The sequence below is a fragment of the Gouania willdenowi genome, chromosome 24, assembly GCF_900634775.1.
Source record: "Gouania willdenowi chromosome 24, fGouWil2.1, whole genome shotgun sequence".
Classification (NCBI taxonomy): Eukaryota; Metazoa; Chordata; class Actinopteri; order Blenniiformes; family Gobiesocidae; genus Gouania; species Gouania willdenowi.
In genome coordinates, this window is record NC_041066.1 from 1,612,840 (window position 1) to 1,716,675 (window position 103,836).

The window sequence follows — 103,836 nt, forward strand, 5'->3', positions numbered from 1 at the left end:
CCTGCTCAACTTGGACGCCATCTTGAAAATGACACATTTCTAATGGTCAAACTTTGGTAAACTTTTAGTATGTTATTAAGGACACCTAATACTAGAAAACACAGCAGAGAAACCTTTTGTTAGAATTTTTTTAGCGTTAGGTGTTTTTTTTCTTATATGCAGCCTGCTGACATGGTGATGTCGTCCAAGATGGAAGCATAAACAAACCCCTCGTGGTATCAGTGATGTCAGTGCAAAACCTCTACAGGCAAGTATTAATCTCCAAAGAAATAGCATTTTGACCAGGAGATAAACATTAACTTTTCAATGCATCTCTGAAACCACACACACACACACACACACACACACACACACACACACACACAAACTCTTGGACGCTCTCCAAATGTTTAGCTTTAGCCTAGCATAAATTATTTTGGGCACTGGAATTTAATGGCAAGACCAACACAGGGAGAAATGGAATCAACCCTCCACATCATCCATTTTCATCCTCTTTATGAGAGTGTAAACACTGTGCTGGAATCACTTTTCCTCCCAGGGAAAGTTCAACCATGTTGTAGTACACCTGGCCTTCCAGGCATTAGGACCTGTAATAGTTGCATAATGAGGTCATGTGATTTCCTGAGGAATGCTTCCTGTTTGCCCAGAACAGGTTGGAGCTGTGTCTGACATACATTGTGTGACGGTAGGTGAGCTTTGTTGTTCTCTGTACAGATCATATACCGTATACCAAGCAATCTTTCACACAGTTGTATTCTCGTGTTTAAAATGAAAGTATAGATCAGTGACCTTTGTACAAGTTTTGATGAAACCAGTCCACCTGTTCAGGTGCTCCTCCTGCTTACGGCCCAGTTAGGTTTGAACAAACAACAATTCAATATTCTTTGTGTTTGTACGATCGTAAGTATTTCTCATTTTCTGTCCGTAGTTGAAGCAACACTGCCACTTGTTTTTCTGAGACATGTTTGGTTTTGTCTCTGAGCGTCAAGCTCTATTAAATTCCAGTTATGTTGTTTTCTCTTTCATTGGATCAGAGTTCACAGGTGCCTTTCCTTGGGGACATAATGGATGTGCACAAAGGTAGGAAAAATAAACCTAGCAGAGTTCAAAGTGAAGTCTGAACTTGTCTCATTTGATGAGTTTTTCCTCTTGCTGTCAGGACCGTGCACACATCGGAGTATTCCGGTGGAGATGGATGAGAGAATGATCCCGTCCAGTCTGGACTTGGGCTGGTGTCTCCCCTGTCAACAGTACAATGCTCAAACAGAACCCACACAGGCAGAAGAAGCTGGGTCTCCTCAACATCCGGAGCACGGTGCAGCTCGGAGTCGACCGTTAGGAACCCAGTACCAATGTGAACCCAGAGTCCCTGCTCTTATTACCCCACTGATGGATTTAGGACACAGGAAACCCTCCAAGCCATCAGGGGTCAGAGTGCAGGCACCACTTTACCAACAGGAGGTCAGCAGAGGCCCTGACGGACCTTTACAGGGGCCTTGGGGCCACTCTAGGGGCGAGGAAGAATCTTTAGAACGCCCTCTTACACTAATGTCAGATGATAGCTTTGCTCGTTGTGTTTCATCTGGACACCCAGAAGCTCTGATGCACGGTCAGTCTAACAGTAAAGAATACTGATATATTCTACTTAAGTTGAAGTACTGTTAGTTAATTGAAATTGTACTCAAGTATAAGTAAGTCATACATAAAATACTCAAGTACAAGTAAAAAGTATCTGAATTAAATAGTACTCAAAGTAAAAGTTACTAATTACTTTCACCCCCATGTTTATTTTTGGTAATAAATCTTGCCATGGTTCCCTTACATGCAGTAAACATCTCATGTATAAACTTAAAAAAAGAAAGACTAAATCTTGCACAATTGGAACTTAACTTATTTTCCACAAAGGCATTTGTATAAAAGTTTTAAAAATTCTCAAGTTCTAAGTACAGTTACATTTATGAACTCTAAAACTGAGAAAATAACAGGTATCAATGCTGTTTTGGCGCCATTTATTATGTTTAATCTGGTTGGTCGGCGGTGATGAGACATAAAAATTTTGTTGATATCAAAATGGGGTCACGATCCAAAAAAGCTTGGGAACCACTGCACTAAATACTGTTTCATTCCAATTATTTATAGAATGAGATTCTTAAAAATGTGTGTTTCTACTCTTTCATTCTATCATTATGCTTTATGGTTGTTTTTAAATAGTTTTCTAAGCAAAATGTTCTCCTTGAACAAAAGGGGTACTTGGATTCAGAAATAAGAGAAAGGTTTGAGAACCACTGCTCTATCCGGTTCTCCAAATTCTAACAAATTTGCTACTCTTCCATTGTTGTATGTCAAACTTCAGCTATTTCAGGTGTAAGAAAATGATGAAATTAATCTATTACATATTCCTATCTAGTATCTACTGCAGGTCGCAGTCCAACACAGGAGAGCTATTGGAGAGAGCGCCGCCACTGCCCACCTGCAAACCTACAGCATCACAATCCCACTTATTATGATCCCAGACAGGATTACCCTGCAGGTTCTCATCAGGATCTCCACTTCCAACACCAACTGTGTGTAATCATCAGCTTTTGCCATTTGTAATTTCCACAATCATTATGTCAGGATAAAGTATTGATTTGAGTCCGTTTTTTGATCCATAAACTGCTCCCATCAAAGACAGAACATGAAAGATCCTCGACCTGTCCGCAGTGCGTCTAACCCAGAGTATGCTCCACCAATCAGAGGTCTGATTCATGAGGTCAGCGTGAGGCGCTCACTCACAGGAGGTCAAGGAGCCAACGTGATGGGTGTCAGGACCAAGACCATCAGCCTTCCTGAGGAGTGCAGTAAGCTCACCATTATCCCTGATTAGAGATGCAGCAACATCAAAATTCTTGGCCAAAACCAAAAATAAGAAAACCAAGGTTAAATACTAAATCACCAAAAGAAAATACTATGCTAATTATTAGTCCCATTGCATTTATGGCTCTGAATGTGTACTAACCTCACTAACATTGCAATTATATCAATTAACAATAATGCTTCAAATAATAAATCAATAAAAAACATGAAAATATTTATTTAGTACTGACATTGCAGCAATGCACAATATAAAAAATAAAAAAAATGTTGTGCAGTGAAAGAATAATGCACATCATTGTAAAGTGCTTTAAGTATCTATGAAAAAGTGCTATAAATGCATTATTATTATTATTATTATTATTATTATTATTATTATTATTATTATTATTATTTATCAAAGCATGTTCTTGGAGACGCACAGAGCTTTTTTTTTGGGCCATTTTCGGCCGAAATTTTTTGGCCAGGTTTTTGGTGTATCACTATTCCTAAACTTATGTTTGCTGGCTTTTTGAACATGGCACATTTGTTTAAACCAAAGTCTTTTACCAGGGAATGTGTTCATCACATATTCAGTGGACACGGCCAACGATATGTTTCCTTTCACCAAATTCCTAATTGATCAGGGGTTCAGACCTGCAGTAAGTTCTAATATGACTTAATCAGCTTTCAAGCTATGTAAACCTGTCATACAGACTCACACTCTTCTTTCACGGCACAGATCGACCTATTTGATAATGCAATTCGAAGACTGGACGTCACCAAATGGATGGACAGCTTTCTGAAAGACGTGAGTCTCAAAGCTGGATCAGTTTAAGGATTACCAGCTTGGTAAAGCAGAACTCATGGATTCTAATGGATTTTGTGTATTGGGCAGAAATCGGTACTTATCATCATGGCCATCAGCCCGAGGTATGCAGAGGATGTGGAGGGGGTTGGAGAGGAAGAGCACGGCCTGCACACCAAGTACATCCACAACCAGGTGAGCCAGCTAGAACTATATACTGACAGATAGTGTTGCCTTTTCTTCTTTTGTTCAATGTCCAACAAACCAGATCTCAGGGGTAGTGACCGAAAAATCTGTCTTACACCTATTTTCAGTGGATTAAAGACTAAAAATGAGGATAATGTGGTACTTTTTATTCAGTTGTTTTAACAGAGTGCACTAGAAGTCATTAAATGGATAGTACTTTGGAAAGCATTGTGTTATAAATAAGGCAGTGGCTATCCGTACAGTTGCCGTATCAATATACCGACATTCTATCCGTACGCAGCGCCCCTCATTGGCCAGTTAAGGTCACGTGATAGGTCAGTCATTGGCCAGTTTAGGTCACGTTACTAAGACTAAACCTTACCCTAAACCTAACCCTAACCCTAAAAAATGTTGCGATATTGGGTTATAGCCTAACCCTAACCATAAGACGCTACGTACTTGTACTTCGGTAACCGTACCAATACCACCCGAGGTTGTTCGTACGGCAACCGTACAAATAGACGCGTTCTATTAATATCTACCAGTATTATTGCCCAGCTTTAGGGTTGCTGTTGACTGCTCTCAGTGTTATGTATGTTGCTGATAGCGGTAGCCATAACATAACAGTCTCTTAAGGCAGAGACCTTGGTGTGTGCTATTAGTGTACAATGGTATCTGGCCTGCTTAGGGCAGTCTGACTAGAACTAACCAGGAGATAATCCTGTGAATACATATCAACCCCATTCTGTTAAAAACAAGCTATTATTTTTTAACACAAATATACATGAATTAGAGAATCACTATAGAGACCAACATCAGCCATTAAACACCCACATTTACCTATTACCAGTATCTGTGGTCTGTCAAATTTCCTATTTTATTCTATATTTCTAATGACCCTTTACAGTCAATCGCTGTCTTCTCAACACGTATGTCAGAAAAACAGTGAAAACCTACAAAGACCAGGAAGCCAAAACCACATTAAGCGAGGGCCCAAAAGCTAAACTTAACCAGTACTGTGGACAGTACATTACATTACAGGCAATACGAGTTTACACACAGTTTACTTTTCAAATAAAAGTGTGCAATACAGTACGATTGAAATTATTATTGAATTTTGCGCTCAACAATGCGATTAATCGCAGAGAATAATTCGATTAAAAAATGGTATCGTTGCCCAGCACTAGTTTTTATCTGAGATTCTCATGAATGGCCACTGGCCACGCCCCATGCGTAATTCTATTCTGCTACATTTACACATTCATTTAAAAGCTACACTTTCTCACTGTTAATTTATATTTTCCTATGCACATATTTTGGTTACCGTCACTTTTGATCCCACAATGCAGCACGGCTGAGATGTCGGATTTGTCAATTGTTTCCATGGTTCGGTGTTTGGTTTTACAGTAGATGAGTGTAAAACCATCATTTGAACCCTATTAGTTTTTAGTTGCTGGACTCGTGAACTTGATGTATGTGCGTAAACTAAAGGTACTTTTAGCTGAGCTCAGACCAAGCTTGTCAGGAGCTGATAGAGGATCCTGAATTCATTTGTTAGTTTGCATCAACAACATACCTTAATTGTCTAAATAAATACAGTTGATTTTTCTATCATAAATCTGATATGTGGTACTTACTGTGTGGGATTACTAACATCATTAAATTATTCATTTTTGCCTTTTTACAGCTTCAGAATGAGTATATCCAACAAGGCTGTCTGAACTTCAGACTGATTCCTGTGTTGTTTCGAAATGCAACCAAGGTAAGAGCGAATAAGGCAAATGTATTTATAGCACATTTTACACACATGGCCATTCAATGTGCTGTGTATGATTAAAGATGCAAAAGAAGGGCAATTTTCTCAGATATAAACAAGTAATATGAGAGTTAAACTTCCTTTGAAGAGGAAATAATGAAAAGCGAGAGAGAAATACCAAGAACCTCACCATGAATAACCACAAAGATTTTTAGAAAGGTGAGGTGCAGGGTCGCTCTGTACTAAACCTTTAATGGTATATTTTAATTATGATTATAACCACAGATATTTGTAGTGACCTAAAATTAATCTCCACACACTCCATGTGTTACATACACTAAACAATACAGTATAACCCCCAAAAAAGTTAATGCATAATTTATGCTTTGGACGAACAAATCTATAATGCATTATGTTATAGATTTCTACTTGATGTGGGTGATCGATTGCTATTTTCTTATACATTATACTGTAATGTGTTGGAATTATTTTTGGGATATTGGTTAATATCCCCCAGAATTTGAATAGATTACTCAATAAATACACCTGAGTCACGGTGTGTTGGTGTGTTAATGTGTTACTCACTAACACACAGTGTGTTAGTGAGTTAGTGTGTCAATGTGTTAATGTGTTAGTGTGTTAGTGTGTTAATGTGTTAATGTGTTAATGTGTTAATGTGTTAGTGAGTTAGTGTGCAATGTGTTAATGTGTTAGTGTGTTAGTGTGTTAATGTGTTAATGTGTTAATGTGTTAATGTGTTAGTGAGTTAATGTGTTAATATGTTAATGTGTTAATGTGTTAATGTGTTAGTGAGTTAATGTGTTAATGTGTTAATGTGTTAGTGTGTTAATGTGTTAATGTGTTAGTGTGTTAATGTGTTAATGTGTTAGTGTGTCAATGTGTTAATGTGTTAATGTGTCAATGTGTTAATGTGTTAATGTGTTAATGTGTTAGTGTGTTAATGTGTTAATGTGTTAGTGTGTTAATGTGTTAGTGTGTTAATGTGTTAGTGTGTTAATGTGTTAATGTGTTAGTGTGTTAATGTGTTAATGTGTTAATGTGTTAATGTGTTAATGTGTTCATGTGTTCATGTGTTAATGTGTTAGTGTGTTAATGTGTTAGTGTGTTAGTGTGTTAGTGTGTTAATGTGTTAATGTGTTAATGTGTTCATGTGTTCATGTGTTCATGTGTTAATGTGTTAATGTGTTAATGTGTTAGTGTGTTAATGTGTTAATGTGTTAATGTGTTAATGTGTTAGTGTGTTAGTGTGTTAGTGTGTTAATGTGTTAGTGTGTTAATGTGTTAGTGTGTTAATGTGTTAATGTGTTAATGTGTTAATGTGTTAGTGTGTTAGTGTGTTAATGTGTTAATGTGTTAGTGTGTTAATGTATTAATGTATTAGTGTGTTAATGTGTTAATGTGTTAATGTGTTAATGTGTTAGTGTGTTAATGTGTTAATGTGTTAATGTGTTAGTGTGTTAATGTGTTAATGTGTTAATGTGTTAATGTGTTAGTGTGTTAATGTGTTAATGTGTTAATGTGTTAATGTGTTAGTGTGTTAATGTGTTAGTGTGTTAATGTGTTAATGTTTTAGTGTGTTAATGTGTTAGTGTGTTAATGTGTTAATGTGTTAATGTGTTAGTGTGTTAATGTGTTAATGTGTTAGTGTGTTAATGTATTAGTGTGTTAATGTGTTAATGTGTTAATGTGTTAATGTGTTAGTGTGTTAATGTGTTAATGTGTTAATGTGTTAGTGTGTTAGTGTGTTAATGTGTTAATGTGTTAATGTGTTAATGTGTTAGTGTGTTAATGTGTTAGTGTGTTAATGTGTTAGTGTGTTAATGTGTTAATGTGTTAATGTGCTATCTGCTCCATGGTGCTACACCATGGCTGCCCACTGCTCCTCAGGGAAGGGTTAAATGCAGTGAACAAATTGTGTGTATGTAGCTTTACATATGACAACAGAGTATAATATATATTCTATATTAAACCGCAGTGTTTGTTTTACCTGTGAGGTAGTTTGTGAGGGTTTTAGGGTAGGAGGAGCCAGAATTGTCAGGAGGAGGAGTTTCCGCATTGTGATGTCACAAGGCGAGAAAAATCCAACTCGCCTGTTTGGAGCTGAATTTTTACAAAAATGTGGAATAACAACTTTTTCAACTTTGGCCTTCTGAATGAGGCTAAAGGAATGTATATCACTGTGGCAAAACCATTATAAAGGGATTTGTTTACATAATTCTTCCCCTTTAAGTGGCCTATATGGTAAATGCTGAATTTGGCCCAAATATCACAAAACAAATATGGCCCACAGACACAGTTGGCAAATATTTGGCAAAGTGACAATGGTCAGTCCATAAGTGAACCAAAACCGGCCCACATATGATGCTGCAAATGTGGACCAGTTATCTTGAAACATATTTGGGCTAGTGTTGGTGGAAATGTGGCAAGTTAGCATTACAGGGTTTACAACGCTTTCACAAAAAGAGAGAAAACATATTTATCAAGACTTATAAATGCAACAACCCATTTCATTAATCCAATACCAAAATCCTCAGCAGAACAATTTACATCCAGGGTTTTCAGTGTGGCATCAGAACCACTTCAAGGCTAATGGCTTCATTTTTTGGACCACCCCCCGTGTTTACAAAAAGAAAAAAAAGCATTTCCTTTATTAAAAAAAAAAAGTGAATAGTAATTCTGGTTTGATTATTGGAAATCAGATCTTGGAACTAACTATATCACAATTGAATGACGCAATGTACAAAGAGTTACTATCAAACACATTTGCAGTTTACATAAGGCTTTGTCAAGACTTGGAATAGATACAAACTGTATTTTACTCAATATTGCAGACCTTACACTTTGGTTTAAGACCCCTAAACTGGAAGCTGAACTGCAGGCGAGTCGACGTATATCTACATCCATTAAAAAAAAAGTTCTGTTATTTATTACAAGATTCAATTGTTATTCATATTGTTCACACAGTAGATTTAGTTTCACTGTGATGTTTCTTCAAAGATTGTGTGCTTATCAACAAGTTAGAAATCTGTGAGCTTCGCTAAAGCCAAATCAATAAAGAAAACATCTAATAACTGATTATTACAGAGACACGTTCCACACTGGCTACGCAGCACCAGAATCTACAGCTGGCCTCGCGACACAGAGGACCTGCTGCTACGCCTGTTCAGAGAAGAACGCTACATCCTCCCCCAGCAGATCACAGACCCCACCATCACAGTCCGTCCACTCTGAAGCCACAAGACCCCCACGTGACCCCCAAGGCTCTAATCATATATATATATATATATATATATATATATTCAGAAGCCTGACATCTCTGTTTGAAATATATTTTTTCTGAGACACTGATTTTTGGGTTTTCATTATCTGTAAGCCATGATCTTTAAAATAAACATTTGAAATATTGAACTTCTTCATGATGTTCTAAATGTTTGAGATGTGGCAACTGTATTACCAGCCTGAGGGAGACATATGGCTTCCACAAAACACAAAATGACAACAAAAGGAGACCAAACGAACACAAAAAATAATGAAACATTATAGACAAAAAACAAAAAAACACACATTTCCCACTTTCATTATGTGTTATTTGATATTAATGCAAATAAAACCTAATCTCGTGTTTGAATGATCGAAGGGCCACATTATCAACATTCATGTCAGCATTTAGAATAATGATCAATCTGAGCATTAATACAGGAAAGAACAAAGGGTTTGTATCGTCTTTTTGTGTGTTTGTGGTTGTCTTGCTTGTTATGATTATATTTTGTGCATTTTTGTTGTCTTATTATGTATCGTTTGCATATTTTTCCAGTAAAATGTATGTTTTTGGAGTCATATTGTGTGTTTATGTTGTCATTTTGCAATTTTTGTGTATTCCTGTTGTTGTTTGGCTTGTTTGCTAGGACTGTGGGTTTGTGGAGTTATTTTTTGTGTTTTTCTTGTCTTTTTGTGTACTTTTGTTGTCATTTCTTGTAAAATGTTTTTTTGGGGGTATTTTTGTTGTTGCTTTGTGTTATTTTGGACTAATTATGGTTATTACTGTTGTCTGTTTGTTCATTTTTGTAATCGTTTGGTGTGTGTTTTTGGAGTATTTTTTTGTGTTTTTCTTGTCATTTACTGTATTTTTCTGCAATGTTGTAATTCTTTGTATTTTCTAATAGATTCTTGCTTTTGTATTGTGTGTTTTTTGTATGTTTACTTTTGGGGCCACATAAAATTAGACCAAGGCATGTGGCCTATGGGCCGCCAGTTACCCATGTCTGGTGTAGACGGTTATGCGAAAGTGGAATTTTTTTTTTGACATTTATGATATATATATATATATATATATATATATATATATATATATATTTTTTTTTTAATTTATTTTATTTTATTTTTTTATTTTTTTAATTGATTTTTTTTTAAATCAAAGCGGTATTCCACATGTTATTCTCTTAACCTTTTTTTTTTTTATTTTATTTTATTGTAGGATTAACTCATGCAGGATTTACAGTATAACTGTGTTTTAATGTAATGTGTTCAATCAACCTGAAGATGGCACTATGTCCATGTGAGGTCCCCACATGTGAAAGTGTTTGTTCCACTGACTAATGAGTTTATCTGCAAATGGTTTTGGACTTTTAACACAGGATGCTTTGATCGTGTTTGAGCAGTGGTTCTCAACCTTTTCAGCCCACGACCCCCAAAATGAAGGTTGAGTGCGGGGACCCCCACACAGACATGAACATTGTGAACAGTCATGTAGAGACAGAGCCATCTATAAGGGGGAATAAAGTGGAGAGATTTTTGGGGTCCATCCTTAAAGTTAGCAAAATAATGATCCATTGTTCTATGAATCTGTGATGACCACATTTATTAATTCATCTGAATAATGTCCACTGTTATCCAATGTTTAGTATTATTTGGTGTCATAGTATATAATAATTTTAAAGATGTAAATCCTTGTTTTAATCAGAAATAAACTGGGTTAAAAGTGACCAAAAATGGTGGGAAAGGTGGTGAAATGGGATTTTCAAAACCACAGAAATTAGTTATAATTAGAGTCAGGGTTGGGATCAATTACATTTTTCAATTACAATTACGTCTTCAATTATCCATGTTCATTTACAAATCAATTATGATTACGATCACTGGCATTTTTTCCAATTACAAATAAATTATTATATTATTTTTCCCCTGAAAGTCCATAACAATTACATTCTCAATTACTAAAGTTCGATTACAATTTTACTCACTTTCATTCGTAAAACGTTGTGAGGATTGTATACATTTTTTTATGTGTATGATGTCGTTTTAGCAGCTTTACATTTGTACTTTAGTGCATTGATTATAATAGCCCAACTAAGTCCAAGAGTTGGAATTTAGCTATAGCTATAAACTATTTGTACAAAACATCAGTTACATTCACAGTATTGTTACTCTTTGTGTCGCCCCCATTTAAATAAATGTAATAATATCCTCCTAAATCTAACCCACTAACCCCTAACTCCTCTATCCCTTACCACCTGTATGAGTGTGAAAATTCACTGACAGGTGAAACATATTTTAATAATTGTTAACTACATACTGTACGTGTAAGCCATATAGCTGTTTTGCATTTCATTAAATTGTAATTGACAGTTTTTAGTGAATTTCCATGGTAATTACAATTACAAAGTCAATTATCTGAACTCAATTACGATTACAACGGCGACAGATTTTTTAAATTACAATTGTGATCATAATTACGCCATAAATGTAATTAATTATCAATTTTGCATTTACAATTAATATTGACCCCCAACCCTGATTAGAGAGGCCCAAAGCTGACAGGAAAAAGTGGTAAAAAGGGTTCAAAGTGACAATATTGCAACAGTTAGTTTAAACTGGCAAAAAAAAAAAAAAAAAAAAATGGGCATGACAAATCATGAATGTGGTTAAATTGGAAAAAGAATAAGCGTTAATTATGGTAAAAAGAGGTTAAAAGTGACAATAATTGGTCAACATATGTGACATGTGGGAAAAGTGGTGGAAATGTCTTGAAATTGGAAAAAATGTGCATATAAGGCATTTCAATTTTATGTAGAAGTGGCAGAAATGGAAGCAATGTAGCAAATGCAAAAAAGGAGCAAAAATATGGCAAGAAACAGTGATGATAACAGGTTAAAATATGGCAATTTTGGTGTATTTGCAGAAAAGGGTAAAAACAAGCAAAAATGGGCTCAAATTGTTAAAAAAATAAATAAATTCTTAGTTTCTTTAAAGCATCTGGCGACACCCTCCCAGTGTCTCACGACTCCAAATGGGGTTTTGACCCCAAGGTTGAGAACCACTGCTTTAAACCATCAGATATGTAGAGTGATCAGCACAAACATATTATTAAACACACGTGCTTCACAAGTTGTCTCTTTTTATCTCCCACCTTTGATAATAATAATACATCCACTGTGTGGTGTATGTGTACTGGATGGACCTTTATCCAGTTTTCCTGTTTATTATTATTTTTTATTTAAATTTTTTAAAGCTGATAAATCTGATAATGGAATTGTAAAAACACAAGCACATTTCCAAAGTTTCTGTCTTAGCAGAAGTTCTGAAGTCATTGGTGATTAAACAGATTAAACAGCATCTTTATTCACAATGCGCACAACAAATAATTATATGCAGGTCATTTTATAAGTCTAAAGAATTGACTACATACAAGTTTATTTATTATATATGTGTATTATTGTAATGACCTAACACTTGATTGCTGGCTTCCGCTGTTGTTTTATGCTGAAAGGATGAGCCGGAAGTGGAGTTGCCCTGCAGTGTGTGTGCTAATGAGCTGAGCTAATGCATGTCGGAGTCTGAGCCCGGAATGGAAGCAGCGGAGCGAGGCTGGGACACAGACCGGGACCGACCGGGACTCGCTCTACCACCGTAACCGCAGAGAGAACCTTTGTTACCGGGAACTGAAGAGAAGCCTGACCGCTAACAGACGTTGTCTCAGACTGAGAGAGAAGCTAAAATAACAACACCGGTCCATCATGGAGCGTCGAGTTTAGCCTCTGCGGCTGCAGCTTGTTTATCTTTGTTGGCGTTTTATTTGGGACATTCCCGGGCTTCCCTTTCGGCTCTGACGGTGCTTAAACTCGGTGACAGTCTTGTCCTCGGCTAGCAGTGCTCGTCCCTCTGAGCTATGGAGACGCTGGGAGTTGTTTAGTGGATTCTCTCGTCGGTTGTTGGTCGTGTGTTGGACGTACTCCTGTGTCGGACATGTTCGCTGTGCGCATCGTCACCGCGGACTACTACCTCTCCAGTCCCATTAAAGACCTGGACGTGTGTTACTCTGAGTTCAGGGAGAGTGACACCAGAAGGGTTCCGGTGGTGCGGATCTTTGGAGCTACACCAGCAGGTAACACTCCCAGTACTCCCACTGTTTTGTTGTCATGGTGGCGGTGAACGCCTCATGGTCTGACCCGCTGTCTGAGCACGTATTTACCGAGCTGTGTGTGTGAGCGCGTGCGTGTGCGTCCTTTTCGTCAGCGTTGCTTTTGTCTTCTGTGTCACCTCCACATCTGTATGGCCTCCCTCCACATGTGGCGTTCGGGGACTCCACATGTTGGAAATCGTTAAAAGCAACCTGTGGAGCGTGGACCGACAGTTTTATTACAGGTCTACAAAAGAGTCAATGACGTTCCCTGCACATGATAAAACGCTGAACACACGCGCACGTACACGCACATCGATTATTGATCAATGCGTGGGATTGGTGTTTCACCATCACAGGGCCTGGCATTGTTTGTCTGCAGCAAAAAAAAAAAAATCCACACAGTAAATGACATAATTATCTCATGGTGAGTTGCATGGTGTTGTCATGTACTGGTTCTGGTTTGGGATCATTTGGGTCCCAGTTCGACTGCAGTTCTGACGAATAATATGTTTTTTTCTTTGTCTTCTTGAGAGGTGTTCAGTGTGCGTTGGTGATTTCACTGAAAAGCTGCAACATCTCTCAAAATGGTTGCATTTGCACAACCTTCTTATATTTATTACAGACTGAGCAGAATACAGTGTGGTATCCACAAGCTTCAGAGAACAAAGGGAAGGAAACACATATATTTCTCTTCAATAACAAGCTATTACTCTTTAGTGAGCCACATCTCTGCATGGCTTCAGAATAATGCTATAATTTTCCCTCACAATTGATCAGCATTAGCATCCATGCTACCCACTGAGTGCAGAGCCCTTTTCTTTAGCCTTGTATCATAGGGAATAACTGAACCCTCTTCAGTATTACAGTTAAGTTGGGGTCGTGGTAGTTTAACTTCTCCCCTCCAATGATGAGTCACTAAGTCCCTGGAAATTTTCCACCAGCACGTGCACCGGGAAACATTTAAATATTGTTTCTTAAAGATCATTTCCTTCTAATTTCAAGCAAAAACATCATTACTCTCATGTCAGGATTAATGTGGGATTACATGCACCAGTCAGCAAAATCAGTCACATGTCAAGCAAAAACTTTACTTTTACGTGTTTACATGTTTAAAGTTCAGAAATAAGAACAGAATGTGTTTCTAATCTTTGAATAATCGTAGATGAGTCTTAAACCCAACAGGGATGTAGAATTGCATTATTGCCTTTAAACACAGGTAAACAGTATTATGGTAACCAATCTTAGAAAACAAAACAATATAACACAACAGGAAATATCATATGTGCATATTTGAAAGAAAAAAAAAATCACATAAAAATGAAATAATAGTAAGTAAATATCAATCAAGATGTCATTCATTTAGAATGAAAAGAAGAGATAAGAGAGCATTAGTAGATTGTAGACTACTTTTTAGATTTAAAACATATAAATAATTGGAGCGTGAGATGAGTCAGTGTGCTTACTTTTTATTTACAGGGTCCCCCCGGTCAAGAAATTCCTGAAAAGGTTTTAGAATTTGAAAAAATGGTTTTCCAGTCTTGAAAAGTCATGGAACATTTTAACTGTTTTGGAAATATGTTAAACCCCATAGATGTTAAGCATTATCTCAAAGTGAAAGTGCTGCATAGCGGCAGCACAAATGAGCGGGAATCACCAGATCTCCCTAATTCACTTTCCGCCTCATTTATAAAAGTGTGCGTAGGTAAGATTACTTCAGCTGGCATACGCTAAAAACCAGGAAATGCATACGCGAAAAAAAAAAAAAAAACATCTCAGTGCTTAGCTTTAGAGCTAAGACATGGAAATTTGGTAAAATATTTTGGAAAAGTTTTGAAAAATCATAATGAAAAAATTGTCAACCCTCTATATATTTATCCTAAATATACATGTTTAGTTGTTATTAATATATGATTAAATTCGTACACAAAGTAGTTGGCATGCTGTTTTATTTTTAGTTTAGTTAGTGCGTGTTTCTAAGTTGAGCAGTGGTCACTACACAGCAGATCTCATTCATGTGACTACTTTTGACTAATAAGGACACATTGGCATGTTGGTGGTACTCCCTCCTACTTAAGTTCTGCCTCTGTGAACAGTTGAGTTATTGGGAGGAACACAAGAGCTTAAAGTGTGTCAGCTTGTATCTGATCAGCGTGTGTGCCCTAGTGGAAGCAGCCAATAGTGCATCTGCTCCATGTGGATCCAGATCCTGTGTTCCCTGTCCTCTCTTGACCTCAGCTGCACACACTCCCACCCACCAGCCCCACTGTTGAAACTCAATGCCACACTTCCTGCCTTGTCCCCTCCCCTCTCATGTAAGCATTTAGCCAGTGACTAAAATACACACACACAGTACTGCATGTTTCTCCGTCACTGGAGACCCAAAGTGTATAATCTTTATTGTAGCCTTGGACGCTTGACTTTACATTGTTTGACTGGGTTCGGATGGAGCAGTGTTAACTTTGATTTAGTTTTAGTCTTTAGTCACTCTTCAAACACTGGATTTAGTCACATTTTAGTCAGTTTTTTTTTTCCTCGAGTTTTTGTTTAAAATTTAGTTGGTGGAAATTAGTTTGTCTAGTTTTAAAGTGTCTGTGCCACCACCACCACTTATACTTTTAGCACATGTGTGTTAGTAGGGCTCAGCGATATGGACAAAACTCAGATCTAAATAGTTTTTCTCAAAATGGTGCTATACAATATTTATTTTGAACTCAAAGTCTGAGCAGGAAGACAATTCAGGGTTAAATTTAGGGATGCACCGAATATTCGGTGCCCGAATATATTCGGCCTAATATTGCAAAAAAAGCCACCTTCAGCCTTCGGTTTTAATGAGTTAAAAGCAAGGCCGAATAATAGCGTTTGACGCAATGACGCAATCAAACAACGTGCGGTGATTTTGAGTCGGAAAAGTGTGTGCTGCAGGAGCACAGCAGCAGCAACAGCTCCTCCTTTCTGCACACAAACACAGCCAGACTCTCTGCTTTCCGCTTACCGCTCTCTGTCGTCCGTCACTGAGCCCGTTGTTAACGCTGTGAGCCATGAATCCGTAAACATCCCCATTGTTTCCTCCTCAGTTTCACAAGCAATGTCGGGTCTCGCTGCATAGACTGGTGTAGCATTAGCACGGAGTGCTAACAGCAGATGTATGTGAACAATGGATCCATGGCTCCAAGCAGTGACTCCCAACATGATCAGCAGCAGAAAAAGTAGGGAAATTTGTGCATCCAGTAGTGCAGTTTGCATTTACATATATAGCAATACAGTTTAATGTATATTCTATGTTAAACCGCAGTTTTGTTTTAGCTGTTAGATAGTTGGAGAGGGAGGAGCTCACTTTCTAGGAGGCGTGTTATGTGACGTCACCTGCCAACGTGGGCAAAATCCAACTGTCCCGTTTGGAGCTGACTTTTTACAAAATGTGGAATACAAGGGAGGGAGGAAACTTTTTCAACTTTGGCCCTCTAAATGAGGCTAAAGGGCTGTACAGACCCTTTCAAAAAAAATTAGAATAGCCATGCATGCTGATGAATAGTTGACTTAACTGGCGTACCTTAGTTTTGTATGAAGTTAAGATGGACAATGACTCGAGATATATTTGCAAAATGTTTTAATGTTTTATTGTCAATATTAAGTTTTTCTGCAACAAGCCAGTGGCTGAAATAACAGGTCATTTCTTTTATATAATTTTAAAAGATGTAACTTTTTTTTTTTTTTTAAATAACAGCAAAGCTTAACAGCAGGTTACATGTATTCTGTTTTTTTATTTTGCAGAACAGCTGTACTTGAATTAACTTAACAGGGCTCTACACTAACTTTTCCAGTGGTGGCACACATAATTTGGTCGCACCTTTTTTTGAGCAGGGGTGGGGAGAGTGTACAGCATAGCCATGCATGCTAATGAATAGTTAACTGGCGTACCATGGTTTTGTAGGACATAAAGATTGACAATGACTAGGGATGTAACGATTAATCGTAAGGCAGTTAAAAATAGATTCATGGGTATCACGATTCACATCGATACTGTGAAAATTGAATCGCAGTACTTCTTTATCCAGAAGTGTTGGCGGCGGCCGGAATCTGCTAATACTTTCTTTCTGGCCGCCTTCTACTTTTAAACATGTTCATAAATGATTCCTTACCCCTTTAGCACCGAAAAATATCTGTAATGTTACGTGAATGTCTGTAAAAGTCACGCTTTTCTATTAGATCTGTCTGCTAGCATAGCATCTCTACTTCACGGAGCGAGAGAGAAGTGCACTCTGTGGGACGTGACGCTCAGCCGCTCCGTCCAAAATAAGGTCATCTATACATACACGTACGGATGCGACCACACACTGAAAATATACTCACTTATGCGACCACTTTGGTCGCAGTCTCGAGCCCTTCTTTAATGCACTTATTTTTTTTTTGAAAAGCAAAGGCTACTGGAATATCTAAAAAATGTCAGAATATTCAATATACATTTACTTTCTTTAAAAAAAACATGTCTAAAATTTATTTTAGGCTATTTATGCACTATTAATTACTTATGCTTCTGCTCATTGAATACTAGGGGTGTAACGATACATAAAAAATACAGTTCGATACGTAGCTCGGTTTTGAGGTCACGGTTCGGTACATTTTTGGTAGAGTATGGAACAAAATGCAAAACATAAATTTGTTTGTTGTTTATTCGAAACTTCAGTAAACCAACAATGTATTTAACATTATACAGAATTTGAAAATAAAGTAAAAAAAAAAATACAATACTATTGTAAAGTACTGCCTGGCAATAATATTATCAAACAAAAAATACATAAAATATTATTTATATATGCTGAGACTGCTGCCTCCGCGACCCGGCTCCGGATAAAAGCGGAAGAAAATGGACGGGATGGATGGATTATTTATAAAAAATAAGCTCCTCACAGCTTAACAGCTTTTATCCACTGCTATAAAGACTCGATGGCAGTTGTTATAGCTTTGGTCAGATCTGAATTACTAGGCAGAGGCTGCTTGAATGCCGAAATCAGCTGCGCTGCGTAAGGACATTTTCTTTCTTGTCACAGCATGGTGCCGTTTCAAGTGAGTTAGCATGTTCGTCGTGTTCCCCGAAACATACCCGATCTCAGCTCAACAATGTCGGCATACTGCCCTCGTTTTATCCACTTGTCTTTCTCCGTTGCAGTATTTCACCCGGAAGCTAAAGTGTTCCCAAGCAGGAGACTTTGGCCACAGGGGAGGGTCCTCCAGCTCTGGTTTCTCGCTAGCATTAGCCAAGACGTGAAGGGCTAAACATGTAGTTGCAGGCAGAAGTAAACACACGCAACTTCCGTTCCGGGAACTCAGCCGTGCACAACCCTGTACCCGAACCGAACGTCCTGTACCGAAAAGGTTCAATACAAATACATATATTGTTACACCCTTATTGAATACAGATGCTTGTCGCCAGCATCGAAGATGCTTGCGACGCACGTTGAGGGGAAGGGGTTCTCTGTTGCCGGCGGTGTTCATACAATGGATGATATTGTGGTAATCAGTGATGTTCATAATTGACTGAGTGACTGTGAAGTGGTGGGGAACTTGTGTTGAGAAGGCTGTGTTTCAGGTTGGATGTATTTTGGTGTGACTAAGTGTGTGCATTGCGATGTCAGAGGGCTATGGAGAAGTATGGGTGAATGGAGAATAAAGTTTGGATTTCCTTGTTGAACACGCTGCCTCTGACTCCCGTTCATCCGGTCTATAATATCAAGAGAGTGGCTTGGCTTTGTTTGTGCCTTGGCGCCGTTTCTGCGCTCTGACCGCTTTCAGCGCTACTTTCGTCTCTCCCGTGCCCAGTTTGACGACCTGCTGACTCGCATTGGCGCTCACATCTCGTATGTCTCCGGTTAGTGTTTTTTTCTTATTATTCTGAATTTGTCATGGCTTGGGAAATCTCCTGATTGGTCGACTTGCCGCAATATGCCCCAAAAGTTCAACAATCCCAACTCCAGCCGCACGGGAGGCACATCAAAAGCATCTGCCGAAAAGCTTCAAAACGCGCCACACAGGAGGCCCGGGACATGCTGCGGGTGACTCTGACGCTCCCTAGAAGCGCGTCCACCATATATTGCCTATGTAAACCTGATGCTGTTGACCCTTTGGATGCGTTTGGTGTGAAGGTCTGGGTTAGGACGCATTTAGAAATCCATTTAACTATGCTTTTCATGCTGTTCGAAAATATATTAAAACCCCAACTTTTGTTTTTGATAAGGAAATTAAGGTAGGCAATGCAAAAACATTGGAACATTTTTTGTTTCACGTTTCTCACTCACAAGGACTACAGTCTGTGGTAAAGTGGTTTTATCAGGCCTAAAAGATAAATGAGGGTGAGCTGTATGATTGTAAAAAAAAAACAAAACAAAAAAGCCAGTGAAATACAGTGATAATGCAACAGTGTATAGAAAACCATGTGAAAGAAAAGAAAGAGCTGAGAGAATATGAGAGGAATCCCATCCCCTGATAATTTTATGCACTCTGCTTATTATGACTAGCGTACATTTTTGCACACAATTGGATTAAAGCACATTGCTGTGAGCCAATTGTGGTAGTCGGGAGACAAAGTAACATATATGTGGATATTTACTCTCTTAAAGTGCTCTTTCTCTCATCCTCGGCAGCCTTTACTGTTTGCTGGGTATCCCTATTTCCATGGAGCTGGCAACGTGATTGTTTTTGCCATGACTGTCTGCCTGCATCCCGTGCTTGACTTGTGCATGTCATCACTTTAAAGGAGACTTGTCCAGACAGAGCCAGAGCAGCAGTGGCAGGAAGCCTCCTTCTACTGTTTACACTGGCTCAGTCTTCTTCCCAGAATACTTTCAGATTGAGATGGAGACAAAAATGAAGATTGTTGCTGTTGGACATCCCATTAATTGGTCTTTTGAAGCAGTGTTTTTCAACCTTGGGGTGGGGTCACCTCGAAATTAAATGGGGTTGCCTAAAATTTCTAGTAGGTAAAAAAAAAATCCTATCTAGCATGTTTGATGCAATTTCAGTAAGTGTAATACCAGTAGAGTCATCGAAATAGAGAAAGATGAAATGAAATGGGTATACTAAACTTTGCAAAGGCATATCCCCAAAGTCCCCAAGTAAATACATCAACATGAAGGAAGTTGATCAAATGGCAAAAATACAGAAATGGGTATACCATACCCTGTAATAGAAGTTTTTGAAAATTGGATGTATCACTATGAAAACCTAGAACTAATAATTGCTTGTCATGCGTGCAAAGACATTACTCTGTGAATAATGATAATATTTAGATAAACTGAACTTGTCTCATTGTAAAAGCCTGACTTACCTGCAGATGTATGGCCCTATCAAATCCACGTTTAACGGAATTGCGGATGGAACGAAATTTACTGTTGAACACGAAAATGCACAGAATCAGGATGAAACGTCGTCACCATGAGTCAAAGAACGCTTTTTATGGGGAAATGTTTCTGGGTACGGTTCATTATATGCACCGTCCTGGCCACTACAAACACCATCTAAACCACCCGAAACACCGTCTAAACTGCCAAAAAATTACGCAAATCATTAGGGATGTAACGATTCACTCAACTCCCGATACGATTCGATTCACGATACTGGGTTCACGTTACGATTCTCTCACGATTTATTTTACAAAATGGGACTGTAGACAAATGATGACTGAAAAATATTCCTTTATTTTTTTTCAGAAAAAAACTAGAATATACTGTACTATTTTCCTTTATTTTTCATTGTCAAAAGAATCCCTTGATAAACTATTCAAAACAATGCAGATTAACTAAAAATACATCTTGAATGAAATGAATAAAGGAATAATACAAATGAAGAAGAAGCCTATTCATTTAAATTCATAGTAAATAATGCAAAACTGCATAATGGTTCTTTTTCTCTTTAAAAGTGCAACTGAAAATGTATTTTGTGCCTTAACATTGCACTGTATTTACATCAGATATTTGTTTGCATCAGCAGAGGGTGCTGGTAACCCAGTGGTCGGTTAGCAGTTTTCAGGCTATCGATATGAACGCTGATAGCTATGAATCGATTTTTAACTGCCTTACGATTAATCATTACATCCCTACAAACCATCTGTGACTTCTAAATACAGAGCCGACCAGTGCCTCCTTAACTTTGCTGTGGCTGTGAAGCTCCGTCCATTTTTCATGTAGCGTAGCGACTCCATGAAAACATGAGCAGTTTTAATCAGTTTCACCTGCTCAACATCTCATCAGAGCTACAGAAGATCCTTTCATACGTCTTTATGACATATAAATAATTAAAAAGGAGCAGTCAGAATAATCCATGTTAGTACAACTTATAGCTACCTTTTAATTGTACCTTACTTTATTTTTGACATACATTTTAGTTTAATCAGGGTTTTTTTTTTTTTAAATTAGTATTTATTATGTTTCCTCACAGGAGTTAAAATATTATATTTTCTGAAAAAATTGATTCATAGTTGTAAAAAAACGGAATTAAAAAAAAAAATTATGTTAAAAACACAGAAATTAGAAAAAAAATAAAACAGATTTTATAGGGCCCTACAGATGTCGGTAAAAGCTGGAGCTGTGCACACAGAAGTGATTCAAATCCAAAGGCCCATATTAATCCCCATTTTTAATTTGACAGCAGTGTACAATTAGTTCAGGGTTTGCTTATTAAAAGGAGAGGAAGAAAACGTTCTGCTCTAAAAACAACTCCACTTATGCCTATGTGTGGATTAAATGTGTCTCAGTGTAATTGAGCATTGGAACGGCAGCCTGGGTGATGTAGCATCTCTCTCTGATTGAGTGTTTTAAGATGTTTTACAGCAGCTGTGATGTTGCTTGCACACTCGTTTTCCCTTTATTATTTTTATCCCTATGGCAATATATTGCTGCAATGTTTTTTCCCTCTATAAGCACGGCACAAAGCAGATAAAAGCAAAGGAGTGGGGAACCCTGTTTGAGGAGCCTGTTCCTGGTGCTGTGTCTATGTGCTGAGCTGAGTGAGACACACTGTGAATAATAAATCTGTGGTAAGGAGGGCGGGCGGTGTTTGGAGATCTCTCTCTTATCTGCTCAGCATTCACCACAGCAGATCAGTGAACAGCTCTAGACAATGACACAGTCAGACGTACATATCTTCTCACGTCTACTTTTCTCTTATTATGAAATCTGTTCTAGTTCATTCTCCTTAAAGCTACTAAAAGTTGAGCTTTGGTTTTACTAACTTAAAACCCCAATCAATTACAGAAAATATTTTAATCACATATCATGTGTATGTTTTCCGTAACATTTTTTTTTTTTTTAATTTTCATTTATGTATAAATAACGTTTCAGTGCACCAGTTCATCAGTAATTTGACTTGTGCGTTGCTCTTTTTTTTGTCAGTGAGTTAAAGCCTGTCTGATAAGCCCCCGTCTGTGTCCTTCTGTGTGGTGAGATTAAAACATGAAGCTCTCGTCCATAGTTTCTCTTAAATATTAAAATATCACACAAACAGAAGATTTAATTTCAAAACAGAAAAACTCTGCTTGTCTGGTTTTTTATTTTTCTGTACTCTGTTGGATTTTTTTTCTTCCAAATTTTGTGTTTTCTGCAAATAATTTTTTTTAAATTCAGTTTTTTTTAGAAATAATAATTTTTTTCAGAAAATATTAGTTTTCAACTCCTGAGGAAGCAAAATAAAAATAAAATCATAATTAATCAAAAATGTATGTCAAAAATAAAAATGTAATTCAAAATAATGAGTAAGATACAATTAAAAGGTAGATATAAATTGTAATGACATGGATTATTCTGACCGCTCTTTTTTAATTATTTATATGTCATATAAATATGTATTAGAGCAGCATTAATGTCACCCAATTATCCCTCAGGGATCAATGATTTACTGAACCTGATCTGGTTTATTAACTTAATTTAAATAATTTAAATGATCTTGATGACATCATTCAGACCGTAATGATTAAACAAAAAGAAATGGACACAAGGATGTATCAGTTATTTCATATTTTACAGTATTAGAAGTTAAACTACGATGTTTCAGACTCTACAATCCCTGGCATTGATGGTCTCGTTCACAACAACAGAACAACTTTTCCCACGGATCTTCTGTAGCTCTGATGACACACTGAGCAGGTGAAGCTGATTAAAGCTGAAATGGCAGAAATGGACAGAGTTTTACAGACTCATAAAAGTTAAGCGGTTACTGGTCAGCTCCGTATTAAGGATGAGTTGTGTAGTTTTTTGGCAGTTTAGACGGGGTTTCGGGTGGTTTAGATGCTGTTTAATGCATCCAGGATGGGAGGGGGGAGGGCGGTGCATCTAATGAGTGGTCCCCGGAAACATTTGCCCATAAAAAACATTGCTTGCCTCACGGTGACGGCGTTTCATCTCGATTCTGTCAATTTTCGCGTTCAACAGTAGATTCCGTTTTCATTGGTTGATTCCTGAGCTCTAAAAAATAACCTCACTGTTTGTTATTTTGATTTGGTTTTAAAACGGAAGAACAAAAGGTACGTGGATTAATTTTAATGAGGTTAGTACACATTTACCTCCGTCAAGTGCAGAGTGGAGGGTTATTTTTACCCTGCCTTTATTTGTCCATCTGTCCGTTAGCAAGATAACTTGAAAGGTTATGAATGGATTTGGATGAAATTTTCAGGAAATGTTGATAATGGGACAAGGAACAGATTATTGAATTTTGGTGATGTTCTGGATTACCAAAACTGAGAAAATACCAAAAAATAGGAGCTGTGCCTGAGCCTGCACCTTTAAGAGCGATGGCTTATGGGTAATGTGTATATGTCCTGCCCAGTACTTGTGCCGTACTTGGTGGAGGTCTGCGCTCTCTGAGTGCTCTAGTTATAAATGCAATGGGACTAATAATTGGCATGATAATTTCTTTTGGTGTTTTTCGGTTTTGGCCAAAATTTTTCATTTTGGTACATCCCTAATCTAGATAACTACCAATATCTGGAAAAAAGGACACTTGGTGCTTGGGAGGGTCTCTGCTCTTTGAGTGCTTTCTAGTTTGAGATGCTTCTGCTGAAGCTACACCCTGCACCCACATCCAGTTTGTGCCCTGGCTGACTGCCTCACTGTGGAGCTACTCATGAGTCACAGCAGAGGGAGGAAACACTCTTTGCAGCTCGCAGAGATAAATCTCACAGCCGTGTTGTTCCCTCTCCTGCCCCCTCCCCCCTTCCCTCCCACTCTTCTCAGACCTCATTCATAAATCCTGCTGCAGGAAGGCAGAGGGGACACAGCACGTGAGGACATCCTGAGTCTAAACTCCACAGTTAGCTGGAATCTGCAGTATCTGGGATTCCACATGACATTTACTATTTCCATCAGTTTAATGGAAAAAACTCAGGCTTTCTTTTTCAAAATAAAAGCTATTTTATCTGACCTTTAAAGGGTTTTTGTTTTCTTTATTAAGCTGTATGCAGAGACCCATTGATGTTTCTGAGGATTTAAGTGTCGTGCTAAAATTCTCCTGAATGCTACATTTGAACGTGCCAGTCCTGCACTATAAAGGGAGTGGAAATTTAAAAAAAAATCTGATTTAATATCACTTCATATAGGGATGGGTGATATTGACAAAAAAGTGTAAACAGGTTCTTTACAAAAACAAATAAATGTGAATACATCAACATTAGACACATTTAAAAAGGCTGCAATAGCTGCTGACTCAGAGTTCATGAGCTGATATTTTATTTGTGCATGTGGGTCACTCTACTAGTGTTATTGTACACACAAGAGCACATGAAAAGCAAAAATAACTCCATTAGTGTTTTTACTGTTGCTGAATCTTGTTTCATTTATTTGATAATGAGTTACATGAAGTCATGATTGATCAATATTTCTCTGATTTCCTATAATTAAACCAGATCAAGCTGATGATTTAATCATTCAGTATATTTAGGTGTAATAATCTCAATAGTTACATTAGTCTAATGGGACCAGTTTTGTCTGTGAACACGTGAAATATAATTAAAAAATATTGCGTTTGACAAATTGGGATGGATTAATAGTGACATTATTATTTATGCTAACATTTATTTCACACAATGTTTGACATGTTAGTTTTTATCCTTTCATAGTAAAGTGTTAAATCTGACCATAAACAGTAAGGCATGTTCTTTTTACTTGGTCTGTTCCTTATTTGAAGTGGTTAGCAATAGCTCTGTGTGTTGGTGAGTTAGCTTAGCATAGTTAGCTTTAGTTGAGTTTCCAGTTCATAATCGTTGCTACAGGTTCATCTCTGTCCCCGTGTTTGTGGAACTTTGGGTGGATTTGATGGAGGAACTTGAATCGGTTCACTTTGTTGGATGGTTGTCTGGTTTTAACCAAGTAGCGGTCCATGATGTATCGCAGCACAGCAGCTTCACGTTGCTAAGATGAGCACCACACACACAGACAGACGGCGGTGTGTGAAGGGGGTGGTGGCGGTGCACATCAGAGCTTCCGTAAACAACGTTCCGCTCCAGAGAATATTAAGTTGACAACAAACAGGCAGTTTTGGCCTGTGGAACACATTTTTTTTGGGGCATTCTTGGCTAAATTGAGGGACAAATGGCCTGTGGCCCTCGCTAATTTCCGACATGGGAATTTATCGTTTGTACCGTGGGATGACAAATTCTTACCGGCGAGAATGTTTTTGACGTTAAATCATAAACGATAAAATATTGCACATTCCTAACTTCATACAAGGTAGGACTGGGTATTGCCAAGTACCTCGCGATACATCACAATATTTTTTCCCAAGATAACAATATTATCACGATACGGCGATAACTGATATATCGTGGGGACATTTCATCCACAATACATCACGATATTTATGTCACTGAAGAAATTCTGAATTTATCTACTGCACTGAATCCATTTGACAGGAATTACAAAACAATGTCAATCAATTTCACATGAATGACAGCCAAGTACAATGAAGTCTATACTGCGCAGTGGCTTTTCTCTCACACACACACACGCACACACACACACACACACACACACACACAAACAAACAAGGGCTTCTTTCCACCAGGAGAGATGCATGAGGAGGAGTTGATGTGTGTTGCTTTGCCACCACTGTTGCATAGCAACTGCAGGCGAACCAGTCATGGCCCGCCTCTACAGTGTGTGTCTTTTGATGGGCCAGACTGAAGACAGACCACAGTACACTGACAGCTCCCTCAGCACCAGTGTGGCTTTGTGTAGCCCCACACACACACACACACACACACACACACACACACACACACACACACACACACACACACACACACACACACACACACACCTAGGGATTTAGTCTCTTTTTAATGGAAAATCTAGTTCTTTAATCAAATCATTGACATCATTATATATTGTAACATTAGGAGAAACCTGTTAAAAATAAAAACAAATGATGTTTCTGAAGCCCTTCAACACGCTGATGTTTGTGAACCCTCTGGTGGTTTCTCTGTACTGTGGTTGAATATTTCTAATGCAGCGCTTGTATAATACAATCCAGATTTCTCATGCTGCTCCCCTCAGTAAGGCGGGGGTTGAACTCTAGCACATGCTGTTCCTTGAACCTATGCAGCAGTGCACTAACGTACAGTAGAAGTGGGCACACACAGCGTCCATCTGTACATTCTGTCCTCCATCACCATACATTGCTCTTTCAAAAGCATGGCATTCATTGTGTTGTCTTGCAATACATTCTTGGGAAAATTCTTTCTTTTGGTTTGCTCCAACCATTGGAACAAAAGTGTGTAGTGTACTGTACGAGCACATGTGTAGACACAGGGACAGAGATTAGTCACTGTCATAGCTTTGATATTAATCAGTCAATTCTCATTTTCACAATACTTTATTATCTTTTATGTAACTCAGCTGAGCACGTGCAGGCATCTGCAGCACAGCTCACCTCAGATGACTCTCCACAGCAGTGTGTGTGTGTCTTGGAGTGGTGTGATGCCACGCTACACATCCCATTGATATTATACCTTCTTGTTTGTTTATGCACCTGCTTACACACTAAGGACTTCCTCTCCACACACTATCAGCACCGGGCTGCTGTGTAACATTACTGAAGTTTTCATGTCCCACTCATATATCGGTGGCCTTGCAATGATTGGTTAACAGGGTTCAGGTGTAAAGAAAACGGTTTAATCCAACCTGTAGCACTCCATCCATCCCAAGTGCATCTGTCAGAAGTTTTGATTTGGAACCTGCTTATTAGGGATGACCCGATACAACTTTTTAACTTTCGATATGATACCGATATTGCAGCCTTGCATATCGGCCTATACCGATATTGATCCGATACAAGATCAGCACGAATCATACATACTTTTATTACTTATTTTGTAGTGTAGAATATTAGAAAAGGCTTGATTGTGTGATGTTACTCAAACAGAACAATAGTCATTAACAGTAGGTTACTTTGTTGGAGTTTGAACCACAGTCACCTATGGATGGAAGTGCTGGAGCGGAACATTTTATCGGAGAGCTTATATCAGAGATTTTAGATGCAGTCCGATAAAATCCGATATTCGTTTTCTGGCTGATATCGGACCGATATCCAATATCAATATTGGATCGGGACACCTATTCTGTTTATCACTCTGTCACAAGTTAAACAGTAAACAGTGAGACAGCATCACTCTCAATGAGTGACCTAAAGTGACACTTTCAATAGTCCAATGTTCATATTCCTGTCTGCCACAGTTACTAATATGAACTGTTCAGCAGGTATTAGGCTAATACAGTTGCATTAACATTTATAATATGAATAATAACCTTTCATTCGTAGGTCTTTCACAACTGCTTGTGCAAAGAAAGATGCAACTATTATTTACCAGTCACGGTTGCTGTAAACAGACCCTGAGTCATATTTAATGTCCATAAGACAAAGGACAAAATAAAATAAAATAAATAAATAAATAAAATACACTTAAAAAAACAGGTATCGATGTGAGTGAGCACCTCAGTTTGTGTAAGGTTTAGCAGCACGGCATTCTTTACAAACCACCCGCGTCTTGCCAAGTTTACAATCTGTCTACAACTGATTTAACTTTAACTTTGTTGCGGTACCAACGTGCTTCCCGGTGTCATGTACTGAGCGTGAATTGTACTGAGGTTGTGCATGCGCGCACATGCGACCATCACCACATGCTTAGTGCAAAAAAGTTTGCATAAAATGAACAGAGCAACTGATGAAGCTGATAAATTTAGTTTGAAATGGTCTTTCTACTATGCAGTTCATAAGTTGTTTCAGACGATGCTATCTGTAGCAGAGCTCCTAGCCCCGCCCACATCCTCTACTACCGAGAGTGGTCGACTGTCCACTACAATCATTTATCCACTGACTTGTTCATTTGTCACTTTTTGCTTTGAACTTTTGTCATCCTGTCCAGTGTGGATTGGAGGCACTCCCTGCTCGGACTCGGAACGTTGTCTGTGCTAGATGCTACATGTTTAGCATTGTGGTGCTAGCTGCTAAATGTTTAGCATTGTGGTAGTAGCTGCTACATGTTTAGCATTGAGGTGGCAACACAGCCTAGAAACATTCCGATGATCGGAAAACGCTTACTTGCACACAACTGTGCTTTTGTTTTCCATCTGGTGTGTTTTTAAAAACTAAAATTAAAGCCCGCGAAACACAGTATCATCAGTATTATGGGTATACCAGGGACATGAAAAATGTTCTGCGCTGTTTGGAGTGCAAAAAAAGTGTTATTTTTCTGTAATTAATTAATTGCAGTTAATGCATTCAAGTCCATGCCCTATTCTAAACAATCATAGTTAATTTTATGTTTTTACACAAATGGGCTAAATTTGGATTATGTTTGTGTTGTAGGTCAGAAGACTTGCCTCCACCTCCACGGTGTGTTCCCGTACATCTACGTGCCCTACGATGGCTTCGGGCAGGACCCAGAGCGCTACCTGCGACAGGTGGCCTTCAGCATCGACAGGGCTCTTAACGTCACCATGGGAAGCCCTGCTTCCAGCACGCAGCACGTCTTTAAGGTGGTCCTGGTCTCTGGCATGTGAGTGACTCATGAGTTCTCGCCTAAGGAAAACAGCTTGTCCCAGATTTACCCCACACATGCACTACTCAGGATCTCCTCTTGGTTTGCAGGCCCTTCTATGGCTACCACGCCAAGGAGAAGCTCTTCATGAAGATCTATCTGTACAATCCTCAGATGGTCAAAAGGTAAAGTCAGTTTAATATGAGCAGGCATCCTGGCTGCTAATGCTTGTGTGAGCAGCCCTGCCAAGTCACTAAAGCCAAATCAATAATGCTGTATTCTCTTGTACACATTGATTGTCTGCATTTGTGTGTTGGAACATCTACAGGACTGTACTGTGAATTAGTTGGTAATGGGATCAGTGTTTGTTGGTGGCGACTTAAGAGAAGCTTCTGATTCACTGCTTGGCATTGAGCCCAAAACAATACTACCAATACATTTTCAGAACTAGAAAAGAGAGGGGAGAAATATGATAAACATTTTAAGGAAGTAGATCCAAATAAATCATTTAAGAATACAACCAAAATATTTTCCATTTCCCAGCAACTGAAAAAAAAAAACAGATTATTGATGCTATTTTTTCCAGTTTGATCAAATATTAATCGAAAATCAAAATGTAATGACTTTCTTCCTGTTGAATAACATCAATCATTGCGTGTCCAACCATTTGGTCACTGCTGTCATCATTAAAGGGGAATTTTCCTGAGATATGTCAAAGCAGAGCCCGACCAATTAATCTCATCTATGTTGCAGACTAATCGGGCCAATTAAAACTATCACAGATTAAGTGAAAGCGGTCGATTTTCCTCTTTTAAAAATCGATAGAGTTTTGATTATTGGTCTTGAAGCATATATTGGGTATTATATGAATTTGTGTTAATGTACAATAAATATATCCTGTGTGTATCAATGTTCTTATTTCATATATCAGCTGATCTATCGGCTATTGACCTATATATCAGTCATCGGCAGATAGAGCGGATAAAATAAGTGTTGAACACCATTTTTCTCAGTGAATATATTTCTAAAGGTGCTATTGACATGAAATTTCCACCAGTTGTTGGTAACGGCCTATGTAATCCACACAGGTCAAGAAATCAAACCATATATGTTCATAAATTACGTTCTGTGTAAAATGACACTGGGAAAAAGTATTGAACACATGAATAAAAGGGAGGTGCAAAAAAGCATGGAAAGCCAAGACACCAGCTTGATTCAGTCCCAACTGATGGCCTATAAAGCTGCGTTCACACCAAGGTTGGGTTCACTTATAATTGTCTTTGTGTAATTAATAATTAATTACAATTATGGTGTAATTATAATTGTAATTGTAATTTTAAAAATCTGTTGCTTTCGTAATCGTAATTAAATTGTAATTTAGTTTAGATAATTACCTATGTAAGGAGGAGGACCAAGAGGCCAGTCAGCACTGTCTCAATCCAGGGGGTCAGTGTGGACATTGTGTACAAATACCTGGGAGTGGTGATAGACAATAAACAGGACTGGGGGAGGAACACTGACTCCCTCTACAGGAAGGGCCAAAGCCGCTTCTATTTTCTGAGATGGATGAGGTCCTTCAACATCTGCAGGAAAATACTGAGGATGTTTTATGAGTCAGTGGTGGCGAGTGTGATCCTCTACACTGTTGTTTGCTGGGGGAGCAGACTGAGGGTCGCAGACGCCAACAGACTCAACAGACTCATCCGCAAGGCCAGTGACGTTGTGGGGATTAAACTGGACTCTCTGACAGTGATGACAGAGAGGAGGAGCTTGTCCAAGGTGAAATCCATCTTGGTCAACGTGTCCCACCCACTTCATGATGTGCTGGTCAGTCACAGAAGCACCTTCAGCACCAGGCTGATCCAACCACGGTGCTCCACAGAACGCCACAGTAAATCATTCCTGCCTGTGGCCATCAAACTGTATAGTTCATCTCTGTAACTTCACAGCTTGATTGTTGTACATGTCTAAATCACATTTGTATATTTGTATTATTTTTGTAAATATCTGAATCATATTGGTATATATTTTATTATTATTATTATTATTATTATTATTATTATTATTATTATTATTATTATTATCTATCCTACTTTATTTTCTACTAATGTAATGTGTGTGTTTCTGATCTCTATTTTATTAGTCTTTTACTTAATTATACACTTATTTATTGAACATTCTTTGAACATAATGGCCTGGTGTGTGTGCTGTGGGGCTTTGTTCTAAATGTGGGTTGGCTACAATTTTAGCTGAGTGTCTTATGCTGCGTTCACACCGGTTGCGTCACGAAATATCCGTACGTCCAGATTACATACACAGTCATGGATAGATGCGTCCCAGATGTGAAAACTTTCCAGTGCTGCGGTGCGGTCCGATCCGCGCGTCAAGTGCATTGGCCGTGCGAGCGCGCTCCCGATTTTACGCATATTCGCACATTTTCAAGAGTTGAAAATATTGAACTCCTGCGACCGTTTCGCATGACGAAAGCCAATCAGAGTCTTTGTTGATGATGACGTCAGGCCGTCAACACGGACACCGGTCTGTTCACCCATTCAATCATGGAGTAGAAACTGTGTGTGACCACCTGGAGCTGTATGACACGGCCTTTATAACCAGGACCGGACCAGGAAGGATTTGGCGTGGAGGAGAATCAGCGAGGAGGTGGTAGTAGCAGGTAAAAGTTCTCTCTGCAGAGACACATTCAACTCACCGAGTTGGATGTGTCGCTGGTGGATGGGGCTTTGCTTTAGACGATGAAGCGAATGGGGACATTTATTGATCCTGCTGACCCTGCAGGTATGTTTCGTGTGGCAGATGCGTCCGGGGCCGCAGAAGACGCATTCGGTGGGAACGCAGCATTAGATTACGGAGAGGTATAGAATGTGTAATTTCATTAATTCTTTACAATATTTAGACCTGTGGGAGTCACGGAAGCTGGAGCTGTCCCCGCCGGTGGATCTGTTGGGGTTGAAGAGGTTAAAACCCCCATAGCAGTATCGGCCTTAAAACTCTCATATCGCTTTATTTCAAAGGCAACCCTGTCTGTTTTAACATCATCTTTTGCTATTTTTGCGTTGAGTCAGGTGGTGAATGAACAAGCTCTAAGCTGTCACTTTAATGTAAAAAGCTTTCTAAACTTTAGAAGTTTAAAAGCCATTAATGTGTTTATTGCAGGGTGTGTGATTTGTTGCAAAGTGGAGCCGTGATGAACAAGAGCTACCAACCCCAGGAGGGTCATATCCCCTACCTGCTGCAGCTCTTCATCGACTACAACCTCTACGGCATGAACCTGCTCAATCTGGAGGCCGTCAAGTTTCGCAGGAGCCACAGCAAAAGTGAGGACACGCACACACATTTCTGCAGAAAGCTCGTGGCTAGATCTGGGTATTGCTTCAGATTTCTCAAATTGATTCAAATTACAACGGTCCAATTTGATTTACGATTCAATTTGATTTTTGATTCGGTCAAGGGTATTTCTGTTTCAGTAGCAATATTACTTAAAACTGGAAGAGATTCTTAGAGATCTAATGCTGTAAAATGTAGAAAGTAACTCTAACATGGTATAGTATTGAACATATTCATGTTTACATGAAAATTTGAGATTGATTTTAGGATTTCATGAATCGATATTGGGTCATTTAAAGGAAAATCAATTCAAATCGATTAACCAATCTTTTTGTAACCCAGCTGTACTCATGGCAAAATGACCTCATTTTGGCTTTCATTTTTCTTTTTTTGTTTAGTTTTTCATTTCTGTGAACAAAAAACTACCAGAAAGTGACAAAATTGCTTCATTATGACTGCTACTAATAATAATAAAAACTCCCACATAAGCCACAATAATGTAACCACTCAGTCACTAGTTTCTGTTCAGTAGCTCATGTGCAAATCATACTGGTCGTGAGTAGTTGCTCTTTTCATCAAATGTAAAGACAACACTTGCTTTTTAAAGTACCCGACATGCTCACAGGTTTTAATCCTTAGAATTGTTGCTATTTGTCTATAGGTTCAGTTTCTTTTCTTTTTCATGTGCAATCCACCTCAGTCATGGAGACTGAAGGGAAACACTGTTACGGTGAACAGTTGCTTTAAACCCGTCTAAGTGCATTTGTGATTGCTATATGGCCTGTTGTAAAGGGTTAGTCCTGGCCCTGCAAACCAGTGAGAACATCTTGTTTTATCTTTGTTGTTTTTCACTTTTATGCTATCACAAAAACAGCTTCTACCACCTAAAGAACATGTCCAGAGTGAAAGGTTTAATGACTCAGAAAGATCAGGAGAAACTGGTTAATGCTTTTATCTCCAGCAGACTGGACTATTGTAGTGGTCTTCTGACAGGAATCCCCCAAAAGAGCATCAAACAGCTACAGCTGGTTCAGAACGCTTCAGCTCGGGTCTTAACCAGAACAAAGAGGTCAGAACACATTGCTCTAGTGTTAAAGTCTTTACACTGGCTCCCAGTCAGCCTCAGAATAGACATTAAAGTTCTGCTGCTGGTGTATAAATCTGTGAATGGGTTTGGTCCAGAATACATCAGTGACATGTTAGTCAGGTATGAACCCAGAAGGTCTCTCAGATCTATGGACACAGGTCAGATAGTGGAGCCCAGAGCTCACAGTAAACATGGTGATACTGCGTTTAGTTGTTATGCTGCAAAGAAGTGGAACAAACTGCCAGCAGAGCTGAAGTCAGCATCACATGTGAACATTTTTAAATCAAAGTTAAAGGCACTTTTTTTCTCTACTACGTATGATTGAGAGAGAGATTTTTGGTCATGTTGTTGATGTAATGTGTTTGATTTTACTGATGATTTTAAATGTTTTTATTGATTTTAAACAGTTGAATGTTTTATCATGTAAAGCACATTGAGTTGCCTTGTGTATGAAATGCGCTATACAAATACATTTGCCTTGCCTTGCCTAACGTCACTAATATGAATTTAGATGTCCTTTTTATGAATGATCCTGGGCCATGGGCTAGGATAGCTATCCGTGGACCCACCACCTCCACAAACCTCCGTCATCATATTCTTCTGATGCTTTAGGACATTCTGAACAGGAAATCAAATGGTAACATTGTGTAAGTTGGGATTATCTTGTTGTTTTGGCATGAAGTTTAGGAGTACCCTTGAAATGTATTTGTAATCAACACATTTCCTAATTTATTTTTACGTTTAACTTTTTGGTCTCATGCATCATCTGTGTACCAATAAATGCTCAAATGGTACCAAATTAAAGCTTGGCTTCTGCTTGTTCCAATGAATACAATAAAAATATGGTGTGATTGGATGATTATTGATGATGCAGGAGGCATCTTCTCTACTGTTATCCTTTTATTATTCCCTCTGCGTTAACTCCTACTCCGTTTGTCCAATTTTGACAAATAAACTGTCAAAACGTTCAGGAAGTTCCCGAGATTTATGCTATCACTTTTGTGATCTGTAACTTTTTTCATTTTTTTTCCCCATTCATTTATATTGGAATTTTCAGATGTTTCAGACCCTCAACATGTTCAGCTAATACCTTTTCAACCTTTTTTTAACTATTTCAACTTGTTCAACCCTTTTAAATTTTTTTAAGTTTTTTTAAAACCTTTTCAACCCATTTCAGCCTTTTTCAACCTTATTTACTAATGTTCAGCTAATGCTAGGTTATTACTAAGACTAACACCAGGGTATGCTAATGCTAGGCTAATACTAATGCTAGGTTAATGCTTACACTAAGTTAATGTGAATGCTGAGCTAATGCTAATGCAGTGCGACATGGGGCAGCACCTACATCCTCACTTGCATTTTTTTCAGGAAATGCAAATATTCTGATTTCATATGAATAAATCCCACGTGATCCTTCCTAGTCGTTTGGTACCTGTGACCTGAGAGCGACTAGCTAAACCCTACTGCCAAATGTTTGATCAAAGTTCTATTGTAACAAAGGATGGCAGTGAGCGTGCACACATAAACCAGTAGGGTGTCAACACACCAACATACTTCAGAAGGTCATGAATTGAAGCACTGGTTTTCAGGAGAGGAGGAAATTAATATGGTAGTTACATTTCTATTTACTCTTACTTTGAAATTGTCAGCTTTTTTGTTTTTTGTTAAGTTTTGAATTTTAACGCTTTCTAAACATTAGCCTATTAACATGAATTTCAAAATAAGGCTTGCTAATACAAAGTGGCGAGGTCACAGGGGGTGGGGAATGCATTCCTGATGTGAGAACCACTGGAGGAAAGAGAGGAATTCCATGCTTTAATGTAATGCCCTTCTTTAATAAACGCTCACGCCTGACTCTCCTCTAGCAAACAGAGGTCCCTGTTTGATCACCTCAGCACTGGTGCAGTCAAGAGGAAAGAGGCCTATAACCTTCACTGAGGGACTGACAGCCAAATAATAGGAACACCTGCCAACATTTTCTTTCCACTTTAACATCTGAGCTTTTTTAAGGATTAGGAAGCAATTTGGTAATGGAATAAGGGTTGGGCTGCTGATGATTTAAACTCTAAACATGTTCTTATATCCATCGCAAAGCTTGAAATGATGCTTCAAAGACACTAGCTGTGTTTCCATTACAGTTTTTTGCAAAAATAAAACGATATTTCTAAAGTTTCGACAAAGTATAATTGCGCTTTGAACGTGTTTCCATTGAAGGTTGTTTTGGAGCCTCTTAACTTCTGTGAATTCTCATCCTGTGAGACCTCTCTGCAGGAAGATGACCGCTCAGAGCTTCCTTTGTTGTTTCACGTTTAATGTGGCACTAATGGTGCATTTCCACTGGCGGTATTGGCTCTATTTGGGTCGGCTCAACTCTCTTTTTGTGCGTTTTCACTGGGAAAAAGTACCTCCTCCGTGGTACCTGGTGCTGCCTTTTTTAGTACCTTCTTGATTGAGGTTCCAAAAAAAGCAGCCTTCGTCTGAAAATGTGACGTAGGCTCAAAGCAGACACTGATTGGTTCTAAGAATCATCACAGTGTAGAGTCATCAACTCACGCACAGAGTGGAAACATTTGGCCGCCATTGATTTTTGTTGCCGATCTTGTGAGGATGACGACAAAAAAGTGCAATCCGTGGAGTCTGGCAGTTTCATGTGTCAGGTTGGTGCTCTATGGAAACGCTCCAGAAAAACAATATTGGGTCCCGAAAGCGAAGAGTGCGGAGCCGTGTTAAGCTGATACCACCAATGGAAGCGCGCCATAATATGTGTAATTATAATGCTAAGAAATGTCTGTCGTCTCCTCTGTCCACACGTACCGCGCCATGTTTTTTTGGAAAGAAGTGGTCATGTGACTAGGTACGTCATGTCCGGTGACGTAATTGTGGAAAAAATGTTTCCATTGAGCTTTAGCGATATATTTCAACATCGAAATGCCTGAAATACCTCCTCATGAAGCATAGAAACTTTTTAGTGATATTTGGCTGTTTTTTTTTTTTTTTATTCACTTGTTTTCGTTACCAGATTTTATTGTGCGATTAAGATTTTGCGCATTTCCAAAGGTAACGCAGCTACTATTAGTGAATGGGTAAACAATGTTACAAAGATTCAATCAACATAGATCAATGGCTTTTCATGTTTCATGTTGATAATAAGGAATTTAACTAATTAGTTTGTCATTTTTGTCATTAAGCTCAGTGTGAGAGTTAAAGTGTGGACTCTGTCTGTCACCAGTTCTCCACTGGTTAACTCAAACTTTAACAGTGCTGTTTGTGTGTGACTATTCTTTTCAGATGAAGCATCGTCTTCCTCAGAGGAAGCAACTACCAGCAGCAGTCCCACCATCAGCCCTTTAAAAAGCCCCTCTGTGTCCAAGCTCCATGGCAGCACCCTGGGGGGCACGTTTGTGCACTGGGAGGAGAACACCCTACCATTGTGAGTCATTGAGTAGAGTAAGGGTGTCAAACCCATGTAAGTTCAGGGGCCAAATACGGAGCAGTTTATCTTAAGTGGGCTGCAGATTTTAGGCAGGAAAATTAGTAATTTGAACATTATTGTGCTCTAATTTGCACTTTCACAAATAAATGAATTATACAATATGTACAGCACTGATAATATTAAAGCAGTAAGTGACACATATCAGTCCCTGCAGGATCTTCACTCAATTTCTTTTGATGTTTAACTAATTCACTGCCAGCCATTTTTAGAGCAGCCTACCCCTCAGTGCTAGGCATTTTAGATGATTTTCACACATGTTTCAAGACTCACAGAATATTTTGTCCTATGACAATCTGCCATCTGACCAGATTCTGAAAGAGTAAAGTCTCTACTTTCATCAGAAAAAACAATTAAGTTTCGAGCTTGTTTCATTCTTCTGTAACCAGCAGTTGAATAGAGGCAAGATTCACACAAATTGCCAGTTTGAATGGTTTGCTTACTGTATTTTGGCATTCCTCCAAGTCTCTCCCCCGTCATTCTCTACACACGCCACTTCCTCTTCATCCCGGACATGTCGAGTGTCACTGCTTGCCTTGTTTTTTGATCGTTTTCTCTCACCATCACAACACTCTCAATTGTCCACTTAGTTCCACACATGCTCTGGTCGAGTGTTCGCTGCTGTGAGCTTCACCATCAACTCCCGTAGTGCCATTTTCTGTCTAGTAAACTCCTTTCCTCTCCCTCTGAGCTCTGCCCATTACGGGTGATCTCTCATCCAAAGGTACACTGCTGCCACCTACATGTCACCAGTTGGTCACTACATCATTGTAAGTTAGATATTCACGAGGACCTTCGTCACACTGTCTCCTAGCAACCCCAGCCAAAAAACACAATTTATGTCTATAGACGTGAATGGCACTCAATGAGTTACTGGCCAAATTTTATATAATTTGGGGACATTTTGTGGAATAACTTAATTATTTTGAAGACATCTAGCTGAGATATCTACAACTGAATTAGTTGATCATTTACACAGTGACTCATGGTTTCTCTGACTTTTTTACCCTCTTGTGTGGGCCAAAATGGATGCTCTAAACGGCCAGATTTGGCTCCCGAGCCTTGAATTTGACACGTGTGATGTAGAGTAAGGGCCTTCAGCTCAACTATGCAAACTTCCTAGCTTGGTTTGAACTACATGTTCTATATGTGCAGCTCCTTATTGCTGGAGGAGGTGGAGAAGCAGAGCACCTGTGAGCTGGAGGTAGATGCAGTGGCTGCAGACATTCTCAATCGCCTTGAAATTGAAAGTAAGTTTTGTGTGTGTGTGTGTGTGTGTGTGTGTGTGTGTGTGTGTGTGTGTGTGTGTGTGTGTGTGTGTGTGTGTGTGTGTGTGTGTGTGTGTGTGTGTGTGTGTGTGTGTGTGTGTGTGTGTGTGTGTGTGTGTGTGTGTGTGTGTGTGTGTGTGTGTGTGTGAGTGAAAATGATATACTGTATTTCTTTCTCTGTTTATAGATCAAATAGGCAGAAACCCCGGTCTGCAGGCGATCTGGGAGGACGAGAAGCAGAGGAGGAGGGAGAGGAATCAGACCTCTCAGATAGAAACTCCTGAATCACAAGGTAAGATGAAAAACCTGTCTTTATCTTTGAGTTGATCACACTGTTATAATTGTTGTTTTTACTTAACCTTTTTAACTGTTATCAAATTGGAAGTGATTGATAGCGGAAAGCAGGCTTAGAAATACAAGGACTATAATAATAAATCTAGAACCTTTCTTATTTCACAAGTTCCCAGTATACCCATAATATTAATGTACAGACCACAACACAAGAAATGAGAGAACCCAAGGAGAAGTCGTTGCTGTGCTTCGTGGGCATTAGTTTTAGTAGAAAAAACAAAAAAACACCAGATGGAAAACACGGCCAGTTATGTGAAAATTGTGCAATAGTTTCTAGAATTATCTGTTAGGTTGTGGTGGCAAGTGGGAGGTAAGTCCAGGTAATGAGAAGTTTTTTTTATGGTTTCAGAATTTAGTAATAGTGTTCAAATGGAACCTTCATTGATGTTTGATCACCTGTACTTTCTGTTGGATCACTGTTTTCATCATCTTGCAAGCAGTAATTCTGCCTTAAATAACATGTTGAAGCATTGCTTTATTTCCTGTTTTACTTCTTCACCATGTGAATGACAGGCATTGGATCATGTGTTTCAGATCGCGGCTTTGTCACTTCAACAGAGAGTGAGAATATATTCCTGAAGAGATTAAAAGAGATTCTGAAGGAGAAGGAGTTTGACGTGTAAGTTCCTCATTTTTCCTTAATTTTCCATTCATTCAATTTTCCATTTAAAATAACGGCGTTTAGGTAACAGCATTGTTTTTTCAGTAACAGGGTAATCTAACGAATTCCTTTTTACGCCGTTACAACGCCGTTATCGTTACTGAACATTAAATGCAGTGCGTTACATGTATTGATTGAATAAACTGTTATCTGAAAGCATCCCCGGCTTCATACTCAGCTGTAGTGAGGAGGTAAATGGTAAATGGACTAGATTTATATAGCGCCTTATAACCACACTGAAGCAGTCCCAAAGTGCTTTACATATCAGCTCATTCACCCAATCACTCTCACATTCACACACCAATGGGACAGGACTGCCATGCAAGGTGCTTGTCGACCACTGGGAGCAACTTCCCAACCTCTCGATCAGAAGACGACCCTCTACCACCGATTGGCTAAGGCGACACGCACGCACGCACGCATGCACACACACACACACACACACAGCAGATTGGATGAATCAGCAGAGATGGCGAGCGTGGAGCAATCTGATGAAAAGTTGGCATTTTTAAGGTGACGACACAAACACTACTTTAAATTAATTGTGGTCAAAGGCAAGAACGTACATGTGAAGTGTACATTATATCTAGGAGTGAAGACTTTGTCCACATCTGTTGTAAGCAACTGAAATTTAATGAAGAACCTCACTCTTAGTCTTCACTGATCTCACACACACAAACACACACATCTGTGTGTGTGCGTGTGTAGTCGACCATTGAGGAGGAGATTTTCATGTCCTCAGTTCCCCTGTCTATGTGGAAGGAGAAAGTGACGTAAAAGCAGATGTAGAGAATGAAAATGTGGGTGGAGCCACTTTGCACACACCCTTTCCTAACTGCGCACACACACACACACACACACACACACACACACACACACACACACACACACACACACACACACACACACACACACACACACACACACACACACACACACACACACACACACACATTATTTTCTGTTGTAAACAAAAGTACAGTCGGCCCAGCAGCTGCATCACATCCAGATGGCTTCACTTCGCCAAGCTATGCTGTTTCACACACGGAACAGGCTTCACACACACACGCACACACCCTGTGTAACAGAGCTGGAGCTTCTCTCTCTCCCTCTCTCTCTCTCTCTCTCTCTCTCTCTCTCTCTCTCTCTCTCTCTCTCTCTCTCTCGCTCTCTCTATTTTTACTGTTTGGTGTAAATATTCAGTGTTTTTGAATTTTATTATCTATTATTATTTCATTAAACTATAATTCAAGTAGCAACATCAAAAACTAGTGGTATGTTCATCAATCTGTCAAATTACATTTTTTCTAAAAAGTTTAATTTTTGCTTCTTCAACAAATTCTGATTCTGTAATTAAGTTCTGAAATTCTTATTTCATGAAAATAAAGTGCAATCAGCTTATTATCCATATAGATCTAATCAGATCTATTCCTACTAAAAATGGTATAAGAAGTTTGATTCTCCTCCTCTAAAAGTAGTTCTTCAGTTTGATGAAAACGAAACATACATCTCATATGCAGTTTTTACAGTGTATCTGTGTGATCTTACTGTGCATCACAGACATGCAGATAATACTTTTTGTCAGCCCCTAAAACTGTATATAGAGTAATAATTTGTAATTATTGTTTTTCTTCTATTTCTCCCTTAAAATCTTTCCTTTGTGTTTCCTTAAACAGCTTGATAGTAAAGTAGAGCAGTGAGTGAACACAGAGGGGCGTGGCTCCGTGGTGAGACATGTTAATCACTGCTGTCAACTCCTCACCACTACCAAACCTCTTTTTAGTCCCTTGACAATAGTCAGACTAATTAAGACACAGCCATGGCTCTCCAGAGCCTATGAGAGGATTCTGTCTGAACCCTAATGAGGTTTCCATTCTCTCAGTAACTGCAGTAAAGTTTTAATCACATAACGGCATTCGTGCATTATGTGACCCGTTCATCTTTTAAAGAAAGAGAACAACTGTAGAAGATGCTATTCTACTTCCACTCTCTGTAGTCCTCTGTACTGGGTCAGACTGTGTTTTCTCCAGCTTACCTTTTATTTCTCGCCACATAAACACACCCAGTGTGACATAGAGATTGTGTCTGCAAGCCAAAATACAGCGCTTAGGGGCGCTGCCATCTTGCAAATTTGACGTCATTTGGAGCCAGAGTCTGCGCACTAGGGTCCGGCAGGAGGAGCCCTGGTAACACGCCCCGCCCATTTGGCATACTGCCCTGATGACTTACGCAAGCCCAGCTAAATTCTACCAACGGCTTGTTCAGATCATACATGTTAGTACAAAACCACAATATATTTCAACTGAATTATTTTGTTAAATATAGTCTCGGCTTTTTTTCACGACTTAACTGCTATTCACAAAGGGGTCTATTCTCCCATCTGGATTGAAGTGCTTTTTTGTGCGCCTGCAGTTACGCGCTTCTTTCCTACGCGTATTCTCCGGTCCAGGCTGCTGACACACCCACCGCACGAAGGAAGGCAGGTTGAAGCAAAGGAGGCGGTGATGTCATTTTTTGGGCTGTCTAGAAATCACGGAACATGGAGTTTTTCCAATGCTTGTAAATGTCAGAGAAATCTGTGAAAATGATTAAGTTCACTTTTAATTTGAAACGCCTTTATTGATAAACAATGAAACAGTTTGATTTGATCAGATTATTGCAGTTTGACTGAGTCACAGTTAAAATCTCTCTCCGTCGTCGTCAAGCGTGGCCGAGCTAGATGCCCTGGAGATATGAGGAAATAACGCGGCCGCAGAGCGTCCTGCTTTAATACAGAGGGATGTTTGTAGTGAAACAGAACTATTGGCTATATAAATTGTTTAAAGCGACCTGAGCTGAACCTCATTAAAACATGTGTGGGAACAGTTTCTGGTCCATCCTCATCTGCGTATGACAGCTTGTTTCTCTCTGTAGTGGATCAAACTGTGACTTTACGTTGGACATAGTATGAAAATAGTTGAATCACTGTGACCAACGTGGACAGAAGTCTGCGTCTGTCCGAGTTTTAAATAATCGCGCAGATGCAGCTGAGTGATCACAGCTGCTGCGTGATGCATGAATCTGTGTGGCTTCAAATGTAATTTAGTCCATATTTCTACTTCAATATAATGTTTCACCTTATTGGGGCGCTGCACTTATTCCAGGGTTAGAAGCGCTTAAGAGGAAAAGGACTTACGCACACCGGAGAATGCGCGTAAAGCCAGATTTGAATGGGAACACCCACATTTCAGGGCTGCTGCACCAACAGTGCGTAACTGGAATGAAGGCACGCAGTGACTGACTTAAGTACAGGGGGAGAATAGCACACAGCCAAAAACAGCGCCGCTGTGTGGCTTTTTGGACTTGCGCTTATGGAAGAATAGAGCCCTAAGAGAGCTACTCAAGATCCGCAGCTGTCAATCATTGTCATATATGATGTCAAATCCCGTTTTTCAACCTCAAACAACTTATTTAAAACAAACTTCACTGAAAAATGAGCACTTGAACACAATGTAGGGTGATAATAAATAATGATTACAGCAGAGTTTAGGTTTGGAAAAAAATATGTGACGAGTATTTTAACTTTACAGTTTGACAAAAATGCCATCCGTTATTATTGAAGTGGTGGGGTTTATGACCTATACTGCAGCCAGTCAGCAGGGGGAGCTCTAAAAAAAAAAAAAAGCTTCACCTCTTCGGGCAGCTTGTCCCATTCAGTCTGTTTAAAGTCTATGGTTCCACCCCAGGCGTGAGATGACCGGAAATGATAAGAATTGTAGAAGTAAATCTATTCAGGATCTATTAAATCAGCGTGTTTCAACTTTGGGGACGGGATCCCATGTGGGGTTACCTGGAGTTTAAATGGGGTCCCCCTAAAATTTCAGAAAAGTTTAAATGGATGTTTGAATTTTTTTAATTATTACTTGTATTCTTTGAAAAAAATAAAACACAATCTTAAACAACCGTATGTCTATACTTTAACTTTGTGAATCTAGTTTAACTAAATGAGAGGAGAATAAAAAAACTAAATGAGAGGATGAAACGGAAAATGACTTCATAAACACACAAAACGGCAACAAAACAAATAATTGTAAAAAAATTACAAAATGACAACAAACACACAGAATACGAGTACACAAAAAATATCTCCAAACAATGACAACACAATTACACAATTTGGCACATAACACGCAAAGGAACGAAATGAGAAGAAAATATGCTAAATAACTTCAAAAACACACAAAGCGACAGTAAAAGTACAGAAGACAACAACGGAAAGTACAAAATTAGAGAGAAATACAATGACAACACATATGCATTGTTCTTCCTGAAGACCAACCACTTCTGCTTAGCCTGCAGATCCCATGTTATTCATTGTTTCTCTCCAGCTGTTTCCTAGGCTGGTTCTGAAAGCTGCTAATTGGTTGTAACTGGTACACCTGCAATGACAGTCAATCATGACTCATCTAAAACTGTCTCTGCATAATGACCAACTAAAAGCTCCTCGTTTTAAATAACAGCCTTAAAGGTCCTGCAGAGAGTGTGTTTTTTTGTTTAGTTATTTACCTCTGCTGGGACTTAATTCTTTGGCTCTGATTCTCTGTGTTCAGGACACAGGATCAGTCTGTGAGGGATGGAGATGACTCTGAGGATTTTGCCCATCATCTTACTCTGCACCCAGAGCCTTTGAGCCCAGAAGGACTGTCGTGTACTCTTGCTAACGCTGTGGAAGTGCATAGAGACTCACAGCCAGGTATAAAGCACACACATAAACCAAACTTTGTTTTTATCCACTTCCTGTCATGTGTCCCATCATTGAAAGTTAACATTCTGCTTTTCCTGCTGCAGATACAATAAGAAGCAGTGGTAACGTTCCTGAAGAGGCTGTTGTGGACGAGGAAGCTATCCTTAGCCTTCTAGAGAGCAGACAGACCTTCCTCTCGTCCTCACAGACGTCTGGACACTCACACATGTTGTTGGGTACGGCAACATTATTTTATCTGTTTAATGCCCTTCTTCCTTTGTGTTTCGTCTATTTCCTGTCACGCTGTGTGCAGAAATCAGACAAACTATTGTTCTCTACCAATCAGCACCGTGGTCCAGGATATTTAAAAACCAAGCATGTTATTGTCCAGATGTGGTTCTTATGAATGTAAAATGCAAATATAACATTTTGACGTGTCTGGTCGGAGTTATACGACGAGTAAGGTGGCTATTTTCAAAGTAGGGGTGTACACTGCCATGAATATGACGATATGATACGATTCATGATTTGCATGCCACATTACAATATATGCTGATATATCCCGTTACTAAACAATTTTATAAACATTGTGATATATTGCAATATCAATAATTACAAATGTCACCTTTTTTATACTGGCGAGAACAAGTAAATGGTAACTAACTGTAATTCAACTAACATTAAAAACAAGTGGTATGTTTATCAAACTGTGAAATTACATTTTTCAAAAAAGTTTAACTTTTGCTTTTACAACAGATTATAATTCTGTTAAGTTCTGAAGTTCTTTAAAAAAAAAAGAAAAAAAAGTAACCACATAGATCTATAAAAGTGACCAGTATGTTTTATGAAAATAAAATGCAACCAACTGCAATAAATGTTTTTTCATCAAAAACATGATTTGGACAATTATTGGATCGATACAATAATGGCGCAGTGAAATATCGCAATATGTTGTGAAGACATTTTTTCTTACACCCTCATTTCGACGGGAAAGTAGGGCTCATTTTTGTTCTAATGTCTTCCCAGTATTCTCCGTGATATCGCCTCACTTCGCAAGACATTTAATGTCGGCCGGATTTGAATCTTTTTGTGTAAAATCCAAAAATAAACAATTGCCATTTACAACAACTTTCAATGAAAACACCAGAAATGTGTTAAGAAGTTACTTTAGCAGAGTTTTGGGGGCCATACGCAAGAAATCACGTTAAAAAATGAAGTAGATACACTTCTATTCGTCTATGGGATAACACATCCCACAACGCATTCCACGTAACTTCCGATAATGTAAACAATCAGTGTTTTAGAAGGTTTGAGTGCTCAGCTCTTCCTCGAGCTTAAACATTTCTAAAGCTAAATCAGAAGTCTCAGGCTCCTCTAAACTTTGTTTCTCAAATGGGATATGTGTACTAGCGATGGCTAGCTTGGCGAAGCCACACCAACTTCCTTACTTGTTGTTGGAAAGGGTCTGGTTTTGTGGCCGTTTCTGCTTACAGACACAGATTGGGTCGAGCTGGTGACAGCCAAACAGGAAAAACCGTCATATCCAGTGCACCAAGCAGTATCAAAACAAACATGGCGGCCGACACGGAGAAGGCGTTCGAAACTGTGCTCTGCTTCATTTTAAAACACCTGGATATATTATAAGAGGTTTTAAAACCATAAGTCTGTACCGTACTACACAACGTTTTCATCTGCTGGCTCCGTTTAGGGAAAAAGAACTATCGCTTATCGCGCTATTGTCGTCACGTCCGCTCTTCATTTGATTGGTTTCTCTGCGCGTGTTTTTCCTCCCCAAACTCAAACGCCTAGTGAACGCTTTCAGAGTAGTCACCTGTATGAATAATACAAAGAGATAGGATGGATTCCAGGCCACGTGATGACACAACAACTAAGTTAACAAGTAAAGTGTCAGTTTTGGGCCCACCCCAGATGTGATATGACCACAAATGATTAAAAAAAAAAAAAGTAGAAATTAATCTTTTCAGTGTTTTTCAACCTTGGGGTTGGGATCCCATGTTGGGTCACCTGGAGTTTAAATGGGGTTGCCTGTCATTTTAGAAAAAATTAAATGGAAATTAGAAATGTTTTTTCAAAACACATGTAATCTTAAACAACTGTATGTCTTTCACTTTGTGAATCTAGTTAAACTAAAATGCAGTTATAAACAAAAAAAACCCAAATACTGTGTATATATATATGTATATATATATATATATATATATATATGTATCTATATATATGAGCTCAAACATGATCAATAACTAAATCTAGAAAAAAAATTATTTGGAGTCACCAGAAATTTTTGATAGCAAAATAGGGTCACAATCCAAAAAAGGTTGGAAACCACTAGACTAATTACTGTTTATTTCCACTTATTTACAAAATGAGATTCTTTAAAATGTGTGTTTTCACTCACTCATTCCATCATTATGCTCTATAGTTGTTTTTAAATAGTTTTCTAAGCAAAATGTTGTAGTCAAACAAATGGGGTACATGGATTCAGAAATAAGAGAAAAATGGTTTTTGAGCCTAAAACGTTTGAGAACCACTGCTTCAGACAATCCATTGGGAAGTGTTCAGAACAAAGGATGCTGCTGTTGGTCGGACCAGACCAACGAGATCTCCTCAGTTTTACCGCACAAATCCTTATCTTCTGCTCAGTCGGGAATGATGCGGTTCAAATAAACCAATCTAATCTAATCCTGATGCCGATGAGGTGTTGCAAAGCACACCAGTGATGCGCATCTTTCCCCCCCCTTTTTTTTTTTTTTTTACAGAAATTTGATGGAATGTTGAACTCTTCCGTGCCTTGTATGCATGTTAACAAACAAAGCGTTCGTTGCTTATGTCACTTCTGCTTTTAAAGCCATATCTGTCTGCCTCAAATTTTGTGACAAAAATCCTTGGTTTATAATAATAACAGTGCACAAAATTAATCTGTTATCATACATGATGTACTTTATTAAAAGTATAAGTTGTGTTGGTGGTGGCGCAGCCACTTGAAGCCATGGATCCTGAAGCAGGATGTGGTCACTGGTCACTGACTGTTTGTTCTTTAACCCGCACAACCACAATATTCGTAGACATGAGACCATAAAACAAATGTCTTATAAGGCCAATTTTGGACCGGTCTAAATCAGAGATGGGCGGGCAACTTTATCATTGTTCTGTGGGCCATATGTTTGATATTCATCTCAGCATTTGGAATAATGACCAAACTGAGCGTCAACACAGGAAAGAACGAGTTTGGTCTTTTTTTTGTTATTTGTGTGTTTCTTTGGACAAATTGTGTTTTTCTTGTTTTTGGAGTGTATTTTTGTTGTCCTTTTGTGTATTTTTTTTTTTGTTATTTTATTTGTGTGCTTTTGGTCTCCTTTTTGTCATCATTTAGTGTATTGTGGAAGTCATTTTGATGCACAAAGTTAGACAGAGGGCCACATGTGTCCCCGGGCTGATGTCTGGTCTAAATACAGTTACCGCTACATCTAAAAAAAATTAGAATGTCATGAAAAAGTTCATTATTTTTTGTTACGCCTTTCAGAAAGTGAAACTTATATACAGTATGATATAGACTCATTACACATTGAGCGAAATATTTCAAGCCTTTATGTCTTGAATTATGGTTTACTGATAATGAAAACCCACAATTCAGTGTCTGTGTATATTGTGAATATTACATAAGATCAATAAAAATACGGATATTTTGAACAGAAGTGTCAGGCCTCTAATAAGTATATTATATACATGAAAATCTTAATCACGCTCTTTCTGCAGACGGCAGCCAAGACCACGCCCTCATAGATCTGCTGGTCGGCCTCGAGGACGATGGCTACAGCAGGACACCAATCGGGCCAAATTCCCAGTCCCAATCGCTTCCTGGTGCCTCCGCCCACTACTGTAACAGTGATGATGAGGAGGCAGCACCTGAGCTGGAGAAGGAGGAGATGGAGCTCAGCACTCTGATGTCCCAGGGGTGGGACAGTGAGAGCTTCTCTTCATTAAGGCAAGTTCACCTGAACATAAAATACCCACCAAAACTGCTGCGTACAGCATGTTACCAGTATTTCACCAAAATAATTATAATAAAAAATCTTTATAACAATTATAACCTTAATATACGGTAATTCTTTTTTTCTATGCCCAATAACCTAAATTATTATTCCCCCAATATTTATTTTATATTTGTCGGAAATAAAAACAAACGAATTGCATTTACTGCATTTGTTATTTACAAAGATGTGTTCTTTCAAAGATAAATTCTTAAATGCCTTTCATAATTCCTGTTTCTTATGAGCAGCTGCTGGAAACACAGAAAGCGCTGTGGCTTTTTTATGTCCATATAACTTACCATGATCTTTTACTAACATTTGGACTGTTGGAAATTGAACAAATATGTGGTTAACTTCAGCTTCCTGCTGCCAGAGACCTGGCAGTGCTTCCTCTCACATAGCTGAGCTACATTTGGCTTGAGGGAAGAAATAGTCTGTGCTCATCACCAACCTTTCTCTTCACTGCAGGCTTTGAACATGACATGATGTCAGATAATTGCTGTCACTCTCCTAATAAAGTTTTTTTTTTTTTTTTTTTTCAAGCAATAAAGTTAAAGTCACGTGTTTAGCCAACCAGACGCACGGAGAACATCATTTCCGCTTTTTCTTCCGGCAACAACAATGTGGATAATGAACCACCCGGCAGCAATCGCCTTTCTTTTTGCGCTCAATGTTCATGTATTTTGTGATGACATGAACATCACGACATTTGTAGATGGTAGAAAGTACCGAGATAGAGAGCGGAAAAAAGGCGATCGCCAGTGGGGCGTTTACTATCCGTTGGGACGGTGCGACATTAGCTGATTATAGCCAATATAAACCATGGGACGCAGCCACAGAGGCATTATTTACTGGCTTTTATTTTCTATAATAACCCCATGGAATTCAGCTGTACGTTTCAGCCAACACCGATGTTTTGTTGACTACAACCGAGGTGGGTAAGGTCCCCTATGAGCCCCCAGCCTCGGAAGCGGGACGACGGGTGTGAGCTGGCTGGGTGGGTGGCTCCATCGGAGGTGTGCTTCCCTTGGTGGCATCGTCAATGCACAATGCTGTAAAGTGCCATTCATATTGTAACAGACTGGGTCTTATTTAACTGAGTTATGTTCCACATCTAGTTTATTCAATTTCCCATGGCATTTGAAGCATCGTTACATGCAGCTTTCTCTGACAATGTTCGTCTTTGTTTACATGTGTTCTGCGTGTTGATTGGCTGGGGAAGGGCGGGGGTAAGCGGAGAATGAGGGGTACATTCTGTTTTAACGACTTCCATTAAAGGCTGATAAACCTTTGATAACGGCTCGAGTCATGTCATTACAATACAGTATAAAACACGCGGGCCGTACTAACATTACATTTCCACATTGTTCTGCGGGCCACAAATTATCGTCCCACAGGCCGCAATTGGCCCGCAGGCCACGAGAATGAAACCTCTGGTGTATGAGGAGTTAACGCAGACGGAAAAAAAAATCGGAAAACAATAGTGAGCATCCTCACTAATTAACATTAATAAAAATGTATATGAAAGTGGGTACGAGCAAACAGTTTGAGTCCACAATGGGCTGTGTGTGCATTTCTTGATCAGCATGTGTGTGTGTGTGTGTTTCCCTGCAGAGCGGCTGTGAAGGAAGCAGAGGACGTGTGCAGTGACGAGCCACATGAGTCTGCTGATGAGGACATGGAGTGGAGTGGGAACAGCTCCCTGTTTGCTAACCTGTCCATCCCTCAGCTCGATGGGGCAGCTGATGAGAGCAGCGGTAGGTCATTTATTTAACGTCCCTGCTAATTCACACTCAAGGAAATGGGAAAATGGGTTTGCTGAAAGAAGCAAAGATTTAGTTGCTAAAAACAGCAGTGGCTGGTCATTCGTGTGGTAATGGTACGGCTAAAGGATTCCACGTATTAGAACGTGTGTAAATGTCACTCTACACGTTAATAAGGGGTACATAACCTCAGGGAATCAGGGCTCCATGTGTTTAGCGTGTCACAATGCACCCACAATCCATTTAGCACATTTCCCTCTGATGAATATGTAATGTAGGTGGATCTCAAGGAGCGCAAAAAAATGGGAGGCGGAAATGCAAATAAATTAATGCAGTGGGCGCAATACAATTCATCCAACCTGGAACTGTTTATGGTGACTGTTTCTGTGCCGAAAATATTACGACTGACAGGCAGGTGCAAGCTCACACACAGAGATCATGGCTGCAGTGAATGCTGACAAATACACAGCGGAGATGAAAAATGCTCCAGTTTACTTTTCGAGTATAAGAAAATAATTTACATAAAACAATAGTCATTAACAGCCACTAAATAAGAAAATGCCGAGTGAATTGTGTCTGTGAGGGAGAGAAACAGCTGGAGTCCTGTGAGGCTCCAGCTGTTTCTCCGGACGCTCTAGTGAGCTCCTGCGTTTTCCTCTCCATATTTTGACTGTCAAACTCTTGTCGCTTTGATGGCAAGGAGCATAAGGCCAGAATCAGCTGCGTAATTTACGCAGTGATGGCACAAGGTTCACATCTGAGTGTGGTGACACAGCCCTACACTCAGACCTACTGGATGATGTTTTCCATGGACTGATAAGAGCAAAGTTACAGGAACTGACGGAAGAGCCACATTAAATTTTTGGGGAAAATTAACATTAGGTTTTAAAGTTTATTAAACAGCATTTTTATCTGTTTATTTAGTTTTCTATATTATTGAATGTTTGCAGCATACAAAGAAGTCCACCTGCCTCCAATTTAACTTCTTCAAATATCATTTTGTTATTCTGTGCACTCACCTCTCCACGTTGAATGAGTAAAATGTTCATTTAAATAGGGTGGTCTCAACCACATCTACACACGCACCCATTTGTGCCGCAATGTTAGTGAGTTCCCCACAACAGGTGAGGAAACAGCGCCACCAAAGGATTTCGGGACGCACCTAGTTTACCACCCTTTATTTCATATCTTAGTGAATCTGCCCCTTAGTAGCAGTGGGAATATTGGGAATATTGTTGCTATGCGGGTTGCACAGGAGAACAAAAAAAAAACAACTTGATTTAAAAAAAAAAAAAAAAACACATGCTCCAAAGCAAGTAACACTTTTGCTGTGTTTTTCAACTTTGAGGTCAATCTTGGCATTAAAATGAGTTACCTGAAATATCTAGTAATTGGTTAAAAAAACAAATAATATTACTGATTAAAATATTTGTAATTAAAAAATATTTATATATTATCTTTCAAAGTAACACATCACACACAGTAAATATCAAACAACTGTATTCTATACTTAAATTTTCTCAAATGCAAATCAATTTAAAATAAAATGCAGTATAAATATATCTTGTCACTTTGTGCACTAATCCTGACTACTCTGTATTTGTAACACACTTCAATAAATATGATCAAAAACTAATTCTAAAGAGAAAAAATGTCCCTGGGGGTCACTAGAAATTTGTGATATCAAAATAGGGTCACGACCCGAAAACGGTTGAGAACCACTGCACTAGCGGCTTCATTTGAGGAAACAGAGATAATTCCACATTCCCTATAGAGTAAATCACAGCTATGGAAAATCTTATCTGGCATGTACGGTACTTAAATTTACTTGTATTTATTTATTTTTCTTCTTAACTCTATCCAAGCCCCATTGACTGATTACGGTAATAACTGTTACATGTTGTAAATGTCTCAGTTGGATTAGGACAAGTGGGAATAATGAAGTAGGAGGTCCACTTGATTACTGTTAAAGATTCTATTTTTTTCTGTGTCAGAAAAAAGCTTTTTCTAGACTTTGAATTTCCCTCTTTATACATATTATCTTACAGAAAAATTAGATTACTTTCACCTTCATATTGGCAAACTCTAAAGAAAACTTATTTTCTGTTGTGCCAATAGATTCTTCTTTGACGGACAGCGGCTCCATCACCCAGTCATCGCTCACAGTAACAGAAACGTTACTGGGAAAAAGAAATCCCCTCCCTGGAGAAACCGTCCACCTGGAGCCACCTTCCTCAGCAAAGACCCTTTTAGATCGCAAGCATCCTGACCACACCCCGGCTCATGTGCTGGAAACAGAGCTGCCAAAGCACTTTCAGCTAAAGAGCAGCCAAGACAGCAATAGTGAATGCTCAACGGGATTAAGGGTCAATAAAGAAATCCCCTACATCCAACCAGTCAAGCACCCAATTACCTGCAAACTAGCCAACCACCCTGAGGTGCATCCTATCTCTATGGACAAAAAAGATATAAGACCATTGTACACATATGAAAAGAAAGCTATACCCATGGATAAGACAAATGTGGAGGCTTTTTCATTTGCCAATGGAAAGGTTAACACTAATCGGAAGAAGTATGGCAGCATAAACAATGTGGAGACGAACTGTTTGTCCATCCTCCAGAACCACAGGTCTTTTTCTCTCTGTTACTCAGAGCTAAGAAACTGCTCGGCTAAAGCTGATCTAGAACTGAGCACGAAAGAGAGCAAAAGCCCGATCCGCAGGGACATTATCTCAACACCATCCCCAGTCAAGGACAGTGAATTTCCTGAGCCTCAGGTAGAGGAGATTGTACAAGATGGTGTTGAGGGTGATGTTGGTGAGCTCAAAATTAGGTACGAGGATTATCAGGAAAATAAAACTGAAAGGACAATTGTAGCACAGCAGGAAGCACATTACGAGTTTTTCCCCAGTGTTATTCTGTCCAATTGTCTCAGCAGGAAGAAACCAGGAGCCAAAAAGTTTAGCGAAAGCCCCACCAAACTAGAATCGGCTCTGCCTCGCAGGCTGAAGCTGAAGATGAGTAGTAAAAGGTTAGGAATGGTAGAACATAGGAACAACTTAAAGCTGGTCCACAACAAAACGTCTGAAGGTCCAGTTAGTTCTGCTCGTTCTTTTGATCTTACGTCAGTCATTACTTCTGATCCAATGACGGTAGACACAGAGATGCCAACAGAGGAACAGCTTCTTGTAAAGGAAGTTGTGCATGTTAGTGATGGGTCGATTATCAATGATGGGCAAGAAAAGTCTGAAAGGGAGGATAATCTTGTTGTTGAAGGCACACAACCACTTCCAGAAACCACCTCTTGCTCTGGATCTTTAAATGAAACTAAAATCTCAGCTGAGGACACCCCCATGGAAGATTTATCTGTAAAAGTCACATGCACAAAAGCTTCGACACTGCCTGGCAGTAAATACGCGCTGAGGACAAAACGGAAGATAAAACGTGATAGAGAGGATGAGGAACAGTCGGGTGCTACTCGCTCTAAGAACTCGGCGTTGGTCAAAGAACGGGCAAAGGATTGCAATGCTCCTAAAGGCCAAGAGGTAAAATGTCAGAAAAGGTATAAAAAGGAACCTCCCATTATAATAAAGTACATTATTATCAACAGATTTAAGGGCCAGAAAAACATGCTGGTAAAAATGTCCAAAGTGAAAGCAGATGAACAGTTTGTGTTATTAACACCAGACAAGCTGCAGCAGTATGACAAACTGGCTCCTTTGAAAGATTTCTGGCCCAAGGTGCCTGAGTCTAGTGCTGTCAAGTTTCCTGTAGATGAACCAAAGGCCAAAAAGAATTCCAAAAAAAAAGCTAAGGTCACTGCAAACAAAAAATTATCCAATAGCACCAAAGCTGAAATCAGTCAGGGTGCAATGGTCAAAAAAACAAAAGGCCGTAAGAAGAAGACACTAACCCGTTCTCTAGAACCTCCTCAGCCAGGCTACTGTGAGTTAGCAGGTGACCATGACACGGAATACACTGATGTCATGTTAGAGTTGGGCTACCTATCTGATCAAGCCCCAAGCCCAATCAACTCAACACCTCCACGCTGTTGGTCTCCAAGTGACTTCCATTTGGACACCACAGAGCCAATGGATCCTCTCCGTGACCCATGTTTGAGTTCTGCTTTGAACAAGCCATCTGCTTCTGTTTCTTCCGTGTGTATACAAAGTAAGAGACAAACCGCCAAATCTAAGAAGTTATCTATGAAGTTTTTGAAACCTTCAGAAGTTGTGGAGCCCAAGTTGGATAAATCAAAACAAAGCAGCAAGGCTACCCGGCAAAGGAAGAAAGCTACTGATACGGTTGAAGATTCTCCCAACAGATCCATCACCACCGCAAGACCAAGGAGGGCACGTAAAAAGGACAATTTTCTTCTGTCCCAGAGTTCTTCTCAAGAGCTTTCTAAGCAGCCAATTAAAGCTGATGGCAAAAACCAGGCCACTTACCAGACTTCATTCCCACCAGAGTCCATGTTTGAGGCTTCTCCTATCAAACCAAAGGTTGAGGACTGTGAGAGCTCCATCATGGAAGTCAACCAAATCTTTTCTGAACCACCACAGATGAAGCAGCAGGGTTGTCAGACAGTGTCTCTTAAATTGGAGGTTTCCCAGGAAAAATGCAGCTCAATTCCTGAGTCTGGCCAACCTTCAGAGAAACAAAGCAGATGTAACTATCTTGCACTTTCTCCACACTTAGGCCCCAAGAACGGAGATATCCCTCAGAACCAATCTGGCTTGGCTGTCCTTAAGCAGCTTCTTCAGAAAAGACAGATGGGACAGTCTCTACCTACACAAGTGGTTGGTACAAACAACCACGCCGCTGCCATTGCACAGGCAGCTGCACTCCTTAGTACCCAACAAAATACGTTCAGAAAACACCCATCCACTGTCCCCCGGAAACCCAGTGTCCCATGCTCTGCAACCCCAAAGGATAAAAAACCCAGAAAAAGGAAAGACAAGGTGAGCTACTCTCAGCCATCACTGTCAATGAAACAGGATGAGTCAGACGATTGCCCCCTCTTCCTGTCTGAACCTGGACTCGACAACTGCAACTTCATAGAAGACAGCTTGTCCCCAGAACTCCCACATAGTTACACATTTGACATAAATGCTTTATGTCAAACTGAGTTTTCCAGCTACTACAATGGGACTCAGTTCATCCCAGCTGATCAAAATTTACCTTTGAAGTTTCTGAGTGATGCCAGTCAGGAAGCTTTGTCTGCACAGGCTCTGGGCATCGAGAAGAAGCTCAGTTGCTCAGGTGGCACCTGTGAGGATTCGTCCAGGGACTACGACTTGCACAAATCAAGGACAGCTAGCCCTGAGCTCTTTGACAGGCAGGAGGACAGGGAGTCTGTGTCAAGTATTGCTTTGTTTAATGCTGACAAAACTAAGAGCAGAGAGTGGGACGTGTCTTTCAGTAAAGCTCACAGCATCAGTCCCTTTCAAGATTTCCATTGTGAAAGAAAAGAGCTGCTCTTTTCTGTTTTCAATCCAATCCTACCATTGCCTCTAAACTCTGTGTCATTCGCTGACCATGAAGGCAGCTCTCCTACAGGGGAACCTGTGGATAGCATCGATGGGTTTACATCCACCACGCCCAGCAGTTCACCCCGCTCCATCAGCTCTCTATCGCAGGGCAGAGCAGGCCAGCAGCAGAGGGGGGCAGTGGCTGGAGCCCACATTCTCAAGCCCCTCATGTCTCCACCTAGCCGTGAGGAAATCCTCAGCACTCTGCTCAACCTGGAGATGTCGGAGGCCACGTTCCAAGAGCCGTTCTGCAGTGATCCTGCTGATGCTCCAGGAAAACCAATGTAAGACCACATCTACATTGTTTTTAGTGAAGCTGTTTGTTGACTAGGCCTAAAATTAAAAAACAGAAGATATACTGGAGACTAATTTTAAAATATTTCCGAGAGCCCCCTGCAATGTGCTCCTGTACCCCTGTTTGGAAACCACTCTTCTAAACTAAATCTAATGCATAAAAAGTCAATTTTTTTTTGTTTTTTAGAAAGTTCAAGGATTTATTTTTTTTTACAAGTGTGAATAGAAGATGATTTATCAACATTAAAACATCTGTAACCACATCTTCTCAGTATGTCAGTTTTTTTTTTGTTTTTATAATTCTTTATTTCCAGACCAGTGATGATTCCTCTCATCTGTACATTTTTAACAGGTGATGAACTAATCCCCAACCTGTTTCTCTACAGGGAAGTCGCTGGCCGCAAGTTAACAGTGGGCACTCGGTTAGCTGGAGAGCTGGCAGAGTTCAGAGGAGACCTTTCTGTGGAGGGCCTCCATTTCTGGAAGGCAGCCTTTTCAGCCATGACGTATCCTGCCCCCAATGTGTCCTGCTCCTCCTCCTCGCTGGGGGTTCAAGCCTCAGAGGGATTAAAAAGGCCGTTGGGTTGCGATCCATCCTCAGCCAGCGACAAAAAAGTGTTTTTCCTTCCCTGCAAAAACCCACCGAGCCACCAACAGGTGCAACTGTGGCTGGAAGCCAGGAAACAGTATGAAAGTTTACGACGAGGGAAGAGAGGGGCGGAGCTTCTGAGAAAGGAGAGCACAGGACCTGATGTGAATGAAGGGACACCAGAGGAGAATCATCTGCCAGATGTTTCCAGCTGTGCAGCAGTGAAGCTCTGTGCTGTCAGAGCTCAGAGGAAGCAGAAACGTGGGCGCTCTCTCCTTGTGTCCCCCCTGCTCCTCACACACACCCACAGCAGCTCAGCGGGGGCCAGTTCAGCTTCAGATCACAGCATTGTCCTGCAACAGGAGGAAGATGTGGCTGACAGTGACGACGATGATGATAAAGTCACCTCTCCAGACTCTCCTGAGCTCCCTGCTTGGCAACCGAGCTGTGCCACTGAGGGATCAGAGCCCCCCTCCCCAAACAGGCTGGAGTCCCTGCACAGACTAGCAGGAAGTCAGTGCCCCTCCCCCGTGTGTGAGGAGTGGGAGCAGAGCGACAGCCCCCACCTCAGCCACAGCACGCCCTTCTTAAGGAGGAGACGGAGGATCCAGGAAGAGTTGGACCCAGTGTGCAGCACCCCCATGTCTGAGGGTAGGACATAGTTCACTCTATCATTCTATCACTCCTACACACTGTATACCAGGGTTTTTTAACTTTGGGCTCAGGACCCCATTTGGGTTTGGGAGACACTGGGAGGGGGTCACCAGATGCCTTCAAGAAACTAAGAATATATTTTTTAAACAATTTCAGCCCACTTTTGCTTATTTTTACCCTTTTTCTACACCGAACTTGTCATATTTTAACCTATTTTCATCACTTTTTCTTGCTATATTTTTGCTCCTTTTAATACATTTTTGCTACATTACCTCCATTTCTGCCACTTCTACATCAAATTTTAATCTCTTTTCTGCAAATTTTTTCCACTTTTAAGACATTTTCAGCACTTATAAACCCTTTCTACCACTTTAGCTACCTTTGCCAATTTAACCAAATTCACCATTTGTCATGTCCATTATTTGCCAGTTTAAAATTAATTGTTCCTGCTTTTTAAATTACATTACCGCAACCCCCGTCCACCCCCATTTCTGCCACTTTTAAGCCAATATTAATTATTTTTTACCACTTTTTCTGTCAGTTTTTGCTTACTTTAAAAACCACAGAAGTTGGTTAAAAGTTGGAAAATAAACTCCCATTTCACCACCATTTTTTGTCACTTTTATCACATTTTATTTCTGATTAAAACAAATATTTACACATATAAGATGACTATATACTATAAAGCAAATGATACTAAACTTCCTGGATAACAGTGGATATTATTCAGATGAATAAATAAATGTGGTTATCACAGATTCATAGAACAATGGACCATCATTTTGCTGACTTTATGGATGGACCCCAAAAATCTCAACCCTTTATTCCCCCTTATAGATGGTCCTGTCTCCAAATGACTGTTATCAATATTCATGTCTGTGTTCAACCACCTTCAGCTACAGTGGGGGTCCTGGTCTCTGGAACCTTTATTTTGGGGGTCGCAGGCTGAAAAGGTTGAGAACCACTGCTGTATACTACCTTATTATTTGGTTGATTTTATTTTCTGTTTCCTGCTGCAGAGGATCCTCATTCTGAGAGAGTCCAGCAGAAGAGGAGAAGCCAGGCCGACCCTCTGAGGAGAGTCTTACTGACCACACAGATGAAGGTACATCTGATGAGGGTTTGTTTAGATCTTCATAGGCTTCACTCAAAATAGCTTGACCGTCCCTGATATATTGGTGTCTTTGTTCCTCAGAACCAGTTTGCTGCTTTAAACGTGCCAAAGAAAGAGAACTCTCAGATTGAAGGACCCAGTATAGCCAACTCCTATGGCTTTAAGGTCAGCATGCAGAACCTGCAGGAGGCCAAAGCTCTGCATGAGGTGAGTCTGGGAATGATTTCCACTCTTTGGGTTTCCATAGGCAGGTGTCAGTTCCAAACCAACGTGGTTTTAATGTGCCTGTACTCTGTGACCCACTCTGCACCTCTAAGTCCTGCTGAACTTTCATCAAACTGAGAAACAGGAGAGTGACAGTGAGTGCAGGCAGTAGCTGCATTTCTATTACACTTGGAATTGTGCAAAATCTAAATAGTGAAATAAAACTGGTATTGGAAACACCTAAATTTCAGAAAAAGACACTCAAATACCAAATATCAACAAAATTTTTACGCTTTCATGAGGAGATTTGGAAACATGTTTAAAGTGTAAACATGCTTTGTCAAAACTTTAGAAATATCGCTTTATTTTGTGAAAATCCGTAATGAAAACCCAGCTAGTGACAGTATTTGTGCTTGTAAACTCTCTTCAGGTCCAGTACCTAACACTGATGGGCATGGAGCTCCATGCACGAACGCGCCGTGACCTGGAACCAGACCCAGAGTTTGACCCCATATGTGCCTTGTTCTACTGCCTCAGTTCAGATGCTCTGTTGCCAGATGCAGACAGTACGCAGGTGACGGGGGCCATCGTTGTGGACACAGACCATCAACATCAAGGTGAACTTTTCTTATCTTCTGGGGAACCATGTTACAGTTCTATGTACAGTTCTACACATACATTATGTAGTTAACAGTTATTAAAATATGTTTCATATCAAGCTTTCCCATATTTTACCATTTTAAAAATGAATAAATCTCGGGCTATACTGACACAAAAAAGGCTCAGACGCCCACAACGAAAATATTCAAACCTATATTTTCATTGATTATGAAGCTTAACAAGGTAACCAATAGAGAGGAAAGAAAATAGATGATAGATATGTGTTTTTAGTGTATTTTACAGCTGATTTAGGACCCGTTATCATAAGAGACGCTAACAGAAAGCTAATACAACTTTTATTAGGGTATTAATTTCAGACTCAGTAATTGCGATGAATTGTAATTGAACTTTAGTAATTGAGAACGTAATTGCATTTGATTTTCTGACGATAAAAAATTATTTGTAATTTAATTATAATTGGGAAAATTGTTCGTCACTGTAATCTAAATGAATTGTAATTGAACATGGGTAATTGAAAATGTAATTGTAACTGAAAGACGTTATTGACCCTGGTGTCTGAGAGCTCATACTGTGTAATATCTCACACACGTGGACCAGTAGTGCTTAGAACACAATGGAGCGTTTCCGTCTTAAATCTCACTTTGCTGTGGTTTGTTGTTGGAAAACTTTTTGTAAACAGCAGCAGTAGGACTTAGAGTTCTGCCATAGTAGATTTAGAACAGTGGTTCTCAAAAGTTTTTGGGTGTTCCCCACTTTGAACGAAGGTGAACTTTCAAGCCCCACCTGCGCCCAAATAATCCTGACAAATACGTTTTCAAATGTATTGAACGAACAGGTAAAATGTAACATTATGTTTCATAATAAATCAAAAACTAAATTAATCACCCACATAACAAAGAAATGTAAAAGTGCAGTTGTCAAAAATACAGGAAATAACCAATCTGTGCCAAAAAGCTCAAGAAAACAAAAAAGGAAAATCATTTTTGAAGTCCCGTGTAGGATTGTGACGATAAGGTGATATATCGCGATATTTTTTCGCACGATTATCAATGTGCTATTATCAATTTTTTTATTATTATTAATTTCTTTTTCAAAACCTTTTCTGCTTTTTCACTGAAATGTGCTGGTAGGTCTTCACAGAAATGTTGTCACTGTTTGTTGAAGGAACCAATCTATTGTTTACTAGAATATTGCACTATAATGGTGTCACTGGTAAGAAAGACCCTATTTTTTGTTTACAGAAAGCACTATTGGAGATACTTATGTTTACATTGGTATGTTTACACTTATTTACAGAAATGTTGCACTAAAATAGTGTCACTGTTCATAGGTCACTTTTTCAATTGTCTTTCAGAGATATAAAATATATATATATATATATATATATATATATATATATATATATATATATATATATATATATATATATATATATATATATATATATATTCACTTAAATCTTTTTTTTTTCTTATGTCATAGATCATGGTAGATTGATTTCTGACCAATATATCGATAATCGCAGTATGGTCCTATTGTGAGATAATCTTTATTGTGAGCTTTGTATCGCGTATTGTATCGTATCGTGAGGTACCCAGAGGTTCCCACCCCTAGTCACGTGGTACATGTAAACAGTAGAGACCGGGACATTTCTTAGCATTATACGTGAAACAACAAAGGAATGCAGACTGTTATAAGGAGGTTTGGAGCGTCCGTTGCGGGGATTCAAAACAACCTTCAATAGAAACACGTTCAATTATACTTTGTCGACATTTAGAAAAAATGCTTTTATTTTTCATAAAACCTGTAATGGAAACCCAGCTTTTGGGAAACACTGATTTAGACTCATTTTATTAAATCAATTTTACCTTTCAGACACCAAAGGCCCCGCCCCCTTATTGGTGAGGTCTGGCATCTCTGGTCTGCAGGTGACGTACGCCACAGATGAGAAGATGCTGTTTAAAGAGCTGATCACAGTCATGAGGAGGTGTGTGTGTGTTCCATGTTCTCTCAGAGTGGAACCAGGACTTTGTATGGCTTCTTTAACAGATCTTTTTTAATGGCAGGTTTGACCCAGACATCCTCCTGGGTTATGAGGTGCAGATGCACTCCTGGGGTTTCCTGCTCCAGAGAGCAGCAGCACTGGGACTGGATCTGTGCCAGCAGCTGTCTCGGGTTCCGGGTAAGTCACGTAGCTGCACCAGCAAACATAGCAATGGCCTAATAGAAGTGTTCTACCAGGTCAGGAGGAGTTTCACATGGGTTTGGTTCTCATTATTTAGACGTTTGTACCAAACTTATCATAGATGCCAACATACGATAATAGTACAAAAAAAGTATTTATAACATGTAACATCCGATCTGATATCCGCACGAATCACACATACTTTTATTACTTATTTTCATAGTGTGGAATGTTAGAAAGGCTTGATCATGTGATGTTACTCAAACAGAGAACAATAGTCAGTATCAGTAGGTTATTTTGTTGGAGTGTGAACCACAGTCACCCATGGATAGAAGTGCTGGAGCTAGATAAAGTCCGATAAAATCCAATATTCGTTTTCTGGCTGATATCGGACCGATATTCAATATCAATATCGGATCGGGACTCGTCTATATCATATATAACATACCACAGCCCATACACCAAATCTACACCATCACTTAAAACATTTGTCACCATGTTTCCGTGAAAGTAAACATTTAAAGATGGTTAATTTAATACTAAAACTTTATCAGCAGTATTTAACTTTACTAAGTACCAGCCACATCTATCATATGTATTTATCTTTGTGAGTTTGAATCCTGGAAAGTAAACCATATTTTAGATGGAGCTGCACAATTAATCAAATTTGAATCGTGATCACGATTTTTCACCTTTAAAAGTACAAAATGGTATGAAATTAAATTATGAAATTTAAATTGTTGTAAATGGTAACTAACGGTAATTAAAATATTAAAAACAAGTGGTATATTTATGAAACTGTCAAATTACAATTTTCAAAAAGTTAAACTTTTGCTTCTACAACAGATTCTGATTCTGTTAAATTCTTAAACTCTTAAAAGTGTAAATCAACTTCCAGCCAAAAGCCATTGAGGAGTGACGTAGTCTGATGGTGCGTTCACTGACACCTCGTGACCTGGTGTTTACGTGCTATGCATATTTTGCACAATTAAATGGTTTTTGTGTTAAAATAAGATTTAAAAAATTGATTTAGACATTTATTTGATTGGTACGATAATCATGCGGTGAAATATTGCAATATATTGGCAAATCAATTTTTTCTTACACCCTTAATCAGCGTACACATGAGAATTATGTCAAACAGAATCACTGCAGCAGAGGATAAGGTAAGTTGACCTGATCTTTACATGTTTTAGAATAATTTCTCTGGTGTTTGAAAGAAAAACCTGTAGTATTTAATAATCTTTGTAACTGTTTGTTCATCATTTTGTATTTGTATCATTTAAACTCAGAGGAGTTATTTGTGTGTGTGTGTGTGTGTGTGTGTGTGTGTGTGTGTGTGTGTGTGTGTGTGTGTGTGTGTGTGTGTGTGTGTGTGTGTGTGTGTGTGTGTGTGTGTGTGTGTGTGTGTGTGTGTGTGTGTGTGTGTGTGTGTGTGTGTGTGTGTGTGTGTGTGTGTGTGTGTGTGTGCGCGCGCGCGCGCTAGTGTTAGTGTGTGCGCGCTAGTGTTAGTGTGTGCGCGCTTTGTATAATCCTTGCTCACTGAATCAGGTCATCAGAGTGGGCAGTTCTCGGATTTAACTGTGTGTGTGTGTGTATCGGGGGTGTTTCCCCCCAGTGCTGAATGGGTTCTTCTCTGCTCTCTGATTGGCTCTCGTCCTCCCTGCGTGTCCTCAGGCGACTCCAAAGAGAACCGATTCTCTGCAGATAAAGACGAGTACGGAGCCGACACCATGACTGAGATCCACATCATCGGACGCATCATCCTCAACCTGTGGAGGGTGATGAAGACTGAGGCACGTGTCCGGCACGACGACCCCCCCCGCCCCCCAAATAACGCACTACGCACACACAAGCATGCACTTCAGTGCCTGTAACCTGCTGTGTTTGCTGCTCATGACACGCACAGTTGATGACAATTTCCATTATTTGAGTTTTTAAATAATTGGGTGTTTGTATCAGCAACTTCCTCTTCCTCAGTTAGCTGATGCATAAAGTAATATTTTAGGTTTATTAGATTTACAGAAATGGTGCAAAATACATGAAAACATGACAACAAATATGCAGACATACACAATGCATACAATTTGTGCTGAAACAAAAAAATATCACATCAATATTTGGCCGAGCCTCTTTTTGCAACTATAACAGCCATTACATCAGAGGTTCCAAACCTTTTTTGGATCGTGACCCCATATTGATCAGAGTTTTCTGGCATCCCCAAACACAATAAATAGTTTTTGTTATACTGTGTTAGAATTACAGAGTAACCATGATTAGTAACAAGTTGTGCCAGCTCAGATATTTTTATACTGCATTTTATTTGAACTAAATTTAGATTTGACAAAGTGAAAGTATAGAATACAGTTGTTTAGGATTGTGTGTTGGTTTAATTTGAAAAATACCACAATAATAATGTAGAAAATCAGTTAAAATTTGATCATTAATTATTTTTTATCAATCACTAGACACTTCAGGCGACCCCATTTAAATTCCATACAGCCCCACATGGGGTCACGACTCCAAGGTTGAAAAACACTGCATTAGATGCTTCCTTTTACCTGTGAAGAGTTTCTGGATTCTGGATCAAGTTATTTTATATTCCACTGATTTTCAATGATGGACATGATTTATGTATTGGCTCTGACAAATGTTAGTGATTTTTCTGTTGGAACGCCGACATTCATAGCTTTGATTTTATACAGCTGAATTACTACACTATAACTATTAGTGTGGAAAATACCACAGATATTTCACTGTGAATGATCACAGTGATAGTTTTAGTAAATTGATAGTATTACTGTAATAATGTAAGCCTGTCTTCCATAAATTAAGCCAAATCACAATTTATTTGGATTTTTTTCCCTCTTAAAATAAAACTATATCTGTTAGTCCAATATTGTCAAATATAATTTTCACATTTTGGACAGAAACTTAAAAATCATTATGATATCCTTTGGACTTATTAATCATATTCTGCTTGTTTTCTGTTTCCAGGTTACCTTGAACAACTACACCTTTGAAAATGTGGCGTTCCATGTGCTCCACCAGCGTTTCCCTCTCTACACCCACCGCACGCTCTCTGATTGGTTTGATCACAACACCCACTTATACAGGTATGTGTGTGTTAATGTGCTCTTGTGTGTGCTGTGCTGTTGGAAGCACTCATTTCCCACGTTAATAGTTTGTATTTAAAGTTTAACTCTTTTGACGTACAGCATTTATACTCTAGAACAGGGTTTTTAGAGATCATCAGGTGGGCCGTTTACACATACAATTACACATAATTGTTTAAAAAAAACAGTTTTGAAAACGAATTAGTCATTGTCTGTAAATATGCCATTGTGCTGCTGTGAGCCACTCCCCCAACCCAAAACTCACAGTCTGTCAGCTTCACAGCAGCTCCCGACCTCAGCTGCAGGTCAGAGCGGAGAACAGGACAAATCTACAGCTTGGCACTCTGTTCTCTGGTATCACCACTGAGCAGAGAACACTGAGCCCAGTTAGATGCTTTCAGTATGGGAACGTGTTATATAAACCAGTGGTTCTCAACCTTTTCAATACGTGACCCCCAAAATAAAGGTCTCAGACAGGGGTCCTCCACTGTAGCTGAAGGTGGTTGAACACAGACATGAACATTGAAGAACATTCATGTGGAGACAGGGCCATATATAAGGGGGAATAAAGGGGAGAGATTTTTGGGGTCCATCCATATAGTCAGTAAAATGATTGTGCTTTGTTCTATGAATCTGTGATAACCACATTTATTCATTCATCTGAATAATATCCACTGTTATCCAGGAAGTTTACTATTATTTGTGCTATAGTTTATAGTCCTCTTAAAGAAATAAAATGGGTCAAAAGTGACCAAAAATGGTGGAAAAGGTCTTGAAATGGGATTTTAAAAACCACTGAAATTGATTAAAAGTTGTAAATTAGAGTGGACAAAAACGGACAAAAAAGTGGTTAAAAAAAAGCTCAAAGTGTCAATATTGGCTTAAAAGTGGCAGAAAGGGGTTAGTTTAAACTGGCAAATAATGAGCATTGCAAAATGTGAATGTGGTTAAATTGGCAAAAATAAGCATGAAATATGGTGAAAAGAGGTTATAAATGACAAAGGGTCAAATAATGCAACATTAGGTGGAAAGGGTGCAAAATGTCTTGAAAAATGTGCAGAAAAGGCATTGCAGTTTGATGAAGTGGCAGAAATGAGAGGAATGTAGCAAAAATGCATTAAAAAATATGGCAAAAAAGGGATCAAAATAGGTTGAAATATGGCAACTTTGGTGTAGTTGCAGAAAAAGGGTAAGAAAACAAGCTGAAATGGGCTCAAATTGTTAAAATAACCACTGTGTATATCACTGTGTATAACATTTTGAGTGCACCAGGGTTGATGATAATCACCCTTTGAATGTGAGGGCTAAAATAGACAAAACGTTTAGCTGTTTTAAAATCTACTCGTATAGTTTCACTGCTAAACTCAGCGTCTGCTGACCCTCGTTGGCTGTAGTGAAGTTAGGGGTTGCTATAAAAATCTCTGGACTGCGTTGTGCGTTCTGTAATTAGACGATTTGATTGCATGTGTTTATGTTGTGTGTCTTTGTGTGTGATTGTAGGTGGAAGATGGTTGACCATTACGTGAGCCGGTTGCGTGGCACCATGCAGCTGCTGCAGCAGCACGACATCATCGGTAGAACCAGTGAGCTGGCCCGACTCTTTGGGATCCAGTTCTTCCACGTCCTGACCCGAGGATCTCAGGTATTCAGCGGTTCATCTACTCACCCACTCCTGATCCAGGACTGGTTTAAGGTTTAACCCACTGTTATTGTTCAGTATCGTGTGGAGTCGATGATGCTCCGTGTGGCCAAACCCCTGAACTACATCCCAGTGACCCCCAGCGTGCAGCAGAGGGCCCAGCAGAGGGCGCCACAGTGTCTGCCCCTGGTGATGGAGCCTGAGTCCCGTTTCTATAGCAACTCTGTGGTGGTGCTGGACTTTCAGTCGCTCTATCCCTCCATCGTCATCGCTTACAACTACTGCTACTCCACCTGCCTGGGCCACGTGGACAGCCTGGGAACGTAAGGACACACACATATACATACACATGCACATACACGTGCCCCCGCACACACACACACACGCACACACACACGCACACACACACACAAATACACAAGGAGACACAAATACACACGCACACACCCACATAAATAAATTCACGCACGCACGCACACACATAGGCATCCACACGGACGCACGCACGCACAGGCACGCATGCACACACACACACACGTGCATGTACGCACACACACATACACAAGCATGCATGCATGCACACACACACGCATGCATGCACGTCGCACGTCGCACGCACACACGCCCCAACACACACTCACATTTTAATGAAGCACACACTCTGTGATGAAGCACCCACTAACAGGATGACTGTACACACACACATACGCAGCACGCATACACACACACACAAATACACATACGCACGCGTGCGCGCGTGCCCACACGCATACATACGTGCACACACAAGGACACAGGCATGCACACGCACATTATTTTAATGAAACACACTCTGTGATGGAGCTTCTACTAACAGGATGACTGTAGTTGCATAGCAACAGCAAGAGCTGAAAACGCTTTTCTTTTCTTACATCAATCTTCAAAGATTGAACATGTGATCGTCACATGTGGATCACGAGATAATGAACATCTTCACTTCATGCTGGTTTTGTTAGAATTGTTAAATCCAGCACCAACAGCTCAGTGAGATGAACAGAACATAAAGTGTGTGTGTGTGTGAGCAGCGACATTAGCTGACCTATAATGTGTTTACAGAGCTAATTTATGACGAGAAATGACAAAAAGCAAACAAAGGGTTTGTTTTTTGTTCAAACTCAATGAAATGGTAAATAAGAGTCCCTCATTAAAAGCTTCAGTGCTACAGTTTCCACTTAATCAGTGTCAGGTGTAGGTCCTATTGGCTGATGAGGGTGCTCTTCAAACGACTTGGCCAATTAATGGTTTAATGGAGATTTCTGTGTTTCAGCTGTTGAGTTTCAATCTCCACATGAAGTCTCCTCCTCACTGCTCCACGTCTGCATATCAGTCCATTTACTGCTTTTTATGGTCACGTTTTACTGGAATGCTACGTTATTTATTACCATGCACTATCACATCAGGATCACGTCAAGTCAGGACTCTAGGTTAGAATCCGGACGCGATCGCTTCTGAACAAACCTAACATGTTGATTTGCGGCCACGCCCTCAACTTTAAATGAAACCAATAGCGTCCTACACGGCGTCTGTACGTTTATAGCTCTTATGATCTAACCATTCTTTGTTACTGACTCTAACACACTGTGTGGTTCTGTTTCAGGCCGGATGAGTTTAAGTTTGGTTGCACTTCCCTCCGGGTTCCTCCAGAGCTTCTCCATCAGCTGCGTAACGACATCACCGTGTCTCCAGGTGGCATTGCCTTTGTTAAGGTACGGCTCTGCATCCTGTTCATTTCATGCCTAATGCTTCATGCTGACTGCTGTCCTCTAGTCAAGGCAGGAACTTTGTTGGTTCTAGCACCCTCTTTGTCCGACTACAACATTAGAAAATTCTTATCAAGATAATTTCTTTCATCATATTCACATATTTTTCTTTTTTCCCACCACAGTTTTTTTGGACATTTTCTCATTCCGATGTGAGCCCGCCCCCTCTTTGTTTACATGTGTTTACCCTTTGAGTGGGCTATATGTGTGCCACAGGCATGTTCAATTTTTTATTCGTGCTATGCTGAGATGCTAAGGGAAGAGTTCATTTTTTTTAAATTGTAATGTTATATATTATAAAATATGGAGTTATCTGATTTCTTAATCACAAAACATGAGCTTCTGTTAAGTTGCTGTTGTACTTCTGCTGAAACCTGGGTTAAAGCTTGAAATAGTTGAATGACAGAGTCTCATTTACTTTTTATTTTGGGATTGTTCTATACATTTTAACTCTTGAGGACAATCACAGCGATAAAGTTGCACTTTTGACAATATGTCTGATGTCTGCAGTCATTTTTAAGTGCATTAAAAAAAAAATTGAATATCAAAATTTTCTTATAAATCGGAGATTTTTTTTTTTAGGCTAAATGTGGTTACACACATAATCAGACATAGTGAGTCTATATTTGTGTTAAACACAGCATCATTACCTGTTCAATCAGTCAGCTCTATGGTTGGTGAGTGTTTCACACTCTCGTGTGTGTGTGTGTGTCCTGTTCAGTCCTCAGTGCGTAAAGGTGTCCTTCCCAGCATGCTGGAGGAGATCCTCAACACCAGGATCATGGTGAAGCAATCGATGAAGACCTACAAGCAGGACAAAGCCCTGATGAAGCTGCTGGACGCGCGGCAGCTCGGATTGAAGCTAATTGCTAACGTCACCTTTGGCTACACGGCCGCTAACTACTCTGGACGCATGCCAAGTGTAGAGGTGAGCTCGACTGTGCTCAGCACCTGCACCGTGAACAAGTTAAAGACCCTCTCTCTGTGCGTGTGTGTGTGTGCGTGTGTGTGCACGTGTGCATGTGTAGGTGGGAGACAGCATTGTGCACAAAGCCAGAGAGACTTTAGAGCGGGCCATCAAACTGGTCAATGACACTAAGAAGTGGGGAGCACGGGTGGTGTACGGAGACACTGACAGGTAGGCAGCCTCACTCCCATCATGCACTGCTCCCTCTGGACTAAGGATGGAAGTAAAAATCGATTTGGCGATATATCGCGATATTTCACGCCGCGATTATTGTATCGATCTAAAATATGTCCAAATCAATTTTTCTAATTGTTTTTTAAAGAAAACCATTTCATTTCGCTAACATATGCATAGCATGTAAATGCACCATCAGACCTTATTAAACGACCTCACTCCTCAATGCATTTTAGCTGGAAGTTGGTTGTACTTTATTTGCATTAAAAAAAACTTTTTATAAAGAATTTAAGAACTTAACATAATCAGAATCTGATGTTGAAGCTTTTTGTTGTAGTAACCTTTTTGAGAAATGTAATTTAACAGTTTGATAAAAATACCATCACTTTTTTATATTTGTACTTCAATTAAAGAATGAACAAATATCAAGCAATTTAAAAGAAAATATAAAGATAATATCTTGATGTTGTATGATCATTTTGTTAACTGTGTTTGTTTTTTTGTGTATTATAATCAAAATGATGTAAAGATGATTAATTCATTAACAGCTGCAATGATTAGAAAACAGGATGCTGAGAATTAGATTATTTGTTTACTGTAATGAAGGAAAAAGGGTGAAACTACTAAGTTTATATTTCCACCCACTGCCCTTTGAACACAAAAAGTATGTGTATGCAGTAATATATGTAATTATTGTTTTTTTTTTGGAAGCCATCAACATCATATCTATTATTGTAATATTGTTTCTTGTATTATTGTATTTGCAATTTTTTGGAAATAAAACAGTAAATCATAAATCATAATTACAGTTAGTTACCATTTACTTGTTTTCACAATTTTAAAAAAGTTTTGTTCTTTGTAAAGGTGAAATTTGTAATTATTGATATGGCAATATACTGTATATCGTATTGGGATATATCATAACATAACTTGTGAATCGTGGTAGATTCATGGTAATGAACACCCTTACTCTGGACTCTGTTACCATGTTTGTACACATTGTAATGTATGGTTGGTGAGTGTTTCATGCTCTCTCGTGTGTGTGTGTGCGTGTGTGTGTGTGTGGGTGTGTGCGTGTGTCAGTCTGTTTGTTCTGCTAAAGGGAGCCACAAAAAGTCAGGCCTTCAAGATCGGCAACGAGATCGCAGAGGCTGTTACCGCCACCAACCCCAAACCTGTGAAACTCAAGTTTGAAAAGGTTTTAACACGCACACGCACACACACACACTAACGTACTACTCATACTAAGTCTGATTTCATAATTAGAGTGTAGTTCACATTAGATAGTATGAAAAGATTGAGTATGTGATAAATACCTGGATGTATACTATTTGGGGACATTTTTATGTTTACACAGTGGGCAATAGTGTGGTTCACATTATAATGGTATAAAAAAAAGTTCTTCAAATTTTGCCAGATCACATTTTGTCTTGTTCCTATTGATATTTTAAACATCTGTAATAAAAATTGAGCCAATAAAACGTCCGTAAAGCGTGGCACACCTTTTCACAATTTTTTTTTTTTTCTCAACCAAGGAATGTGTAACTTTCACAGATATTAGAAACTAAGGTAAGTATGGTCATTAATAGTTTATTTTCTGTATTTATACTAAGTGAGTAAGAACATTAGAACAGTTCAAACACTATTCCTGAAAATAGAATAAACATCAACATTGAAGAAGTGTGCCACCCCTAAATGTGCAGCTGTTTTTGGTAACAGATGCTCACTGGGTCAATGGAACAAGGTAAAAAGCCATCTGGCACAATTTCTTAAAAATACATTTTGTGAACCACCCTAGTGAACACACTAGTCATACTCAACCACCCCATGATGCATTGTGAGCAGAATATAACATCATCCTGGGACTGGCTTCAAGCTAATAATCAAACATCCCCTTTTCCAAATAAAAGCATATCTTCTTGTCTTCCATTAGCTTTTGTAAATAGGACTCTTGTTTTGAAGTTAACAGGAAGTTTTGTCAATAGCACCATGGAGATTCTCCAGAAATTTCATCATGCCATCATGAAATGTGTTCCCGCAAGTTTTAATGCTGAAATGAGCACATGTTGATATTCTACTTCACATGTGTCGAACTCGAGCCACGGGGGCCAAATCTAGCCCTTTAGAGCAACCAATTTGGCCCACAGAAGACACTAAAAATGATAAAGAAAACATAAATTGTGTATAAATATTACCAAATACGCAAATTCACAAAATCAATAATTTTTGAAGAGAAGATCCTGCAGGGACTGATGATGAAAACTAGAGCACAATAATGTTAAAATTGATCTTTTGTTTCCCCCACCTAAAATTTGTGGCCCACTTGAGATCAAACTGGTCCATTTTTGGTCCCTGAACTAAAGTGAGTTTGACACCTCTGTTTAAATCTATTTGGTCATTTTCTCACTTACCGAGACAAATTCCTTGTACTGTCCTTAAAACTGTACATGGCCATTAAAAACATTTCTGATTCTGATTAAAATGTTTTCAGAACTTTCAAAGGTGGAGAATCAACGTAGATATTTAACCTCAGTGTGATTCAGGTTTTTGTCGATGTAGGTCTTTGGAAACTTATAAACATACTTATAGTATATAGTAGACAGTATATACTCATTGAGTTTGTCATGCATAGTACAGAGAATGCCATTTTGAACACAGCTTAAGTAAACTAAGATCACAAAGTTTGGTTTTAATTAAGGCTGAACGATTAAATGCATTTGCGATATCGTGTTATAATTTCTTTTTCCTTGTCCTGTTAAGTTTAGAGAGTGTTTAAGAAGTACAGTCCACATGTTTACATGAAATGTGAAATTAGTTAGATATGTTGAAAAGGTAAAGCCACAGATTTGTTTGCTTTATTGTTGTAATCTCTGCTTTAAAATGTATATTTAATATCTATTTAAATAAATTTGAAATTGTTTATTATGATTGATTTATTGCTTGTGTTCATTGAAAAATACATGACAAGAAGCTCTTGAAAAAATAATTGCATATTAAATCACAATCGCAATATTGAGGGAAAAATCGCAATTAGATTATTTTCCAAAATCCTTCAGCCCTAGTTTTAAAGACAGTGTGTAGGGACCTGATTGTTGGTCCCCACACAGTCACAGGTAGGACTGTGACTGTGTGGGGATATATCATATATATCTCGATACAGCTATATATCGCAATATTTTTTTTTGCATGATCAATTATCGTTATGTTCGCGCTATCAATTTTTAAAATATTTTTTTTAATTTCTTTTTTTAATTTTAATTTTAATTTATTTATTTATTTTCAAAACATTTTCTGCTTTTTCACTAAAATGTGCAGGTATTTTGTCAATGTTGAAGGAACCATAATATTATTTACTTGAATATTGCACTGGTAAGAAAGCACTGTTGTAGATACTTATTTGTTTACATTGGTATGTTGACACTTATTTACAGAAATGTTGCACTAAAATAGTGTAATATTTTTCAATTTATTGTCTTTCAGAAATTGTATTTTTTCACTTACTCTTTTTTTTTTATGTCAGATTATCGTAGATTGATTTCTGACTAATATATTGATAATCGCAGTATGGTCATATTGTAAGATAATCGTTATCGCGAGCTTTGTATGGCGTATCGTATCCCACCCCTATTCACTGTGTGTGTGTGTGTGTGTCCGTGTCCGTGTGTGTGTGTCCGTCCAGGTGTACCTCCCCTGCGTGCTGCAGACTAAGAAGCGCTACGTGGGCTACATGTATGAGAGTCCTGAGCAGACGGAGCCCGTGTTTGACGCCAAAGGAATTGAGACTGTGCGTCGTGATGGATGCCCAGCGGTTTCCAAGGTAACGGGAGAAACAATCTCCACCTCCTCTCCACCAATCACGGGCCTGATCCACGTCTCTTCTCTTCACGTCTCAGATCCTGCAGCGTTCCATCAAACTGCTTTTTGAGACGCGGGACATTAGTCAGGTGAAGCAGTTTGTGCAGAGACAGTGTGTGAAGGTTCTGGACGGACGCGCCAGCATGCAGGACCTAACCTTTGCCAAAGAGTACCGAGGCAGTGGCTCCTACAGGCCTGGAGCTTGTGTGCCTGCGCTGGAGCTCACCAGGTGTGTGTGCGTGCGTGTGTGAGAGTTATCCTATAACAGATGTGCAGTACCTGAGTCTGTTGCCTGGCAATAATTCCAGCAAGTTCTTTTGTCTTCTTTTAGAATAATATGTCAAGATTTCATTCATTTCGACAACGGTTCTTCAGGAAATTTACTTTGATCTCCTGACATGTTTCCACTGTCAACTGCCAGTCTTCTGCAGAGGCGTCTGCTGATTGAATTGATGTGCCCTTGACTTCCGCGCAGTGATTCCAGCAACCTTAACATACATGTCAGGAGATCAAAGTACATTTCCTGTAAAACAGATTGTTGATGTTTCTGCTCATCATTGATGAGGACGAGTGTAACAGTAAATAAAGATTACAGATTAAAGATTACAATTATAATTACGACATAAATGTAATTAATTACCAACTACGTGATTACAATTATAATTGACCCCAACCCAAATTAAAGGCTCATTATTTGTAATTAATTTTAATTGAACTTTAGTAATTAAGAGCATAATTGTAATTGACTTCCAGGAGAAAAATAATAATTGGCATTTTTTTTCAATTACAATTAAAATTACAGTCATAATAACTGTAATTGAGTTTTAATTAAACATGAATAATTGAAGATGTAATTATAATATAAAAGGACAGTATTGTGAAAAAATAACTTTATAATGGTTTTGCTGTAGTGATATTCATTCCTTTAGCCTCATTCAGAGGGCCGAAGTTGATACATTTCTGTTTCTTGCGTTGACGTCACAACGTGAGAAAAATCCAACTCCTCCTCCTTTCAATCCTGGTTCCTCCTACCCTATAAGAATGTGAGCTCCTCCCCCGCAAACTACCTCACAGCTAAAACGAACACTGCGGTTTAATATAAAATATATATATATATATTTTGTCATATGTAAAGTTACATACACAAAATGGATTCTCTGCATTTAACCCCTCCCTGAGGAGCAGTGAGCAACCACAGTGTAGCACCATGGAGCAGTTAGGGTTAATATAAGGGACTGATCAACATCTCACAGTGACGAACCAGGGAGATTAGAACCAGTGAGCCTACCATTACAAGCCTGCTCCCTTAACCACTAGTCCCTTTATCCACAGATAATATATTTACATTCAGTATATAGATAATCTGAAGCGCAGTGTGAGCGCTCAATCAGTTCCATTTTTAGTAGCCATTATATCGCCTCGTATCACCTTTGACATGAACTGACTTGTTTGTGACACAATGCACAAAGCGACGCAGCGGTTAGACAAAACAAATGATTATCCCCTTAAATGGAATATTCTTGTGGTTAGAAGAGGAGAGGATGACAAGAAAGGGACTATCAGGCTGAACCATTAATCGCATTTGTGATATTCTTGCAATATCATAAAACGCGATTTTCTAATCGCAAATTGCAAAACAAAAATTTTGGACCGACAAGCTACATCCTTATCGGCCCTGTTACCGGTATTTTTAAGGTGGCGTTAATCTTCAAGCCTCAAACAACCGTTGATAATGCCGTGCTGCCTGTCACTCCTCCTTAAGAACCCACGTGTGGAGCTGACTGATGGGAGGGGCTACTGTAGATTGTGCTCACCTGTTCGCCTCGCTTCATGAGTAGGCATGTCTGTAGACGCTATCCACACACTCTTACTATTGTTTTCAGCCAAATAACTGCACACTACAGTAAAACACATGGCTATTTAAGTGGCTATTGTGATTTTGAGTCAAAAGTGTGTGCCACTGCAGAACCAGAGCAGCTGAAGCAGATGAGTTGTGTGTGTGTGTGCGCCGTGCGGAGTTCTCCACGGCTTAGCCTTTAGCCTAGCCGATAGTCCTCTGTGGCAGCCACGCTTCTGCCGTCTGTCATGCCGCCTACCACCAGTGGCAGGCAAACCCGCTGCGTAGGTTTCTCTGCACTACCGTGCCTCGGCTATCAGCAACGTTTCGTTGGAGTAGTGACTTGCAATCATATATTATCGTACAGCTAAAACTTGTGAGTTAATATGGTAAAACGGGGGTAAATCAACATAGCCTCGTCATGAGCCAGTGCAGCCGCAGCATCAGAGGCACAGCTCACTAATTCTGCTTTTGCACAATTTTTCATTGTTAGGTTGTTTGATATGCTTGATTTGAATATTTGTATTTGTTTAGATAGTTGGTTTAGTGTTTTGTTAATATAAAAAAGTTATTTATATGGTATTTTTTACTGTTTTATTCATACATTTATAGTGTTTTATTTAGAACTATTTATTTTGTATTTTTCATTTATTTTGTGTGCCATATTGTTAAAAATGTTCAAAAATAAACAGATTGATGTTCATTATTTTTTTGTTATTTTGTGTTTTTCCATTAATTTAAAAAAAGTAAGGTATCGATCAAGTACAGGATCGATAAGAGTAGTAGTACAGTAGTATACCCATCCCTAATGTTGAAGAGGTAAAGCCACAGATTTGTTTGCTTTACTGTTGTAAACTGTGCTTTATATTTTATATTTATTTGAAGTTTAAATAAATCTGAATTGTTTATTATGAAACAGATTGATTTATTGCTTGTGTTCATTGAAAAATACATGACAAGAGGCCCTTGAAAAAATAATCGCTTTATAATATTTGCAATATTGAGGAAAAAAATCGCAATTACATTATTTTCCAAAATCGTTCCGCTCTAATCAGCTCTGGTGATAGTTTGAATCAGCTGACTCAGCTGACTGACTCTGCTGCTGATGTGATAAACACACACCCTGAAGCAGCGTTTGTCGGACTCACAATCACAATAGCCTCTTACAGTATATAGTCATGCATTTTACTGTGATGTGCAGTTTTTTGGCTGAAAACAATAACGAGAGTGTGTGGATAGCAAAATAAAATTGCTATGGTGATCAGCTGTTGTGTGGAGTCAGCGTCTACAGACACGCCCACTCATGCATATGCATAAAGTCCCCAAAACAGCCTGTTTTTAGAAGTGTCATGAAAGTGACTTTTCAGAGGCAAAACTCTGGTAAACAGGAAAGTTTGGGAAAATAAACCTCAAATATGATGATGTTGGGGTTCTTAGAACAAATGGAGATGATTGAAATACTGGACCTTTAAAAATGTAACTCACAACAACCATCGGCTCCTTCTATTTCAGGCGAATGATGGCGTACGACCGACGGCTGGAACCACGTGTTGGGGAGCGTGTGCCCTATGTGATAGTTTATGGGATGCCGGGCATGCCTCTCATACAGTTGGTGCGGAGGCCAATGGAGGTTCTGCAGGACCCGGGCCTTCGTCTCAACTCCACCTATTACATCACCAAACAAATTCTGCCGCCGCTGGCCCGCCTCTTCCATCTGATCGGAGTGGATGTGTTGTCATGGTACCAGGAGCTGCCCAGGGTGAGATTCAGCACTGATACATCAAAGGACTGGGACATAACGTGTTTCATAGCTTTGCACATCAGAAAAAGGAGAGAACAAAGGAGACGAGAGAGCTCAGAACAGAGCATGATCGCCCTCTGCTGGCTGAGCTTTAAGAATACTAGTATTGTTTTTTTTTATCTTTGGGAGTCTTTTAACATCTTTCAGTAAGATTACTCATTATATTCATTTCAATTTAGCTTTATTTGTTCAATGTTGAATTCAAGTCATGCCAGGGCAGGACGGCCATTGCATTATGTACAGCTGTGTTTTTATAAAAAGAAGTCAACATTTCCACTTGAGCATCAGCAACAACGCAAAGGAAAAGCTTCCTGTGAACAGAAACCAGCAGAGGTCAAAGGTCAGAGATCAACCTCAGGATAGAACAGGGTAAAGAGGAAGAACATCAGAGCCTGTTTTTCTAAAGTCATCAGCTCAGATCCTGGATAACGGATTGGATCAAATCTTGAAAATGGGATTTTCAAAAGAAAAAATAGATTTTGTAATCAGATTAGATCACATAATCTAATCTTAATTTTGATCGGTATCAAACTTTTTGTTTGTGTTTTTCACAACATTTCAGTAGGATTGGGATTACTTTGATCAACAGAATCTGGATTAAACTGATCTCATCAGAAGAACGGGTTCAGTGTGGATTTCAGGCTCAAAATGTAATGAAGCTTTAAAAGTGTATCAAATAATCCTGCAGTATAATCTACAAGATATTCAATTCATTCATAAGGTTTTAATTTGATTTGTTCATCTGTCAGACTACAGTGATTATAGAGCTATAACAGTATAGATCTACAGAAAAGTAGAGTTTAGCCTCATAAAACAATCCTTAAACAGCTCAATACATACATACACATAATATATTTAATTGTGTCACTAATTAATGTATATTCAAACAATCAAAAATATGGTTGTTTTGTTTTTTAGATGATTGTTTAGTGATACATACAATGATAAAACAGGATAATAAAGCAATGGCATCACTGGTTTATGAAATCAGAACTCGTGAATAATTATTGTCTGTTGTTGTACGTCCCGTTTACTGGTTGTGGTTCTGGTTGTGGTTGTGGTAAGTTCCTATCCAGATCTGATTGATCCAATCTGATATTGCTTTGAAAACTGGCTCAAAAGTCAAATGGATTACACATGATCATGGATAGCAAAATAAAGGATTACCAAATCCAGTTCATTTTTATCCAGATTAAACCTTTTAATAAACTGGGCCTAGAGGATCAGATTACTCAAACCATGACTCAGCATTTAAAGCGATAAAGACCTGCTCTGTGTTTCAACCTGTTTAAAATGTTCCATTTGTCTCCTCAGGTCCAGAAGGCATCGTGTTCCTCAGTGGGGGGAGGGGAGGAGACGGGGAGGAAAGGAACCATCTCCCAGTACTTCACCACCCTTCACTGCCCAGTGTGTGATGATCTGACCCAGCTGGGCGTGTGTTCACGGTGCCGCTCTGAGCCTCAGAAAGTCACCGTTACTCTCCATCAGAACATGAGGCAGTGGGAGAGTGAACAGGAGACGCTGCTGAAGGTGAGGAGGCACCATTACTGCTCCTAACCAGGAGTGGACATGTCACGATACGACATATCCCAATACTAAACAATATCTTTACATGTACAAAATAGTATGAAATACAATTTATTTCATTGTTTTTAAACTTGTGAGAACAAGTAAATGGTAACTAACTGTAATTTAAGTAGCAACATTAAAAACAAATGTTATGTTTATCAAACGTCAAATTACGTTTTTCAAAAAAGTGAAACTTTTTCTTCCACAACAGATTGTGATTCTGTTAAGTTCTTAAATGTATCAGTAACCACTTACATCTATAAAAGTGCCCAGTGTGTTTTATGAAAATAAAAGCTAAAATGCATTGAGGAGTGAGATAGTTTAACAAGGTCTGATGGTGCGTTCGCTGACACCTAGTGGAGCTACGTTCACACTGCAAGCCTTAATGCTCAGATCTGTTTTTTTGTTCATCTGTTCACATTACCATTTAAAATGTGACATGTATCAGACTCCAGTGTGAACGGTTTGTGGCTCCTATCTGACTCACACATGCATTGTCATGTTTCTCTCAAAGAGTTTTTACAGTGGAGCTGAGAATGAACGAGCAGGTGGAGGAGGACGAGGAGAAAAGAAAAAAGACAAATATTTAGTTTTGGCTTTTTGTTGTGCAGATTTGCTTTTAAACACAAACCATTTATGATATGAACCTTGTTTAAGGTTTGACCAGAACCCGACAGAGTAAAGAAGAAACCTACAGACATTAGGTTTTTATATCAGAGCCCGACCTGAAACCGACAGTTAAAACCTATTTGTTTCCTCATACAAATAACATATTTGCCTTTGTTTTAGTGGTAAGCATTGCTTTTATTAACAGACAGATGTTAATGTCAACATCAGATCAGCGCACGGGGAAGCACGCACACGTCAAACACAGGCACAGTGCGCACACAAGACAGTGGATATATTTACATAATCAACGTATCAAATATAAGGATAATCAATGTTTTTGTGCAGAAAAAGGATTGATTCAACAGTGGATGATTATAGCCTGACTCTCTGGTCCAGAGGACAGCGCTTTCACAGCTCCAGCTGTTAATAATCACGTCAACGTATCAAACACATTCAATCTGCCTTGTTCGTTCACACTGAGGTCTCATTGAAAAAGATCTGATCTGTATCTGATTCAGGACCACATATGAAAGTGGTTTAAAATCAGGTATGGGTCAGATTTGAGTGTTCACACTAGTACTGCAACGGATCAAAAAAACTCACTGTTCAGAACATATCACAGTTTTGAGTTACGGATCTAATCAATTTTTGGATCAGCAGAAAAATAGAAAAAAAGACAAATAACTTTGCTCTCCATTTATTTTGTAGAACACTTAGTGCAACATTTTTCTGCTCATTAAATACAAAGAACATTTAACTTGAGGTGTCAATCCAATGCTTTAATATTTTTGAATCATATAAAAGCAAATTAAAGTGCAATATAAGGCATGTCACCTTCATCCTTTAAACAGGTAAATGTATGGAAAAAACTTGAGGCATGACACCTTCTAAACATGGAGAGTGAATTAAAAACTAGCCTACGCCCACATCATCAAAAAAGAATGAAAAGAAAGCAGATCCGAGTTTATAATTTCAAATTCTTACAATAGTCAAGGATGGCCATCAGGACTAGAGCTAATATTTATTTAATAAAAGCCTTAAAGACATGGATGGACGGAGGCATAAACATTATGTACACATGCATGCATGCACACAGCTGTTCCTCTCTCTCTCTGTCTGTCTGTGTGTGTGTCTCTGTTTCACACAATCACACACACACGACCAGGAGCGCAAACCACACATGCGCGGGTCACACACACACACGGTTGTCGCAAACAGAACAGGTTTCATCAAGGCATTACTAATGATGCGGATCATTATAAAAACTTTTTTTTTGTCAACCAATCCACGGACCACGTGTGTACCAAACCGTGGAGAGAGAGCCGTACAGATCATGGATCAATTATGATCCGTTTCCCCACTAGTTCACACTGCTTTAAAAAATCACACCTGATCACTTGACTCCCCAGATTTGGGCCACATTTACCTGCAGTGTGAACACAGCCTCAGTGACCTAGCGTTAGCATCATTAAATCTTTTTTTTTTTTTTTGTTAAAAACATTTCGGTACAATAATTGCACGGTGAAATATCACAATATATCGCCAAATTGATGTTTTCTTACACCTGTACTTCCAACGCATGAAAGAGTGGAGAAAATGAAAAGAACCCAGACTAAAACCTGTTGATCAGATAGAAACTTTAAAAGTATTTTTTACATTTTATTACATTTTCTGAAAGTAACACCCACAGAAGGAACATGAACACACTCATCTTGTGAAACATTTCACTTCTTGTGATGGTAAACAGCAATGCCAAATCAACATGAAATAGTAAATCTTTATTGAAATTTCAAGCAGGCAAACACAAACATAAGCAGCTAGCAAAGCAAAGATTTTCAAGATAAACCAACTCTAAACCTGAAAGTTTGCCCTGATGGTGGCACTGCAGGAAAGCTCATAGCATCACCACAACTAATATGGTTCATACTCTAGTATTAATTAATATTCTCAGTACATTTGAGAAGATTTGGGTGAAAACTATTCAAGATTAATTAATTCTAATTTTAAGGTTTGTCCTGATGGTGGCGCTAGAGAACAGGTCAAGGTTTCATTATCAAGTGGTTATTTATTTATTCAACAAAGAAACAAAGTGACACAAAAACTTGATAAAATATTATCTTAATTATCTGAAATTTAAAAAAATGACTGAACTCAAGGCCCGGGGCCAAATCTGGCCCTTTGGAGGCAGTAAAAATGACAAAGAAAACACAAATTTTTGTGTAAATTACCAAATAATCCAGTTGTCATATTCACCATTATAATGAAATTCTAGGTGCTTGAGGTTTTTCTTTGTTTATATCACATGGATGCAGTAATTTTTAATTGGAAATTGTGGAAAGAACTCCCATTTTTTTCCACAAATCTTGCAATTTCTTTCAAACAATTCCACATAAATTGGTTTTCAAAATCAACATTATTTTGAAATGAAGAGCTGGCCGATACAATTCATAAAAAGTTTCACCTAAAATCTGTGGCCCACTTTAGATAAAACTAATCCATATTTGTCCCCTGAACTGAAATGCGTTTACCAGTGATGTTGTGTACACGGACTGATTATACTGGTGGTGTTTGTGTGTAGTTGTGCAGGAACTGTAGCGGCTGTGCTGAGCGACAGGTTCCGTGCGTATCTCTGGACTGTCCCGTCCTCTACAAACTGACTCGGGTCAACAGACAGCTCTCCAAGGCCCCGTACCTACGACAGCTGCTGGACCAGTTCTGATGGGAGCCCTGGTTCCACTGGTGCTGCTGAGCTCTTCATCCTGTCGCTGACTGAAGACGTTAAAAAAGCTCATGTTGCGTCGTCTTCATGTTTCTGCTGTAAATGACCTTCATCAGTCCCATCCTGTCCATTAATGATTGTACTGGTTTCCACTCCAGCAGTTCAGACACTTCATACTCTGCTGAGTACTGCAACCCTTCAGTTTTTCAATGTGGGACTGTTGCAATACTTTTATTTTGTTAATTTATGACAAAGACTTTAATATTGCAGTGTGTGTTTGTGCTTTTCTGTACGTTTTCACCTAATTGTGCATCAACTTTTAATCCGTCATCACAACGAAGCCGTACACAGGATCTGTGTATTTTATACAAATGTAAAAAGGACAGTAACAAAGGTGTTCTGTTGGTTTTTAATGAATATTGCTGTGGAAGATTGAGATAATAAAAAAGTCACACTACTTACCCGTTGCTTTTTAATGGCTTTAAAACTTCATCACAGTGATAACATCTTTAAATTCTGAAAACATTCACAAACAAAACATAAATGATCTGATTGGCTTTATTTAGTGCAAAGCTTCCATCAGTGCCTTTATTTAAATTAGAGAAACTGACAAAAAAAAAAAAAACAAGAAATCAGTTCCAGAGCAGCTAAAACGATGCCAGTCTGGATTCTTCTAGCTCTATTTTCCGCGTACGACGACTATTAGGGCCACATTAAAATAAAATAAAAATCTCAGCACTATGGGATTTAAGTCATAATATTTTAAAAATAACTCGTATTTTTATTAGATTAGTCTTAATATTTTAATAAATGGTAATTTTATTAGATTAAAGTTGTAATATTTTAAGAATAAATCGTACTTTTATTAGATTAAAGTCGTAATATTTTAAGAATAAATCGTACTTTTATTAGATTAAAGTCGTAATATTCTAAGAATAAATCATACTTTTATTAGATTAAAGTCGTAATATTCTAAGAATAATTGCTGAAAGATAATTACTGCTGCTTGATTTACATTATGTTTGATTTGTAATTGTTACACTAGAACTCTGGCGCTGTTCATGTGTGTACAGCAGCCTCCATGTGGGCTGCTGTAAGTGACACTGTTGTCGCTACTGAGGTGTGTGCACATAGAGAGAGAAGCACTGCAGTAATACGCTTTTAACTGTGATGCTGCTGTCTGGCTAACGTTAGCTTGTTGGCTCCTCTGAGGGAGGGACTTTAGAAAGTTAGGAGGCAGAGCAAGGGAGGGATCTGAGAGTTGCAGATTGCAACTTTAATCAAGAAATTTTACTTTTTTAATTTTGTAAAATTACAACTTTAACATAAAATTATGACTTTAATCTCAAAATATTAGAACTTTAAGATATGACTTTAATCTCATAAAATTACAATTGTATTAAGATACAATTTTATTCTCATGAAATTAAAACTTTATTCTAGAAATTTTACTGATTTAATCTAAAAAAAATACTTTTATCTCAAAATTACGTTTTTATTGAAATACAACTTTACTCTAGCAATATTGCGACTTAAATATCGTAGTGGCCATATTTCTTTTTATTTTAATGCGGTCGCTATACGCCCACGTAGCCATGATGACTTAATTACAGACTAATTATTACTAAATCTGTAGAAGACAAATAGTATAATTTATTAACTGGATCAGGTGGATCATAAATAAAAAATAACATAGACATAGATCTCACATAGCTACAGCTTCATCTGTTCACTAAGTCAAAAAGAACAGAAACCTTCACTATTATCAATTTATGATTTAAATATTTTAATGATAAAAAGAAGATGAGTTAATTACCATATAAAGCTTTTGTATCAGTTTTCTTTTTTGCTTGGAAAACATGTGACTGAAAACTAGGGCTGGGCGATATACCGATATTCAAGATCTATCGAGTTTTCCATTTTAGCGAAATAGAAAACCCAGTATGACCTATATCTATATCTATCTATCTATATATATATATACACATTATAGCTTATTTTGTGTTAAAATACTTGTTTTAGGAGTCGTTGCTTTCGCTACTTCTCAGAACAGCACGTAAAGCCCAGATTTTTTCTGAGTGCGTTCTAACCCTAAACAAGCCACACTACAGAACTCACTCACACATGCTGTCCCTTATAGGAGAAAAATCAAAAAGTGGCACATATTGTGCAACTATTTGTTAATAAATGAGCCTGTATGACATTTAGCATCAGCAAATTTAACCCAGAATTGTCTTTCTGCTAAAAGACTTTATTGAATTAAAATCATCCAGATTTAAATCGTATATCGTCATTTTGACAAAAAAATATTGAGATGAGTTTTGGTCCATATTGCCCAGCCCTAGTGAAAACCCTCAAAAACAAATGAAGAAATTGATAAAAACTGATAGTAGATGCTGTGATGGACTGGCGCCCTGTCCAGGGTGTACCCCCGCCCAGCGCCCAATGAGAGCCGGAGATTGGCACCAGCAGACCTTGACAGTGGGTCTGAAAATGGATGGATGGATGATAGTAGCCGTTAGCATCGAGCTAAAGAAAAAAAACAAACAAAGCAACACACAAGGCACCAACATCACACGTTGGGGTCAGACTTCAGTCATTCTCTTTTCTCTCTGCTCATTGTTAGCAGCTGCTCGTCATCTACAGGCTCCGCCCACTCACTGATGGAAGGCAGGGCATCGTCTACAGGCCCCGCCCACTGACTTGTGCTGGGTGAGTTGATGAGATTCAGTGTGTCGTCCATCTCTATCACCTCAAAGTCGGCGTCGTTCCATTGCTCCGCCTCCTTCTCCTGCTCCTCCTCCTCCTCATTGGCCGCCGCCTCCAGCAGCGCCTCATGGTATTCGCTGTCGTCTGAGTCCAGGTGGACGCGGAGGCGGGGCTTCCAGCTGTGGTTGCTAGGCGACGTGGCCAGCTTGTACATGACAGGGAAGAGGATGGAGGTGATGGAGGCGGTGATGAGGGACAGGAACATGAGAACTGGCTGATGTGGAAACTGTCCAAGTAAGAACCCCACCAGTGCTGGTAACGTCATCTCTCCCAGTGCGGCTCCCACCACGAACACCGAGGCCGTGACCCCCGTCACCGTGGTGTACTGCTCCAACCAGGAGATCCCACTGGGGAAGGTGGCGGCCATGGAGGCCCCGTAGAGCCCAGAGCAGAGCCACAGCGTGGCCCCGTCCCTGCTCCACACACACAGGAGCAGAGAGGACAGCAGGGAGCCCAGCAGGCTCAGCACCATCAGGGTACCCGGGTACACACACGCAGCAAACAGGATGGACAACCCTCGACACGCAGCAAACGAGCCCCAGAACACGGAGTTGAGTGCGGCCGCCTGAGCGTCAGACATGTGCGCGTAGTGTTTAGCAAACGTAAAGATGAAGGAGCCGTACGCCACCTCGGCCCCCACGTAAAAGAAAAAGAAAACGAAGAGCAGGATGACGAGGGCCACGTGGTGCTTGGACATCAAAGACTTTCCTGATGAACTCTGACCTCTGGCCTGTGACACTCTGCAACGTGTGCACAGCAGCAGGACGAGGAAGAGGAAGGCCATGAGGAAGAGGAAGGAGCCGATGATGATGTAGGACCACAGGGACCTGAAGCTCCGGCTCTTACTGTGCGCGTAGTGGAGCAGGCTGGAGACAGAGGGCGGGGCCGAGCTACTCTGCTCAGGAAGGGGTGGGGCCGAGCTGCTCAGCTCAGGAAGGAGCAGGGCCGAGCTGTTGTGCTGAGAAAGGGCCAGAGTCGAGCTGTTGGACCCAAACAGCATCTTAGCGATGATGGGAGACATGAAGGCCCCCGCAGCAAAGCTGAAGTGCAGAGCCTGCATGTGAGGACCGGACTTATCGCCCCACGTGTTGAGGATCAGCACGTTTCCTCCTGATGGAAAAACACTTTTTTTTTATTTGACAAAACAGGACATTTTGATAAAAACTGGCACATTTTCAGATTCCAACCAATGGTAGAATTCACAACTACTGCACCAACACTTCAGTCAGAAAAATTATAATCATTCAAAATAAATTACAAATTAAATTAATCTGATTGTCTGCAATATTTACATTTAAAATGTGTGCTCTGCCTAATCAGGCACTTTAACCATTAGTCAGCAGCAGCTTTGGGGACATTTGGTGAAAACACTCAGTAATAGTGATTTTATTCAGTTGGTACATTTTAAACTCTGTGTCTTAAAAACATTTAATAGTTATTAGTTTTTCCAATAATAGAAACATAACAAATACGAATTGTAGAAAATGAACATTAGAAATGTTTTCATAATTGGTCAAATGATTACAGAGAACCACTGTGATTGGTGCATCGTGATCAGAGGATTATTGTTGTTTTTTAAACCATTATTGATAACGATGTCATAGCATCATAACACGTCGTTGCAGGGGGAAAGAGAAAGGTTAAAGGTCAGCATTTGGCTCCGTCTCCCACTTGTAGAGGTCTTTGGAGTTGAACTTAGAAATGTTGATATAATTTAAGCTCTTTGGTGCCCTCTAGAGGAACAATTCTAGATTCTGCCACTGCTTATCATACTGCAGTCAAGAGTTGGGGTGAATTATAATTGGAATCACGTAATTGACTTTTTGCTAAAGCCCCGCCCCCCCTTGTTTACTTTTGCAATGTCCGACATTTTCCTTAGTTGGTCTCGTCTGGAATGGCTGGAAGAATTCTACCTGTGCGTGTTAGTGAGTCTTTTTGGAGCAATACCTGCACAATAACCTCCAGATCCTGGCGAGGGTTACAACATGCTATGAAGGGATACATTCAACATATTAAAACAAGGCAGTGGTTATCTGTAGGGGGGTTGTCCACCCGTAAGAATGGACACTTTCTTAAAACAAACAACAAAGGGGACATTACAACTATCAAAGCGATTCACAGAATGAGCGCAGCAGCAGCTCCAGCTCACAACTGACCATTTTCCTTCTTTTTATCTTGTTTACCTATATTTTTTATTCTTAATGTTTCTTTATTCATTCTAACATGGACGCTCAAACTGCACTATTTTTTATGCAGCTTGTGTCGGCAATTTTTACGATCGTGTCGGGAGGCACTGCTCGGAGCCAAGGCTCCATTGTTTACACACGAGATCAGCTGTTAGCACTCCGTGCTAATGCTACGCCAGTCGACATCCCCCGTGAACTGAGGAGGAGACACTAAATATAGCCTGTTTAGAGAAAATATCACATTTCTACGCAGATAGACGTCACCTTCTGAAATAGAAATATATTACATGGACAAAACCATTACAACATGTTTTAGGACAATATCACATTTTCACAATTTTTTTTTTGATAATAAAACAATTGGTTTGATGCAGGGGTTCTCAACCTTAGGGTCAGGACCCCATTTGGAGTTGCGAGACTCTGGGAGGGGGGTCACCAGATGCCCTCAAGAAACTTTTTTTTTTTTTTCACAATTTGAGCCCATTTTTGCTTATTTTTACCTTTTTTTCTGAAACTACACCAAACATTATTCCCATTCCTGTCACTTCTCCATCACATTTCAATGCCTGTCTTGCACATTTTTTTCACTTCCAAGACATTTTCTGCACTTAAACGCTTTCCACCACTTTTCCTACTGTCACATATGTTGACCAGTTATTGTCACTTTTAACCTAGTTTCACCACATTTCATGCATATTTTTGCCAATTTAACCACATTCACAGTTTTGTTATGGCCATTATTTGACAGTTTAAACTAATTGTTCCAATATTGACACTTTGAACCTTTTTTTTTTTTAACCACTTTTTCTGTCAGTTTTTAACCACTTTAATTTGCAACTTTAAGATAATAGTAAATTTCCTGGATAACAGTGGATATTATTATTATTTAATACAGTGGGGGTCCCCAGTCTCTGGCACCTTTATTTTTGGGGTCATGGCACAGTTGGCGCCAGGCAGTAATAAATGGGGAGCATTAAGAAAACTGCGGGGGGGCACAAAAACACTTCTGAGTAGCAGTATTTATAACGTGCAAAATATTTTTTTTTACTACCCTAAAAAAAGCTGTACATTTTTTTTTTTTTTCAAAAGTGTCAAATAGTAGAAGTTCTAACATCTATTGTTCCTCATACCTGCCTCACAGTTAATAGCCAGTCACCAGTTTATATAGATACTATTTGGATCGTAACACTGCGAAACAAAACAACAGCGTGAGCAGCTTTTTATGACCTAAAACATCTACAGACTGAATGAAAACATGAGCAGGACCAGAAAACTGCTGAAATAAATCTAACCAGAACCTGAGGATGGAAACCAGGTGCAGCAGAGTTCAGTTCTCGCTCTAGATTCTCCATAAATATCACACAAACAGAACAATTAAAAAAAAATAAGAAAAGTTAAAAAAAAATAAACAGAAAAATGCTGCTTATCTGGTTTTTGTTTTTTCTGTATTTCTGTTTTGGTTTTAAATCAGAAAAACCAAAGAACGAAGGGTACACGGATTCCTAATGCTATATAAACACAGCCACAAAAACAAAGTTAGCTCGCTAGCATACCTCTGACCAAGTGGTCGCTACAAACACAGACATCAGCAGACTCTGCTCCTTCCGACCGCAGACGTAGGTTTAAAATCCATTTTTTACGGCGTTGTTCTGTGAGCTTTTTACACTTCTCACCTTTGTGAACGACAATCTTCGGTACTCTATAAAATCTCTTTTCTTTTTCTAGGTTAGAATAATTGGACCAGCCGTAAACTTCGCAAAATATGGGCATTTTGGTGATTTCAGACAGCAGATTCTCAGGTTTCCTGCCCTCCATCAGAATTTAGCGCTCTAGCTTTGTCGCGATGCAGTAATGTCAGAAGAGCTTTATTGACCAGGTACAGTTTAGAACAATACGAGGAATTTGACTAGGTAGTTGCAGTGAAAGGAGACACATCAACACACCGGAGCAGCCATTTGCGGCGCCCACATATTTAGGTGAAAAAAGGGATCAATAACGTCATGTGAATCAACAGAGGAGGCCATAGATACAGTATATACACATTATATTGGCTGATCCTAACAACAGCTCTAGGGTACGTTCAATAGCACAAATGTAAAACAATTACTAGTGTTGTGTTCAAGACCACACTATCCGAGACCAGAATGCACCGAGACCAAGACAAGACCAAGATTTTCGGGAGCCAAGACCGAGTCAAGACCAAGACCATAAACATTTATTTTTTTCAATTTAAAAAAATATATCAATAAATAAAATTATGACAAGGTTCGACAGTTAAATAACATTCTCTCTTTAATTTTACTTTATTTTAAACACATTTGACGGCCAAAAAAGGTGCCTGCAAAAAATGAACTAAAATATTAAAACTACTACTGCTACTGATAAATTCACAATTATTCTACATATTTGAAAACAAGATTTTTATGTCAGCTGAATGTACAGCAAGTGTTTAAAAGCATTTCTGCCAAGAAATAATGATTCTTGATTCTGATTCTTTGAGTTGTGCAGGTCACAGATTTCACAAGATAATTTTTTAGTTTGAAAAAGCCTTTACACAGGTTATTTTTATTAATTCACTTAGTTGATATAGTTTAATTTGGTTGCTGTAATATAACTAGGATATTCAATTAACAAAGGTTTCCAGCTGTAACTGTAAAAGTGAAACTTTCTGAAATAAAACTACAAACAAGTTGTCAGCAGTCTAAAAAACAAAGAGCTACAGGTAGATGTGAAACTAAATAAAACAAACTCAAACCCTGGAAAAGTCATGTGACAAATTAATCAATAGTTCTTGTTGAGAATTATTATTATTATGGATACAGTGGAAACAGAAACTATAAAAAATAATTATATTGTGAACCTGTTTATATTGTAGAGAACATATTATATACATAAATGTAATTGGAGTCTAAAGCCACAAAAAAACACCACTTTAAAAAGATAATACACTAATATAAGACCTCTTTACAGTTATTTGAGTCCAGGTGATGACGCGCTGGTGACGACATAATCCAAGATGGAGGCGGCCCAGACGACAGCCGACACTATGTAACAAAAGCCTTAAAAGACATGGATATAATGAAAAGAGTGGATGGACAGAGGCATAAACATGCGGACATACACGGACACACATGGACTTATTAAACACGCACGGACCTCAGTAAACACGGTAAAAGGAACAGGCTGCACCGACAGCTGGCTCTAGGACCCAGAGGCTGAGTAAGTGCATCCCCTGTACTGCATTCAAGGCTATAATATCATCAGTTTATCATTTTACCAGTTGTTAGAGCTACTGTCTTTACCAGGGAGATAATATGTATTAATGGTGATTGTTTTCTGGAGTTTTACTGGAATTTTTACCGGTGATTAGTTCATATCTCCCTTGCGCTCCGCGGTCCAAACTGACACAGTAGCCACACACACACGTATGAGTGTGTCACACACGTCACATTAAGGAAGGTTGCGGTCATTATACGGGGTGGATTGAATAATGAATAAAGGATTGGTTTATCACGTTCTTCTCTGTGTTATTATCACATTATAAAAAAGTTTAAAAATAGCAGGAATTCGTGCTGGTCTCGAACGGTCTTGACGGAAAATCCCGAGTCTGGGCAGCCAGAGTCCGAGACAAGTAAAAAAAGTTTAAAATTTGGTCTTGAGACCGGTCTCGACTACCACAACACTAACAATTACACCACAGTATATTATATCTATGGAGCAGACTCCCGTCCGCTGTCAGTGAATGGACACAGTCAGATGCGATAGCCAATCAGATATCTTTGATTAGTAAAAAGCTCCCCCTGTAGTGAGAAGAGTGGGGGGCACAGTAGGTCAGCTGGAGCGGCACTGCACGCGACTCCCCCCATGACGCCAACACTGGGTCGTGGGCTGAAAAGTTTGAGAACCAATGGTCTAAAGCCGCGATTCTCAAACTTTTTTTTGCTTTAGTTCCCCTTTCTCTAACTTTAGATCCCAGTACCCGATTTGGCCGACTAGAACAACTTGCTCAGAATTCGGTGAAAAAATAAGTATAGATCATAATGATAATAATAATAATAATAATAATAATAATAATAATAATAATAATAATAATAAGGAATAATGGAAGGAATGAGTGATAACACACATTTTAAAAAGTCTCATTTTGTAAATAAGTGGAATGAAACAGTATTTAATTAAACATCTCCCACCTGGTGTGGGACCATGACTGACTGTTGTATTTTCAGTTCCTGTTCTAATCAAAACAATTTCTCTCATTATTTTGTGTGTATTTTGTTGTTTGTCTGTGCATTTTTTGTATGTGTTGTTGGCATTATTTAAATTATTCTCTCTCAGTATGTGTATTTTGGGTGTCATTTCATATGTCATTTTGTATGTTTCTCTGGTTTTTTGTGTGTATTTTGTAGTGATCTTGTGCATTATTATCTCATTTATTGTGTCTTTGTTGTTGTTTTGTGTGTTGCTGGTAATAATAAGTATTTTTCTTTCTTAGTGCATGTGTTTTTGGTGTCATTTTGTGTATTTTGTTGTTTGTTTTTTTATTATTCAGTATGTTTTTCTCTTATTTTGTGTGTTTTGTTGTTGTTTTTTGTGTGTTGTTGGTATTATTTAAATTATCATCTCTCAGTGTGTTTGGTGTGTTTGTTTCTCTGTTATATTTGTGTATTTTGTAGCAATCTTCTGTGTTTTTCTCTCATTTAGTCTGTCTTTGATGTCATTTTGTTTGTGTGTCTGTTCTTTCTATTATTCAGTATATTTTTCTCTTATTTTGTGTGTTTGTGTTGTCGTTTTGTGTGTTGCTGGTAATGATTGATGGTATGATTATCATTTTTCAGGCGACTCTATTAAATGTATAAAAGAAAGTTTGGCATGATTTCAGAATGTTTAATAGCCTGTGAAACATTAGTAAAAGCTGATCAAGTGAAATGTGTAAACTGCAGACTTCTGGTTAATAAGTGACTCACTAGTGTGAGTGTTAGACACTGATCCTCACCTGTATCCAGAGTACCCATGGACATGCCGATACCAGACATGAAGACGGTGAGCAGCAGAGCGTGGCTGCAGAAGGGGATGGAACACATTCCTACTGCTGTGATCAGCATTGAAAAGCCTGGCGGAGAAGGTTGTTGGTTTTAATGTGAGCTGGAGCCAGCAGTAGCACATGCTCAGGTTACCTAACAGCAGGTACGGGTTCATGCACTCAAACACGACTCCACCGACCAGCGATCCACCGATGTATCCTGCAGCGCGACCAGCGAACACGTACGAGATGTTGCTGATGTTCTTCTTCAGGTTCACGGCGAGATCCTCAAATGTTGGTCCCAGGATGGAGATACTCATCCCCTGTAGAGAAGTTACAACAATAGTCAACTCTGAGCTGGAGCCCTCACCACGTGAACACCTTATCATCTGATCACTGCAACTAGCTTAAAATATGCAGAGGAAGAAATGCAGGAATTAGATTAAAAAAAAACACCATTTTCAAAATGCAAGTAAAGGGAAAAAAAAACAAAACTTGAGAAATTTGTTCATAATTGGTAAATATTTCTGAATTCTTTCAGTCCTGGAAATGTGTTGAAATGACATGGAATGACCCCACATGGTGTTATTACAGAGAACCACTGGGATTGGGACTGATTTGTGTATCTAGTAACATTAAAAAAAACATTCATCTGTTGAATAATTAGCACAATTATTGTAAAGCTATATTTAAAAATAAAATAAAATAAAAATGTCTCCATGATTACAGTGTGCTTTACTCTCACAGTAAATAATTTTTTCTAATAGTTTAATTTTTTTGGGAGAAAGAAAAGTTATAACATTTGAAGCTGAAAGAAAAATATTTAAGGTAATAAAAATAGCTTTGATTTATGATATTTTTCCTATGTTTTAGTTTTGTGTGAGTTGGACACGTTAGCACAGGTGACAAGTAACGAAGTACAAATTTACTATTTAAGTAGTTTTTCCTGGTATTTGTACTTAACATGAGTATTTATTTTTTTGGCGACTTTTTTCTTTTACTCCTTACTTTTTAAACAAATATCTGTACTTTCTATTCCTTACATTTTAAAAATGAGCTCGTTACTTTTACCTTCGAAGATGACGTCACTTAAAAATGTTCAACTCAACGCTGCTCTGGGTTTAATTGAGCATTTGTAAATGTTATTTATTATAAGTGCTAAATTCTCCAGGCGTTCAAAGGTAACAGATTGAATTTGTTTCCATGGATCAGTATTCTACAAACTCTTTAAATAAAATATATGGAATTTCTGTCCATAAACCCTGTCTTGTTATTGAAGGACTATTTGTTTACTTTTTACTTAAGCACATTTAGTAGCATGTACTTTTTTTAGTTTAACTCAAGTAAGGTCTAAGGGAGCAACTTCAATACTTTTACCAGAACATTTTATTTAGGTATTTTTTGCCACCTCTGCTTGTTAGAACCCTGCTTTATATCCTCACACAGACACAGACATGTTAAATGTGTTCTCCACCGACCAGGCCGAGGAACGATCCACACAGAGCCAGGCTCACCACCCAGCGGCCGCACACATCGCTCCGTCCCTCTCGACCGGGCTTCGCCGCCCTTTGCACCGCCTTCAGGGCGCTCTTCAGCCTCTGTCCAGTATCCTTGGTTTTATCGAACAGTGTATCCTCTGCCTGCTCCTCGTCCCCGTCCTCAACCCTGGCGAAGCGGACGTGTTTCTTCTTGTTGGTATGCTCCGGAGCGGCGGATGTAGACATGACTGCAGGTGTTATTAGCCTCTGAGTTAGCACCGTTAGCTAACAGCCCGTTTATTGAAGCTCTGCCCGGGCTTCAGTCCCAGGGAGACACCGCTGTGTGCGGAGGAGGACGGTGGAGGAGCCTCAACGCTCCTCTGCTGCCGAGAACAGCCTTCACCATTACCTTCAGCATCACCATTACTTCCGCCTGTCAAAAACGGCTTCAAAGATCGGCTACAAAGGAGGAGGTCTCACTCTGTGCATTAAATCCAGTGGGCGTGCACTGTTCCCATTATAATTGTATTTGCGTAATTGCTAATTTATTACAATTGTGGCGTAATAAGGATTGTAATTGTAATTTTAAAAAGTCTGTTGCTGTCAAAATAGCAATTCAATTGTAATGGAGTTTAGATAATTCACTTTGTAATTGTAATTGCCATCAAAGTTCTATAAGAAATGTCAATTATAATTGAACGCAAAACTACATTTCTACACATATGTAGTTAACAATTATTAAACTGTTTCATATCAAGCTTTCCCACATTTGACCATTTAAAAAAATATTAAAACCTATATTTTTATTGATTTTATTTCCAATAGATAGGAAATAAATTAGATGACAAATATTAGTTTTTAGTGTATTTTACAGCTGATTTAGGACCCGTTATCATAAGACAAAGAGATGCTAACAGAAAGCAAACACAAGAGGAAGGTTAACTTTTATTAGGTTATTTATTTCAGGCTCAGTAATTGTGAATAATGAATTTACGTAATCTGTGGATAGAAAATAATTGTAATTTAATTGTAATTGGAAAAATTGCTGGAAACTGTAATCATAAGTCATTGAACAAGGGTCATAGAAAACGTATTTGTAACTGAAAAATGTAATTGAACCCAATCCTGGTAGTTGACACTGAACTAATGTTTAATGTAAAAATGGAGGTGACTTTATACTAATGCCTGTACAATGTTGGACTGGAACAACGGCATCCACTGATGGAGGAGGAGGATGAAGATGGAGGACAGGAGAACCAGTATCCACAGCTGCCTGAGGAGGAAACATCAGCACAGGACAGAAAGACAATCAATGTAAGTAAAGCCTCTCATTTACACAGAAAGAATCTGAACATGTTTAATGTAAAAATAAAGATGACTTTTATACTAATGACTGTGAATTGTCTTGTGTTTGATTGCAGAGTTTTGCTTCAGAGGAGAATCAGACACTTCCAGCTGTTTGTCACCAGCACTGCAGTGTTTACACAGACTGCTTTGGTTTTAACTTTATACAAAGAACTTTCAACTCACTTTCCATCTCCAAGCTCATCTTCATCACTGGGATGTTTCTTCATCAGTTCTTCGTACTGACTGACACAGTTCACACATGGAGAAGATGATTTATAGAATATGACATTTAGACTTTTCCTTTTCTCACCAGTATGATGCATACATCCCAACCCAAATTTCATGTATTTTTTAGCTTAACTTGAGCCAATTTCTGTCAATAAATTGCTAATGTATTATTATTATTATTATGACTATTACTATTATTATTTTACACCAGGTTTTTGTCATGGTTCATGTTGATTTATTGATCATTTACAATCTAATGGTTCCCAGTGCTCTCCCAGTAGGTGTGACATGGACATCTGCACACATGTAATGGTTAATAAAAAAAATGCACTTGTTCACGTGTGTAGTTATGTGTGCTAAGCATAACTACATACATATATATATTGTACAGTATAATAAAATGTTATTTCTTGTCTATACAGTGTCTGTGAGTATTTATTAGTGGAGTACCTATACCAGGCTTAACTCTAGAACTACATTCATCCATAAACCCTCAATTCATTTGATTTGATTTAATTTTTAACCTAAATGCAACAGCAGTGTATTTACTACAATGAAAATGCTAATAATAGTAATTTAGAAAACAATCAAACAAAGCAAAGAATAAATGATTAAAATCCTGCACGTGAAGCCTGTACATATTCAAAAAGGAGGAGGAGGAAGTAGAAACTTATATGATTCTAACCCTTGTACTAATAAATAACTTTAGGCTTTAAAGTGAGGCAGTAATACAGCTTTACTTCACTAAATTTGGCCCTCAAAGAGTTGTACATTTCAAAATGTTACCCCATGCTGTGAACATTTCATGGTGAGAATGCTGATTATGTTTTATATTTATATATATATGTTCATATTCCGTCTAGGATGTTTTATGTTCTGTCTTATTTATTTGTTGTTTCAAGGGCTCTTTCAGAAAAAAAAAACTAATAAACAAATGAATACCAAAAGCAGAAACAAATCTATTGGGAGTAAATTTTTTTTTACTGTATTTTTTTGAATATCATTTCAAATAATCAAGACACTTTAGCCCTTCAGAATGTTCATTGTTGTTAGCTTGTTTAAAATTAATTTAGTTGGTTTAAAACATGGCATTTAAAGGCTTGTTAAAAAAAAAAAATTATTATTTCCTTTTAGTCTTGGTATTTTATTTTTTAATAACTTTGCACAGTTTAATGTAGTTTAAACTAAGAATTTAAACTTGTGCTCACCGTTTTTCTTCTTTTTACTTTAAATCAGCCCAAAAAGTTATCGATTTCTCATGTTTGACTTTGTGTCGGATTTGTTCTATTTCAGGATTTATTTCATACGCAGTAATGAAATATAGGTAAGTTGGTAGGTTTTTTGTTGTTGTTATACTGTAATTTCTCATGAAATGCACTAGGTGACAGCAGATCTCATGATATCCTCAAAGATTTGCAGTGATTCTGTGAAAAAAAAAAAAATTCTTTGGGTTTCAATCCAAAAACACAGGAACCTCATCAGTGAGAGAGATACTATATATACTTTTCTTAATTGAAAATTTGCCAAAGTCAAATAAAAAAGATCCACAGTGCTTCTAACTCCGACAAGGGCAACTTGTGGCTCAGGGGCCACATGTGGCTTTCAGTCTAATTTTGTGCGGACCCAAAGTAACTCTACAAAATAGCATAAACCACAGCAACACAAAATTACACAAAATGACTTTAAAAATTTAAAAAAGGACAACAAAAATTCACAAAATGACGACAAAAATCAGCCAATCAAACCACTCCAAAGACATACGAAATCACAAAAAAAAAAAACCAGAAATACACAAAATGACTACAAAAATAAGTTTAAACTAGACAAGACCTGTATTTGCAAGGCAAATGCATATTTCGCAATTAACAATTGGCAAAAATAACAACCTGTATCTGGATTTTTTGACAAGTTATATAATGCAGGAAAAACAGAAGACTGAACTTGACCTTAAGTATGACCTTGAGCGAAGGTCAAAGCACACAAAACGACTACAAAAATAACAAACGCAACTAGAATATTTGCATTTCCTGAAGAAAATGCAAGTGAGGATGCTGGTGCTTGAAATGCATTGAAAAAGTTCAAAAGAAAAGTTGAAATGAGTTGAAAACCAGTTCACACAGTTTTATGTGTTAAAATCCCAGTATGAAAGGAAAAAACAGTTAAACCAGCTAGAAGTCCAGTTTATACAGTATTATGTGTTAAAATCCCAATATGGAAGGAAAAACTAGTTAAACCATTTAGAAAAGTTTAGGTGACATATTATTGAACATCTCTTTTACAAATATTGCATACCTGTGTTTGTTTAATCAGATGCTCAGTGTATGGAGACGTATCAGTCTGGAAGGCCAATTGACCAAAGATCATCTGCAGCTATTGAGTGAGTGTCCTGGCCATCCTGATGTCAATAGTAGTTTTATGACATGTATCAAACAGTTACCAATGTAAAATCTCTATGTGATCACTTCCAACTTCCAGAGTTTCCCATCAAAGCAAAGCATCTCCATTTCAATATGTGGAACTCCAGGCAGCAGAGAGAAAGCAAACAGAGCTACTGGGACTGCAGGTGAATTCAGAATACACGTCATCACATAAAGGGCAACATCTTTTTGTAAACAACCTGTCTCACTGTATTACAGATAAAAGAGAGAGAAAAGCACAAAGAAATGGAGAAAAGAGTGGATGAGCGTTATGATGCTAAGATAGAAGCTGAGAGGATAGCCTAGAATCCATGGGGAAGGGGTGGAAGAGGTGCACCAATAAAAGACAAACAGGCAACCTCCATAGTAAGTTTTTTTTTTTTTTTTTTTTTTTCACCTTGTTTGCACATGCTGTTGAAGGTTAACACTACAAGAAGTGCAATCTTTTAACAGCAATGCATATTTTATTATTGCAATTAAATAAATGAATTTATTTCATTGCATAATTGTGACCATCACCAGCCCTCCCTAGGGAAGGGTAAATACTTTATTAAAGGGAGAATGTAAAAGAGAGAGGGCAGTGTTACACCAGGGTGAGGGGGGTGGGGGGGTGGGGGAGTTAACAGGGAGGAGGGATACAAGATAGGAAAACGAATGGGTGGGGAATAATCAATAAGTTTCAAGTGATGTGATGTGAAATTGTGGTTGTGTATATTGTGCTTATTGTTGTGTTATCAAGCCAGTCTGGTGACCAGTGTGTGGCTTAGGAATAATGGTGGTGGCTGTGAACAGAGGAAGAAGTGAGTGGAAGTTACATAAAACAGGTATTTGGGAACAACGTGTCTATGGTTGAGCCCAGTATGAGTGTTATCCCACAGCCCGAGGCCAGTGCGTTCATGACAAATGTGATTCCAAGAGCCGCTACTGCAAAACCCATAAGCCGCCCCCGGGCCCGAAGAAGCAGTCGGGCCAGCAGAAAGAGCGAGAGATCTAGGGGCCCCCGGCGACCACCCCACGGCCAAGCAGCCCCCCGAACGCCCCCAAGGTCCCAAGCCGAGAGGCTGCCATTGCCCCCCCATACACACCCGAAAAGCCCCCAAGGAGCCAAGGACCCAGCGCACCACGCCACCGACTCCAACCCCCAACCCCCAGGCCCCCCAGCCCCCCACCCCCCCACCACCACCCACACCCCCGCGCCCAGCCCCCCGAGGGGAGGGCCCAGAGAGCCCCCCGAGGGGAGGGCCCAGAGAGCCCCCCGCCCGAGACCCCAGCGGAGGAGCCAAAGCCCACGCCCAGCAGACGACCAGAGCCACGCCGAACGGGCAGCCGGCGGGCCCCCGCCGGTGAGCCCAGAGCCAGCAAGGACCCGACTCCAGGCCAGGAGGACCCGGAACGGATGCAGCACCAGGAGCAGCCCGCCCAGGGCGAACGACCACACCCCAAGCCGCATAAGGCACCAGGGGGCCGCTGGGAGTCCCCCCGCCGGTCCCCAGGCACCCCAACCTAGCCCCCCCGGGCGCCCCAGATGCTGATGCCGCCCGCGCCACGAGCTTCAGTTCTTTAAAGCCAGGGCCCCCTCCAGAGGCCAAGCCAGACCGCCCCGCCGGGATGTGGCCCCCTAATCTACCCCCGACACTCTGCTTCACGGGGGACTGCCCAAGCAGGGGCCGCACCAGAAGGTATGCAAGGGCGCGGCACGCGCCACCCGCCCCAGAAGACCCCCGCCAGGACCGGCCCGGCCAGCCGGCCAAGCACCCCGGGCCCCAGGAGCACCCCCAGGGACCAGGACCCCCCAAGGGCAAGCCCCCGGGCCAAGCCCCCCGGGACGCGCCCCCCGGGACGCGCCCCCCGGGACGCGCCCCCCACCCCAGCCCAGGTCCCGGCCACAGCCCAGCAGGACCGCACAGCCCCAGACGGCACAAGGCCAGCAGCCCAGGGCCCGCCACCCCCCGGACAGCGCAAGCCACGGGGCAGCGCCCCCCGGCGGCCCGCGAGCAACCGGCGACCCCCACCGCGGGGACGGAGGCACCCCAACGGCACACATCCAGCGCGGGACAGCAGCCCCCAGCCAAAGATGCCCCGGACCCACCCACCAGTCCGCAGATGGCAGGACATACCCACCAGGCGGCCGAAAGCAACCTCAACCATCGGAACAGCTAACGCCGCCCCCCCCAGTAAACAGCATCATCCCGAGGCGCCAAACAACCCTGCCCCAACCCCGGTGAGGACACCAGCACCCCCCCAGCACACCCACCCCCCAAACCGGCGAGGCAGGCCGCCCCGGGCCCGCACACCGCGGGGCCCGCCCCCAAGGCCACCAGGAGACAAAGCAAGCACCAAGCCACACCCAAGGGGGAGAGGCACCCCCGCGCCCCACCCGGCCGACACAGCCCGGAAAGACCCCGCAAGGAGAGACCCCGGCAAAGCCCCCCCGAGACCCACCGCCACGCCCGACCGCACCATCTTGATGTGCTTTTACTCTATGCAGTGGCCCAGCCACCAACAGAAGGGCCAGGCCCCCACCGGAGAGGCCCAAATATGTGTACCAACCCACCACCCTGTTATGGTGCCTCTCCATTCCCCAATGGAGAGGCACTTCCCGATCCCCTGTGTGAATGTGTGTGTTTGGTGAATGTATGGGGTGTAATTAAAAGAAGGGGGATGGAGGGGAGCGGTGCTCCCCCTCCAGCCTCTGTGGATTTATGTGTATGTGGTGTAATAGGCCGGAGGGTGTAAATGATGATACACCCTCCGGGGGGTGACATGTTGAGATGCGATTAAAATTGGAGGGATTAGTAGGGCAACTAGAGGTGGGAGGGCCGCCCCCACGCCACTACATAGTAACACAGGTGGCGGCCCCCTCCACCCCCAGCCCCACCATCCAGCCCCCCAAGGGTTGGGTATTGGTGTGTGGTGCATTTTGTGAGTGAGCCAGACCAGCTGGGAGTGGGGTGAAGTGAACATGTAGGAGGCCTGTCCAGTGTGAGCCGGGCCCGTCCGCGTGGCGGGCCACGCGAGAGGGTAGATGGCGCAGACGGGCAAGTGGCACTGCGGGCCCCGGAACAGCACAGCCGGAGACCCCCCCCCACGGCACCCCCCAGACCGCGCCGGCCCCGCGGAGCACGGCGACACCCCCCACCCCCGGGCACAGCCAGGCACCAACAACATCCCCCGGCGCCCCAGGGGGCGACCCCCGCCGCCCGCCGGCCCGGAGCAACGCCACCCCGCCACCAAGGGGAGCGGCCGAGCAGGGGGGAGGCCCATGCCCGCACCAGGGCCAGCACAGGCCCACCCGGCGCCACGATACAACACTCTCCACCGGGAGGCGGCCCCGGCCCCCCCGACGAGAGAGGACGCCATCCATCGCCAAGCAGGGCCATCCTGCCAGCCACGGACCGGCAAGCCAGAGTACCGAAGCACCCCCAGCCCGGAACCGCCCCCCCACACCAACGGCGCCAATAGAGCCCCCCCCCCCCACGGAGGCAATCCCCGACGACCCACGCACCGGCACGAGACACCCCCCCGACGCCAGCACACCCCGAACAACAGCGGGCCCAAGGCCACCAGCCCCGCCCCGCCCAAGGCTGCGCAGCGCCGCCACGAGCCGCGGCCGGTCCCCGGGCAGATGGCCGGAGAGCACCTCCCCGGACACGTAGCCCAAGGATCCGCCCCCGGGGCACCCCCGCCCCGGAATCGCGCCCACGGCGCCCGGTGCACCCAGCCAGCAGACCAGCCAATCCCAACGCGGATCCACCGGGCCAGGAACCACGCGGCGCGCCCCCGCACACCCGCCCAATACGACCCCCGGGGAGGCCCCATAGCACCCCTCACCCCACCCCCTAGCCAAAACGTCCACACCCCGGCCATTGCGGTCGTACAAAAAGCCCCCGAGGGGGCCCCGCCTGGCTCGTCGCGCAAGCGACATCCCTAGCAAAGATGCGCCCCAGGGAGCCAAGCCAAGGACCCGCAAGGGCCGACGGAGCAACCCACAGCCACACCCCGCCACCCAGCAACCCAGGAGGCAATCGCCGACCCCGGGCAGCAGCCACCCCCAAAGCTACCCCCACCCCGGATCCCCCCGGACCGGAGCCAAGGACCCCACCACCCCAGGCCCCCCAACGAGACCACCCCCCAGCCAACCCACCCGGCACGGCACCGCCCGTCCCCCATAGTAAGTTAATGAGTTAAAGGTAGACGTGAAAAATAATCACTAGCCAGTTTTGTTTTGGAGATTAAGACCTTTCTTTGCCTTTAGGTGACTTGAAACAAATGCACAGAGTGAACGAGGAATGGAGCTTGAATCCTAGGTGTCCCAGAGCCGGAGCTCAGGTTCCTTTTTCCCATCCTCCGTCAGGTAGTATTTTCTCTTGAATTATCCAATTACACTTTGCATTGGCAATGTTTGGATATGTCTTTTATCTTTTGGGATTTGCAGCTCTCACTGGCGAGCCTCGCTCAGAACAAGTCAACATGTACAAGCAAGAACTGAAGCAGCAAGTACGCATTATGAACAGTCCCAACAAATATTCAAACCTAACTTGGTTTCATCTGCTCAGACTGACTGGAGATTTAATTCTCATTAATGTTTTTTAGATAGAGGAATGCCGTAGAAAGAAGGCTGAGGACAGAGAGCGTGAGATAAGGGAGGAGGAAGAGCTGGATAAGAAGAAAGAGAAGGAGATGGCTCTGCTTCTGAAGAAATACGAGGAAGAGCAAAAGCGGCTCATGATGAAAGTCCTTAAAAAAAGAACCTAAAGCAGAACTAAGTAACTTGCACTTAGTGCTCCCCCTAAAGGTTCCTTTTGGTTATGTCACTTGCATAAACACTCCGCACCCCCCAGGGGTGAAAGACCCCCCAATCATCCCATAAACACTTGTATTACCCTCACAGACACTACTGGAAGGATTTATTAAGGTGAAAACTACTCTGGGAAAAAATGTCAGAAGACATCTGTATGATGATAAACCAGTCATCCAACACTGTAAAAACTACAAAGGTAAAAAAAAAAAACCATACAAACAGGGTTAATTAGTCTTGTCACTGGGATAGGGACCCAGTCTGGTTCATTCTCTCCATCTGTCCATTTGACTGGGGATGGAAGCCTGAGGATAGACTGGCAACAGCCCCCACTAGGGCACAAAACTCCTTCCAGAATTGGGAGGAGAATTGTAGTAGTAGTAGTAGTCCAGCCGTTGGTGGGAGTTCTTATTCTGGGCACAGACTGTACAGGCATTAACATATTCACCCACCTCCTTCACCATGTTGGGCCACCAGAACCGTTCTTTAATGAGGAAGATGGTGTTGTTGATGCCAGGATGACAGGCAAATCTGCCAGTATGAGCCCCAGTGGATAATGTCGGAACAAAGGGAAGAGGGAACAAAAAGTCACCGGGGAGATTACCTGCTCAAGTGCTCAACAAACCCTGGCCTCCATCGGCCACCGGATAGCGCCCACCACCAGAGGAGGGAATCATGTACTCCATTTTGGAGGCTGCATCCGTTGGTTCGTTGACCTGGGACAGAGTGTCAGGTTTCTCGTTTTTCTTCTGGGGTCCATCGGAGAGGCTTCTCGAGGGAGGTCAAGGCATGGAGAGGAGCTGCCACTGTGCTGTAATTACGTATAAAACGTCTATAAAAGTTGATGAACCCCAGGACCCGCTGGACCCCTTTTTGAATGAAGGGCCGAGGCCAGTTAGGAACAGTGCTGACTTTCTCTGGATCCATTTTGGTCTGCCCAGGAGAGATGATGAATCCAGAATCATCGCTGCAATAACAATGTCTCAATCTTGCACGTGCTTATGCCTTAATCAACATGTTTTATTATCACAAGTTTCAAAAATAACAAATGAAATGATGATAGAAATAATGTCTGTTCTGTATTATAAAAAATAAATAAAGATTGTTACACTGAATGATGTTTCCTGCAATGATTTATCATACGACACTATTGTTTCATTATCTCGAGATCTCGAGATAATTATCCCGTTATCACGGGAAAACAAAGTCACGTTATTTTAAGGAAATTAAGTCCCGATCATGGGAAAACGGAGGAAAAATGTATGTAGCATGACCCTTTAGGGCTTCCATATAATTGAGCATTTGTAAATGTTATTTATTATAAGTGCTAAATTATCCAGGTGCTCAAAGGTAACAGATTGAACTTGTTTCCATGGATCAGTATTCTACAAAATCTTTAAATAAATAAAATATATGGAATTTTCTGGTTTAAAAACCCTGTCTTGTTCTTGAAGGACTATTTGTTTACTTTTTTGCCACCTCTGCTTGTTAGAACCCTGCTTTATATCCTCACACAGACACAGACATGTTAAAGGTGTTCTCCACCCCAGGCCGAGGAAGGATCCACACAGAGCCGTTATAATTGTATAATGATAAATCTGGATGAGAGAGTCCAGGTAGGCAGAACCAGGGTTGGGGTCAATTATAATTGTAATCGTGTAATTGATAATTAATTACAATTATGGTGTAATAATGATTGTAATTGTAATTTTAAAAGTCTGTTGCTGTATAATAGTAATTAAATTGTAATGGAGTTTAGATAATTCACTTTGTAATTGTAATTGCCATCAAAGCGCCATAAAAATTGTCAATTAATTTAATGCAAAACTGTTTCTACACATATGTAGTTAACAATTATTAAACTGTTTCATATCAAGCTTTCCCACATTTGACCATTTAAAAAAAATATTAAACCCTATATTTTTATTGATTAGGAAGCCTATTTTCAATAGAAAGGAAATAAATTAGATGATAAATATTTGGTTTTGGTGTATTTTACAGCTGATTTAGGACCCGTTATCATAAAAGAACGAGATGCTAACAGAAAGCTAACACAAGAGGAAAGTTAACTTTTATTAGGTTTTTATTTCGGGCTCTGAAATTATGATTAATTGTAATTTACCTTTAGTAATAAATTGTAATTTAAGTGTAATTGGAAAAAATTGGAATCAGAATAGATGGGGTTCAATTCCCTACAGTGTCCTTGCTAAAAGCCAAAAATATATTAAAACACAATAGTTATCACTCTACACATTTTACAACAAACTTAAATGTCCCTGACGTCTCACCTTCAAACACAACCTTATTTAACCATCCATGAAAAAGCTACTTAACCTCCCACTTTTCTATAGCAATACATACGGGCGCTGCATTAGTATAGATAATCCAGTATATAGATAATCCAAAGCGTAGTGTGAGCGCTCACAATTAGTTCCATTTTTAGGAACCGTTATATTGCCTCGTATCACCTTTGACTTGATCTGATGTGTTAGTGACCCAATGTGACAAAACAAATGATTATCAGCTTCAATGCACTATTCCTGTGGTTAGAAGAAAGTG

At 39.9% G+C, this 103,836-nt stretch overlaps 3 protein-coding genes across 6 annotated transcripts; 2 read left to right on the top strand and 1 right to left on the bottom strand.

The window, feature by feature from the left end:
* Positions 1–627: 627 nt before the first annotated feature.
* Positions 628–9,456, top strand: traf3ip2a (TRAF3 interacting protein 2a). 4 transcript variants are annotated; one of them, XM_028439720.1, is made up of 11 exons: positions 651–685; positions 781–900; positions 1,035–1,080; positions 1,160–1,609; positions 2,408–2,564; positions 2,671–2,840; positions 3,406–3,494; positions 3,575–3,643; positions 3,731–3,835; positions 5,514–5,588; positions 8,688–9,456. In XM_028439720.1, the coding sequence occupies exons 3-11, from the start codon at positions 1,065–1,067 to the stop codon at positions 8,832–8,834; spliced, it is 1,278 nt and encodes a 425-aa protein (XP_028295521.1). In that variant the 5' UTR covers positions 651–685; positions 781–900; positions 1,035–1,064; the 3' UTR covers positions 8,835–9,456. The 4 variants fall into 4 exon arrangements, with proteins under 4 accessions (XP_028295518.1, XP_028295520.1, XP_028295521.1 ...); XM_028439717.1 differs by lacking the exon at positions 781–900 and having other exon boundaries at positions 628–685; positions 8,688–9,455; XM_028439719.1 differs by having other exon boundaries at positions 629–900.
* Positions 9,457–12,383: 2,927 nt separating this feature from the next.
* On the top strand, positions 12,384–81,491 carry rev3l (REV3 like, DNA directed polymerase zeta catalytic subunit). Its single transcript, XM_028439323.1, has 32 exons — positions 12,384–12,984; positions 28,849–29,038; positions 29,131–29,205; positions 32,195–32,355; positions 36,741–36,882; positions 38,098–38,192; positions 38,398–38,502; positions 39,096–39,180; positions 43,812–43,954; positions 44,050–44,181; positions 47,720–47,948; positions 49,609–49,751; positions 51,876–55,572; positions 55,969–56,822; positions 57,845–57,930; positions 58,021–58,146; positions 58,574–58,760; positions 60,640–60,751; positions 60,831–60,946; positions 62,627–62,745; positions 63,947–64,065; positions 65,566–65,707; positions 65,783–66,027; positions 67,341–67,449; positions 68,225–68,431; positions 68,532–68,641; positions 69,728–69,842; positions 72,324–72,461; positions 72,538–72,728; positions 75,849–76,095; positions 77,452–77,667; positions 80,894–81,491. The coding sequence occupies exons 1-32, from the start codon at positions 12,846–12,848 to the stop codon at positions 81,032–81,034; spliced, it is 8,916 nt and encodes a 2,971-aa protein (XP_028295124.1). The 5' UTR covers positions 12,384–12,845; the 3' UTR covers positions 81,035–81,491.
* A 1,665-nt stretch (positions 81,492–83,156) lies between these two features.
* On the bottom strand, positions 83,157–92,961 carry mfsd4b (major facilitator superfamily domain containing 4B). Its single transcript, XM_028440389.1, has 4 exons — positions 92,488–92,961; positions 91,164–91,332; positions 90,983–91,099; positions 83,157–84,913 (listed from the first exon to the last, which is right to left on the bottom strand). Exons 1-4 carry the CDS (start codon positions 92,731–92,733, stop codon positions 83,631–83,633), a joined length of 1,815 nt encoding a protein of 604 aa, XP_028296190.1. The 5' UTR covers positions 92,734–92,961; the 3' UTR covers positions 83,157–83,630.
* Positions 92,962–103,836: the final 10,875 nt, after the last annotated feature.

What these genes read in the sequence shown, in the direction of transcription:
- mfsd4b (XM_028440389.1), bottom strand. Translation starts at nt 92,733, where the DNA reads ATGTCTACATCCGCCGCTCCGGAGCATACCAACAAGAAGAAACACGTC. An exon ending in GTGGATCGTTCCTCGGCCTG is followed by an intron (nt 91,333 to 92,487) that starts GTCGGTGGAGAA and finishes ACTTCTCTACAG; the next exon opens with GGGATGAGTATCTCCATCCT. An exon ending in GAACCCGTACCTGCTGTTAG is followed by an intron (nt 91,100 to 91,163) that starts GTAACCTGAGCA and finishes CTTCTCCGCCAG; the next exon opens with GCTTTTCAATGCTGATCACA.
- rev3l (XM_028439323.1), top strand. Translation starts at nt 12,846, where the DNA reads ATGTTCGCTGTGCGCATCGTCACCGCGGACTACTACCTCTCCAGTCCC. An exon ending in GTGGCATTGCCTTTGTTAAG is followed by an intron (nt 67,450 to 68,224) that starts GTACGGCTCTGC and finishes TGTCCTGTTCAG; the next exon opens with TCCTCAGTGCGTAAAGGTGT. An exon ending in TGAAACTCAAGTTTGAAAAG is followed by an intron (nt 69,843 to 72,323) that starts GTTTTAACACGC and finishes GTGTCCGTCCAG; the next exon opens with GTGTACCTCCCCTGCGTGCT.
- traf3ip2a (XM_028439717.1), top strand. Translation starts at nt 629, where the DNA reads ATGCTTCCTGTTTGCCCAGAACAGGTTGGAGCTGTGTCTGACATACAT. An exon ending in CCCAGAAGCTCTGATGCACG is followed by an intron (nt 1,610 to 2,407) that starts GTCAGTCTAACA and finishes ATTCCTATCTAG; the next exon opens with TATCTACTGCAGGTCGCAGT. An exon ending in ATCAGGGGTTCAGACCTGCA is followed by an intron (nt 3,495 to 3,574) that starts GTAAGTTCTAAT and finishes TTCACGGCACAG; the next exon opens with ATCGACCTATTTGATAATGC.